The sequence below is a fragment of the Globicephala melas genome, chromosome 5 (genome assembly GCF_963455315.2).
Source record: "Globicephala melas chromosome 5, mGloMel1.2, whole genome shotgun sequence".
NCBI lineage: Eukaryota > Metazoa > Chordata > Mammalia > Artiodactyla > Delphinidae > Globicephala > Globicephala melas.
In genome coordinates, this window is record NC_083318.1 from 19,003,355 (window position 1) to 19,147,533 (window position 144,179).

General features: G+C 36.3%; 3 protein-coding genes and 1 pseudogene across 5 annotated transcripts in view; 1 reads left to right on the forward strand and 3 right to left on the reverse strand.

The window, feature by feature from the left end:
• Positions 1-17,287: 17,287 nt before the first annotated feature.
• On the forward strand, positions 17,288-22,246 carry IL2 (interleukin 2). The gene is made up of 4 exons (XM_030864321.2): positions 17,288-17,434; positions 17,528-17,587; positions 20,208-20,354; positions 22,136-22,246. The coding sequence occupies exons 1-4, from the start codon at positions 17,288-17,290 to the stop codon at positions 22,244-22,246; spliced, it is 465 nt and encodes a 154-aa protein (XP_030720181.1).
• Positions 22,247-51,754: 29,508 nt separating this feature from the next.
• On the reverse strand, positions 51,755-96,729 carry ADAD1 (adenosine deaminase domain containing 1). 2 transcript variants are annotated; one of them, XM_030864323.2, is made up of 11 exons: positions 96,558-96,729; positions 95,612-95,800; positions 93,286-93,453; positions 88,555-88,622; positions 83,830-83,956; positions 76,741-76,864; positions 74,781-74,918; positions 73,338-73,567; positions 65,460-65,697; positions 61,215-61,347; positions 51,755-51,868 (listed from the first exon to the last, which is right to left on the reverse strand). In XM_030864323.2, exons 1-11 carry the CDS (start codon positions 96,727-96,729, stop codon positions 51,755-51,757), a joined length of 1,701 nt encoding a protein of 566 aa, XP_030720183.1. The 2 variants fall into 2 exon arrangements, with proteins under 2 accessions (XP_030720183.1, XP_030720182.1); XM_030864322.2 differs by having other exon boundaries at positions 74,781-74,951.
• A 14,059-nt stretch (positions 96,730-110,788) lies between these two features.
• LOC115857333 (ATP synthase subunit O, mitochondrial-like) lies at positions 110,789-112,411 on the reverse strand (annotated as a pseudogene).
• Positions 112,412-126,655: 14,244 nt separating this feature from the next.
• BLTP1 (bridge-like lipid transfer protein family member 1) overlaps positions 126,656-144,179 on the reverse strand; it is a 191,765-nt gene continuing 174,241 nt past the window's right edge. For both annotated transcript variants that reach the window (XM_030863930.2, XM_030863932.2), the window contains 12 exons: positions 141,806-141,943; positions 140,839-141,096; positions 139,783-139,933; positions 139,213-139,370; positions 138,903-139,095; positions 138,471-138,688; positions 135,321-135,572; positions 134,419-134,622; positions 133,074-133,268; positions 132,528-132,662; positions 129,785-129,950; positions 126,656-127,404 (listed from right to left, as the gene is read on the reverse strand). In XM_030863930.2, the coding sequence (XP_030719790.1) occupies positions 127,188-127,404; positions 129,785-129,950; positions 132,528-132,662; positions 133,074-133,268; positions 134,419-134,622; positions 135,321-135,572; positions 138,471-138,688; positions 138,903-139,095; positions 139,213-139,370; positions 139,783-139,933; positions 140,839-141,096; positions 141,806-141,943 (2,285 nt within the window). In that variant the 3' untranslated portion in view covers positions 126,656-127,187. The remainder of the gene's footprint in view (positions 127,405-129,784; positions 129,951-132,527; positions 132,663-133,073; positions 133,269-134,418; positions 134,623-135,320; positions 135,573-138,470; positions 138,689-138,902; positions 139,096-139,212; positions 139,371-139,782; positions 139,934-140,838; positions 141,097-141,805; positions 141,944-144,179) is intronic.

A 144,179-nucleotide genomic window follows, 5' to 3' on the forward strand; every position in this document is an offset into this window, starting at 1 on the left:
AAGATCTGAAACTGTAAAACTCCTAGAAGAAAACATAGAGGAAAAGCTTCTTGACACTGATCTTGGCAATGGTTTTTGGATATGACACCAATCGCACAGTCAACAAAAGCAAAAATTGACAAGTGGGACTACACCAAAACTAAAAAGCTTTTGTAGAGCAAAGAACAATCAGCAGAATGAAAGGCAACCTACAGAATGAGAGAAAATACCTGCAAACCATACACCTGATAAGGAGTTAATATCCAAAATATATAAGGAACTCCTACAACTCAATAATAATAAAACAAAACAACGCAATTAAAACACAAGCAAAGGGCTTCCCTGGTGGCGCCGTGGTTGAGAGTCCGCCTGCCGATGCAGGGGACACGGGTTCGTGCCCCGGTCCGGGAAGATCCCACATGCTGCGGAGCGGCTCGGCCCGTGAGCCATGGCCGCTGAGCCTACGCGTCCGCAACCTGTGCTCCGCAACGGGAGAGGCCACAGCAGTGAGAGGCCCGCGTACCGGAAGAAAAAAAAAACAAAAAAACCACAAGCAAAATACTTGAACAGACATTTCTTCAGAGAAGACCATACAAATGGCCAACATATAGATGAAAAGAATCTCAACTAATTATTAGGGAATTGCAAATCAAAATCACAATTAGGTAACATCTCACACCTCTTAGGATGGTTATTATTTTTTTAAAAAGATAATAAATGATGGTTAGAATGTGGAGAAACTGAAACCCTTGTGCACCATTGGTGACAATGTAAAATGGTGTACTTGCTATGGAAAACAGTATGGTGGTTCATCAAAAAATTAAAAATAAACTATCATATGATCCAGCAATTCCACTTCTGGGCACATGCAAAAGAGGTGAAATCAGGATACTGAAGAAATATCTGCATACTCATGTTCACTGCAGCATTATTCACAATAACCAAGATATGGAAAAAATCTAAATATCCATCAACAAATGAATGGATAAAGAAAATGTGGCGCATATATATATATATATATATATATATATATATAAAATGGCGTGTTATTCAACCTTAAAAAAGAAGGAAATCCTGCCATATGCAATAACATGGATGAATCTCGAGAACATTATGCTAAGTGAAACAACCCAGTTACAGAGGGATAAATATTGTACTACTCCACTTCTATGAGGCATCTAAAATAGTTAAACTCATAGGAACAGAGTAGAATGGTGGCTGTCAGGGGCTGGAGGGAGGGGGAAATGGGAAGTTGTTCAATGAATATGAAGTTTAATTTGTGTAGGATGGGTAAGCTCTAGAGATCTGCCGTGTAACATAGTGCATACTGTTAACAGTAATACACTGTGTGCTTAAAAATTTGTTAACAGGGTAGATCACGTGTTAAGTGTTATTACAGCAAAACGGGGGGTATAACATATATGTTTATTACCTTGATTGTGGTGATGCTTTCATGGGTATTCCTGTATCCAAACTCATCACACTGTATACACTAAATATGTGCGGGTTTTTTGCATATCAATTATGCCCCAATAAAGTTGTAAAAATATAAGTTAGTAATTCCTGACAGCATTTGTATTCTTCGAAACTGGGTTCAGATATGGTTGAACTATCTCTTTGACATGGTCAACTATAAAATGTAAAATAAATTTTCCAATTTAATAACGTGTTTGCTCATGAAATAATGCCCCTAGTTATGGAAGGTTTTTGCAGACAGAATTAAAATATGATGGCTATTTCTATGAATGTTAACTCATGGAATATCTAAGTCTCTCTTATATGACATGGGTTTGTGGTTTCATCTTTGTTTTTCCATCTTAGATCTCATACTGACTTAAGATTGGGGAGAGTCGCTTTTTTCTTAGAAAGTGAATCTTTCTGAGGATGAACAACTTGAGTAGGTGGAAATGGGTTTACTCCCAAGCTCACTAATGCCGATTTCCCCCCAACCCCAGGCTCTCCTGCTATCTACCTGGAGAAATAGAAGAAATATCATGTTGGATAATTTAGATTGAATAATAAAGTAAATTTTGAGAAAGTGGGAGGTTAACCAATTTCCACTAACTTAATTTAGTAAACTTAATGTCTTATCTACTCTGTGTAGTTACTGACTTATTTACAACTTGGCTAGAAATTTTAAGCCCAGTATATATGGCCAAACAACACTGAAATCCAGTAGAATGGTTAGGAGATGGGTATTTGAAGGAATGTAAAAGATTTTAGAATTTCTTGCTAAAATGCTACAAAGACTGCAGACATTCATGGGTGAAAGTATATAAAAAATTGGTTTGCCTCTGTTTTGATGAAATGGAGACAACATTTCAACCTGGAAACACACTATTACAAAGAAGTGGGAAAGTAGTAAATGAGATTTCTCTCTGAAGCTATCATTCTTGTGTGTTACTGAAAGCACAAACTTTAGTCTATGTAAATTGAGCAATTTGAAAACAGGTCTCTTGGCAATGTTAATACAATCTTCGATTAATAAACATTATTCCCCTTTATCCATGAATCCAGTCTTATCAATCCACTCTGGAATTAGTGTTTTAGGAAATTATCAATAAAAATATTTTCAATATTAAATTTTAAACTTCATGAATTCAAGAAAGAACAGGTATGAAAAAACAAACCCAAGGAGAAAGCTCACAACTGAAATGACTATTTGAGAAGTTTTCCTTTGACTATTATCTGCTCAGCAGGGCAGAAACAAGAGTCTCTCACTCAGCTCTCTGATTTAAGACAACAGCTCTTTTAGTTCTTTTTGGCCAGAAAATTAGCAAGAGGTAGATTAATAGAAAGTACAAAGTTAGGGAATAGACTGTATGTCATACGAAATGGTTATGGTAATTGTGAAATAAAACCTTTATCTACCCCAGTATAAATACACATCACATTTTTTTCTCCAAATATATGGCATAATCACAAAGAGAAAACCATAAAAGCATGCCGTTTTCACCATAAAGAGTAGCATCAGGATGGAAGCGTTCCATGGAAAGCCCAACTTTTCATCATTTCAGATTATAGGTAAATATCAAAAGAAAAACATGGAACACACAGTTGACTATACATAGCGTAAATCAACAAAGGAGGATCTTTGCTTTTATAAGTATTTGACTCTCTCAAAACTCTGTTCAGAGGACAGATTCTTCTGCTCCCTTAGAATTCAGTCACTCATTTATTTGAGACACAGTAACTCTTTCCATCCAGAATACTACAAAATACCCACTGAAAGGTGTTTTTGGCCTTCATGAGGAAAAAAAGTGAATAATTTCCTTGCTTACCCGTGATAAAATAGTTGTGTCAGCACTTCAGTAATCCACATTTCTCCCCCACTCCAACGTTCCCTACCAAACTTTCAACACTCTTGCTGATTCCACATTATACGATAGCACTGCTTCATTCTGAATCTCTCAGTAACAAATAGCACATGGTAAATTTACATACAAACCTGATGCTGTACCTCATGCTCACAAATTGGCAAATAAAATTCAGATTTTATTTAATTAATCAAGGTATTTCTCAAGGAAATGATATGCTGTCTTCCTAAGCTATGTTCAGGCTCCCCATAGAGTGTTTCTGCAAAATTTTGATATGAGAAAAAAAGTCATTTTTTTTTGGCTTTGCTCCTCCAATTTCTCCTCCGTAATACTACTAGAGGAATCTTTATAAAATGGAAACATAAAATCTATCAATATCTTTCCAATGTACTCAGGAAAAATCCTACTTCCTCAGAATGGCTTACTATAAATATTTATTGAGTGACATCTATGTGTGAGATACTGTTACAGGCCCTAGGGGTAGTTAGTAATAGGCAAAACAACCAAACAAAAATCCCTGGCTTCACAGAGTTTATATTATAGTGGAAGGACACAGACTATATTTAATGAATAAATAAGAAAATAATGCAGTGTATTGGAAGGTGATAATAAGCTGTAGAAGGGGAAAAAACAGGGAAGGGAGATAGCTAGTTCCTGGGAGGTCAGAATTAATAACATGAACAGAAAAGGTCTTTCTGAGAGGAAGATATATGAGAAAAGAATTGAAGAAGATGAGGGAAGTCAAGAGGATACTGGGGTAGAGAGCATTTCAAGCAGAGGAAACAGCAAACAATGGCCCTGAAGCTGTCGCAGGCTGTTTTGTTCAGGGAATAGAAAGGAGAACAGTGGGACTTGAGGGAAGAGAGAAGAGTGGAAGATGACATTACTGAGGTCAGATGAGGGGGCCTTGTAAGCCAATTAATAACTTTGCCTTTTACTTTCGGTGAGCTGAGAAGCCTCTTGAAGGTTCTGGTCAGCCTGATGTAATCTGATTTAGATTTTAGAAAGATCATGTTGTCTCCCGTGTGAAAAGAGGCTTACAGTATAAGGGGCAAGAACTGGAAGAAGAGGCATCAATTAGGAAAATTACTGAAATATTCAAACAAAAGATAATAATGGCTTAGACTAGAGTGGCTGAGATAGCTGTGGTTGCAGTGGTGGATCAAGGATGAATTCTGAGGAAGAACCAACAAGATTTTTTGACAGACTGAATATGGGAAAACAAAGATGAAAGAAAACAAAGATGATTGCATAGTTTTTTGTTGCTGTTTCGAGCAGTTCATGCTGTATGGAATTCCCATTATCTAGTGAGAGGGAAAGCCACGGAATCACCTTTTCTGGAACTATTGTCACATTTCTATAGTATTGGTTGGTACAGTTATTCATCCTAAAATATATTTTTCAAGCATTCAAATATACTGATGTGTTGGAGGATGCCATTTTCATTTACTACTCAAAGAGAAAGCATTACCACTTCTACAATATTTGGGACTTAATTAGGTTATGATAATTGGCAATAGGAGTAGTGATTGAGTGCCATGTGTTATCTTTTACCATTTAACAATAAAGACAATTTAAAATTTTAACCCATTTCATTTTTCTTAATTGTAATAATATAGTTGTTTTACATTACATTGGTTATATATGTAATTCTTAGAGATAAATATAGTTTCATTTGAAGACACTACTTCAGTTTAGCCACAAACCAAAAACATACTGCATGTTTCAACCACAATTATGAAGCTAGCAAAAAAATTTTAACAGCTTTGAACTATAATTTACATACCATAAGTGTACATTTCATTGGTTTTCATTATATTGACAAAGCTGTGCAACCATCACCACTATCTAATTTTAGAACATTTTCATCACCCCCCCCCAAAAGAAGCCCCATAACCCCTTAGCAGTCACTCCCCATTCTCCCTTATTCCAGCCTCTAGAAACTACTAATCTACTTTCCGACATGATGGGTTTGCTTTTTCTGGACATTTCATATCAATAGAATCATACAATATTTGGCGTTTTGTGGTCAGTTGCTTGAAATAAGCATAATGTTTTCAAGGCTCATCTATGTTGTAGACTGTATCAGTACTTCAGTATTTATTGCCAAATAATGTTCCACTGTGTGGGTACACCACATTTTATTTATCCATTCGTCAGCTGATCGGCATTTAGGTTGCTTCCACTTTTTGGTTATTTTGATTAATGCTGCTATGAACATTTGTGTACAAGTTTTTATGTAGATATATTTCCATTTTTCTTGAGCATATACCTAGGAGTGGAATTGTTGGGTCGTATGGTACTCTAATATTTTGAGGAGCTGCCAAACTGTTTTCCAAAGCAGCTGGACCATTATTTTACATTCCCACCAGCAATGCATCATGGTTCCAATTTCTTCACATCCTTGCAAACACATTGTCTTTTTTCAGTTATACTAATTGGTATGAAGAGGCATCTCACTGTGGTTTTGGTTTGCTTTTCCCTAATGATTAATGATATTCAGTATATTTTCATGGGCTTTTTTGGCCATGTATACATCTTTTTTGAAGAAATTTCAAATCATTTGGCCACTTTTAAATTGGGTTATTTGTCCCTTTATTGTTGAGTTGCAAGAGTTCTTTATACACTCTGGATATAAATCACTTATAAATATATGATTTGCAAATATTTTTTCCCATTCTGTGGATTGTCTTTTCACTTTCTTTATGGTGTTCTTTGAAGCACAGAAGTTTTAAATTTCGATGAAGTATAATTTATTATTTTCTTTTGTTGATTTTACTCTTAGTGACATAGCTAAGAAACCACTGTTTAATTCAAAGTCTAGAATATTTACCCCTAAGTTTTATTCTATGAGTCTTGTAATTTGAGCTCTAAAATTTAGTTTTATGATACATTTTGAGTTAATGTTTGTATATGGTATGAAGCTGGGGTACAACTTCATCCTTTCACATGTAGAAATCCAGTTGTCCCAGCACCAGCTGTTGAAAAGACTATTATTCTTCCTCCATTGAACTGTCTTGGCACCCTTGTCAAAAATCAATTGACTATAAGCAAGAGTATATTCTGGAACTCTCAATTCTAGTCCATTGATCTCTATGTCTATTCTTATGCCAGTAGAAGCTAGCATATATGTTATACTTGGCAAGTAACAACCTACTGGTCCCCTTGCATTTACTGTATTACATTGGAGCATCCCTATATATGTCTGTTTTTCTACTAAAATATAAAATTCTGTAGGCTAGGGATAGCAACCTATTTTTTTACTCTCATAGCCCATGAGATGATGTTCGATAATGTACCTTAAATATTTTGCAGTCAAAAAAAAAACCCCAATAGGATTGTCTAATAAGAACAAGGCCTAATGTACTCATACAGTGCTGTTAGGGGCATATAATGAGAAACCCAAAATAACAGTGACTTAAACAAGATATATTTATTTCTCTCTCACATAAAATAATTCAGCAACTAGGCAATCAGAGTTGATTTGGTAGCTCCATGAAAATATTGGTATCCTAGCTCAGCTCTAACATCCCTAGAGTGTGGTTCCCTATCTTTAGGTCCAGAAGAGTCGCTAGAGTGCCGCCATTATATCTGCATGGCCACACCTCATTGCAAAGGAAAACTAGGGAATGTGGTCTTTACTGGGGAGCGGTACTGTAACCAGCTAAAACTCAGGATTCTTATTCTAAGCAAGAAGGAAGAATAGATATTAGGAGGAAATTAGCATTCTCTACAACAGAAATAACAGGATAACTTTTTAAAATCCGTTTGTGCCTGAAGAAATAAGGTATTTAGGAAGCTCCAAAGTAATTCAGTGTCTCATAGCCAACCCTGTAGGAATGGACTGAGATGCGCCTGGGATGGATGTTGCTTGTTCTTCCTTTTTTCAGGCTCTGATGCTCTAGCCATCTGGGACCCTCATGTGGTCCTACCCTCACCATTGTGGTGTGGCACTTGAATTTATATTCCCTAGGAAATAGTATCATACAATCTAAATTTAAATCATCCCTAAATGCCTAGTCAAATTAAATTTCTTAGTGCTCCATTTCCCCCCAAACGTATTCTAGTGTAGAGAACAATATCTTGAAATCTAGGGGATACTAGGATTTCATTACATTTATTCTTCTAAGTAGTATATGAGCACGTCAAAAGAACTTTCAGTGATATTTCAACCACACAAAAGTATTTCTAATAGTTGGGAGTTTAACCACCACAGCCAGCATAGCCAACCACAGAGAGAACGCTGTATTAAAAGAGTGTATTATCTTGGATTACATAGTCTACCTGTGAGGTATAATACAATTATTTTTTCTCTTCTGTATATTCTACACAGAAAACATAAGTTACCTTTTGCCTCACCTCAAGAATATTCTTTGTACTTTTATGCCACCTCTTACCATGTTCATAGGTAATTCTATGTCAAACAATGATTCTTCACTTATAGAAGAAGTAAAATTCTTAGGCATTATTATGTTACTACTTGCTATATTCAAAACACTTCATCATTACTCTGGTCCATGAAGCAGCCAACCTGCTGCTACTCTTTCTTTTAGGAACTGTACCTGCATCTTACCTGAGCAAGTATTCACCGCTGAGAATTCTTCATGGTTTTGCTTCCCCCCAAACATACCCAAATTCAGAATAATAAAAATTTAAGGATGCCCCTTATACCCACATCTAGGGTGTCTTCCAGATGGTCCATGGGTTGCACCAAGGGTTTACTCCCTCCCCTTAGGAAAGAAGGGATGCTAGAAATAACTAGGTTTTTGGTATACTCCATGTTTTAATATTAGCTCAATGGTTTTGTAAGAACTGCCCTATACTGCTGACTCACAATATGAGATATCTATAAAAAGTGAGAGAGAGGAGGGGGGAATCTCAATTTCTCCAGGTTAATTTGCACAGGAAAAGTGTTATTAATATAAATATTCTCAATGACTGTGCCTTCAGTATAGTTAGAAGCTTCCTCATATTTGTGAGCAAGGGCTAACATAATGATTGTCAACAAACAAGATTTTCCTCCTAGGTTAAAATAACCTCGACTATTGGTGATAATTATGCCTCACAATTTATGAATCAGATTAAAACACCCCAGAGATTTGCCAGTGCCTGTAAGTTCCATAATACATTCTTACCCCATGGATAAAGTTTGCCTGAATTCTTAATAGGAAATAAATACAGATATATGTCTATATGTATACATACATACAAGTACACACACACACACACACACACACACACACACAGAGAAGTCTATGTGGGTTAATCTATAAACAACATTTGGCTTAAGAGGTGAAATGAATTCTACCAGAATCCTAATATCATTTGGTGAGTAGCCCAGAATTATTTGCCTAATATTGTCAAAGATAGAGAATTAAGAATAAATTACATATTCATAAATTTTAGAAAGTTATATGGGGACTTCCCTGGTGGCAGAGTGGTTAAGGATCCTCCTGCCAATGCAGGGGACACGGGTTCGATCCTTGGTCTGGGAAGATGCCGCAGAGCAACTAAGCCCGTGAGCCACAACTACTGAGCCTGCAACCTAGAGCCTGCGAGCCACAACTCCTGAAGCCCCCGTGGCAAGAGCCCGTGCTCCGCAACAAGAGAAGACACGGCAATGAGAAGCCCGCGCACCACAATGAAGAGCAGCCCCCGCTTGCTGCAACTAGAGAAAGCCTGCGCGCAACGACAAAGACCCAAGGCAGCCAAAAATAAATAAATAATAAAATAAATAAATTTAAAAAATAAAAAATTATATGAGGCAAGCTTGACTCTAAAATCAGCCACCTAAGTAACTACTTCTAGAATCTCTACCAGTATAAAAAGCCAAGTAACCATGAGGTGGTGTGAAAGCTTTCCTTTTGTTCCCTGTAACAGAAGATACAGATGCATCTTATTTACAGAGGCTGGCTCCTCCTTCCATTCTCTATGATTTGCATGAGTGAGGCCTGATACAGTGTTGATTTGTTTGACTCCCTCCTCTTCTCTAGCATTACTGTCTTCTATAATAATTTTTAAAATTTGATCTGCAGACATGTGAAGACATGCTCTCATTTGCTTTTGCTAAAATATCAAATTTGTTTCTATCTTAAACATTTGTAATGGAAATCTTTCCTAAAAATATTACATATACTCTGACTTCCTAAACAAAGCAGATTTTAACAAGGCAAAACATAATTTCAACATTTTTTGAAGAGGCAGGTTATCACTGTGAATATCAGTCATTATATTCTGCTATCATACAGGGTTATTGGGGTGCATGGGGGCTACTGGATCACATACTAAGGTTTCAGAAGGCTGTGCTTTTCTTTGGTCCCCATATTTCCTTCATTTTTAATACTTGTTTTCTGTATTTATAGTTACCTCCTATGCCTCATCCTTTTAAACTGTCAGCGATCATTTCTTCTGTGGGCAGCCTGATTCCCACAATTGTTTCTAATCTAACCTGCTCTTGAAAACAAAAAAGCTGGCTAGAACTGGGCCTAAAGAAAGCATGAGCATGGAGCACAAATGTTAAAAACTTGGCATACAGGCCGTGACTCCACATTCCAGAGCCCACTGCAGACTAAATATCCCTGCGCACTTCTCCACTGAGAACAAATTATTCTCAGTACAGCACTCCAAGCAGACACTGTTAATAATTCAGCACATCAGACGACTTTTGAAAATTAACTTTCAGAGTTTTGGTTGTTTTAGAGGAATGAGGCTGCTTTTCAACTCAGATCAGGATAGGTCAATTTTGATGATGAAGGTAGCAGAATATTTCACCCCAAAATACACCCTTTTGGCCGTAAGAATTATTTTTAATTGATTATTTTGAGAAACTACAGACACAGGAGCATCTCTGAAAACAGAGCAGAAGTTACCCTTTTGTAAGAGAGATCTACAATTATAAAGGAAATTTACTTTAGAGAGGGGTCTGTACCAGGAAGAAAGCTCTTACCAAAGATAACTTTTTTTTGACTGTTCGTTTATCTGTTTTTATTTTTTTTAACCCACTTTATTTCCAAATATAACTTTCTAACTTGAGAGACTTATCTGCATGGCAGGGCAACCTTTGCTTACCAAACATTTCCTCTTTTCACCTTCCCAAGAAACGCCTTCCCCCCTTTGAAGCCCCAGACCCCTATCCGGTTCCTTGGCTCAGGATGGTATCTAAGCCTCAATCATCTGGCTGCCTTCTGAGGCTCAGATCTTTATAGTGCTCCTGTAGGTACATACGTATGTACTTACAATTGCTTATTTTTCTCCTATTAATCTGTCTTTTATTACAGGGTGGGGGGTGTCTCAGCAGAGCACCTAGAAGGATAAAGGAAAAATGTTCCTCCTCTACAATGGACAGAGATCTCTTTAGACGGGACTGATATATTATGGAATAATATCTATGTTATACTTTACCTCTAGTAACCCTACAGAATGATGAAAAAGTATTTGGTTAATTAGAGTTTACCTGAGTTTAATCTGGGCTTTGCTGGAACGGTAAAAATTTCTACCTCTTTCTTTTTCAACCTTCATATTAGGCAGATTGATAAACCTGGATGATATCAAAACAGTTTGCAAAGCAAATGCCATCATTTAAAGAAATATCTTACTAGAAAAGGGAGAGGGTGTAGCATACCAGAAACAGGTCATGGGACTACTCATTCATTCAAAGTTATCAGATTAGTGTTGTGTGCTTTCATTTATGATATTTTGTCATTCACTCAAGAGTCCACTTAGGTCCATATTGTCATTTTAGAAATGAAAAAACAGGCTCAGAGAGGATAAGAAATTTGTTCAAGGTCACACAGCCAGTGAGTGATAAAGACGACTGGCACTCAGGTCCACCTGATTCCCAATTCCAAATATGGAACTGAATGTATTAGTATAACCTCCAACTGGCATACATTTCACCATTCCCGCTCCTTTCTCCCTCTTGATCCACCCTTATTTGATAATATGGAAACTATGTAATTGGTACAGAAATATAGGCTTATACCACTGATAAGGAGTGGTAAATTGTTAAGAACTTTCTGAATAAGTATCAAAAGCCTTAAAATATTCATACACTTTGACACAGTAATTCCCATTCTAGGATTTTATCCTAAAAGGAAAATCAGAAATTTGCACAAATATTTACGTACAAAAGAGCTTAGTGAATTACAGCACTATTCATAATTGTGAATGTTTGTAATTAATGTAAATTCCAATAATAAAATAGTCACACAACAGAATAAAAATGTTTTAGAATACTTAATATGCGAGATATTTATAACACATGATTAAGAGAAATAAGCATGTAAAACCATACCACAGAAAAAAGATTAGATGGACATAAATACCAGTATGTGATAACAATAGTTATATCTACCTGGTAAGATTACAGTTGATTTTTAATTTTTTTCAGTTTCCTTTTATTTTCCAAATTTTCTATAATGAATATGTATTACTTTGTAATTAGATCATGTTACAATTTTTAAACAAAAAATCAGGCTATAATCTTTAAAAAATATATTAGTTAGTGTTAAAAACAATACAACAGGCCCAAAATGGAATCGTTTATGCTAAGTCCCACATCACTAAACCAAGACTTAATTACAGTTTTGGCTCTCCCAGATATTCCCATCAGGAATTGCCTAATCAGCATAAATTAGGTAATCTGCCTGATAGATCCCTGCAATCCCCTAAAGGAAAGCAACCTTGCAGTAACCAATCCACTTTTTTGCCTAGTATAACTTCCTTGCTCTCATTCCCTTCTGGCTATTTTCATTTTGTACAGCTCCCCAGAGTTCCCTTCTATCTGCTAGATTGGATGCTGCCTGATTCGAATTGACTTTTGCTCAAACTCTCAAAATTTTTAGTATGCCTAAGTTTATCTTTCAACATTAGGAATGATGGAACAATATACTGTCAATGATACATCCAAAGCTTCTGTAGAAGAGGAAAGAACCAATAGTTAACAGAGAACTTAAATGTAAATGATTTTATTTTTACAATGATTTTAATGAAGGCATTTATCTCCACAGAGGAGAAAGCTAATATTCATTTGTAAGTTGCAAGGTTTAATCTTAATGTACAAAGAAAATAAAGGTCTTCATGAAATACATGCAGCCAGAAAATTTCTTTCCTTAACTATTTTACTGTGAAATGAGATAAATGGATGTGAAAGTCCTTTATGAACTTGAAGTGCTTTACAAATCTATTACTATTACCATCAGAAGACTGTCATGTTCTACCTCTAGTAACTGCTGTGTGACTTGTCATAGGGGTCATATATTTACACAAAAAATTATTTCCAAAGGTTGTGAAGATACCCCCAATTCTCATCACATTTAAGTAATAAGCTGTCTCCTGGTTGACAAATGCAGACAATTGCCTTGTGTGATATCCCCATGTCAGCCTTAGAACACTGCACTCCTAAAAGGACAATGCAGCTTAAATCCACATTGAATACAATCATTTTCTTACTTTAGATATGGGAGAAGTGTCAGGAAACATCAAATGTTCCAGTGCTTTTAAAAGACCCCAGAAAGAGATTAAAAAACATGAGCAAACCCCAGCTTCCATAGCTACTGTATGGATTCAGCTGCTCTAAATTCTTAGAAATCCTAAAGTTGCTCAGACAAGGTGTTGGTTAAGTGAAGGTGGATGGTGGATGATGCCTCACTTGATTCATCAGCTATCACTGAGAGAATGAGTGAGATGGAAAATGGGCACAATTCATCTTTTTCTATGTAGCATAATGGGCCTAGAATTTGGCATCACTATTTAGCACAGGAAATACATAAGATTAGAGACAAGGAAGCCTTGGGTTTTTGCTCTAACTTCACCACTAATTTAAGAATGGGATCTTGGGTAAGTCACTTAAACCTCTAAAAACATCAAATTTCTTATCAGCAAAATGTGACTCAATTAGATAATGAATTTGAAAACACTTTGCAAAATTAAAAGTACCAAGGAAATAATTCTTCCATTCCAAAAGGTTATGAACATCATTAAAATTTACCACACAGAAGAAGGGCACACACAAACGAGACTTAACTGTGATGAACAGACAGATTTACAGAAGCGGTATCACATTAAGGCGGACCACAGGTCTAATAAGGACAAACAATGGGCACCAACCTATGCCTGAGGAAATCTGGATTTTCACAGGAAACACAGAGCTCCTAGTGAAATGTTCTCTAGGTGGTATGGAGATGATCCAACAATATGTCCTAACTTCAAAAGGAGAGAACGGTATCTTGAAAAACCAAGAGGCCTTCAGAGAGACCGACAAGAGATGCATTAATACAGGCATCAAGCTCCAGATCAAATTAAAGTTTTACAGAGCTGTGAAACAGGCTCAGAAAGAAGAAATTCTTGCAGGAGGTGGAGTCCCTGAAAGTTAGCTTTGATGGATGGATGATTAGGCAACTGACTGACCAACCTCCCTGGGAGGCAGCTTTAGCAACTTGGGCTATTCCTGAGTCTAACAGGCAGACTCACAAACAATGCTAAGCAACTAAAAGAGCTTCTAATTGAACAGTAAAGTTTATTTTCAAAGGGGAAGCAGGGGGTGTGACACATGCGGTAGTTAGCAGTCTACTACTGACTCTATAACCACTATAGCCGAAGAAGTCCGCTGATGTGTCAGACGTGTTAAAAAGTGAAAGTTTGCCACAGCATACGATTGCCGTAGCTTTCTTCCCAAGCATTTCAAGAAAGAAGTTATAAGGCCAACTTCCATAATGATGCCTGTTACACAATAAGGACAAGCCAGGGGCCTAGGAATTCAATTTCCACAGGGTCCCGTCAATGTAGCCATACACTGACCCACTCTCTCATGGAAATAGCCGGAGAAATATAAATATCAAGACTATGAGCACATCACAGGCCTCACTGGAAAAGCCCCACACAGAAAAATGTGTGGGTGTGAATTTTTCCATCCTGGAAGGGTAAAGGCCTGAGCTGATGATGCTGGGATGAGACACTGAAGTCTTTAGAGAAGTGAAACAAGTGTAATAAAGTTGACACACAGATTACCAAATAGCTTTTCCCTTATAACTGATGCTAAATTTGTGGTTTTGATTTGAAAGGTACAGAGAGACATTCTGCATTTTATTAGGGAAAAAAAAAAAAAGGAAAAGGTCATCATCATTGGTCTCTAATCTTTTCTAAAAGAAAAAATTATTGTCTCTAACCTGGCTTTCTCTTTACTTTTTTTCCGTTGAGGAACTGTAACTCTTATTTTTAAATTTTAGGAAGATGTTTTATATTCTTCTGAATATTGCCTAATGCATAGATAAAAAGTACTGAAACATTTCTCTCTTTTTTTTTTTTTTGCGGTACGCAGGCCTCTCACTGCTGTGGCCTCTCCCGTTGCGGAGCACAGGCTCTGGATGCGCAGGCTCAGCGGCCATGGCTCACTGGCCCAGCCGCTCCGCGGCATGTGGGATCTTCCCGGACCAGGGCACGAACCCATGTCCCCTGCATCGGCAGGCGGACTCTCAACCACTGCGCCACCAGGGAAGCCCTCTCTGTCCTTTTTATATACAATTAAGTGTTCCTTAGAATGTGTAACCTGGACTTCCCTGGCAGTCCAGTGGTTAAGACTCTGTGCTTCCACCGCAGGGGACACGGGTTCAATCCCTGGTCAGGGAATTAAGATCCCGCATGCCTCTCAATGTGACCAAAAGAAAAAAAAAAAGTAAATTATGCTCAAAGAATGTGTAACCTTTCCTGCCTATCCACCCTCATCTTAATCCTAAATTTACATATCTACATTTTAACCATGTTGTCAAAATTCGGTTTAAAGTCATGTTTCTTCTTCAAAATTCTTCATATTCACTTTTCTTGAGGCAGCAATCACCTATTACCTGGGATTACACCTGTCTGTGTATGACTGCTCTATTACACATCAGGTTGTTTGAGAAAGAACACAAATGGTAAGAGTGTGGGCTTTGGAGTAAGATTATTCTGGTTTCAAATCCTTGTTCTGCCCTAAACTGGTAGTAAAGGCTAAATAACCTAGAACAAATTATTTAACATCTCTGATCTTCAGTTGTCTAATCTACAAAATGGTACCATCACTTCACAGGTAAGGCTTAAACTAGACGGTGCGCCTGCGCATTTCCTTTCTATATGCCTGACAGCATCATAGGTGCTAGATAAATATCTGTTTAAAGAACAGACAAGAAATGAATAAGGTAGTAAGAACGGAGAAGTTACAAGAAATGTCTTTGAAGAAGGATTTCCTCAGTTTAAATTAGCAGTATATATCTGTACCATCATTCAGGCAGTCAGTGCATTACATTGAGGACAAACGAACACAATCCTAAGTATCCTACCTGATATAATGACTACAAAAATACTGATCTGATGTTATTTAATAACTATTATTGTTATACTCATAGTGTCACAGGTGCTTTAGAAGCTAAATCTAAATCTATTAAAGAGTGAAAACATATAAACTAGAAACTTGTGGACTGGTTTATATATGGCACACATAAAGTCTATTATAAAACTGGCATCAATACCCTTGGATGCAAACCCTTTTCTGAGTATTTGTTTGTCACAAGTTTTTTGCAGTACTTAATTTTTTCATAAAGGTGTTCCAAGAATTGTAATGGATACCCCTCCTGGTAACTTCTATTGATTGAGTTCTGGCTTCTGTATTTTAAGAGTCATGTTGGAATAACTGAGCCCAAATACCCCTGCTCTGAGGACTGCTCTCACTCCACAAGACACACACACACACACACACACACACACACACACACATACACACACACACACATGTTCCGTGGCTCACCATGGCCTCCTGGACTGCTTATTACCCTGCCTTTTGCACCCCCAGCCACAATAATTAGGCCAGTATTGGATCACCACGAGCTAATCACATCATCTTTCTCCTAAAGAGTGAACGAATGGTATCCAGAAATTCCAGTTAGTGAGCTTCCTATAAACAAATAAACTTGGGGATCCCTATTGTTATGCTCATTTTCTGCCTTATATTTAAAGAAATATAAGCAATCTGTTCAACAGAGAGAGAGAAAGAAATGAAATGGACATGAAGAGGGAGAAAGATCTAATAGCTCAGGTGGTCCCTGAGAGACTGAGAGGAAGATAAAGCATCCTTGATTCTGGCAACATTCCAACTCTCACTATATCCCCTTGATGCCCATCAAAAAGAATAAAGGAGCAAAAATAAATCTGTAAAACAAATGACCAAAAACAACCCCCATTAGCATTAGTAGTGTCCTTGTATGCAAACCCTTTTCTGAGCATGTTTGTTAAACAACGTACCACTAAAAAAAAAAAAAAAAAAAAAAAGTACAACAGACATTAAGAGATTTAAACAGATACAAGAAACATGTTAAAATTAAAACAGCATAAAACAGTGCCTCAAGCTCAGTATTTTATGTATTCTAATTTTAATACCTCTCTAGCTGATTGTATAAGAAGTAATCTAGCATGTTGTATGCATTAGCTCAGTCATCGTGGAGATAAAAAGGTAAAGCCATCCTGAAACAGGAAACCAATATTCTTCCTGTTTAATCAACAAATCTAAAAATTTATTCTTTTCAACTATTTATTCTTGCTCTTGTCCACCACAACATGGTGTTCCACATAGTTTTATGACAAAGAGAAATTTTTCATGAGACTCTTTTGTATCCCCACCCCCTTAAAGAAAGAGGGAGGAAAAACTGTTTCACACAGAAGGCGTTAGTTGTATGAATTAGAACTGCCACCTAAGTGTGGGCTAATGTAACCAAGAGGGATTTCACCTACATCCATTCAGTCAGTTTATGGGGGTTTAAAGAAATTCCAAAGAGTCATCAGAAGAGGAAAAATAAAGGTAATGCTTTTTGCCACACAGGTAGAATCTTTGAAAGTATGTGTAATATGTAAAACATTTTGACACCCCCATCATATTTTTCCAGAATTAACAGTATAAATTCTCTTGTTCAAGAGCTTCCTATCAGCCTCTCTAATCACTACTCACAGTAACCTCAACTCCTGCCACAATGTACAAGATGCAACTCTTGTCTTGCATTGCACTAACTCTTGCACTCGTGGCAAACGGTGCACCTACTTCAAGCTCTACAGAGAACACAAAGAAACAAGTGCAGTCATTGCTGCAGGATTTACATTTGCTTTTGAAGGAAATTAATGTAAGTTTATTCCCTTTCTTACTCAAATTATTACATTTAATTTGTCTAAGTGGAGTTTCTTTTTTTTAATAACAATCTGTTATGCTTTCTCAGAACTATGAGAACCTCAAGCTCTTCAGGATGCTCACATTTAAATTTTACATGCCCAAGAAGGTAAGTACAACTTTCTACATTCATTTACATTTTAATAGAATTGAAAGTAATGTGAAAATTTACAAACTACCTAGATTAACAGCACTTCATCTGAGGAGAAGAATTAGTAACCTCAGCATCTTTTTGAAAAAAACCAAGTTTGCTAATGGGCCTCTGAAAAATGGCTTTGCCAATATTTTCTTTATACGTACTTATGTGTGTTTGGGGGTAGAGGGAATGGGAAGAAAAGAATAATATTCTCTTTATTGCTCAGACAGTTTTAAAAAAGATTGTGCTGACCTACTGTTTTATTTAAAAATATAAAACTCTAGAGATACTTGATCATATCACTTTACCACTCAAATTAGCAAAACTGATATCAGAGGGCCCACTTTAAAATAAATCCTTTACTGTTTTAGGAAAGAATCTTAAGGATCCATCTTCGAGATGCAGCATAGCAGTAATCCGTAGCACAGATTCTAGGGCAGATTATTTAAACTGAAATCTCAGCTCTGCCATGTCCAATCTTTTGTAACCTTGGGCAAGTTACTCTCTTTGTGATTCAGTTTCTTACTTACTTATGTAAATGATAATTGTATATACTTCATATAGTTTTGTGAGGATTAAGGAGTAAATGTAAAGTACTCAGAACAGTATCTGGCATATGGTAAACACCATATAAGCATTAGCTATTAGAAGTAATAATAAAGACAAAATTCTTCCTGGAGAGTGTAAAGTAAAATTTTGGACTTACACATCTTTCATGTCAATAGACCTAGAGACTTCTGATGCTATATGACTTACATTCCAAGACTAAAAGCTTCATTTGGTCGTTTGGGGATTCAGACAGTTAGCTAAGCATCATCTAAGCTCCTAGAGCTACGCTAGTCATGTAAAATTTCCTAGTCGCCGTAGCAGTCAACAGATAATGGGCAAAATCTGATGCTAAGAAGAGCTTGTCCCTGGGTGAACAGCCCAGAAAAAAAATGGGATTTAAGGGTAATGAATGCAATCACACTGACCCACTTCTTATAAATTTGAGGAAATTATACATCAAACTACCCCTTTAAAAGATAAAAAGGAGATAACTTAGAGATGCTCCTCCAACTTAATCAGAGTCACGTAACTCTTACCTCCAGCAGCGTAAAGACACTAGACTGTTTTTTGAAGGAAAGAGCTCCAATTTGCTCATGCCAAAAACTTAAGCCCTGAACTTGTAGAATTTATAGTAGCAAGTTGAAAGGGCATTAGATGAAAATGTCATAAAATGTATGTGGTGTATTCCTACCTCTCCCTTTAAAAAGTGTTAAAAAGATAACACCAGATTATGTGCATAATTTAGAGGGTGGTAGAATTCTTTGAAATCTAGCAGTTTCTAAATGACAACTGCAAAATCTATTTGAAACTAAAAGTGATGTGATAAACGCCATTCATTTGTTCATTTTACAACCATTCATGTTTGCAAAAGAATTTAGAGAGCTATAAAAACATTTAATTCAAAGGTTGTTATGTTAATGTTATAAAGAAAAAGAACTGAAGTTTAATCCTGGCTCCACCTAGTCATATGGCCTTGGGGAAGACATTGAAATTCTGAGATTTAGTTTCCTTATTTGTAATATGGAGATAACACACTGCATTACCTATCACAAAAGGTGGCTGTGAGACTTGGGCTTCTTCAGGACAAAACACTTTGAAATTATAATGTACCACAGAAGTATGAAATATTATCATTATATACAGAAGTGTGGTGTGTGTGTGTATTTGTATGGGTATATGTCTAAATTAGAAGGCCCATCCAAAAATCCTTCAAATATTGTAAGCTTTTATTTGATTTGGACAAATCATTTTTAAAAATATATCTTAGGGCTTCCCTGGTGGCGCAGTGGTTGAGAGTCCGCCTGCTAATGCAGAGGACACGGGTTCGTGCCCCGGCCCGGGAAGATCCCACATGCCGCGGAGCGGCTGGGCCCGTGAGCCATGGCCGCTGAGCCTGCGCGTCCGGAGCCTGTGCTCCGCAACAGGAGAGGCCACAGCAGTGAGAAGCCCGTGTACCGCAAAAAAAAAAAAAAAAAAATGTATCTTAATGTACTTATTATAGAAAAGTAAAAAATTAAGATGTAGTTATATGTGCCTTGCTATACTGACCCATTACTAAATAACTACAACTAACTAATCCATAAAGTGTTGGAACTGTGACAGATGGCATCCAAGAGCTCCCTCTGTCCCTAACATTCTATGATTCTCAACTCTTAGATTATTAAATATTAGAATCGGAGAATGTGATCCTATACTTCCACATTATGACCACTCTGATTCTAATAATTTCTCTGCAGACTGGAAAAGAATTCAACCTATATTGGTGATTTACATTTGGGTGCAGAAATGTTGACTTTTTTTCAAAGTCAAATTAAGCTGAAATTAATGACTCATTATTTGTTAACTAACAGTTAATGCTAACTATGGGCAGCTGAACTCTCATTTTTCCAGTCTTATAATGTTGGTCCATCTTTATAGCAATGATGAAAACAGAGAATGGTAAAAACTATATACTGCCTCTGTTAATACATTTTGATATTAATTTCTGATTCTGACCTTTAGTCAGGGCAAATTGACCTGATAATTACTTTTATTATTATTCAAGGCTACAGAATTGAAACATCTTCAGTGTCTAGCAGAAGAACTCAAACCTCTGGAGGATGTGCTAAATGTTGCTCAAAGCAAAACCCAGAACTCGATAGATATCAAGGATTTAATGGACAATATCAACAGAATAGTTTTGACACTAAAGGTAAGATATTACCTTATTTGCTCTCCTGGAAATAAAATAAATGGAAGGGTGTTTTAACATGGTATAACATTTTTGGTGTTTGTGAAGTACTCATGCATTTTAAGTCCACTGTGAACATAACTCATTTTTATATTAGGTGGAGCTGGGAAGTGTAAGCTAGAGGGCTTCCACCTACCATCCATTCAGGGACAAGCCCCCACCGCTGCACTCTGTCACCCCTCACATGAACACAAAATTGGGAGTGGAAGAAGACACTGAATTGAATTTCACAGAAAGCAGACAGGTTTCATTATATATTTTTTAATTCCTTCAGATAATTTTCCAGAATAGCTAATTCTGATTACCTGAAAGACTTTTTAAATGAGATTTTCCTATCATCTGGTGGAAGAACTGAGAGATTTGTCTAAAAAAAAAAAAATGGCAACCAGTAAAATGGCCAATGGACCAGATAATTAACTTTTTATTTAGAAGTAATACTCACTTTCAGGACCTCAAGTATTTTTAAATGCATAGGAAGCATGAAACATACAAGGAACTTGGGTGATGTGAGGAATTCATGGCTCTCTTTTCTCATCCATCTGCCAAAGTACAAAATTCATGAATTAATAGATATTCTAAATAAACAGCATAATTTTAATTACAGTAGAACCAACTTTCTAAAAGTATGTAACTCTAGTTGTTTCCAAATAAGAGTCACTTTATTAGTAGACAGTCTCTATTTAATTTAAAAAATACATTGAGATCAATGTCATCTACCCATTGATGGACTCAGTTTACCATCTATGTCAATAATTTTGCTCTAAAATTCTTGACAAACATCAGAAAAACTGATTCTAAATTCTAGATGCAAAATTAATAAAAAATTACATGAAAATCGAAAAAGCAAGATACTTTAAAAAATCTAAGCCCCCAAGAAGTTATAATATTTAAATAACTATATGTAAGACGGTATATAATACTGCAATAGTTTGTTTAAAGGGAATACTTTATCTCACTTGATTTATGTTTTCAGGATAGGAATTACTTCAAATTTGAAAAAGTCCCCCCTTTCAATCTCACTATATATCAAAATATTTTCTTCTTAGCTTGTCAGCCAGAGGCAGAGTTGAAACAGTTCCTATCAGCAGAGGAGGTTAATTTCTAAAAAGTCAGTCCACAGAATTTCTAATGTTTAGATTTCTAAAAATTGGGAAATTTATCTGCACTGAGGTGGGGTGGGATTCGTTATGAGTATTTTTGAAAACGTTCTTCATACAAATTTCCCCCCAAAGCTTATCCTAACTTACTCTGGGCTGGTTCCATCTTGCTTTGGGGAAAATATGAGGAGATTCACTCAAGCAGACTAATAGGAGATTTAAGGTTTAGAAATGAAGAAAGTATAATGTGCTTATCACTATATACATGTAACCTATATTTAGATACAGATATAATTCGAGAGGAAAGAGGTTTAACAACTTTAATTCTGCATGCAGCACTTAATGAAGTATTTGTCTAAAATTGTTTTAAAATGTTTATTGTACAAAATTCAGGAAAAACATTGTGTTCATTAAGAGTGACAATTAACAAATGAGGAAAATTTCCGTTTTTATGTCACTATCACTGGGTATCATAACATATAACTTTGGCACATCATTTTGATCATTTCAAGAGAATGTGAATGGTTAATATGTTTAACATACTTGAAAATAAAGGCCATAAGTCTATAAGACTTCAACTGAAAATATTATATATAAGGTAAACTACCCTGAACTAAAACAAAATTAAAATGTTTTCTTTTACAGGGATCTGAAACAAGATTCACATGTGAATATGATGATGAGACAGTAACCGCTGTAGAACTTCTGAACAAATGGATTACCTTTTGTCAAAGCATCTACTCAACAATGACTTGATAATTAAGTGCCTCCCATTTTAAATGTATCAGGCTTTCTATTTATTTAAATATTTAAAATGTATATTTATTTTTTGATGTATGCTTTTCTACCTTTTGTAACTATTAGTCTTCAGATGATAAATATGGATCTTTTAAGATTCTTTTTGTAAGCCCTACGGGCTCTAAAAAATTCACTTAATTTATCCTAAAGTATTTATTTTTATGTTGAATTGTTAAAGACAATGTCTATGTAGGTCAGTTAATAAAATTATTTAATAAAAACAAGCCCAGATATTTGTTATTCTGGGAATAGCACAGAGTGAGCACTAAAATATTTCTGAATTACTCATGTAAACTCACAAGACGGTTAAGATGCTTACAAAAGTCACTCTTCCCCTGAAGAGGTATGTGGAATACAGAAATGGGTTTCTCAAAGCTCTTGCTTTCTCCTTTCATAAGTTGATTAGACTCTTAATTCTAATCTGAGACTACCTCATCAAATTATACTATTTTCCTTCTCCAGGTCATGCCTTAAATTTAAATAAGATGCCAAAACAAAAACATTCTTGAAACCCTTTATATGATTGGTGTGTCTTTCTATCCATTCTCCAACATCTTATACCTTGCTCTCTGCCCTCAGGAGGCTCACCTATTTGACCTATATCAAAGCTCTCCCCTGCCCTTTGGCTTTCCATTGGGTCCTGCCACTGGGGAACCCTGGTAGGATGTCTGAGGGACAGAAGAGATTCCCCTGACTTTCCCTATGGAGTAGCCACTGGATGGTTGTGCCTCTCGACCAAAGAACCCAGTTTCTCTCAAGGTGGCTCTCTTGAGATTTTTTCCTTCTGAGTTCTTCTAACCTTTCCCTCCACTCCTCCCTTCCAGCCTAAAGATGGTAGCACTTATACTATTACCAGCTCCAGGGTACTATACTATTCCTTGCAGTTTCCCTGTATGCTGACCATAGCTTGGTAAATTGTCTCTTTATTAGGTTCTCCTTGAATTATTCTGAGTATGCCATCTGTTTTCTGAGTCAGACACAGTAGTTGTACCAGAAATAGTCCTAAGAAATAGATCCTCAAAATAGAATTCTGGGACCAGGTTGTTCATATATTCAGGGAATACAACAAAATAAGGCCATGAGAAATCTATGCGATGTAGCATCCTGATTTTTCAAATTATTATCAGTGGTAGCATAGGATGAAATGCAGATAGAGAGCAAGATGTGAGATGAAATGACTGTGACATTTAATTGCTACAGCAATAATAGTTATAAAAGTTGTGATTATCACCTGTATTCTTCTGACAGTCTCAGAGAATGAAGGGGAAAAATTAAAGTTATGAACACACAATTAAAGACATTCATGGGCAACCAGAAGTCCTCACTGGCAGTTGTGAAGGAGTTCATCTCTTGTAATCATAGGGTGTATATGGCAGAGAACAAAGCAAAGAGTCTAATGTAAGATCTGCAAAGAGCTAGTGCCACTTAAAAGCTTAAGCCCTCCAGGTCTCCTACAGTAAGGATGGGGAAGGAGTGGGACTCTGAGATATGGGATGTGGATGTTCTGCCAGACACAGAGACTGAGAACCTTAAACATCTGTCTTTCCTGTTGACAGAGGCAACTCCTTTTCTTTAATAGAATCCCTTGTGAGGAAAAACCACTCCTTTACTTAAAAACCTTCCAATGACTCACAAATTGAAGACAATTTTCCTCAGAACACACCTCTACCATCTTTCCTTGCCTCCATGCCTAAAATGGGAGTTAAGATCTCAACATTCTGGGGCAATGAGATACAAAATGTTTAGACCAATGGGGATGAAAAATAAGTCATGTTTGGGCCACTTTAATTGTGATGAATGCAACTCCCTGGGACTCCGAATTTAATGATAACTTGCAAATGGCATTAACAGCTGGTTGAGTAAATGCTGGGACTCTACAGTGGCCTCTTTTAATGATGATGAAATGCCAGAGCTTCTTGGTAGAAGATGGAGTCCAAAGGACCAGGGAACTGGAAATGTTGAAATGGATCCATTAGGTACAGTCTTCTCATCTTGCCCAGGAAGCCTTTAGGAAGTACACTGGTAAGAGGGACACTAGCATCCACCAGAGTTCTGTGGTGGTGTTTTCATTAGGCCAGAAATGACAGACGGTGCTGCAATGGAACTGGTTTCCCGGATCTCATTGGGGAATAACGTAATCCTGGAATGATAAAGGCCAGGTGACAGCACTTAGCCCTCAAAGACAAAATGGAAGCAATCACCACAATAAACCACAGGGCAGAGTGCTAATCAAAGTGTTTTATCCAAAACAGATCTTAAGTGGTGGCTACCTGATTCCAAGATCCCTAAAAATTAGAAGATTCTAATTCTGTTGGGCAGAACTGAATGAAAGTCACCATAATTGGAATTCATGACCTGTTCCAAGTTCCTGGATTTAAGCCACTTCATATACCTGGTATCCTGCCTCAGAAGGGGGATGCAGAATCCCTTTAAGGAAGGATACTGTAATATGGCCACAGATGTATACTGCAAAAATTTCCCCAAGCCATTCTGCAAGAGATATTTACAAAGAGACAATTTGCTGAAGAATGGAAACTATCAAGATATTCTGGGGGCTATTAGATAATGGCCCTGAAGGACCCTATAATTCTGAAACTACACTGTGAGTCACCAGTTAGAATGGGGACTTAGCCTGATGGAAGATTAGCCCAAGTCCCTCTCAGGAGGGCCCAAAGGGATCACAGACCCTCCTGTAGCACACCCCCATAGTGGCCAAGGAGCTGCACTGTTCAGGACTCCCTTCAACAGAAAATATTCTCCAGGGAGCATAGGTGACTGACAGTCTCTAGCTATTGCCATTTGCATTTACATAACATGGGCAATAGAATATGTTAACTGTCTTGTCCCAGGGATATATCAATTTTACTGCTTTCTATCCTAATTAGTCTGGAGAGTACTTGATCATCTTACTATTTCAAAGAGTATCATGTGGGTCGATTACATTGATGCTTTTATGCTAACTGGATTTGTTGAGAAGTAACAAGTAGGAGTAGTGCCTGAGTAAGGCGAATGTGCGTTAGAAGAAGGGTGACAAGTTCAGGGATGTGTCACAAATATGAAGTTTCTAAGGGTCCAGTAGTTTCATGCATGTTAGGAGGTTCCTCTACAGTGGAGGGCAAGATGCTGTGCCTTGAAAGGCCAATTACAAAGAGGTACAAAGCTTGGTGAGCCTCTGGGATTTAAAAGAACGCTACATTTGCTACTCTGACCCGTTTTTGAAGGGTAACTCATAAGGCTGTCAGTTTTCAGTGAGGCCCACAGCAAGAAAGGGCTACCTAGCAGGCCCAGGCCTCAATACAAATTCTTCAGCCACATGAGATTTATGACCCAGCCAACCCAGTGTTATTCAAAGTGTTTGTGATAGAGATGTTAGCAGCCCGTAGAAAGTCCCCAAAAGATAATGACCACACAGTCCTATAGTTTTTAGAAAAGACCACACCCTACACTGCAGATACTCCATTAAAAGCAGCTCTTGGCTTGTTACAAAACCCTGGTAGAGACAAATGTCTGACCATAGGACACCAAAAGATTATGCAACCTGAACTGCCCATCATGAACTAGTTATTAACTGATGTACTGAAACATAATATTGGACAACAGAGCACATTTCACTATAAAATGCAAGTGAGTAGGTATAAACAGGTCCAAGAGGGACAAGTCAACTTTATCAGCAGGCAGTTTAGACTTTCATGGTATGTGGTTTAACCCCGCTCCCTCAGCCTACTCCTTTGGCTTCTTGCAGAGTTCCCTATTATAAGAGAAAATTGAGGGCCTGGTTCACAACTGGATCTGCACCAGATGCTGGTATCAGCCAGAATGGATGATCCCAGAGTAATAACCCTATGCAGATTTGTACATTTGGTTACCCATTTCATATTGAAGGAGAAATGGACAGAGGTTTGGATCTAGAATAGACTGATTTATGGGAAGTGGCAAATGAGATTGCCAGATGACTGAGGGTATGAGGAAGAAAATGGAAATGGAAAATTGGTGAGAGGGAGGTCTGAAGAAGATGTATGTGAATGGGCAGAGAATCTGAAGATATTAATGTCCCACTGTAAAGAAGGCTCTCATTATTCAGGTGGGCAAGATGACCCTTCCTGAGGATGCCAGCCAGCCTCTTTCTTTGGCCAATCCAGTGCTTATTCAATAGGCTCAAGAACAAACTGGCTACGGCAGCAAGTATGGAGATATGCATGAGCCCAACAAAACAGTCTTTCACTCACAAATACTGATCTGGCTACTGCCACTGTTGAGAGCCCAACCTCCCCAAAGCATAAGCCAATGCTGAGCTTTCAATATGGTACCATGTCCCTGAGGAACCAGCTGGGATTGATTATACTGGACCTCTTCCACTGGGGCATGAACAATGTTTTGTCCTCAAAAGGATAGATCCATGTTCTAAACACAGATTTTCCTTCTCTGCCTCAAGTGTTCTGCAGCACCACTGTCATTAGATTTATAGAATGCCTTATCCATCACAACACTGCCTCCAACCAAAGAATATAGTTTATGGCAAAAGAATCATGAGCATGTGGCAATAGGATCATGAGCATGGATTTCACTTATCTCACTACATGCTCTATCATTCAGAGGCAACTGGCTTGGTAAGACAGTGAAATGGCCTGTTGAAGGTTCAGTTATGAACCTGCTTGGAAACAGTATTATGAGGATCAAGTGCAGAATGCTCTATCTGTGTTAAATCAGCAGCCAAAATATGGTACAGTCTCCCCCAGAGCCAGAGTGCACACGTCTGGGAATCAAGAAGTACAAGTAATGGTAAGCCATCTCATTATTATACTAAATGACTCACTCGAAAAATTTTTTTTACCTCCCATTAATAAAACCTTAGCTTGGTTAATATTAAGGTCCTAGTGCTCAATGAGACACGTGTCTACCAGGAACATTAACTTCTATCAGAAAACTGATTAACTGGGAGCTGAGACTACCTTTTGAGCAACTGGGGGCTTTTCATGCAGCTGAACCAACAGGTACATATTGTACTAGCAGAGTAATTGATTTTGCTGGCAAGGGGAAACTGAATTCCTGCTACAGAACAGACGTGACTGCTACACAATAGGTAACACTGTATTTGGAACCCAGGAAACTCAGCATCTTTTAGCTCTCTCTTTCCAATTGTACTGATCAATGGAAAACCGTACCAATCCTCAAAATGCAAGAGCACCAAAGAGTCAGATTCCATAGAATTGAGATCTGGAGTCTACCACCAGGCAAAGAATTCCGCCCAGCCAAAGTAATGGCAGAGGATAAAGGGGAACATGCAAAGAGTATTGAAAGAAGGTAGCTATGATTACCAACTTTCATGACTGTGAACTTTCATGACTACCAACTTTCTCGGCTATTGAGCAGAGACCCAGGTAGTTATTTTACTTTTCTTTTTGGGACTTCATATAGTCTCACTTTCTTTATGTGAAAAATACTGGTGGTGTGCCTAATATTTTAAGTTTCAGGAAAGTATCGCTGAACGGACATTACCCCACAATGATACCAAAATTGATGGAATTTCAAGTGTCTCCTTTGCTTGAGATACAAACTTTTCTCCCAAATGAAGAAAGAGAGTATCTGTTAAGGAACAAAGGAAAGGGGTGAACTGTGCCAGGTATTTCCATTTTCCCCTTGACAAGCTGACATCCTCTCGACCCTAAGCTGACTTACATACATTAATGTGCTTTCCTGCCTTCTGGTTTCTAGTTGAGTTTGGCCAAATCCCTGGTAAGAGTTGGATGAAGGATCACCTCTGGATGGCCTCAGGATGGCTTACCAAAGGTCATACTCCTCTCAATATAGCCCTTTCTTTATGACCCTGACCTTCATTTTTCTAGTAATCTCCTCCTCCCTTCAAGCCTAAGTGTGGTACCAGCTCCCCTGTGTGAGGACAGCAACCAGCGCAGGCAGATATTACAGGTTACATTCCTCATGAGAAAGAATGTGGACAACAGACATCCTGGCTTTTTTGCTGAGGCTATTTTCCAAATTATGGCACAGGGAAATAGAACTCAAGTGGCAGACCTATGAGGAAATAAAAGTAGGAGTTCAGGGTTGTCAAAGTGAATGGGATTTGAGAAGCAAAACAGAGGGAACTGTGGAAAAGGACCCCATCCATATATCTACATACAAATTCCCTTCAAGGGCTGATCTGTCACCTGCAAATGCACAGGTTAAGACACCTTCCAACAACCAAAAGAAATGGCAGAGAAAAAGCAGGTATGAGGCAAATGAGCTGTGTGGTGCTGAGGAGACACAGACTGGAGTTTAACCTCTGCCATGGGGGAAGGGTCCAGTAAACACACCAGAATTTAAGATGAGAGAAAAAAAGGGGCAAGGCCCTAGGTAAATGAGCCTTAGAATAAGGCCATCTGAAATAAACCAGCTCTCACAAAGCCTAAAACCAGGATTCAACAGGATGAAACGTATCCACCAGATTCTACTTGCCTTCTCAAGACAACATAATCTGCTTTAAAGATATCATCAAATCCACATCCAGAGCCTCTATAATATTTCATCCACATGTAACATCAAAAACTTATGAGGCATGCTAACACACACATACATTCAAAATTATGAGGCCAAAACCAATAAAAATCTTCAATGAAGAATTCAGATATAGTTATAAGTCACAGACTTCAAAATAACTGGTTAATATGTTGAAGAAAATAGGGCATGAGTTCTAAAATACAGATGAAACTACAATGAATTTTGGTAGAAAGCTGAAATATATTTTTAAAAAATCTAATGAACATTCTAGAACTGAGAAATACAGTATCTGAAATTAAGAAATCACTAGATGTGCTTAAAAGCATTACTGAACATAGCAGAAGACTGGAATAGTGATCCAAAGACAGGCCAATAAAAAATAACCAAACTGAAGACCAGAGGAAAAAAGGAAGTAGAAACAAAAAGAACGTAAGAAACAAGTGGAACACAGCAAAAAGATCTAACATACAGGTAAATGGAATCATAAAAGGAAAGGGAAAAAAGAGGAATAAGCTATATTTGAAGATATAAAGGCTAATAATTTTCACAAACAATTAAAAGACATTTATCTACAGATTAACGAAGCTCAGTAAAACCCAAGCAGGATAAATACAAAACAACAAAAAACACCCATACAAAACCCTCCAATCCACACCTAGGGAAATCACAGTCAAATTGTTGAAAACCAAAGACAAAAAGCAGCCAGTGGGAAAAAAGGTATTGCCTTCAGCAGAACAATAATAAAATTATTGGCTAATTTTTCAACAACACTTACGGAAGCTGGAAAACAATGGGATGACATACGGGTGATAAAACAAAACACATAATCATCTAGAATTCTTTTCAGAATGTTAGAAATTTAGGTGAAACAGACAGACAAAATTCTGAGAAAACTAGTCAAAAGCAGACCTGAACTATAAGTACTTCTAAAGGAATAACTTCAGGTTCAAGAGAAAAATCCCAGATGGAAGCACACAACTGCAAAAAAAGAAATGAAAAGTACCACACTGGGTAAATAGTAGCTAATTAAGATGACAACATGTCTTGTGGCATTTTAACATATGAATAAGTAAAATATTTGACAGCAAAAGAACTTAGGGCAAAAGATAGTAAGTGGCATTAAAATGTTACATTAAAAACTTGCATTGTTTGGGAAGTGCTAAAAGAATAAAGTTTAAGTAGACTGTAGTAAGTCAAATTTGTGTATTATAATATACAGCAACCTCTAAAAGAATAGTATAACTAAAACGTAATACAGGAGAGAAAATATAATATTAAAAATACACCTAAAACGATAAGATAAAAAGAATAAAGAGAAGCTATAGGAACAAAGAATGAGACAAACAGAAAACAAATAGCAAGAATAAAGACTTAAACCAAATTCTATCAATAATTTCATTAAATATAAATTAAGAAAAACTCCAATTAAAAAAAGATTGTAAGATACAATAAACGTTAATCCCAATTAATGGATTGGGAGTTTGGGGTTAGCAGATGCCAACTATTAAATATAGAATGGATAAACAATAAGGTCCTACTGTACAGCACAGGGAAGTATATTCAATATCTTGTGATAAACCATAATGGAAAAGAATATAAAAAAGGAATGTAAAAAACAAAGTTGATTCTAATATTTAAATTTAAAAAAATATATAAAAGTAATCATTTTAATAAACATATATCGACTACTTGTTTAAAAAAATACCAACTATACACTGGTGTTTATAAAAAAATACTTTAAAAAGACAAAAAAGGTTAAATGTATAAGGATGAAAAGAAATTACAATGCAAACAGTAATCAAAAACAAACAAAAAATCCCCCAAAATACAGAGGTAGCTTTATTAATTTTAAAAAGGGGACATTAAAGCAAGAGTTATAATCAGAGATAAAGGGAATTTCATAATGATAAAAGAGTTCATTCCACAAGAAGATATAACACTTCTAAATTTGATTCATCTAATAATTCCATAGCTTCAAAATATATAGAAGACTTCTGCTTCCAGCCTTGACAGTATAACTGGTACCAGACTAACCCTTCTCTTATAAATAACCATTAAAGTGGGGCATTAAAGAACAAGCAGTAGAAAATGTGACACCTAAGGAACTGGCCATAAAAAAAGGTAAGCCCTACACAGAGCAGAGCAACCTCACAGAGCTAAAGAATCAGAGTTTCAAGGTTACTGAAGTAAATGAAATTTGTGGCACAACATACTGGAAATAAGATAGAAGTACAGAGAAGGAGCTACAGAAATATGTAGAGAAAATTCACTCACTCATTCATTCATTCATTATTTTGCTGAATACTAAGCTGTGCCTATTTTAGGGGTGAAGAGTCTACAAGACTAGACAAAGAGCAACTAAACAGGAAAGAAATGTACACTGAAAAACTGTTACCTAAACAATCACTGAAACTATGTATAGGATTAGAAGAAGCTCAAATTCCAACAACCCAGAGTACAGAAACCTTGTTGAAAAGCTTAAAAACCCTAGAAAGTGCCTCAGAAGTTGGACTAATCTAGCCCTAGTGTAAAGGCTACTCTAAACTTGTCCTAATAAAGTTTAAAAGCAAGACTTGAAAGACTCAAGATTATCCACAAATAAATTAATTCCATTCTAGAAAATTCAACACTGTCTAAAATAAGCCAACAAAATGCAGAAACTCAACAATGAAGCATCAATAATATCCAGCAAAAACCAAAACTGACCAGGCATGTGAAAAAGTAGGAAAAGGTGACCTATAACCAAGAGAAAAAATAGCTCAATAGAAACAGAAAAAACATGACAGAGGCAATGGAATTAGCTATTATAAACATGTTTAAGACTTAAAAGACAAGCCAAACACAATGAGGGGACAAATAGGGAATCCAAAAGAGAAATGGAAACTATAAAAATGAAAACTAAAACTGTTAAAAAAAACTATAAAAATGAACCAAAGTCGTAGAACCGAAATTCTATTAACTGAAAAATATATGAAATTAAAAATTCACCAGATGGGATTAACAAGAGATTAGGCACTGAAGATCAATGAACTCAAACATACTATCCTAGAGAAACTACGAAACTAGAGAACAAAGAAAAAAGTAAAACTCAATGATTGTTGGATAATATCAAGTAGTTTAACATATATGTAAATAGGAATACCAGAAAAAGAGGGCAGAAAAAATTTTTAAAGAAATAGTGGTCTAAAATAATGGAAATTGAATCTATAATTTAAAACATTCCCATGGGGGAGAGCTTCAAGATGGCAGAGGAGACGTGGATATCACCTTCCTCCCCACAAATACATCAGAAATACATCTACATGTGGAACAACTCCTGCAGAACACCTACTGAACGCTGGCAGAAGACTTCAGACTTCCCAGAAGTCAAGAAACTCCCCACCTACCTGGGTAGGGCAAAAGAAAAAAGAAAACACAGAGACAAAAGTATAGGGACGGGACCTGCACCAGTGGGAGGGAGCTGTGAAGGAAGAAAAGTTTCCACACACTAGGAAGCCCCTTTGCGGGCGGAGACTGCGGGTGGCGGAGAGGTGGGAGCTCCGTAGCCGTGGAGGACAGCACAGCCACAGGGGTGCGGAGGGAAAAGCGGAGAGATTCCCGCACAGAGGATGGGTGCTGACCAGCACTCACCAGCCCGAGAGGCTTGTCTGCTCACCCATCGGGATGGGTGGGGGCTGAGAGCTAAGGCTCTGGCTTAGGAGGTCAGCTCCTAGGGAGAGGACTGGGGTTAGCCGTGTGAACACAGCCTGAAGGGGGCTAGTGCGCCACAGCTGGCCAGGAGGGAGTCCGGGAAAAAGTCTGGACCTGCCTAAGAGGCAAGGGACCACTGTTTCAGGGTGCATGAGGAGAGGGGATTCAGAACATCACCTAAAAAGCTCCAGAGACGGGCATGAGCCGTGGCTATCAGCATGGACACCAAAGACGGGCCTGAAATTCTAAGGCTGCTGCTGCAGCCACCAAGAGGCCTGTGTGAAAGGACAAGTCACTATCCACACCTCTCCTCCCGGGAGTCTGTGCAACCCGGCACTGCCAGGGTCCCATGATCTAGAGACAACTTCACCTGGAGAACACACAGCGCAACTCAGGCTGTTGCAACTTCACACTGGCCTCTGCCGCCACAGGCTCACCCCGCTTCCGTACCCCTCCCTCCCCCTAGCCTGAGTGAGCCAGAGCCCGCGAATCAGCTGCTCCTTTAACCCCCTCCTGTCTGAGAGAAGAACAGACGCCCTCAGGCAACCTACACGCAGAGGGTCCAAATCCAAAGCTGAACCCTGGAAGCTGTGCGAACAAAGAAGAGAAAGGGAAATCTCTCACAGCAGCCTCAGAAGCAGATTAAAGCTCCACAATCAACTTGATGTACCCTGCATCTGTGGAATACCTGAATAGACAACGAATCATCCGAAAATTGAGGCGGTGTACTTTGGCAGCAACGATATATATATATTTTTTCTTTTTCTCTTTGTGTGAGTGTGTACATGTATGCTTCTTTGTGTGATTTTGTCTGTATAGCTTTGCTTTTACCATTTGTCCTAGGGTTCTGTTTTTTTTTTTGTATCGTTTTTACCGTTTGTTATCATTGGTGGATTTGCTTTTTGGTTTGGCTGCTCTCTTCTTTCCTTCCTTTTATTAAAATTTAATAATTATTTTTTAATATTTACTTTAGTAACTTTATTTTATATTTCTTTCTTTTTTTTTTCTCTTTTATTCTGAGCCGTGTGGCTGACAGGGTCTTGGTGCTCCAGCCAGGTGTCAGGCCTGTGCCCCTGAGGTGGGAGAGCTGAGGTCAGGACATTGCTCCACCAGAGATCTCCTGGATCCATGTAATATTAAACGGTGAAAGCTCTCCCAGAGATCTCCAACTCAAAGCTAACACCCAGTTCCACTCAACGACCAGCAAGCTACAGTGCTGGAAACCCTATGCCAAACAACTAGCAAGACAGGAACACAACCCCACCCATTAGCAGAGAGGCTGCCTAAAATCATAATAAGTTCACAGACACCCCAAAACACACCACTGGAGGCGATACTGCCCACCAGAAAAACAAGATCCAGCCCCATCCGCCAGAACACAGGCACTAGTCCCCTCCAACAGGAAGCCTACACAACCCACTGAACAAACCTTAGCCACTGGGAGCAGACACCAAAAAAAAGGGAACAAGGAATCTGCAGCCTGTGAAAAGGAGACCCCAAACACAGTAAGTTAAGCAAAATGAGAACACAGAGAGACACAGCAGATGAAGGACCAAGATAAAAACCCACCAGACCTAACAAATGAAGAGGAAACAGGCCGACTACCTGAAAAAGAATTCAGAGTAATGATAGTAAAGATGATCCAAAATCTTGGAAATAGAATGGAGAAAATACAAGAAACGTTTAACAAGGACCTAGAAGAACTAAAGAGCAAACAAACAATGATGAAGAACACAATAAATGAAATTTAAAATTCTCTAGAAGGAATCAAGAGCAGAATAACTGAGGCAGAAGAACGAATAAGTGACCTAGAAGACAAAATAGTGGACATAACTACTGCAGAGCAGAATAAAGAAAAAGAATGAAAAGAATTGAGGACAGTCTCAGAGACCTCTGGGACAACATTAAACTCACCAACATTGGAATTAGAGGGCTCCCAGAAGAGAACAGAAAAAGAAGGGGACTGAGAAAATATTTGAAGAGATTATAGTTGAAAACTTCCCTAATATGGGAAAGGAAATAGTTAATCAAGTCCAGGAAGCACAGACAATCCCATACAGGACAAATCCAAGGAGAAACATGCCAAGACACATATTATATCAAACTATCAAAAATTAAATACAAAGAAAACATACTAAAAGCAGCAAGGGAAAAACAACAAATAACGTACAAGGGAATCCCCACAAGGTTAACAGCTGACCTTTCAGCAGAAACTCTGCAAACCAGAAGGGAGTGGCAGGACATTAATTAAAGTGATGAAAGGGAAGAACCTACAACCAAGATTACTCTACCCAGCAAGGATCTCATTCAGATTCGACAGAGAAATTAAAACCTTTACAGACAAGCAAAAGCTAAGAGAATTCAGCACCACCAAACCAGTTTTACAACAAAGGCTAAAGGAACTTCTCTAGGCAGGAAACACAAGAGAAAGAAAACACCTACAATAACAAACCCAAAAAAATTAAGAAAATGGGAATAGGAACATACATATTGATAATTACCTTAAACGCGAATGGATTAAATGCTCCAACCAAAAGACACAGAGTGGCTGAATGGATACAAAAACAAGACCCATATATATGCTGTCTACAAGAGACCCACTTCAGAACTAGGGACACATAGAGACTGAAAGTGAGGGGATGGAAAAAGATATTCCATGCAAATGGAAATGAGAACAAAACTGGAGTAGCAATTCTCATATCAGACAAATTGACTTTAAAACAAAGACTATTACAAGAGACAAAGAAGGACACTACATAATGATCAAGAGATCAATCTAAGAAGAAGATATAACAATTGTAAATATTTATGCACCCAACATAGGAGCACCTCAATACATAAGGCAAATACTAACAGTCATAAAAGGGGAAATCGACAGTAACACAATCATAGTTGGGGACTTTAAAATCCCATTTTCACCAATGGACAGATCATCCAAAATGAAAATATTATTAAGGAAACACAAGCTTTAAATGACACACTAAACAACATGGACTTAATTGATATTTATAGGATATTCCATCCAAAAACAAGAGAATACACTTTCTTCTCAAGTGCTCATGGAACATTCTCCAAGACAGATCATATCTTGGGTCACAGATCAAGCCTTGGTAAATTTAAGAAAATTGAAATCATATCAAGTATCTTTTCTGACCACAACGCTATGAGACTAGATATCAATTACAGGAAAAGATCTGTAAAAAATACAAACACATGGAGGCTAAACAATATGCTACTTAAGAACCAAGAAATCCCTGAAGAAATCAAAGAGGAAATCAGAAAATACCTGGAAACAAATGAAAATGAAAACATGATGATCCAAAACCTATGTGATGCAGCAAAAGCACTTCTAAGAGGGAAGTTTAGAGCAATACAATCCTACCTCAAGAAACAGGAAACATCTCAAATAAACAACCTAAACTTACACCTAAAGCAATTAGTGAAACAAGAACAAAAGAACCCCGATGTTAGCAGAAGGAAAGAAATCATAAAGATCAGATCAGAAATAAATGAAAAAGAAATGAAGGAAACAATAGCAAAGATCAATAAAACTAAAAGCTGGTTCTTTGAGAAGATAAACAAAATTGATAAACCATTAGCCAGACTCATCAAGAAAAAAAGGGAGAAGACTCAAATCAATAGAATTAGAGATGAAAAAGGAGAAGTAACAACTGACACTGCGGAAATACAAAGTATCACGAGAGATTACCACAAGCAACTCTATGCCAATAAAATGGACAACCTGGAAGAAATGCACAAATTCTTAGAAAAGCACAACCTTCCAAGATTGAACCAGGAGGAACAGAATAGATAAACAGACCAATCACAAGCACTGAAATTGAGACTGTGATTAAAAATCTTCCAACAAACAAAAGCCCAGGACCAGATGGCTTCACAGGCAAATTTTACCTAACATTTAGAGAAGAGCTAACACCTATCCTTCTCAAACTCTTCCAAAATATAGCAGAGGGAGGAACACTCCCAAACTCATTCTACAAGGCCACCATCACCCTGATACCAAAACCAGACAAAGATGTCACAAAGAAAGAAAACTACAGGCCACTATCACTAATGAACACTGATGCAAAAATCCTCAACAAAATACTAGCAAACAGAATCCAACAGCCCATTAAAAGGATCATATACCATGATCAAGTGAGGTTTATCCCGGGAATACAAGGATTCTTCAGTATATGCAAATCAATCAATGTGATACACCATACTAACAAACTGAAGGATAAAAAACATATGATCATCTCAATAGATGCAGAAAAAGCTTTCAACAAAATTAAACATCGATTTATGATAAAAACCCTCCAGAGAGTAGGCATAGAGGGAACTTACCTCTACATAATAAAGGCTGTATATGACAAACCCACAGCCAAAATCATTCTGAATGGTGAAACACTGAAACCATGTCCTCTAAGATCAGGAACAAGGCAAGGTTGCCCACTCTCACTACTATTATTCAACATAGTTTTGGAAGTTTTAGCCACAGCAATCAGAGAAGAAAAAGAAATAAAAGAATCCAAATCGGAAAAGAAGAAGTAAAACTGTCACTGTTTGCAGATGACATGATACTATACCTAGAGAATCCTAAAAATGCTACCAGAAAACTACTAGAGCTAATCAATGAGTCTGGTAAAGTAGCAGTATACAAAATAAATGCACAGAAATCTCTTGCATTCCTATACATTAATGATGAAAAATCTGAAAGTGAAATTAAGGAAACATTCCCACTTACCACTGCAAGAAAAAGAATAAAATACCTAGGAATAAAGCTACCTAAGGAGACAAAAGACCTGTATGTAGAAAACTATAAGACACTGATGAAAGAAAGTAAAGATGATACAAACAGATGGAGAGATATACCATGTTCTTGGATTGAAAGAATCAACATTGTGAAAATGACTCTACTACCCAAAGCAATCTACAGATTTAATGCAATCCCTATCAAACTACCAATGGAATTTTTCACAGAACTAGAACAAAAAAATTTCCCAATTTGTACGGAAACACAAAAGACCCCAAATAGCCAAAGCAATCTTGAGAAAGAAAAATGGAGCTGGAGGAATCAGGCTCCCAGACTTCAGACTATATTACAAAGCTACAGTAATCAAGACAGTATGGTACTGGCACAAAAACAGAAATATAGATCAATGTAACAGGATAGAAAGCCCAAAGATAAACCCATGCACATATGGTCACCTTATTTTTGATAAAGGAAACAAGAATATACAGTGGAGAAAAGATAGCCTCTTCAATAAGTGGTGCTGGGAAAACTGGACAGCTACATGTAAAAGAATGAAATAAGAACACTCCCTAACAGCACACACAAAAATAAACTCAAAATGGATTACAGACCTAAATGTAAGGCCAGACACCATAAAACTCTTAGAGGAAAACACAGGCAGAACACTCTAGGACATAAATCACAGCAAGATCCTTTTTGACCCACCTCCTAGAGAAATGGAAATAAAAACAAAAATAAACAAATGGGTCCTAATGAAACTTGAAAGCTTTTGCACAGCAAAGGAAACCATAAATAAGACCAAAAGACAACCCTCAGAATGGGAGAAAATATTTGCAAATGAATCAACTGACAAAGGTCTGATCTCCAAAATTTACAAGCAGCTCTTGCAGCTCAATATCAAAAAAACAAACAACCCAATCCAAAAATGGGCAGAAGACCTAAACAGACATTTCTCCAAAGAAGATATACAGATTGCCAACAAACACATGAACGGACGCTCAATATCACTAATCATTAGAGAAATGCAAATCAAATCTACAATGATGTATCACCTCACACCAGTCAGAATGGTCATCATAAAAAATCGACAAGTAATAAATGCTGGAGAGGGTGTGGAGAAAAGGGAACCCTCTTTCACTGTTGGTGGGAATGTAAATTGATACAGCCACTATGGAGAACAACATGGAAGTTCCTTAAAAAACTAAAAACAGAACTACCATATGACCAAGCAATCCCACTACTGGGCATATACCCTGAGAAAACCGTAATTCAAAAAGAATCATGTATCACAATGTTCATTGCAGCTCTATTTACAATAACCAGGACATGGAAACAACCTAAGTGTCCATCGACAGATGAATGGATAAAGAATATGTGGCACATATATACAATGGAATATTACTCAGCCATAAAAGGAAATGAAATTGAGTTATCTGTAGTGAGGTGGATGGACCCAGACTGTTTCATACAGAGTGAAGTAAGTCAGAAAGAGAAAAACAAATACTGTATGTGCTAACACATATATATGGAATCTAAAAAAAAAAAAAAGGTTATGAGGAACCTAGGGGCAGGACAGGAATGATGCAGATATAGAGAACGGACTTGAGGACACGGGGGCGGGGAAGGGCAAGCTGGGACAAAGTGAGAGAGTGGCATGAACTAATATATACGCTATCAATGGCATGGACTAATATATACGCTATCTATGTAAAACAGGTAGCTAGTAGGAAGCAGCCACATAGCACAGGGATATCAGCTCGATGCTTTGTAACCACATAGAGGGGTGGGATAGGGAGGGTGGGAGTGAGACACAAGAAGGAGGAGATATGGGGATATATGTATATGTATAACTGATTCACTTTGTTATAAAGCAGAAACTAACACACCATTGTAAAGCAATTATACTTCAACAAGGATGTTAAAAAAAAAAATCCCCATAAAAATGGTCCAAAATAATGGAACATTAATCTATAATTTAAAACATTCCCATAAAGGAAACTCCTAAAGAAAGGCCTAAATCGCCTTTCTGTTATAGTCTTCCAAATATTAAAATAAGAAATACTAGCAATCTTACATAAGCAATCTGAAAGAGTAGAAAAAGAAGGGACACTTCAAAAATCACTCTTATTAGGCCAGCATAACGTTGACACCAAACTAACATTATAAGAAAGAGGAAATATAGGCCAATAACTCTGATAAACATAAATGCAAAAAACAAAACTTTAGCAAATAAAAACCAATGTTACATATGAAAGGTAATATATGTGACCAAATTGGATTTAGTCCAGGAATGTAAAATGGGCTTGATGTTTTTTAAAAAATGTAATTAATTCATCATACACAGAGAAAAAACCAAATCGATATAGACTACATGAATCAACTCAATTGGTATATAAAAATCAGTTAAGAAACTTAAAAATTAACGGTGCTCAGAAAACTAAGAATAGAAAGGAATTTCCTTAATCTGAGTATCTTTGTCACAAAACCACAGCCAATATGTTAATGATGAAATGTGGGACACCTTTCTCCTAAGTTCGGGACTAAGACAAGGGTGTTCATTACCATTTCTAGTCAATGGTATAGTGGAGGTCCTAACAAATGTAATAAGACAAGGAAAAGAAGTAAAAGATTAGAAAGGAAGAAGTAAAATTACTTTTCACAGATGTGATTGTACAAATAGAATGTCGAAAAGGATCTGCAACTACAAACTATTAGAATTAATGGGTGAACATAGTAAGATTAATAAAAAGATTAATATACAAAAATGTCAAATGTGTTTTTATATGTCAGAATCAAACAGAATATTTTAAAACAATACCATTTGCAATAGCACCAAAATACATCAAATAACTGGGAATAAATGTCATGAAATATATATACCTCTATCTTGAAAAGAAACATTACTGAGAGAAATTAAGATCTAGATAAACGAAAGGATCTACCATGTTTGTGAATTTAAGACTCAGTATAAGATGTTAATTCTCCCTAATTTGATCTACAGAGTTAACTCAATCTATTCAAAATTCCGGAAGATTTTAAACGTATATATGTTTGTGGTGGAGGGGTGGTATGAAACCAAAAAAGTGAAGCTTAAATTTATACGGAAATACAAAGAATGTAAACTAGCCAAGACATTCCTGAAGAAAAACAAAGCTGCAGGGCTCCTATTGCCAACTATCAAGACTTAGTAAAAAGCTCATAATAAATAAGCATGGTTGACATAAGGACAGAGCAGAGGAAAAGAAAAAGTCTGACATATATAAGGTTACATCAAATGTACAACTTAATTCAGTGGGGAAAGAACAGTCTTCCCAATAAATGCTTCCAGGTTAACTAGATAGATTAAAAAAAAAAAAAACCCTTGAGCATTATGTCTGAATAAAGGTAAAATAAGTGTTGATAGCATGAGGAGAAACTGATACCTCTGTGCACTGCTTGCGGGAATGCAGACTGAGACAGCCATACTGGAAAGTATGGTAGTTCCTCAAAAAATTAAACACAGAATTACCATATGATCTAACAATTCCACTTCTAGGTATTTGTCCAGAAGAATTGAAAGCAGGGACTCAAACGTACTTGTACTCTCATGTTCAGAGCAGCATGAAATACAATAGCTCAAAGGTAGAAATAAGCCAAATATCTATCAACAGATGAGAGGATAAACAACAACAACAACAAAATGCAGTATACCCATACAATGGAATAATATTCAGCCTAAAAAGGTAACTCTGAATGAACTTGAAAACACTATGCTGGACAAAACAGTACAAATATTTATGATTCCACTTATATGAGGTACCTAGAATAGGCAAAATCATACAGACAGAAAATAGATGCGTGCTTACCTGGGAGTTGGGGGAAGGAGGGAATGGGGAGTTACTGTTTAATGGGTATAGAGTTTCTGTTTAGAATGATACAAAAGTTCTGGAAATAGATAATGGTGATGGCGGCAAAACACTGTGAATGTACTTAATACCACTGAATTGTACACTTAAAGTTGGTTAAAACAGCAAATTTTGTTATATATTTTACCGCAATAAAAAATGCATTAATGTTCTCTGAATTTGTAATAGCCAAAATTGGAAACAACCCAAATGGATTCACCTTAATGGGTGAAGGGATAAACAAACTATGGTAATATATAAAGTGAAATATTATTCAGCAATAAAAAAAGAACTATTGATACCCACAACAACTTGGACTGATCTCAAGGTCACTCTAATGAGTGAAAAAAGCCATTTTCCAAATATTATACTATATGATTTCATTAATATAACATTTCAAAATGACAAAATTATATACAGAGAGAGAACAGATTGCCAGATGTTGGAGGAGAAGGTTTGACTATAAAGCCTGAGGGAATTCCTTTGTGGTGGTAGTTATATTAATGTATACATGTGAAAATATTTCATAAAACTGTACACATCAAAAAGGAGTACATATAAAAACGGGAGAAATCTGAGGAAGTTCTGTGGTCTAGTTAATTATATTGTGCCTATGTGCCTGGTTTTCATAATGTTCTATAATTATGTAAATGTACCACTGAAGGATGGTGGGTGATGGGTACAAAGGACCCTCTCTGTACTGTTTCTGCAACTTCTTATGAGCATATAATTATTTCGAAAAAGTTTTTTAAAATTCTGAGAGAAAATAATTCCTTTTAAGTGTTTTTAGTAAAAAAAAGAACAACACGTTAAACTTGGTGCTGTATACTTTCTTAATTCAGAAAGTCCTTGGCTTTTAAAAGTAGAAGTCATCTTAGTAAGTGCAGTTATACAGGAAGTGCAGTCATTAAAATTCTAGCAGTAAATGATCAAATAAGATAATTCATCTACAACAACATACATCTAAGGGACTCGGAGATGCCTCCAGTTTCTGAAGTAGTAAATTTAGTTGTCTCTAGATATGTCTACACATATCTGCATCTTTCATTCTTGGGAAAAAAATATAAAAACTTAGTAAGTTTTCAATAAGTAAATATTTATTAACTAATTACTTAAAGTCACTGCCCAGGAGGCTATAGGAAAAAAATGAACACATTTACAATTTAGTAACAGTGATAAGAAGTAAAAATAAATGTGTTAAGAGAGGGATGGATATATGGGAGTTCAGAAATAGGAAGGATATTTAAAACTAGGAAGTTTCAGAGCAAATTTAATGGAAAAGTTACATTGGAGCTGTCCTTAAAGTAGGAAGAATTTGGATAAAGATGGAGAAGAGAGGCTCCAATTCAAGACGGCAATGTAGGAAGTTCCTGAACTCACCTCCTCCCATGGACACACCTAACCTACAGCTATATATGGAATAATTTCCTCTGGAAACAAAACTAAAAACCAGCAAAACCAGTTTGCCCCTTCACATTGGGCAAATGAGAGGGATATCACATCAAAGTGGATAGGAAAGGCTAAGACACAATCTCACCATAAATCCCATCTACTGTGAGGTGACCCACAACCAGGAGGGAACTCAAAACCTGGAGCTTCTCACTAAGCAGCAGAGGGCTCATAATACCGCACATTGGACACTCCAACTTTTAAGGTCAGCACCTGAAACAGTCCTCCAAACACCTGGCTTTGAAGACCAATGAGGCTTGCACCCATGACACTTGGAGAGCTGTGGCAAACTGAGGGCTTGTATACAGACTCACCTGCCCCAGGGCCCAATGTAGAAGCAGTCCTTTGAAAAGTGCCCAGACTTTTTGTAAAGGAGATTCATTTCCTAATTTTAAAGCACTGGTCTGAGGGGCAGGGGCCTGTTGGTATACTCTCCAGGAACAGAGGCTGGTGGGCACCATCTTCCTGCTTTCATTCTGCTTTGCTAAAGCCAGAGGGTACCATCTTCCCACTCACACTCTCCCTCTGTCCTGCTTCAGAACACCAGTATCTCCTGGAGGGGAGATTCTACACACACCTGCTGCCCTGGCTTTTTTTTTTTTTTTTAAACCTCTTTATTGGAGTATAATTGCTTTACAATGGTGTGTTAGTTTCTGCTTTATAACACAGTTAATCAGCTATACATATACATATATCCCCATATCTCCTCCCTCTTGCGTCTCCCTCCCACCCTCCCTATCCCACCCCTCTAGGTGGTCACAAAACAGAGTTGATCTCCCTGTGCTATGCAGCTGCTTCCCACTAGCTATCTATTTTACACTGGGTAGTGTATATTAGTCCATGCCACTTTCTCACTTTGTTCACCCTGTTTTTTTTATATCTGGTGACCCAGTTTTTGTGGCTGCCACCCAGGGGATACCCCTTGATCACCTGTCTCTAGAGACCAGGGGCCTGTATTTCTGTGTCTTACAGGACTGTAACAATCAGAGAGAGTTCTTGGAAGTCTATCACTCCCAGGGCACTGCACATGTAGCCGACTGAAACACACCCCCAGTCTTTCTGAGAAAGAGGTCTATTTCCTTGTCCATGAGCTTTAGTCTGAGGGTCAGGCTTCTGGTTTGACACACTTATAGGGACCTATAGAGGTGCTCTCAGAGAACGCCAGTGGATGCAATCTTCGTGCTCTCCCTCTACCTCACTTCAGCTCACTGGTATCTTATAGAAAGGAGCTTATAGCCTTCTCTGACGTTCTGGTTTTGTAACTGCTGCCCTGGACTGCCTGGTTCTGGTGGCCAGGGGGGCTTGCATTCCTGGGTACCACAGGACTGTAACACTGGAGAGACAGTTCTTGGCAGCCTCCCCCTCAGGGCACTACACAGATAGCAGACTGAAATACACACCCAGACTTTCTGTGAAAGAGGGACTTGCTAATCGTGGACCTTTGGCCTTAGGGGCAGGCTTCAAGTCTGGCACACATCTAGAGGATACGAAGGTGCTCTCAGGGAACACAGGCCCGGAAAAATCTTTGCACTCTCCCTCTGCCTTGCCACCGTTCAACGGTACCTCCCAGAAAGAAGCTTATACACTTGTCTAAAGCCCTGATTTTTGTGAATGCTACCCAGGGGATACCTCCAGATTGTCTGGCTCAGGGGGACCAGTGGGGCTTATCCTTGTGGTCCCATAGGACTATATATATTTGCATACTTTAACAGCTGCTGCCTGAGGGTCTGGCTTCCAATCAACCTAGATTCTAGATGCTGAATTCTTCCCGTTTGGGACACTAACTGGTCTTGGCACACCCTCAACTACTGGGAGCTATTAAAAATAAAATATGCTACTTGGACAATCAAGATCAAAACTCTTAACAAACATAACATATTAATATATGTAGAACAATTTAAACTACAACTCTCAAAATAATTCATTTAAAGATTTTAAATGGTAATACCAATCTTCCAGGAGTAGTATACCTTTTTAACCTCTACCATCATGTAACAATAAAAACTATAGCTTCTAAAAGAATAATCCAGATTTAAAATATCACAAAGAAAGGGAATTCAGGCTCAGCAGACTTTTTAACAACAGAAACATGTATGTTATTTCCAGGAACAAATAATGTTTTGGTAGTCAGGATGCTCCTTTGATACTACTAAAACTATTACACTAAACAAAAATACTTTTGCCATCTATTATAACACAAGAAGTGACAGAGTAGAAAGTTGTATTTTAACTCAACTTAATTTATAGTATGGTACCAGGATCAAAAGATTTCTAAAGAGGAAATTCGCATGCTTCCTGTTTACTTAACAATATTCTTTCTCCTTTCTCACATCAAAGAAAAGTTATCTTTATCTTGGAACCATCAATTTCAGCTCATTCTCAAAGAAAATAAACTTGCATTTGAAAGTCACAGTGATCCTTCATTAACTGTTATTATGAAGCTTGACAACACTCATATCCACTCCGCAACCAACAATATTTTTAAAGTATCTGTACCTATTTCATGTACATATTATCCTTAAATTATTTTTCACAAGTTTCATCTAAGCCTTCCTTAAAATAATGCTCAGTCATGTCACCACCTCATGTGCAAAATGAAATATTATCTAAAAATACCTCCCAACTAAAAAATTGTAAGTTCCTATAACAGATATAATTAAGTGGCTATTCTACTTCAATAGGCAATGACTTAACACATGATCAACACCACCACATTTTTTATTAAAAAGTTTGGAATACTGCTTTCTAACCTTTTTCATACATGGCACAGATAAGAAACTGGCATTACTGGACATGGGGGCAAATAACAGCTGCCTAAGGACACAGTTGACTGTCCAGGCTTCAGCTGTCTCCGGGCCTGGGCTCAACTCCTTTCACAAGTACACCCAAATCACAACTATTTACACAACTACCATCAGTGAAAAAGACTGGAACCTACCAGAAAAGATGTTCTACAACTTAAGATGTAAAGAAGAAACCACAACAAGATGGGTAGGAGGGCAGATTCACGATATAGTCAGGTCACATGCCTGGGTGGGCAACCACTGTGGCAGAGGTTCTCCCACATGTGTGAGAGGTCCAAGCCCCATGTCAAACACCCCAACCCAGGAGTCCTGCACCAGGAAGATGAGTCCCCAAAGTACTTGGCTTTGAAAGGCAGTGGGACTTAATTTCAGGAGTCCCAGAGGACTGAGGGAAATAGAGATCTCACTTAAGGAGCACACACAAAATCTCACACACTCCAGGACCCAGGACAAAAGCAGTAATTTGATAGGAGCCTGGGTAAGACCTACCTGCTGCTCTTGGAGAGTCTCCTGAAGATGCAGGAGGCAAGTATGGCTCACCCTGGTGACACAGATGCTAGCAGCAGCCATGCTTGGGACCGCCTTCTACCAAGTGACACTGGTGCTGGTGGGTGCCACTGTGGAATCATCCCTCTAGCTTATCAGCCCCAGGACCCAGCCCTGCCCTGGCCCAACAGCTGGTAGGTGCCAGTGCTGGAATGCTCTAGGCCAAGCAGCTAAGTGGGCAGGGACACACCCTACCCATCACCATATAGGCTGCCTTAAGACCCACTGAGTCAACAGTTGCCTCTGGTCACAGCCCTGCACAGCAGAGGGCCCAGGAACCAGCTCCATCTACCAGTGGGCAAGCACCAGCCCCAGAATCCCCTGGGCCCTGGCCATGCCCCCAGGAAGTCAGCTCTAGCCTCTGGATTAGTCTCACCTACCACGGGGTAAACACCAGATGCAAGAAAACCACAATCCTACAGCCTGTGGACCCAGCCTGCCATCAGCAGGCCAGATCCTGTCATGGGACCAGCTGGGCAACAGCCTTACCCATTAGTAGGCCAGCACAAGCTTCAGGACACCCCAGACCCCTTACCAAACTGTGTCAGGAACCAGTCTCCCCCAACAGCCATCTGACACCAGCACTGGGACCCCTAGGCCCTGCAAGCAGACTCCAGGTCCTGGCTCTGCCTGCCAGTAGTCTGGCTCTAACCCAAGGACCTGGTTTCACCCACTAGTGGGCAGGCAACAGCCTCAGAGCCTTCTGGACCCTGCCTCTGCCCACCAGTAAGGCAGCACTAGTCCTGAGGTTCCCTGTGGCTCTGCAGTCAGCCACCTCCTTGTGACCCAGCCCTACCAACCAGCAGCCGGCAGCCTGTGCACAAGGCAAGACCTGGCAACCAACTGGACTGGGGACCAACAAAGCGTAAAAGACTGCCCACATAGTCAGGCCCTTCACAACAGAAGGACCCTGTAGCCCTCATAAAGGGAACCCCTAGAGATATAGTTCGGATGATGAGAGGGGAGTGTGTTGCTGGGATGCATAGGATGCCTCATACAAAGGGAACTTCTCCAAAGTCAGAAAACATAACTAATCTACCAGATACATAAAAATACAAATAGCAACTTAGGCAAACTGAGGTGACAGAGGACCATGTCCCAGATGAAGGAACAAGGTAAAACCCCAGAAGAAGAACTAAGTGAAGTGGAGTTAGGTAACCTACCCGAAAAAGAGTTGAGGGTAGGGATCATAAAGATGATCAAACAACTTGGGAGAAGAATGGACGCATAGAGCGAGAAGTTCGAAGTTTTTAAAAAAGAGTTAGAAAATATAAAGAACCACCAAAAAGAGAAGAAAAATACAATAACTGAAATGAAAAATACATCAGAAGACTAAATGATACAGAGGAATGGATCAGTGAGCCAGAAGACAGAGTAGTTAAAAATCACTGATACTGAATAGAAAAAAGAAAAAAGGCTGAAAATAAGGACAGCTTAAGAGACCTCTGGGACATCATCAAGCATACTAATATTTGCATTATAGGGGGTCCCAAAAGAAGAAGAGAGTGAATGAAGCTGAGAATATACTTAAAGACATAATAGCTAAAAACTTCCCTAATCTGGGAAAGGAAACAGACATCCAAGTCCATAAAGCACAGAGAATCCCACACAGGATTAACCCAAAGAGGAAGACACCAAGACACACTGTAATTAAAATAGCAAAAATTAAAGATAAAGAGAGAATATTAAAAGCAGCAAGGGAAACCAACAAATAACATATAAGGGAACTCCGATAAGGCTATCAGTTGACTTTTTAGTGGAAACTCTGAAAGCTAGAAGGGAGTGGCACAATATATTTAAAGTGATAAAAGGAAAGAACCTACAACCAAAAATACTCTACCTGGCAAGGCTCTCACTCAGATATGATGGGCAGATCAAAAGTTTTACAGGGCTTCCCTGGTGGCACAGTGGTTGAGAGTCTGCCTGCCGATGCAGGGGACACAGGTTTGTGTCCCGGTCCGGGAAGATCCCACATGCCGTGGAGTGGCTAGGCCCGTGAGCCATGGCCGCTGAGCCTGCGCGTCCGGAGCCTGTGCTCCGCAAAGGGAGAGGCTACAACAGTGAGAGGCCCGCATACCGCAAAAAAGAAAAAAAAAAAAGTTTTACAGATAAGAAAAAGGTAGAAGAATTCAGTACCACCAAACCAGCTTCACAAAAATTGTTAAAGGAACTTCTTTAAGAAAAGGTCACAACTGGAAACAGGAACATTAAGAAATGAAAACGCTCATCAGTTAAGGCAAACATACAGTAAACGTAAGAAATGATCCACACACAAAGCTAGCAGACAGGTTAAAAGTAGTAGTAAAATCATCTATATCCACAATAAGCAGTTAATGGATACACAAAACAATTAGATGTAAAATATGATATAAAAGGCAGTAATCATGATGGGAGGTGAGAACAAATGCAAAGTTATTAATATGCATTTGAAATTAAGAGACCAGCAACTTAACTTTGTTATAAAGCAGAAACTAACACACCATTGTAAAGCAATTATACTCCAATAAAGATGTTAAAAAGAAGAGACCAGCAACTTAAACCCATCATGTATATATATAGATTGCTATATAAAAACTGCATGATAATCACAAACCAAAAATCTGTAATAGATACACATGCAAGAAAAGAAAAAGGAATTCAAATGTAACACTAAAGATAGTCATCAAATCACGAGAGAGCAAAAGAAATAACAGCAATAACCAATAACAGCAACAAAATGAGACTGTGGGAAACTTTGCAAACAAAGAACCCAGTTTTTTCAAGAACTAAATTAAAAGAAAAAAATGAGAGGGCATCTATAGATTGAGATACTTAACAAAAATTTGAATTTCAATACATGGATGTAATTTTGATCTTGATTCCAACAATATATACAACATTTATGAGATGAGAGAATTACTATTAATTCTTATGGTATACTAATTGAATTGTGGTTATACACACACAGGTGTGTGTGTGTGTGTGTGTGTGTGTGTGTGTGTGTGCGTGCGTGTGTGTACTAAAGAGTCCTCATATTTTACAGATACATATCAAAGTATTTCCAGATGAAATAACATGTCTGATATTTGCTCTAACATAATCTACTTTAGGGAGGTATATATGAAACAAGATTGTTTTAATAATCATGCCATGATTTATAATACATGTGTGATGGGTACTACTCTCTCTACTTCTGTATGTCTGAAAATTTCCATAAAAAGTAAACAAAGAAAATGTTGTGAAATGCTGTTTTACTGTAGGTCACTTCCCTACACAAAATCTTTCAAGGACTCCCTTCTGCCTACCAAACTGAGAACATCTGCTAGACTCATTTCTCAAATCTTCCATCCAGTGTTCTATGTTGGCCTCAAACACTGTAACATTTCCCCTCTAATCTTTGCTTCATAATTTCCAAGTGGAATGCATTCTCTCTCTCATTTCAACCTTCTAAATTTTACCCATCTTTCAGTGCTTGCTTCAGGTAACATAACATAACGTTGGAGCTAAAAGGGGACTTTAAACTAGTTTCATGGGTTTTTGAACAACTTTAGAAGTAGAGGTTTAGAAGTCTAAATTTAGAAGTTTGCTTTTCCCAACAGAACTTTAAAAATAAATGGAACTTTGAATAAAATGTTTTTCCTGTATTGAAAAATAGCTTACCCCTAAACCTTCTATATAAAAGTATTTCATAATTATCTACCTTTCTTATAAAAATCTTTGAAAAATATCTGCCACTAATAACGTATTTATCATGCTTACAAATATTGTGCTCAGCATGCTTACAAATTAAACATTACATATGATTTATATTAAAAAGTTTGCTTTTCTTAAAGCAAAATATTTTGTACAACCCCAATATATTATATATAGAAGAGATAATAAGCATTTCTACTTTTGATGAAGGGCAGCCTGAAGTCCTTTCTATTAAGCTTCCAACACTGAACAAAGAATAACAACCACAAGTACCAATTTCATCCTTGCAAAGATAAAAAATTGAGCTAAGAGAAATTAAATAATTTACAATTGTCAAGAGTCATAACAGCCAATGTTGGGTTTCACATCTATATCCTGCCCCTTCTGCTAAATGACTGCCTTCTACTAAATGCCATCTCCTTTACCCTTTATATAGCTTATCCCTCTCTAGAATATAATCTTTCTCTAAATCACAACACCATATGTAAGTTAAGTAGACATAATACATACACAGAGACACTCAGTGACCACTTGTTGAATAAATAAGTGGCACTTACTAGATTCTGTCTATAAAACAGCTGGGTATATTTGTTTTATCTTACCCTTAAAATTAAAAATTTCTTGAGGAAATAAATTGTCTAACATATGACCTTTCACTAGTTAGGTAAAACTTTCAGAAGCAAATATTAACCACTTGGTGCTTTTCCTTATTTTGTGTCAATCAAAAGCAGAATACCCACAAATGTGAAGAGCCAAGAGAAGATGAAAGGTGTTGTATTTTTAGAGGCAATTTACTATCAAACAGAGGTAAAGTAATAGACATAAAGGCTGGAAATTAGCTGTAGATGGAAATCAACCCAGATAAGAGACTAAAATGATTTTAGAAGGAAATGCCAATTTAGAGAAATAAGCACTAGATATCATCTAATTGATGGAAATGGAACTTATTAATAACAGTATATTTATGTTGATCCACATGAAACTGCCCATATTTGACCATTTTTGACCTACTTCCCCCCCATAAAAATGGCAATTTCACATGGTTCAACCTACTGATAAGTATAAAATCTAGTCTACTGAAAGACATGTAAGTATGTCTTTCCAGAATGACTTCAGTGTTCATCAGCTAAACTCTACCATACTTTTAGAACAGACAAAAAACAAATCCAAAAACCAAAACCACAAAAACCCTACATTAACCTTATCAGAGATTATAATAGTTCATATGGGTTGGAGTTGGAGTGAGACAAATTTAATAAAGATCCAAGCTAAAAGGAACAAAGTCTGAGAGCCAATGCTTAATTCATCTGTGATTTAAACTAAGGAAGAGATTGAAGAGGCTAAAGTATGGAACAAACTCCCAACTTCAATAAAGATATATATCCTAACCCAAGAGTAACTAAACTTTCTCTTTCATCTAACTGTATAAACAAAGACAAATATAAAGCTAAATAATCTTTTATTGATTATTAGAAGTCCCTACTAATCTAAATTATAAAGAATAACATTTGGATGAATCTTACAGAATACCTGAAAATAGGCAATCTTAAAGCATTTACAATAATCCTCTATTAATTAGAATAACTAATGTATCAAATTATTCCCTAACATGGTTAACATTTTTCTGCATTTACATGTTCAGTTTGCATTCAAGAGCTTCTCTGACATGAGAAATGATGTTTTAGTTACTGTTTCTTACTATGGTTATTGGCAAATATTAGACATTCAAATGTCTGTTGATTTAATCAACCAATGAGTAAGAATTATTATTTATATTCTTGAATTCCAATTTTTAATTAAGAAAAAATGAGTGAGATATCAGGACACAATGCTGAATATCTCTGCTGAACAAATAACTTTAAAGCAAAAACTTAAAAGAAAATGAATATTCTTTTAAATTACAAAAGGGTAATGGCTTTATAATGTCTATAAAAATAAATACAAAATAGCTATATAATGAAGCAGGTAATTATTTTTCAAAAACTAAAAAACATTTAAAACCCTAATGTTTCAACATAAATTGACACGAATATTTACAAAATTTCAGCAATCTCTGAACACTGCTGTTGCATGACTCTGATTTTAAAAGCTGAAAACCACCAACATTTAAAAAAAAATTTTAGTAGTCAAAACACATGAAAAAAAACGATTTTTAACATGACAATGGATTAATTCACATACTAAATTGCTCTATACAGGGAGATTTCACAATCCAGGAGCCATAGCCATGCTGCTGTAAGTAGGATTTCAACAAAGTTTTAGCTTCTTGATAGGATCCAGACATATGCTACAGAAAGAAAAAAATATTGAATTATAGAATATAGGCAGAATTAGGCTTATGAAAAGTAAGTAGCCCTAATCTTCTTTCTTTAGTTTGACATTTTAAAAATTAAGAAAAATCTTTTTAATTTCCCATTTTCCTCAGTATTGTTTTTGAAACTAAAAATTTTCCTTCCCAACACTCCTAAAAGACAATTTTTCTTAATTTTTAATTAGAAGAGTAATCATACTCATTACAGAAAACTTGAAAATAGAGAAAACAGAAGTAAATAAAAATCACCTGTGCTGGATCACATGGTAAGTATATGTTTGTCTCCATAACAAACTGCCAAACTGTCTTCCAAAGTGCTTTATACCATTTTAACATTCCAGTCAGCAGTGCGACAGGTTTCTAGTTTCTCCGCAAAAACACCCAGTGTAGTCAGTCTTTTGGATTTTAGTAGGTGTGCAGTGGTATCTCATTGTGGTTTGATTTTGCATCTCCCTAATGAGTAATCAGGCTGAGTATCTTTTATATGTGTATTAGCCATCTGTAGATATTATTTGCCACTTTGAAAAACTGGGTTGTTTGCCCACTTAATAATGAGTTATAAGAGTTCTTTATCTATTCTAGATCTAAGACCTTTGTCAAGTGTATGATTTGCAAGTATTTTCTTCCATTCTGTGGCTTGTATCTTCATTTTCTTAATCCAAGTTTTAAATTCTGGAGTCCATCAATTTTTTCTTTTATGGATTGTGCTTTTGGTGTCATATCTAAGAAAAATTTGCCTAAGCTAGGAAGACAAATGTTTCCTCACATTTTCTTTGGAAGTTTTTATAGTTTTTACCTCTTTTAGTTCTATGATCCATTTTGAAGTTTTTGTATGACTGATATAAGTCTAAGTTAATTTTCTGGCTTGCCCACAGATACCCAACTGTTCCAGCACCATTTGTTGAAAAGATTTTTCTTTCTCCCATTAAATTACTTTGTACCTTTGTACAAAATCAATTGATCGTAAGTGTGTGGGTGTATTTCTGGTCTCTTATTCTGTTCCATTGATCTATATGTCTATCATTACATCAATACATTGTCTTGATTACTGTGGCTTTATGGTAAGTTGTTGAAACTAGGTAGGGTACTCTACCAATTTTGTTCTTTTAAAAAATTGTTTTGGTTCTTCTATGTCCTTTGGATTTTACGTAACAATTTTAGAAACAGCTTGTCAATTTCTACACAAAAGCTTACTGGGATTTTGATAGAACTTGCACTGAATCCATAGATTATTTAGGAGAGAAGTGACATTCTAAAAACACTGAGTTTTCCAATCTATTAATTGGTACATCTCTCCACTTACTTAGGTCTTTTTAAATTTCTCTCAGCAATGTTTCATCATTTTTGGTGTACAGGTCTTACCTTCTTTTATTAAATTTATTCCTAAGTTTATTTTTATGCTCCTGTGGATGAAATTTTTTTCTCAAGTGTAATTCTGGGGTGTTCAGTCCTAGTATATAAATATACAATTTATTTTTCTATATTGTTCTTACACTGTGTGCTAAATTCACATATAATACAGTTGTTTTTGGTAGATTCCAGAGGATATTTTACATACAATATCATTTAGAAATAAGGACAGTTTTTCTACTTCCTTTCCAGTCTGGATGCCTTTTATTCCTTTTCCTTGCCTTGCTGCTCTACCTAGGACCTACAGATCATGCTGACTAGAAGTGGTGAGAGCAATCTTTGGGGGAAGGGGAAACAGTATTCAGCTTTTCAGCATTGTCAGGTAAACTGTAGTTTTTCAGTGATGCCCTTTACCTGGTTGAGGAAGTTCACTTCTATTTCTTATTTATTCAGTGTTTTTATTGTGAATAGGTGTTGGATTTTGTCAAATGCATTATGTACATCTACTGAGATAAGTATGTGGGTTTTGAACTTGAATATATTCACATAATACATCAAATGATTTTCTGATGTTAAATCACCCTTGCATCCTGGAATAAACCTCCTTGGTCATGGTGTATAATCCTTTTTATATGTTGCTGGATTTGGTTTGTAAATATCTTATGAATAATTTTTGCATTTATGTTCCTAAGAGATACTGATTTGTAGTTTTCACTTCCTGTGATGTTTCTGACCACTTTTGGTATCAGGGTTATTATACTGGCCTCATAAAATGAGTTGGGAAGCATTCTCTCCTCCTTTATTTTATTAAACAGTTTTTGTAGGATTTATGTTAATTTTTGCTGTTATGTTTGGTAGAATTCACCAGCGAACCCATAACTGCACTTGTGCTTTTCTTTAAGAATTTTAACTAATAATTCAATTTTTTTTTTACTTTAGTTCAATTCAGATGTTCTGTTTAGTCAAGTTTTGTAATTTGTCTTTCTAGGAATGCATCCGTTTCATTTAACTTGTCTAATTTGTTGACAAAAGGTTGTTTATAGTATTTCCTTATAATTATTTTAGCTTTGGAGTCTTCAGTGATGACTCTTCTTTCATCAAGATTTTGATCACTTGCGTTGTCTCTTATTTCTCAGTTATTTCTTAGTTCTTTAGTCTAGCTAAAGTATTATGAATTTTTTTGATTTTTTTTCAATGAACCAGCTTTTGATTTCATTGATTTTTCTATTGATTTTCCTGTCTTTTATCTCATTAATTTCCAACCCATCCTATATTATTCTCTCATTTTTTGTTTTAAATTTGCTCTTCTAACTTCTTGAGGTGGAAGGTTAAATAACTGATTTTATGGTTCTCTTCCTTTCTAATATAAGCATTTAAAGCTATGCATTTCTAAGCACTTCTTTGATTATATTCTCTAAATTTTAATATGCTGTATTTTCATTTTCATTCAATTTGAGATATTTCTTAATTTCCTTTGTATTTCTTCTTTGACTTGTGGATTAGAAGTTGTTTAATTTCCAAATGTATAATTATTTCTAGATTTCATTCTGTTGTTTTCTAATTTAATTCCATAGTAGTTAGAACATACTTTGTATGATTTTAATCCTTTAAACTTATTGAGACTTGCTTTATGGCCTATATGGCCTATAGTGGAGAATGCCTCATGTGTATTTGAAAAGAATGTATATTCTGCTGTTGTGTATAGTGTTTAGTCTGGTTGGTTTGTAGTGTTATTCAAGCCTTCTATATTCTTACTGATTTTCTGTCTAGTTGAACTATCAATTACTGAGGGAGGAACATTAAAACCTCCAACTATAATTGTAGAATTCTCCATTTCACCTTTAAATGCTGTCATTTTTTGCTTATGTATTTTGGGGTTCTGCTGTTATACCCATATACTTATATAATTGTTGTATGTTCCTAATGTATTAACCGTTTACCACTATAACACGTTACCCTTTGTCTCCAGTAATATTGCTCATCTTGATGTGTACTTGTTTGATTTTAATGTAAACACTCCAGCTCTCTTACTGCTATTGTTTGCCTGGTATGTCTTTTTTTTCATCCTTTTACTTTCAATCTATTTGTGTCTTTGAATTTAATGTGTCTCTTACAGATAGTATACAGTTGGATCTTGCTTTTTAGCCCAATCTGAAAAATCTCTGTCTTTTTTCTGGAGCATTTAGAATATTCAAATTTAATGTAATTATTGATATAGTGGATTTATGTCTGCCATTTCACTTTATTTTCCAAGTCCTGTGTCCTTTATTTCTCTGCTTGTTTATTGCCTTCTAGTCCTTTTAAAAATGCATTCTTAGTACACCATTTTAATTCCTCTGTTGATGCTTTAGCTGTAGTTTTCCAGCTGTTCTCTTCATGGCTACTTTAGGAATTACAATATGCCTCTTTCTCTTACCATAGTCTGCTTCAGATTCATACTGACTTAATCCTGCTAATATATAGCAACTTTGTTCCAATATTGATCCATTTCTTTCTCTGTCCTTTATTATTGCCATTTATACTCCACTTACATACATTATAAAATTCAATAATACAGTGCTAAAATAATTTTAAACAACTTTGGTTTTTTAAAGAAAATAAGAAAAAAATATACACATCTTTTATATCTACCCACATAATTACTGTTTATAGTATTCTTTATTCCTTCCTGTAGACTTGTTATCATCTGGTATAATTTCTTCTAAGCCTCAAGGACTTCCTTTGGAATTCCTTCTAGAGAAGTTCTGCTAACAACAAATTTTCTTAATTTTTGTCTACCTGGCAATGTTTTTATTTTGCTTTTGTTTTTAAAGGAATCCTGACCCATTAGCAGTCACTCCTCATTCTCTCCTCCCCACAGCCCCTGGAAATCAGTAATCTACTTTCTGTTTCTATGAATTTGCCTATTATAGACATTTCATATAAATGGAATCATACATGCAACCTTTTGTGGCTGGCTTTTTTCACTTAACATTTTCAAGGTTGACCCACACTGTAGAATGTATCAGTACTTCAGAGTTCCTTTTATGGATGAATGGTAGTCCATAGTATGGACATGCCACATTTTGTTTATCCATTCATCCGTGGATGAACATTTGGATTGTTTCTACCTTTTCTGTATTATGAATACTGTTACAGACATTTATGTATAAGTTTTGGTGTGGATAAGTGTTTTCAATTTTTTTATGCATATACCTAGGAGTGAAATTCCTGGGTTACATGATAACTCATATTTAACTTTTTGAGGAACTGTTAAATTGTTTTCCAAAGTAGATGTACCATTTTATATTCCTATCAGCAATGCATGATAGTTCCAATTTTTTCACATTCTTGACACTTGTTAATGTCACTCTTTATTACAGCTATGTCCTAATGTGTGTAAAGCAGTATATCACTGTGGTCTTCATTCGCATTTTCCTAATGACTATGTTGAACATCATATGCTTATTGGCCATTTTAAAATTTTCTTTGTAGAAATGTCTGTTCAAATCCTTTGCTCATTCAAAAAATTTGGTCATCTGTCTTTTTATTATTGAGTTGCAAAAGTTTTTTGTGTATTCTGGATACAAGTCCCTTATTAAATATATGATTTGCAAATTTCCTAATGATAATTTTTGAAATGCAAAAGTTTTACTTTTAATGAAGTTTAAAATACTATTTTTTTTCTCTTTTGGATTGTGTTTTTGTTATCAGATCTAAGAAGCCTTTTTTCTTACTTAGGAATACAAATATTTTCTCCTATGTTTTTCTCTGAGTTTTATAGTTTTAGCTCTTACGTAGGTCTATCCATTTTGAGTTCATTTTTGTATATAGTATGAGGTAGAAGTCCAAGTTCATTCTCTTCCATGGGGATATTCAGTTATCCTAGGACTACTTACTGAAAAGACTATTTTTTCCCACTGAATGATCTTGGCACTCTTGTTAAAAATCACTTGACCATAATAATTGCCAGGGTTTATTTCTGGAATGTCAATTATATTCCATTGATCTATATGTTTATACTAATACCAGTATTATACTATCTTGATTATTATGGCTTTGTAGTATGCTTTGAAATCAAGAAGTGTGAATCCTCCAACTTTGTTCCTTTCCAAGATTGCTTTGGCTCTTCTGGGTTTGCTTCCATTACTGCTAATGAGAAATCAGCCTTAAATGTATTGGTCTATGGTTGATAACTATTTTCTCTCTTGCTGCTTTCAAGATTTTCTCTGTCTCGGTCTTAAGCAGTTTGACTATGATGTATCTAGGTATGAATCTTTATATCTTTCTTTCTTGGGGTTTCTTGAGCTTCTTGGATCTGTTAATATTCTTCCTCAAATATGGGGTTATTTTTAGTAATTTCTTCAAGTGTTTTTCCTGATCCCTTTTCTCTCTCCTTTTCTTCTAGGACTCCTAGCATTGGGTTGGTCAAAAGGTTCATTTGGTTTTTTTCCGTAAGATGGCTCTAGTATCACTTAGTTGTCTTCAACTTCATTCAAAACAATTTTGTTAGATTGTATGTGACAGCTGTCATATCATCGTGCATTTAAAAAAAGACTTATCAAAATTGGTGAATTTTTGTGTAGCCATTTTAATACTGAAGATGGAAGAAAAAAGCAACATTTTCAGCATATTATGCTTTATTATTTCAAGAAAGGTAAAACGCAGCTGAAATGCACAAAAAGATTTGTGCAGTGTACGGAGAAGGTCCTGTGACTGATCAAACGTGTCAAAAGTGGTTTTTGAAGTGTGGTGCTGGAGATTTCTCGCTGGAGGATGCTCCACCGTCAGGTAGTCCAGTTGAAGTTGACAGCAATCAAATCAAGACATTCACTGAGAACAATCAAAGTTATACCATGTGGGAGACAGCCAACATACTCAAAATATCCAAATCAAGTGCTGAAAATCATTTGCACCAGCTTGGTTATGTTAATCACTTTGATATTTGGGCTCCACATAAGTTAAGCCAAAAAAAACCTTCTTGACTGTATTTCCACATGCGATTCTCTATTTAAATGTAATGAAAATATTCCGTTTTTAAAACAAATTGTGATGGGCAATGAAAAGTGGATACTGTACAATAATGTGGAACGGAAGAGATCATGGGGCAAGTGAAATGAACCACCACCAACCACACCAAACGCTGGTCTTCATCCAAAGAAGTTGATGTTGTGTATATGCTGGGATTGGAAGGGAGTCCTCCATTATGAGCTCCTTTCAGAAAACCAAATGATTAATTCCAACAAGTACTGCTCCCAATTAGACCAACTGAAAGCGGCACTAGATGAAAAGCATCCAGAATTAGGCAACAGAAAATGCATAATCTTCCATCAGGATAACGCAAGACAGCATGTTTCTTTGATGACCAGGCAAAAGCTGTTACACCTTGGCTGGGAAGTTCTGATTCATCTGCTATATTTACCAGACATTGTACCTTTGGATTTTCATTTATTTCGCTCTTTACAAAATTCTCTTAATGGAAAAAATTTCAATTCCCTGGAAGACTGTAAAAGGTACACAGAGCAGTTCTCTACTCGAAAAGAAAGTTTTGGGAAGATGGAATTATGAAGTTGCCCGAAAAATGGCAGAAGGTAGTGGAACAAAAGGGTGAATATGTTGTTCAATCAAGTTCTTGGTGAAAATGAAAAATGTGTCTTTTATTTTTACTTAAAAAACGGAGGCAACCCAACATAAGTTGGTACACTTAATACTGTTCCACAAATCTTTGAAGTTCTGTTCATTTTTCTTTAACCTGTTTCATTCTGTCCTTTAAAATAATTTCTTTTGATCTATCTTCAAAGTCCACTGATATTTTTCCTGCAATCTCAAATGTACTGTTGGACCCATCTAGAGAATTATATTCATTTCAGTTATTATATATTGTTTCAATCCTAGAATATTCATTTGGGGTTTTTCTTTTTGTAGTTTCTATTTCTCTACTGAGATTACCTACTTACTGAAACATTGTTGTATTTTCCTTTAATTACTTGAACATATTTATAATAGCTGCTTTGAAACCTTTGCTATATTCAATATTGGGATCCACTCAGAACCAGTTTCTATTGAATGTTATTTTTCCTGAGTATAGGTTTTACTTTCCTGTTTTTTACATATCCCATAATTTTTGGTTGAAACAGACTTTTTAGATAATATATTGTAGCAACTCTGGATTCTGTTTTATTTTTTTTAAGTTTGCTGCAATTGTGAGATCTGTTTTCCCCATGGTGTGTACTGTCTCTTTCCAGTTTTGTTATGTTTTAGCCTGGCTTCCTAGGGGTTACCCTGTATCTGCAAAGCTTAGTGATAAACAAATAGCTTAGTGATAAGGAAAAGATTTCAGCAGACATTATGCTCAAACACCTTAAACCTAAAAGGCTTCTACCTTTTTCTGATCAATTCATTTGGGGAGGGGTGGGTGGTACAGTGTATTTAATGTTGCAGGCAGTTCTATTTCACACTTTCACTCTTTACTAGGTTCTCTTGAGTCTGCATTGCACATGAGTGTAATTTCTCAGTCAGCCAAGGATATATAGAGAATTTCTCTCAACCCTTCCATGGCTCTTTCACTTCCAAGATCTACCTGTTAAGTTACTAACTGGTATACCACTTGCCCCAAGGACTGCAACCTTGGGCCAGCGAAGTTACTGATTTTCTCCATTATTTTCCTCTACCAGGTTTGGCACATTTAGTTGAAAAAGTCACAAATTTTCACCCTCTGCCACAAATCAAGTTCATCCCCTCTAGCAGAAAATCTACTACTTTTGGTGGCATTCTCAATCTGATAAAACTACAGTTCTTGCCGTTCAGACTAGCAGAGAGGAAGGAGAGAGAACAGGAACAGCTTTGGGCAAAGGTGCCACAAATTCCTGCTGTTCTTACCCAAAGTTCTAAGAGTTTTACAAGAGTATACACTTTTCATTGTGTTTTCTGCCTTTAGTTAATTTCCAGAGTTGTGAGAAGGGGTTTTTTCCCCTGATAATTTTGTCCAGTTTTATATTTTTTTACAGAGATGACTTGCAACCTCTTTATGCCCAAACCCGAAATTGTCTAGGTAAGCTTTTATACTTAAAAATGTTTGTATATACAAACAAACCTACAGTTAATATTAATTGCTTTACAGGATGGAATTATACAGTTTGAGTATTAAGATATTGGTGAAATTAAGAGACTTTCACATAATACTATATTACTGAAACTGAAATTAGGTTATTAAAAACAATTTGTATTTAATAATTTGATAACATGGATATAACATATTATGAAATGGCTCAGGTCTTAGTATGTTGAATGAAAAAATCAGATTAACAAGCATATATAATATAAGCTTAATATTTTAAAATATATGCATACACAAAAATATAAATACATGATAAGAAATTGAAATAACATGCTTACATTACAAGATTAGAGTATTATATTTGAGTAGTAGGTGGATTTACAAGTAATATTTTCCTTCTGTACTTAAAAAGAAAATTCCAAATTCTCTACTCAACATAAATTATGTTCGTAATACTAAAAAAAAGAATATATATATTTAAAGATAGAAAAAGACTACCTACATCACTTAAGCCCAAATCACAAACTCAAATTAAAGGTGTTTCACAATTTTAAGATAGGCAAATTAATTTATATGAATATACTAATATATCATTTTAGAACACTTAAATACTATCGTTAACATAGCTAATATCATATACATAAGAAATTTTATTACCATTTTGTTCCTCTGGGTATGACAGTAGGTTTTGATCAATATTGTCAAAGTAGGTACACACCATACTGAGGTAGCTACTTTCAGGGGCAACACTTATTTACATATCCAATTTCCAGCATGTTCACTTAAAAATTAATTTTACCACTACATGGTAACCTCTTATTTTCAGGAACTATTTACTCAACTTTTGCTATGTATCATCATCATTATAAAATTACCACATTATTATTGTCTTAAATTTTTATTTCGGTGATTAGCTTCATTCCTTTTAAGACTTACCTTAGCTGCATGATATGTACTAGCTTCAAGTAAATCTTCTTTTTCAGCTTCTTTGGCAAGCAGGTTAAATCGACTTAACATTGCAGCCTTACAAAGCCGACTTGCCATTGACACACCACTTTTAAATGGGGAACTGAAATAGAAAAGAATGAAACATTCACTAATCATTATTCAGTATTTATGTTGGCATTTGTAGGGATTAAAATCAACACAGAATCTACAAATATTTATCTCAATTATGTACAGTGCATATAGTGAAATTTTTTTACATAAAATTATTCTGAATATTTAACTTTCTGAAGCTAATTTCTTTTATGAAATTATAGTTTAAGTTATCAGAGTACTGCATTAAAAATTAAAGCAGAGGATGGATATTTGGAACATTTCTTTTGTTTGAAGCAAAATTAATCTATGGTGATCCAAATTAAAACAGTGGTTCTACCAAGGATTGACTAGAAGAGGGCAAAAAAGTATTTTCTGAAATTAAGAAAATGTCCTGTATTCTGACTGGGGTAATGGTTACACAGGCATGTATATAAATAAATAAATATATAAATATATAAATATATATAAATATAAAAACTCATGAAATTGTACATTTCACTCTTTGTAAATTTTGACTCACTAAAAAAGTAAATTATACACACTCACCTCACCACCCTCCATATATATGTATGTATGCACATATAGATATGTATTTTTCTATGTTTCTAATAGAAGTGGGTCCACAGATCATGAGCTTTCTTGCTATTGTAACTCTTTCCCTTCATTATATCTTCTCATTAGTTGTTCTCCTGATAGATTACAAAAATTGCCAAAATCCTTTATTCCTTCCTGTCTCCATGCTCTTTACAATGTAACTTTTCAGATTCTCCCATCACTAACTATGGCTGATTGCTCCTCCCCATGAATTTGGGCTGGCCTTGTGACTTGTTTTGGTGAATAAAATAGACTATGTGCCAGTTCCAAGCCTGGGCCTCAAGAGGCTTTGTGTTTTCATTCTCTGGGGACCCCTTCTTCTGCCATGTGAGCCTCCTAAGACTGGTCTACTAGAAGGTGAGAGAACACATGGACCAGAGCCCAGCTGTCCCTCTAAGATCAGCCAAGATGCCCTACAGCTGACCTAGAGTGGACCCCAGACACATGGGAGAGCCCGACCAAATCTAGCTCAGTTGACCTAAGGACTTGAACAGCAATAAATGGTTGTTGTTTTAAGTCACTAAATTTTGAGATAGTTTATATGCAGCAATAGTTAACATAAATGCCTATTAATGAAATGTACTAATCTCTATATATTAATTTTCCACCATCATACCTTTTTTTGGTGGTGGATTTTTAGATGATTCTCTTGGGCTTTTCAGGTATAAAATGATACCATATGCAAAAAGTCGTAATTTTACCTCCTCCTTTCCAATATTTTATATCTCTCATTTCTTTCTTTTGTTCAAATGCATTAAATAACATGTTAAATAACAGCAATAACAGTAAACAATCATGTCTTGTTTCAGATGTTAGTAGAAATGACTCTGAGATTTCATCATTAATCATGATGGCACTTTTGGACTAATAAAGATATATTTTACCCTTAACAAAAATATCTATTCCTTTTTTATTGAGTATCTTTATCTAGAGTAGTTGTAGAGCTGTATTACATGTCTTCTTAGAATTTATAAAAATGAATATATGGTGTTTTTCCCTAGATCAATTAATATGACAAATTATATTAATACAAGTTTCTAATTTGGTATTATTTTTATTATTTTATTCTCACATTTCTAGAAAAAATTCCACTTGGTATTATTGTATAAAATATATTATTTTAAGGTTCTGCTTCCTAATATTTTATTTAGCAATTATGCTTGAATATAAAAGTGAGCTTGGTCTGTAACTTTTGTGGTAGGGGGACAGCAATCTTCTATTAGGTTTAAGTATCAATGATACACTTGCTTCATAAAAATATTTGAATGTTTTCTATCTTTTTAGATAGCACTGGAAGTTCCTGCTATTTAAAGGTTTATAAAATTAATCCGAACCACCTCAGAATGGTGTTTTCTTTGAAAAAGAGGTAGGGCGCCTTCTTGGTAACTTTCTCAAGAAAATAATGTTAGATATTTTTCCCTCTTCTGTACCAATTTCAGAAAAATATTTTCCTAGAAATATATGCATTGCACCCAGATTTTCAAATATATTTGCATGGTAGGGCAAAGAAGTTTCTTATGACTTCTTTTAATTTCCTCTGTAATTACTCCTTTATCATTAGTATATATGAGATTAGCTACTGATTTTTTTCACAGAATCAGTTTTTTTATGATCATTTCTAACTTCTTCAGTTCTCTAGATCTTTAATTTACATTTCTAGTTTTATGAACTTCTTCATTCTGTTTATTTTCATTATTTGTTGCTATAAGCATCTAAAGAATTGGCTTTTCCATTCATTTTGCTTTAGCTATATATCCTACAAGTTCTGAAATGCAATGCACTATATATCTGTGTTTTCTAAATATTCTAAATATTCTGTGATTTCATTTTATATTTCCTCTTTGAGCCAAAAGTTGGAGAACTTCTTTTTCCCAATGAAAGTGGTTTCTAAATATTCTGATTTTGTTATTTACAGTTTGATTGCATCACAATCAGAAAACACTGCCTACATCACTTTTACTTCTTAGAATTTCAGATTTTTTTTGTGGCCTAACATATGGTCAATTTTTGTTAATGTTCTGCAGGTTCTTGAAAAGCAGGTATATTTTATATTTTATGGTACAGAGTTTTAAAGAAATTAATCAAATCTACCTTATTGTTATTTAAGACTGTTATATTCTTGCTTATTGTTTTGTTTACTCAATCTACTAGGAACTGAAAGAGGTGAATTATTGCCTCAACTAATAGTGTATTCTATTTATCCTTTTATTTTCTGTAATTTCTGCTTTATGAAGGTTGATACTATGTTATTTGCTGCAGTTACTCAGAACTGTTCTTCTTCGTGGATTATATTGCTAAAGTGTCCTTTGCCTTATGTAATGCTTTGGGGATGAATAATCAGATCATATCTGCTTTCTTTGCAATCACCTGGCAAGCACTTAGCCATAATAAATGAGTTAAGCTCATTTTACATTAATTTCATCTTTGTTATACTATTATGTTTTCAGTAAACAGTTTTTTTATTATTATTTTTTGGCCTTGCCATGAGGCATATGGGGTATATTAGTTCCCTGACCAGGGATCAAACCCATGCCCCCCACATTGGAAGCATGGAGTCTTAACCACTGGAGCACCAGGAAGTCCCTCAGTAAATAGTTTTTTAATGTCTTCCACAGAAGACCTGTTTTGTTTGTATGTGTGTAGTCTGTTATTAACAGAAATACACTTCTTAATGCTGACTCAATGCATAAGTAGTATAATTCATCCTAGTTGAAATAATCAATAGTATGCTTGACTGAGTTCATACCAAGAAACATTTGTATGTGATCTTAATTTAAATCTGTCTTTCATAAAGAAAGCAAATTTAGGCACTTAAACTTTTAACATTATTCATTACCACATTATAAATGTATTTTCACACTAAAAGGAGGATTTTAGTTTTACTTGATAATCAATGACAGGGATATTACAAAGAAATGCCTAAAAGGCCTAATGTATTATGGCTAAGAACAAAGGCTTTGGAAATAAAACGCCCAGATCAGAATCCTACTTGTGTCACTTAATAGTTGGGTGACTTTAAGCAAGATATTTAAACTAGCTTGAATCTCAGTTTCTTTACCTGTAAAAAAAACAATATCACCTAACCCACAAGGTTTTTATAAGAAAGCAGTATAACATAGTACAATAGTTCTCACACTCAAGTGTACATAAATAATATTTGGGAAAGTTGTCAAAAATACAGATTCCGGAGCCCTAAATCCAGACATTCAGATTCAGTAGGAAAAACTGAATTTTTAAAACAAATACATTATTTGCTAATGATCACTGGAGAAACAAAGGATCTGGAGACTGATTTTGAATGCTGGCTCTACCATTTACTATGTAACTTTGGTAAATTATATAACTTCTCCAGGCCTGTGTTCTCATAAGGAAAAAAAGTTTTTTAATTAGTACAATGCCTGCAACATAGTCACACTTGATAACTATTATTATTATTAATCACAATTTAAAAAATTGTATTCAAAAAACAAGATAGTTTTTAAAAATCGTATTAAAATGTATTGTTTTGCTTAATATGTGATTTTTGAAGAAATTAGTGACGCTAACCTTTCGGTGGTCTTCCCAGTTAGGCCATCCACAATCTCCAAAGAAATGTCCCCTTGTGCCCAATTCAGACTCAGGAATTTATATTCCAAGTTTGTTTGACATGGATATGCAGAAGGTACTAAACTAATATGAGGTCTGTTGACCAAGTAAAACATTGGAAGTTTTGAAGTGAGTGCATCATCAACACGTTGCTTTATAGCAATTTCTAAGCCTCTAGTATCACTGCAATTCCCATCACCTAGAAAGCAAAAACAAAGTAAATACTCAGAAGTTCAATAGGAAAAGACTATACTGAAAAAAAAGGATATAAATAAAAGTTTAATTGTAAATAGTTCACTTCTTCATCCTGTATCTTGCAACCTTCTCTTTCCGACTTCTACTCTCTTAGTAGCTACTTCTATACTCTTTAGCAGAATCAAGACAAGGTAATAGCAGTCAGAATTTCCATTCAAAAAAGAATCTTTTACAGAAAATAATGAATTGACATTCCAGTGAATAAAAGCAAAAAGCCAGACCTGACCAGAAACAAATCAGTACTTTTACAGGGTTCTGCCAGAAAGAACTGGCTCATTCTGTCTTGATTTCTAAGATTACAGCATGAAACCAGCACATAATGTAGCAGATATATGTAGCTGAGAAATAGTTGGTTAAAGTGTGTTATTTTTCCACATCTGAGAGCCACAGCTTGCAACTGTTCCAGTACCACATGGCTTAGTTTCACAACATGAAGTACTTTAAAGAATGACCATTTCTGATTATAACTGTGGCCAATGCCAAAAGCTTTGAGTTCTCAGTTAAAATTACTGTTGAAGAAGAAAGCTCAAAAAGATGATTAGTATAAGAAAATGGGCTGCGTCAAACTTAAAATAGAAGTTAGGGAACAGTCATTCCTATTTAAAAATTAATAATTCCAAAGCAGATCTCTTTCCTCCTTAGAGGGTCTGAAGTTCTCACAACAAGAGAATCTTTATATACCACTAGACATATTTCACAGATAAAGTTTTGTTTTCACATCACTGGAACTGTTGAGATGGCTACTGGGCTTACACTCACTATGATTATTTGGGAACTAGAAAATGATGTAAAAAGAACATGAGTTGCTTCTGACACTCTTTTTCTAAGCACTCCTTTCAATGTTCCAAATCAAGAGATACTGACTAATGCAGGCTAGTTAAGTTAAAGATATACTTAGACATAGGAAAAAAGAAGAAATAAGGTCTGTAGAATAGTCATTGTATCTATAATGAACAGAAAACATGGGTTAAAAAAAAATGTTACGTATTACACACTGTACTACAGACTAAATGTGTCCCCACAAAATTCATATACTGAAACCTGATCCCCAATGTGATGGTATTTCGAGGTGAGGCCTTTGCAAGGCGATTAAGTTATGAGGGTCAGAGCTCTCATGAATGGAATTGGTGCCCTTATGATAAAAGAAACCCTAACCCCTCCCACCATAGGAGGACATACTGAGAAGACAGTCATCTATGAAGCAGAAAGCAGGTCCTCAACAGATAATGAATCTCTCAGCCCTTTGATCTTGGACTTCCCAGCCCCCAGAACCGTGAGAAATAAATGTTTATTGTTTAATCCACGCAGTCTATGGTATTTTTTTGTTTTTTGGTAGCAGCCCAAACAGACTAAGACATACTGTAATAAGATAATGACATTGGTTGTGCCTAAAACAGCAAGATAACATTTGGAAAAAGAAAAATAAAAACCTACCAGTAACTCCACGTTAAGATTCTCTAAACATCAAATTGTTTCACCTAGATGTTTTAACGTGGTGGTATAAAATTTAATAGAAAAAATCAAGTATATTAATATTTTATTAGAAATTTTACTTTCTCCATTTATATATGTATGCTTTAATTATTAGCTATACCTGAGGTATGATTTTAATTATATCTTGAGGCTAAATCTTGTTCCCGGGAAAATATATCTCTAAAATTATATCACATAATTTCGATTTATCTAAAATGATTTGAAATAATAACGTAAAACTCAAAGATTAAAGGCAAAGGATAAATCTTAGCAAAGACTATAGCAAACCTGACCTGAGAACTTTTCTGCATGAAAAGGTCTCAGATGGGATTGATATATATACACTAAATATGTATAAAATGGATAACTAATAAGAACCTGCTGTATAAAAAAATAAATAAAATTAAATTAGAAAAAAAGTTCTCAGGACCTTAGTCTACCATAAGTTAATATAAGTGAACAGAAACAGCTGCTGAAACAGGTAATGAAGGCATACCTCAATTTATTGCACTTTGCTATACTGCACTTTGCAGGTATTATGATTTTTACAAATTGAAGGTTTCTGGCAACCTTGTGTTGTCAGATGATGTTTAGCCTTTTTCAGCAATAAAGTACTTTTAAATTAAGGTAAGTTCGTTGCTTTGTTTTAGACATAATGCTGTTGCACACTTAACAGACTATAGTATAGTGTAAACATAACTTTTATGTGCACTGGGAAACCAAAAACTTCGTGTGACTCACTTTATTGTGATATTGACTTTATTATGGTGGTCTGGAACTGAACCCACAATATCTTTGAGGTGTGCCCATACAAACTGAAGCTGCATTAATAAAAATACAGTGTCTAAGTCAATGAATTCAGCATTATTATAGAACTATGCACTGCTCACATCATATCTGAAACATCATATTTAGTCTGAGGCATTACATTTTAATACCGCCACCCACAAATTACAGAACATCTGGAGAAAACAAATCATGCTCCTGTGAAACACAAATGATGTCTAAATAGGAGAAGACATGAAGGCAGAAGCATCTTATCTTTGTATTCCTAATTCTCATTCTATATTTTATGTGAATGGTGCCCCTGAGAGTTATTTAACAGTGCACAGCACCTAGCATATAGTAGGTGGCTCAATAAACACCTGATGAAAAAGGAACATAAAAGATTAGATTATCAGAGAGCAGTAATCATCAATTCTGGATACACATTAGAATCAGTAAGGATGGGGATATTAATACTAATGCCATTCCCATATTATTTTAAAAGCTATCCAGGTGAACCTGAAGTGCAACAAGAGTAAAGAATAATAGTTAAAATTTATTTTTCAAGTGTTCCAGGCAAAAGAATTGGTATTAAGAAGAAAAATAAAAGCATTTTAAAAAATAAAACATGCTGACTCAAAGCATTTATCCATGAAACATTTATTGACCTCCTGGTACAAACCAGACCAAGATGAGTGTTGCAAAGCACCTGCCTTTCAAGAGTGTCAAGTTTAGCAGACACAATAGTGGGATTCTAGTCACTGGCTAGGCTCAGACAAAGCTGTCAGAGCTCAATTTAATACAAAAGGCAGAAGCATGAAAAGTTATGAAAACTGAGTATGAGTCCAGGCTCTGCCAGTAGGCAAACTGAATGATTTTGGGCACGTATTTTTATTAACATTCTAAACCTCTTATTACTGACCTGAAAACAAAAAAAAGAAAGAAATGAACAACAGAATCTCTAAGGTTATCACATGCTTCTTAAAAGTTCATGAACTATGTTGAAAATAGATTCCTTCACTAAGAGGGAATCAGAATTTAGTATTCCCTATAACGGAATTGTACAATTCAAATTAGCGTATTGAAAAGGACTCCTGAATGGAAACACCTCTGGATAAACATTCTTGAGGTATTTATTCAGAAAACTTTATATTAACAGCATAACAAATTTGCAAATACACCTTAAAAGGCTTGAAAACGAATATAAATCCAGCTCTTTTAATAGCTAAGCAAAATGAATTTTTTTCCAATTACTCTGGATTATTTTCTATACAAATAATAGTGCCTTTTTATAGTGCAAGCTTAAGACATTTTTCTTAAAAAAGAAAGACTATCACCATAAAATGACAAAATGAATTATCTGAGAACATCTACAGTATAAAATTAGTTTCCAAAAACTTCCCGTTGTGGAGCACAGGCTCTGGATGCGCAGGCTCAGCGGCCATGGCTCACGGGCCCAGCAGCTCCGCGGCATGTGGGATCTTCCCAGACCAGGGCACGAACCCGTGTCCCCTGCATCGGCAGGCTGACTCTCAACCACTGCGCCACCAGGGAAGCCCTCCAAAAAGTTTTTGAAAAGTTAAATGAAGTCTTATAATAATCTCTCCATTTTTAATTGATCTATTAAAATATCTTAGGTTTTTCAAGCATCAAAATAAAGAATTGCAAAAGATTTCATAAGACTTAAGAGAAAAGGGGACAAGGTCATTATCATCAAATAATTAGATTTAATCTGCATTGTCATTTAGTTCAGAATTAAAGGGAAACAAATTTCAATTCTAAAGAGTAATTTTTAAAAACAATTGGAGCTATCAATTAATGGAATAGATTGTCTTTAAATCTTATACTCCACATTACTGGATCCTTTTAAGGTAGGGTTAGATGATCCTCTATCAGAGATGGCATAAAAAGAGTTTGTGAAGACATACAGATGGCCAAGAGGCACATGAAAAGATGTTCAACATCGCTAATTACTAGAGAAATGCAAACCAAAACTACAATGAGATATCACCTCACACCAGTCAAAATGGCTATCATAAAAAAATCCACAAACAATAAATGCTGGAGAGGGTGTGGAGAGAAGGGAACCCTCCTACACTGTTGGTGGGAATGTAAATTGGTACAGCCACTACGGAGAACAGTATAGAAGTTCCTTAAAAAACTAAAAATAGGGACTTCCCTAGTGGTCCAGTGGCTGAGATTCTACACTCCCAATGCAGGGGGCCCAGGTTTGATCCCTGGTCAGGGAACTAGATCCCGCATGCTGCAACTAAGACCCGACACAGCTAATAAATAAATAAATAATTTTAAAAAACAAAACTAAACTAAACTAAAAATAGAGCTACCATATGATCCGTAATCCCACTCCTGGGCATATATCTGGAGAAGAACATGGTCTGAAAGGATACATGCACCCCAATGTTCACTGCAGCACTGTTTACAATAGCCAAGACATGGAAGCAACCTAAATGTCCATGGACAGAGGAATGGAAAAAGAAGATGTCGTACATACATACGATGGAATATCACTCAGCCATTAAAAAGAATGAAATAATGCCATTTGCAGCAACATGGACAGACCTAGAGATTGTCATACTGAGTGAAGTAAGTTTGACAGAGAAAGAGAAATATCACATTATATCACTTATATGCGAAATCTGAAAAGGAATGATACAAATGAACTTATTTACAAAACAGAAACAGACTCACAGACTTAGAGAACAAACTTATGATTACCGGGGGGAAGGGTGGGGGAAAGGGATAGTTAGGGAGTTTGGGATTGACATGTACACACTGCTGTATTTAAAATGGATAACCAACAAGGACCTACTGTATAGCAAAGGGGACTCTGCTCAATATTATGTAACAACCTAAACAGGAAAATGTGTAACTGAATCACTTTGCTGTACAATGGAAACTATCACAACATTGTTAATCCACTATACTCCAATGTGAAATAAAAAGTAAGAGTTTGTATAATAAGTGAGAAGCTGTACTACACGACTAGTTCAATAAACTCTTAAGATTCTTTTAGCTGTACATATCACACTTTTAAGTATACAGACACTCTGAGTATTTCTCAGTGTGAGCCATTCAAATCATCTGTATCAGAATCACCTGGTGGTGCTCTTTTAAAACATATATTCCTGGGGCTATCCCCCAGACATACAGTACAGATCTTAAGAGGCTGAGAAATCTGCATTTTTAACAAACATTAAAATCTGTTTAGGTTATGCCAGACAGAACACCAATTAATTAACTTTAGATATGTTCCATAAAGATGCAAAGAAAGAGATCAGAAGCAATTTTACCAAGTTTTATAGTATTTTTATTGCTACCTGGTATTCTTACTGCTATGTGCAAGATGACAGGCAAAATGATGAGATCTAATTTTTAAGCCCCTGTCCAAACCACTAAATACTAAATAATTCTAAAAGAATCTAAGATTCTACCCTTTTAAGAAACTAAATATAGTACGGAGTTATGTCATACAAAAGGCAAACTGTAAAATATCTTTCTTCACAAAAGTCAAAGAAAGCCTTGCATGCCAAACTGTGACTCTAGAGAATGCACAGACATTTATTAGACATTTTGTAGACATTTATCAAGAACAAAAATTGCCTTTCCTAAAGAAGATTGAGGAAAGTTTGAAATGTCTGAGAGAGTATCTGAACTGACTAAAAGAAAACATCATAAAGCATAATTTTTGTATCCAAGTTAAATCTAAGAAATAAATCATCTATAAGAATAAATATTTGGAAAAAGAGTTAGAAACAACCACTTTTTAGGGTGTGAGCAAACAGGCACTCTCAAATATTGCTAGTGAGAATATGATTTGGAGGGTAACTTGGTAATAGTTTTCAAAATTGCAAATGCATACCTCTTTGGCCTGCAACTCTACTTCTAGGAATTCATTTTATATAGATATATTTTACATGTGTCAATATCAAATGTAATAAGGTCATGATTCACGATAGCATTTGGTAGCTGGAAAAGATTAAAAACAATCTAAAGTTCCATTAACCCACAACTGGTTAAATAAATTATAATACGTTTGTACAAAGAAATACCATACAGAGAGTTATGAATTATAATAATTCTTCATATACTCATATGGAAAAATTTCCAAGACACCTTGTTAAATGAAAAGAGCAAGGTGTAGAAAAGTATGATCCCACTGATGTAAAATACAAAAAAGTATGCATATACTTTTATAAGCATAAACTACCTTTGGAAAGAAAAACAAACTAGTAACAATGGATGCCACAGAGGTAAAATGGGTTCCTAGGGCCCTAGGATAGAAGGAAGACTTGACTGAATACCCTTTTGAATCTTTTGAATTGTGAACCAAGTAATAGGTTTCCTAAACAAAGAAAATAAGCTTAATATTAGAAAAATAAATAATTACTATTTCCTTTTTATCATTTATTAAAGCCAAACCAAACAAAAATGGGAAGAAAATAAAATATTTTGTATATACATGGAACTGAAAAAATACTGTCTATAGGAGAAATTCCTAAAGAAATGGGTATAAAATATATAGAACAACAACAACAAAAAACCACAAGAATAAAAGAAACAGCCCTTTCTAAAAGTAAAACTACTTCTCATGCGAGGATCCAAAGCTTGCATATGGGCCATCATTACGAAAAATTAGCAGTAAACAAAGAACAGCCAAGTAATGGTAGTATTTAAATTGTTTCCCAAGGGTAACTGAAGCTTTGAAACTCTTAGGGCTTTATGAAAACTATAGAATTGAGTGCCCAAAATGTCTGTCAATGGCATAATATCTGGAAAACCATTCAAATATAAATACAGCATTCTATAATAGCCCCTACCAAAGAAAGAAATAAATTACTAGTTCACATTATTTGTGTTCTAGTTACTTCCCACTCACTTCACAAATCAAAAGGATCCAAATCATAACCAAATGTATAAAAAAAGCATAAAAGTAAGAAAGAACCAAAATGGGCATTTAATATTTTTTATTTCAGGAATAACTAAATATAAGCTTTTAAATTTGATAAGTTCAAAGAAGCATCTTCTTCCAAAAGAAAGAGAAAAATTGAATACTGTACAAACAAAAGTATACATTCAAGACAGAATACATGTAATTGCCTAACATAAAATATTGATTCTTATTAGCCTCCTGATAAGATGGCAAAAGTCATATTATACTAAATGTGATGACCAGTTACCATGAAATGAAAACCTCAACAAAACAGTGGATCTGAATTTTACCTTAAGTAAAGCTTCATGCATGCAAATTGTGATTTTACACTGGTAAATAAAATATAGCGAAATGACTTAGTGAAAGAGGCCAAGAGGTACTGTAATCCAACTCACCAACAAGTATATTGCTGATATAAACTGGCTGTATAAACTGACTCAGCAATGCTCCCTGTACACCAAGCACTCCCCATCTCATCAGTTTGTCACTTGAGGCCATGCTGCTTATTCTGTTAACAACATCTGCAGGGCAGTAGACAGTCAGATGAATTTTGCCTTCAACAGCCACATGGAGACTCAGCTCTTCATGGGCTTCAAATGCAGACACAGAACATGGATTAAGACGCCTAGAGAAAGAAAAGAAAGTTTCCTTTAAAAACCAAAGCCCTGAGCTGATCTCCCTGTGCTATGCGGCCAGCTAGAGGGGTGGGATAGGTAGGGTGGGAGGGAGGGAGAGGCAAGAGGGAAGAGGTATGGGGACATAGGTATATGTATAACTGATTCACTTTGTTATGAAGCAGAAACTAACACATCATTGTAAAGCAATTATACTCCAATAAAGATGTTAAAAAAAACACCAAAACCCAAAGCCGACAAAGTAAAATCTGCATGTACCTAAGAACTGTTCTCAAACATATTTAACTTGCCAGTGTACATTTAATTCCAGTAACAGAAATAGATGCAAACCCAAAGCAAGGTAGGATGGAGTGACTTTGTTCCACAAAATTAAAACCAAACAGAAATTAACCATATTTAGAGCTTCCAGCAAGGATAAATTTCATATTATTGCCATTCTTTATGTCCCTTAAAATCAAATGAAAACCCAATTTTTGTCCCTGCCATAGTTTGTGAGTTATTTCCTTTCTCCATATTAAAAGTTTTAAACACTACAAAATTAGAGAATGAAAAAAAGAAAACTGATAATTTATATTCAAGATTCACCTCCAACAAAATATGTTAAAACGGTAAAATCTAAAATTATTTTTCTTGAGGTTTCTCTCAAGAGAAACACTCACCCTTGTTTTCAAAGGTGTTACTGGAAGGCTTTTAAACAAACTATAAACCGCAGTTATCTCTAGATGGTTGGATTGAAGTGAATTTTACTTTCTTTTTTGTGCTTGCCTGTGTTGTTCAAACTTCATGCTAACTGATGCTACCCATTCATCAAGGTAATGAAGTTTTGGCCACAGACGGACCAGAAGAACAGACTGCATTCCTTAACTCCTGTGTTAGTATGTGAAGAGTGTATAAATCCATACTTCCTAAAGTTTATGAAGTATTACAACTAGAAAGGAATAGAAGATTTTCAACAGCATCAAAAAGAGAGCAGTGAAGTACATGGAATACTTAAGTAGTAGTAATGGACCAGACTGAGTGGAGGGAAGGAGAAAGAATTTGTGGTCTTTCAGCCTTCAGGCTCTTGCAGCCTACAAATAACACCTCAAGGCTGGAGGAAGAATATGGATAGATATGAATTTACTTGTTCTTTTGCTGTATGGATTCAGAATGCATGATATGGCCATCCTAGATTCCTTCAAAAACAGCTTCCATAATACTTACAATTGTGACTTAATCTGGGCTGATCCTTTAGGCAACTGGTTCATATAGAGATAAATGTTGATATTCTGCTTGAGAGTGAGTAGATTAGAAGCTGGTTCTGTACAAAATATTGATTTTTCCAACACAGCAGGATTTTTGCTATAGAAGAGTAGAAGTTGTCTATAAAAGTACCTAAAATTAATGAGATAGAGCTTCATCAAGTAAGAAAATTTAAAAATGAAGTACCTTAAACAAACATTATATTCATGTTATGCACAATGTCCCTATATGTCAAAAGTTTTGATATTGATAGGAACTTGTAAAATAATCTTAGCCTTACTTAATGAAGAATTAAGTCCCTTGATAAGTCTTCAGTTAGAGCCCAGTCTGCCCGGTGACCTGCCTTAAAGCATCATTCCTCGACTACCACTCCACTCTCATTTCACATTAAAGTACTCAACTATCATTTTCTGCAAAAGACCCATTTCTCTACTGATTCCTCCCTTCTTTCTTAGACAGCTCTGCTCCCAGCCTCCTAGGTGAAGTATCAATTTTCTGCTTTACTTCTATTTTCCCTTCCATGCCAAAACAGGCAGACAACGACTGTGGTTCCCACTGCTTAGTGGTTCTGAAGACAAAAACACAAGAGCATAGGAATAACATAACAAAGCCTGTAAGTTAAATTAAGAAGTGAAATAGATTTCCTGAAACTACTAATCAAATCAGAGGACAAATACTATTTTGCTTATTTAAAAAGCCATGATTTTAATCCTATCATCAGAAATATATAATAAAATATTAAGCACCAGTATAAATGACAGTGCCAAGCATGACAAGAAATAAACACAAAGAGGTAGTTTTAAAGGGGGTCAAATAATTCACTAAGCACCAAGGGGGATGGGAGGACAATTAGTTGCATTACCTTCATGGACTTCCCAAAATCTTTCCTTTTAAGATTATAGGATTCTTTCCTTATTATTACAGATATATACTTAAGTTTTTCCGATAAAATAATACGTGTAAATTTGTTTTAAAACACTCCAGTAAAGAAACACCACCACCAAAAAGTGAGGGTGCATAAATTAAATAAGATCAACAGAATCCTAATAACTGGATATGCTAATAATTGGATATGATCATTGGGTATTGGTATCAGAATGCTGACAACTGAATGATGGAATTAATTATCTGATTCTCACTTTTGTTTGAAAAATTCGATTAAAAATGTTTTATAAAAAGTAAACTTAGTGACTTAAGAGAACAAAAGCTGGTAACTACTGCAGGAGGTAATGCTCATGTCCCACTTTTCATGTTTTTACAGAAAAGGAATTCCAAAGAGTAACATTCTTGGTTTATTTCTCTACTATCTGCTAATTATGCCTCTTACAAGGAGCAGAGTGACTGATAAGTTTGGAAAAAGAAACTAGGCATCCTCACTTTAGCCCCTTTCTCTCTTTCTCTCTGAGATCTGCCAGCCTAAAAAATACTTTATCGACACTCTGCTATATCGTAAACTTTGTACAGACCTCATGAGTGGAAACTCATTGATTTCTGCCTTTGGATAAGTATGACTAATTCAGGGGTGAAATATTACCAAGCCTACTTGGTCCAGATCTAAAGCTATACTCTCCAATTACTTTTATCATTAATAAAGACAGTATTTTTATCTTAAAAAAAGGTTGTATGACTCTTAAAACTGAGTTCATAAGCTCTTGATAATAGAAGCCACTAAAATTCATAGGCTAGACACTGAAATTACTATAAGGTTTCCAAAAGTGACATGAAAATATCAGATGGCTTGGATAAGTAAGAGACTTGGCTCAATGATGAGTAAAATTCCATTTGTAAATAAAGACATATATATGTGATTGCTTTAGGCTAAGAGCATTAATATTTGATGGCATTAAATATATCTGTTAAATATTAACAGATATATTTATATATATTTAATATATTTAATTAAATATATTTGTTACCTTACCTAAGGAGAGATCTCCTTGCCGTAACAACAGCATGAGTATCGTGCAACACTCTTCCATTTGGCTTAATGCACTGACTATAATTGTATTCACCTGTGCCTATAGCTACAACTTCACGCTGTCCAGCTGAAAGAAAAGGTTAACAGTAGCAGGTTATTTTTACCTTCCTCTTCCCTATGTTCAACCTCCACCTCTTTCTTACCATTTTTTTCCCATTTTTATTCAACAAACTTTTATTTGAGCATCTAGTAAATGCCTGGTGTAAAAAGAGAGTAGGTTAAATGAATTAATTACACCGGTAGTTCAATGAAAAAGTCTACCTTACCATTTTAAAGTTAGTAAAATATATTGACCAAAAAGTTGGAAAAATAATTCCACAATTTCAAGTAAGAGTTTGAGAGTCTTCTAGGAAGCAAAATTTAAAAAATACTTCAATAATATCACAATTTAAAAGGCAGATGTTTTATATTATACTTTATCTACATTTCTACTACAATCAATAGAATCATTTTTTGCTGTACTCCATTTGAGGTTTGAGATTTCTTTGAAACTCTATGCTCAGAAGATAGTTTTTTTCCTTTCACCTCCTACCTATGTGGCCTTTCTATATCCTAGTTGCTAGATCATTGTTCTTTTTTCTGTTCTTTTTTCTCATGAGATAGGTACTCATGCTATGGTTTACCTCTGTGTTGATGATTTCAGAAAATCTCTAGTATTAGTCTTTCAAAGTTCAGTTCCACATCTGCAACTACCTAAGAAAGGACTTCCATTAATTCCACAAAAATTTTTGCGGTCCTACCAAATACTAGGCAGTGAAATAGATGCTAGGAATCAAACGCTGATTAAGACAGGCCCTCATGAAGCTTCTAATAGGAGAGAAGAAAAAAAGACTAAAACCACAAATTGTAATAAAAGTTTTGAAGGAAACAGATACACGGCTAATTTAAAGAATATTAGCAGGAAAGATTACCTCATGAAGACCAGTTGCAGAATCCCTCCTTATGAAACTGAAATTTAAGTTTCATTATGAGTGAGCAGCAAAAGGAGTGGGGTAAAGGATTCCAGTAAGGTCCAAGAAGCTGAATTAGGGGCTCTGTTACAGTATTCCAGGTCAGAGATAATGACTTAAGACTCAAATGATGGAGGTTAAATGAAAAAAAAGGAAGATCAGACCTGAGATAGAGTTTGAGGATATAATAAACAGGACTTGAAGATAAATTGTAAGATGTTAGGGGAAGGGATAAATAATGGATGACTTAGATTTTTAGCAGCTGGATGGATGCCATTTACTAAGATAAAGGTAGCTGGAGGAGTAGGATTAGATGAGAAAAGTAAAAATGTTCTATTATCTCTAATGTATTGGGTTGGCCAAAAAGTTCTAGTATGGGTGTGGGGGATGGGGTGATATAAGGGAATTGTATAGTGTCAGTGTAAGTTCTGGAATGGTGATCTATGTTCTGAGTTATAATGGGCAGTAGTGTAGCCAAGAGCTCAGCTTCTTTCTCTGTAACTCAAACTGCAATGTTTCAGGGAGATACTAGAGTTTGATAATGTAGGAAAAAGAGGGAATAACCAAAAGAAGAAATTCACCAAGATGTAAGAGGAAATGGCAGGCAAGCCTGCCCTGTCCTCCACTGGCCTCACAGCCACCACACAGGGTCTTGTCTTATAGCCAACTGGGTCAGGGGCCAGGCCTGCCTACCCACATGCCCAGAGTAGTAGGCCCCACCACAACAGAAGGGCACACACATTCTAAATAGAGGGCACCCCTAGAGTATACAGCCCTGGTGACCAGAGAAGAATGTGTTGCTGGGCCCCATAGGATGTCTCCTACAAAAGGCTACTTCTCCAAGAGGGGGAAATGTAACTGAACTACCTAACACACAGAAATAAACACACAGAGAATTGGGCAATACAAAGAGACAGAGAATTATGTTCCAAATGAAGGAATAAGACATAACCTCACTAAAAGAACTAAATGAAGTGGAGATAAGCAATCTACCTGATTAAAGAGTTCAAGATAATGATCATAAAGATGGTCACTGAAGACAGGAGAAGAATGGATGAACACAGAGGTAGAAAATATAAAGAACCACCAAACAGAGCTGAGGAATACAATAACTAAAATAAAAAATACACTAAAAAAATCAACAGTAGATTAGCTAGTACAGAGGAACGAATCAGCAATCTGGAAGACTAAGTGGTGGAAGTCACCTAAGCTAAAGAGAAAAAAAAGAACTTAAAAAATGAGGATAGTTTAAGACACCTCTGAAACAATACCAAGCATACTAACATGTGCATTATAGGGGTCCCAGAAGGAGAAGAGAGACAGAAAGGGGCAGAGAACTTATTTGAAGAAATAGTAGCTAAAAACTTCTCTAACCTGGGGAAGAAAATAGAAATCCAGGTCCAGGAGTCACACAGTCTCAAAAAGGTGAACTGAAAGAGGTTCAAACCAAGACACATTATAATTAATAAGGAAAATATTAAAGATAAAGCAAGAGAATAGCAGAAAGAGAAGGGCAACTAGTTACATACAAGGGAACTCCTATAAGACTTTTAGCTGACTTTTCAGCAGAAACTTTGTAGGCCAGAAGGGAGTGGCACAATATATTCAAAGCAATGAAAGGAAAAGAACCTACATGAAAGGAAAAAACCTACGGTAGAGGATACTCTACCTGACCAGGTTATCATTTAGATTTGAAGGAAAGACAAACATTTTACAGATAAGCAAAAACTAAAAGAGTTCAGCACCAAAAAATCAGCTTTACAAGAAATGTTAAAGGGACTGCTCTAAACAGAAAAGATCACAATTAGAAATATGAAAATTACGAAAGGAAAAATTTCACTGGTAAAGGCAAACATACAGTAAAGTTGATAGATCAGCCACTTATAAAATTAGTAGGAAGGTTAAAAAACAAAAGCAGTAAAATCATCTATAGCCACAACAAGTAGTTAAGGGATACACATGCCAAAAAGATGTAAAATACATTAACCTTTGGGGGGAGTAAAAATACAGGGTGATTAGAATGCATCTGAACTTCAGAGATCATCAACTGAAAATACCCAAATATATATATATATATATATATACACACACACATACATATATATAAAAAACCCGATAATACAGATACACACACAAAAAAGGGAAAAGAATCCAAACACAACCACTAAAGACAGTCATCAAATCACAAGGGAAGAGAGCAAAAGAAGGGACAAATAAGAACTACAAAAATAATCTGAAAACAAGTTAACAAAATGGTAATAAGTATATATCTATCAATAATTACTTTAAATGTAAATGAACTAAAAGCTCCAATCAAAAGACATAAAGTGTCTGAATAAGAAAACAAGATCCGGGCTTCCCTGGTGGCGCAGTGGTTGAGAGTCCACCTGCCGATGCTAGGGAACACGGGTTCATGCCCCGGTCCGGGAAGATCCCACATGCCGCGGAGCGGCTGGGCCTGTGAGCCATGGCCACTAAGCCTGCAAGTCCGGAGCCTGTGCTCTGCAACGGGAGAGGCCACAACAGTGAGATGCCCATGTACCGCAAAAAAAAAAACCAAAACATAGAAGAAAACAAGATCCACATATATACTACCTACAAGAGACTCACTTCAGATCTAAAGACACACAGATTGAAAGTGAAGGGGACAAAGGTATTCCATGAAAACAGAATGAAAAGAAAGCTGGAGTAGCAATACTTATTATCAGACAAAACAGACTTTAAAACAAAGACAGTAAAAAGACAAAAGAGCACACTACACAATGATAAAGGGATCGATCCTAAAAGTATATATAACATTTGTAAATGTAAAGCACTCAACATAGGAGCACCTAGATATATAAAGCAAATATTAATAAATGTAACAGGAGAAACTGACAATAATACAGTAATAGTAGGGGACTACACCCCACTTACATCAATGGCCAGACCATCCAGACACAAAATCAATTAGAAAACGCCGGTTTTGGATGACACATCAGACCAGATGGAATTAAACATATATGGAACATTTCATACAAAACAGCAGAATACTCATTCTTTTCAAGGGCACGTGGAACATTCTCCAGGACAGGTCACATCCTATGCCATAAAATAAGTCTCAATAAATTTAAGAATACTGAAATCATATAAGGCATCTTTTCCGACCACAACCCTATGAAAGTGGAAATCAATCACAAGAAACAAAAGCACAAAAAAGCACAAACAGGTGGAGTCTAAACAACATGTTACTAAACAATCAATGGATCACTGAAGAAATCAAAAAGGAAATAAAAAAATACCTGGACACAAATGAAACTGCAAGCACAATGACCCCAAACCTATGGGATGTAGCAAAAGCAGATGTAAGAAGGAAATTAAAACAAGTCTACTTCAGGGCTTCCCTGGTGGTGCAGTGGTTGAGAATCTGCCTGCCAATGCAGGGGACACTGGTTTGAGCCCTGGTCTGGGAAGATCCCACATGCCATACAGCAACTAAGCCTGTGTGCCACAACTACTGAGCCTGAACTCTAGAGCCCGTGAGCCAGAACCACTGAGCCCACATGCCACAACTACTGACGCCCGCACACCTAAAGTCCAGGCTCCGCAATAAGAGAAGCCACTGCAATGAGAAGCCCACACACCACAATGAAGAGTAGCCCCCACTCGACGCAACTAGAGAGGGCTGGCATGCAGCAACAAAGACCCAATGCAGCAATCAATCAATCAATTAATAAATAAAATAAACTATAAAACTTCTAAAAAAATTAGAAAAAAACAAGTCTACTTCAGGAAACAAGAAAAATCTCAAATCAATCATCTAATCTTACACCTCAAAGAACAAGAAAAATAGATATAGCCAAAACCTAAAGTTAGAAGAAAAGAAATCAGAAAGATCAGAGCAGAAATAAATGAAATAGAGAATAAAAAAAAACAATAGAAAAGATCAATGAAACTAAGTTTGTTCTCCGAAAAGAAACAAAATTGATAAACCTTTAGCCAGATACATCAAGAAAAAGAGAGAAGGCCCACGTAAATAAAATTGGAAATGAAAAAAGGGAAGTTACAACTGACACCACAGAAATACCAAGAATCATAAGAGATTACTCTGAACAATTATATGCCAATAAAATTAACAACCTATAAGAAACAGATAAATTCCTAGAAACATACAATCTCCCAAGACTGAACCAGGAAGAAACAGAAAATATGAACAGACCAATTACTAGTAATGAAATTGAATCAGTAATTAAAAAACTCCCAACATACAAAAGTCCAGGACCAGATGGCTTCACAGGTGACTTCCACCAAACATTTAGAGAAGAGTTAATACCTATTCTTCTCAAACTATTCCAAAAATTGAAGAGGAGGGGTCACTTCCAAACTCATTCTATAAGGCCAGCATTACCCTGACACCAAAACCAGACAAAGATACCACAAAAAAAGAAAATTACAGACAAATATGCCTAAACACAGATGCAAAAAAATCTTCAGCAAAATATTAGCAAACCAAATTCAACAATACATTAAAAGAAGGATCATACACCATAATCAAGTGGGATTTATTCCGGGGATGCTAGGATGGTTTAATATCCACAAATCAATCAATGTGACACACCACATTAACAAACTGAAAATTAAAAAGCATATGATCATCTCAATAGATGCAGAAAAAGCTTTCAGCAAAATTCAACATCCATTTATGATTAAAAAAAAACTCTCAACAAAGTGGGTAGCAACAGAACATACCTCAACATCAAAGGCCATAAGTGACAAACCCACAGCCAACATCATACTCAATGGTGAAAAGCTGAAAGCATTTCTTCTTATATCAGAGGAATAAGATAAGGATACCCACCCTCCCTACTTTTATTCAACATAGTATTGGAAGCCCTAGCCACAGTAATCAGACAAGAAAAAGAAATAAAAGGAAAACAAATTGGATCAGAAGAAGTAAAACTGTCACTGTTTGCAGATGACATGCTATATACAGAAATCCTTAAAGACTCCACCAAAAAACTATTACAACTAATAAGTGAATTCAGTAAAGTTGCATGATACAAAATTAATGTATAGAAATCTGTTGCATTTCTATACACTAATAATGAACTATCAAAAACACAAATTAAAAAAGCAATCCCATTTAAAATAGCATCAGAAAGAATAAAATACATAGGAATAAATCTAACCAAGGAGGTAAAAGACATACTTAGAAAACTGTAAGACGTTAATGAAGGAACTGAAGTTGACAACAAATAAATGGAAAGATATACCATGCTCAAGGACTGGAAGAAGTAATATTCTTAAAATGACCATACTACCCAAGGCAATCCACAGACTCAATGCAATCCTTATCAAAGTATCAACATTTTTCACAGAACTGGAACAAATAATTGTACAATTTGTATGGAAACACAAAAACACCCAAATAGCCAAAGTGATCTTGAGACAGAATGATAAAGCATGGAGGTATCATGCTCCATGATTTCAAACTAAGGTTGACCCTTGAAAAATCATATATATCTTCTCCCCACCTAGGTCACAAAAAATCCTTAAGAATAAGAACCAAATATCAAATTGTTTTTGTATCATCTATAATATTCAGAGATGAATATAAAATTCAAATGTTTAATTAATGATCAATCTAGAACATTACAGGATAAATAAAAGATAAAATGTAATTGGAATCACATCAAAATATTCACAGGAAAAAACACAGATTCATGATTTTTCACTTTAATCTTTTATTATTTGAAAGTGAAGAAAATGTTAATTTTTATAGAGTCTCTCTCAATATTTGTTATAATGGGGTTAGATTTCAAGATGGTAGTGACTCCAACACAGTTACTGATTAAAATATTAGGTTATTTTACCATTCTGCAGTTCTCTATTGGTTCCTATTCAGTATACTTTATCTCTACCTTTGAGAATCTTTGTGTTTAATGACCCACACCTACTAGAAAGGGCCACTTCAAATCAATGCAGCACCACTGTCAACAGGGGCAAAGATAGTTAATTAAAATATTACCATAGCGTAGTTCAGATCATTAAGTTACTTAATAGCTTTTGTACAAATGAACACATCCCAAGTACTTGCACTTACCTCTTTCAATTATAAAAGCAGCTAATGAGTTGCTACATTTCAGATACTCTGAATGATTAGAAATTAGTTGATAAAATGTTCCTTTAACGATCTGTGAAATCTTTGCAAACTGAATATGTCTCCCTTCTAGAAAAAAAAAATCAAATGCAATATGAATTTGAAGAACACTGTGCTTTCTCCCAGAGGTCTCTATTATTCCTCTTATAACCCTTCAATTGAATGAATTAATTTATAGAGATATGTAAGCAAATTTATAATTTATGTCATGATTGATTTTAAAGTATTCCATTCTAAAAGAACACAAGCTATTGAGCTTTTTGGATTCTTGTAAAAAGATGTATAAGTATTACATATTAGAGGATTACTAATTTATAATTGATAAAACATTCAAAAGTCATACAGGACACAAGACAATTCTCTGTTGTATGGGATTGTCCCACATTGCCTGACAAGCAACATCTCAATGAATGCCAGCAGTCTTCCCCGATCACTGTGACAATCAAAATATACTCCTAAGTATTTGTCCCACTGACAACCACTGCAAAGCACTAAACACTTAGACTCTTGATATAGTTCCACGTTCGCACTAAAAAAAAAAGTCCCAAACTTTGAAAGGAGATAGTCTGAAGTAATCAGGATTACCATAGAACAGTTATAACCAAGAACAGACATCGAAAGTCACCCATGGACCTTTTTAAAAAAATGAAAGACTTGAGGTTCTGAGATAGGGCCCTGGCCATCTGTTGCTTTGTGTATGTATGCTTGTATATCCCCAGGGAAGAATCATTATTCTAGAGAATGAGAAGTTGCAGAATCACTTAATATAGTATTTCTCAAAGTTTAGTTGTTTACTAAACACTGATAGTTCTTGTTAGTTGCATGATAGTTGCTAAGTAGTCTATCAAGTGGTTCGCAGTCCACTATATCCTCAGAGGAAAAAAGTAAATGAAACAATTTTGCTCTCATACCTTGCATATATATGAACTGTATAACTATATTTTTCACAGAAATTCTTTTTACCTGCTTAATAATTAAAAAGGCGCATAAATGATAAAAATTTAATATTAGTAGTCTCAGCTAAGACAGCTCATTTCAGTAAGGCCATTTACAAGTTTTTACTTATATTTGTTAAACTTGAATTTTTCTTTGTTAATATTGTTAATGCTCTCTTAGCAAAAACATGTAAAGTCACATCAAAAAGAGTTAAAGAACATCATAAACACAATCAGAAGAATGAACTACTTGCTATATTCTTTTATCTAACCACAAAGCATACAATGAGAAGGTGCAAATTATTATAATTGCATGCTAGCATATATTTCATTTAAATTAGTAAAACCATCATGTGGTGTAAAAATTAGCTTTTCGTGTTTATGCAGTAAAACTATGACTGAGAAGTACTCAACAACTTGGCTCAGCTTATTACCAAAAGCTTATGATACAGGAGAAGCATATTCATTTGATGATAGTATAAAGTTAAACGTTTTTTTCCCACTGAAACAGCAATATAAGAGATGTACATTCATAAGTCTCCCTCTCCAAATGCAACCACTATTACCAGTATGGATATTTTGATAAACAAAATATACATCTAAACATACACTAATTAAAAAATAAAAACTGGGGCATGCTAAAATCCACTTTGCATTTACAGTAAGTTCTCTACATAAGAACCTTCAAGTTGTGAACTTTCAAAGATGCAAAGGTACGTTCATATGTCCAATCATGTAAGTTAGTTCATGTGTCTGTCATTACACTGTCACGTGTGTGCATCCTCTACAAGTGGTTGCGCTTTTGTGTACTTTACTGTACAATACTGTATACAGTAGTACAGTATATTTATTTCAAGCCTAGGATGTCTGGAAGCAAGTGTAAAAGCAGCGGTGATGTAGCTGATACTACTGTACTTTTCAAGGTACTGTACTGTAAGATTAAAAGTGTTGGGGCTTCCCTGGTGGCACTCTGGTTGAGAGTCCGCCTGCCGATGCTGGGGACGTGGGTTCGTGCCCCGGTCCGGGAGGATCCCACATGCCGCGGAGCGGCTGGGCCCATGAGCCATGGCTGCTGAGCCTGAGCGTCCAGAGCCTGTGCTCCGCAACGGGAGAGGCCACAACAGTGAGAGGCCTGCGTACCGAGAAAAAAAAAAAAAAAATTATTTTTTGTGTTTGTTTTTTATGTATTATTTGTGTGAAAAGTATTATAAACCTATTACAGTACAGTACTATATAGCCGATTGTGTTATTTGGCTACCTAGGCTAACTTTGTTGGACTTATGAACAAACTGGACTTACAAACACGCTCTCAGAATGGAACTCGTTTGTATGTAAGGGACTTACTGCACTTGGTCTTGGGCATCATTCAGAGGTAGTGCTACCCTCCTTCTTCTTAATGGTTCCATACAATGAATGCACTGTAATTTATTTAATCATGTCCTATACAGTTAACAATTATTTTGTGCAATGATATAGAATAGAAAAATACACTGCAATCAGTACTGACAGATCAAGAATTATGTGTGTGGCAAGAGAATATTTTGCTGCATATTAAAAACGTTGCACCTGAATATCATAAAGGATGTTTGGAAGTTAACAACGTACTGATATAGCTCTTGATCTTAACTGGTGTTGAAGGAAATAACAAATGTTGTGAATATAATCAAATCTTAGTTACTAAATGTATCTCTTACTAGCATGCATATGAAGGAATAAGGAGCAAGTGCAATACTATTTTTCCTATACATGTGCGCTGGTTGCTGAGGAAATAAAATGTTCTCACAAACTATTGGAAGTGAAGGATGACACAAAAACATGACATACATGATGCTAATTAACACCGGTTCTTTGATTTCCAGTTGCTAATTTCAAGTGATCTTTAGTATCATAAGTAACCTGAACCTATCTTCAGAGCCAAAATATCACTATATTAAATGAAGATACACTCCAGTAAAAATATGGCGAAGTAGACAGGCTGTGAAATGGTGATACCCTCCATAACTAGCCCAGCAGGACCTGTTCAGGAGATTTTTATGTATCCCAAATCTTTTTTTCTTCAAAAGTGATAACATTCAACACCCGTGTTTACCTATAAGCCTGATAATGATGTCTGTTCTCCATTTCCCAACTAAAAGAAAACTGTCAAGTTTTAACTTTTTAACTCCTTACCTGAGCCTACCAAACCTGACTCTACTCATGTATTTCTTTAAACATACCGTTAACCACATACTCTTTCTTCCCCATAGATTGATGTGTTTTCTCAGGGTAACAGTAGTTTATATTATTTGCCAACCCGGGATTCTTTTTAACTATTCATTAAAAATGTCCACAGAGGCTGAAAAGAAAGACTAGAGTCCCTTCTCATATTAAGAAATCATTGCTGTTGGACTGACCACTCACTGTCCTTCTGTTCATCATTCCTATGACCATTAGGGTAAATGACTATCTCTGACTGACTATATTTAACTATTGGTAGACTTTGCCTTTTGAATGTGCCTATTTTCCCTGGTCTGGTCGTTTTACTCCAAACAAGCACACAAATGCAGCTTTTTTTCTGTCTCAGAAAGACAATGGAAAACCAAACCTGAAAAGGCATAAATCCTAATCCTCAGACCTGGAAAAGACAAAGAAAGAAACGCTGTTCTTCACTTTAGTTGCACAAACACTCTAAAGTCTGAAGTGTTACTATTATGTAGGCAATGTAGAAATTAAGGATAATTTCCTGCCTTTCAGGGGATTCACAATCTAATGGGAAAAGTATACAATAATCTACATAATGTTGAATATAATAAAATGTTAAAATAATGGTAGTTACTATTTAGTGAGCACCTACTGTGTGCCAGGCACTGATCAAGTTTTTTTTAAAATGCATAAATTAATTTAATCCTCACAATAACCCTATGAGGTAATTATTGTTGTAGCTATTTTATAGACAGAGAAATTAAGGTGTACAGAGAAGTAACTGGTCCTAGGTCACATAACTAGTAATTTCAATTGCAGTTATAGTTTTCTTTGGGCTTGAGTGACAAATAACTAACATTAAAAGAAAGTGAATAGATTACTTGAAATGAATACCCCAACCATCAAGCACCAGAAAGCCACTGGATTTCATTAATGACCGGCCCACCGAAGCAAAGAGTTCTCAAAAAAGCAGTTATATGATATTGATAAGCCGTCTCTTTATAGGAAAAAAACCACTTCTTCGATAGTTCCTCTCCAATTTTATTATCTCTCTAATTTTTAGCAGAGTATGGAAGGAAATACTCATCTTTGTTGAAGTGTGACAGGTTTGAATAATAAAATTCTAATGTACATTTTCATACCTATGCATATTTTAATTATATGCTGTTATAATTTTTAATTGGGTTAATCTTCTTTAAAAATTATCATAGGGGCTTCCCTGGTGGCACAGTGGTTGAGAATCTGCCTGCTAATGCAGGGGACACGGGTTCGAGCCCTGGTCTGGGAGGATCCCACATGCCGCGGAGCAACTAGGCCTGTGAGCCACAACTACTGAGCCTGCACGTCTGGAGCCTGTGCTCCCCAACAAGAGAGGCCGCAACAGTGAGAGGCCCACGCGCCACGATGAAGAGTGGCCCCCGCTTGCCACATCTAGAGAAAGCCCTCGCACAGAAACGAAGACCCAACACAGCAAAAATAAATTAATTAATAAATTCCTACCCTCAAATATCTTCTTAAAAAAAAAAAAATTATCATAAAGGACTTTCCTTCCATAATGTACTTTTGAAACATATACTGGTTCAGGTGAAACAATAGGTTCTGCAGGGATAGGAGGGGGACCTGTAAATAAAACAAAAACATAAGGAAAAATGAAACATCAAATGTTCCAAAGAGCAGGTATCATACTACTCTGTAATAAAACAGCAATCCAAGAATGATTATCTTTTCTGTATACTTCTGCCAACTCTAGGCCATCTACTATCCATTAGCTCAGCCTTGCTAAATGTCTTTCCTATATTGAAATCAATTCTACAAACACCAAATACCTTTCTGGGTGCCCTATTCTTATGCTACTACATAGCTTGCTTTGTAATAGATTCAACATTCTGAAAACCGGTAAAAATGAAACCCTGTTCTAAATGCTTATGAACAATTTTATATTTACAATAATACTAGGTAAAACATTTAAACTTAATATTCTACCAAAAAGTTAGTAAGTAAAAAATTACCATTTTAATACTATTTTATCAGAGTAGTTTGTAGGGGAATACTTCATTCAAAGTTTTCTAAGCTTTTAGTCCCATTCTTTGCAATAGCTTTCCAATTTGGTTCCCAAGTTGGGAAATCCAGGAAGAACAAGAAAAGAACATGACACTAAACTAAAGGGATAAAAGATCAGGAAAGCTTAAATGAGAAGGGTCCAGGAGCAAAGGTTCAACTAAAGTACTCAATATCTCTCAAGAAATCATTCATAAAGACAAAGGAAGAAAATAGAACTGCTACTCTGGACCTCATTTTGAGTAAAAATGAGAAACTGGTTGTAACACAGAAATTAGCAAAGAAAGACTGACAATGTCATCTTGGGGTTCACATTAATTAAGTAAATGTTGACTATAGTTAGATATATACACTCTGGACTTTAAATAAGCAGAACTTTAAAAACTCAGAGAAAGATGGATTTTTTCCATCTACTCAGTGAGGATCAAGTGAAATGAAAACTAAAGATATTAAATCCTGTTTATCAAGCACAAATGCTTTCAATAAATAAGAGAATGTGACTGTACAAGTTGGTCTGCATTTTGAAACACCATATACAGAGTAATCTTGAAAAAGATGAACAAAGTTGGAGGACTCACACTTCCTGAATTCAAAACTTAATTTACAAAAGTTACATTAATCAAAACAGTGTGGCAATGGCATAAAGACAGACACTTATAGACCTATGAAATAGAATAGAAAGTGCAGAAATAAATCCTTACAAAGGTGGTCAAATGATTCTCAACAAAGGTGTCAATACCATTCAATAGGGGAAAGGACAGTCTTTTCTACAGATTATGCTGGAAAAACATGATATCCACATGCAAAAGAATGAAGTTGGACCCTCAGATAACCCTATATACAAAAATTAACACAATATGGATCAAAGACCCAAACGTAAGAGCTAAAACTATAAAACCTTTAGAAGAAAACATGGGCAGAAAGCTTCATGACATTGGACTTGGCAATGATTTCTTGAATCTGATGAAAGGCACAGGAAACAAAAAAAATAGGCAAACTGGACTTTTTCAAAATTGAAAACTTCTGTGACTCAAAGGCCACTATTAACAGAGTAAAAATGCAAATCACAAAAGAGGGGCAAATATTTGCAAATCACATATCTGATAAGGGATTGTTATCTGGAATATACAGAGGACTCCTAAAACTCAAAAGAAAACCAAACAACCCAATTCAAAAATGGGCAAAGGACATGAGTATGACATTTCTCTAAAGAAGATATACAAGTGGGCAATAAGCACATGAAAAAAATGCTCAACATCACTGATAATTAGGGAAAGCAAATCAAAATCACAAAGAGACATGATATCACACCCATTAGGATGGCTACTATCAAAAAAATGAAGAATAGCAAGTGTTGACAAGCATGTCGAAAAATTGGAACCCTTGTGCACTGTGGGTGGAATGTAAAAGGGTGCAGCCATTATGGTAAACAATACAGCAGTTCTTCAAAAAAATTAAATACAAAATTACCATATGATCCAGCAATTCCACTGCTGGGTATAAAACCTGAACAATTGAAAGCAGGGTGTCAAAGAGATATTTGTACACCCATGTTCATAGCAGCATTATTTACAATAGTCAAAAGCAGAAGCAACCCAAATGCCCATCAACAGAAGAACGGATAAACAATATGTGGTATACACATATAATAGAATTATTATTCAGCCTTAAAAAGGAAGGAAATTCTGACACATGCCACAACATGGATAAACTGGCTAACTGAAATAATCCAGTCACAAAAGAGACGCATACTGTATGATTCTACTTAAATGAGGTACCTAGAGAAGTCAAATTAATATAGACAGAAAGTAGAATGGTAACTGCCATGGGCTTGGTGGAGGGGGGAATGTGAGTAACTGTTTAATGAGTATAGAATTTCAGTTTTGCAAGATGAACAGTTATGGATATTGGATGCACAAAAAAGTGAATGTACTTAACACTACTGAACTGTACATTTAAAATGGTTAACTTGGTCATTTTTATGTTTTAAATACATGCATTACAAAAAGTTTACGTTACTTTTACATTATTAAATGATTTTTTAAGGGGTATTGAACTAAAATAAACACAGAGCCAGATTCTTAAATCACTGTGTCAAAAAGTGTTAGATTTTTAACACCTAGCATAATATCATTAAGCATACTGCTCTTGAAAAGAGTCAGAGCAAAAAAGTATTTATATGGTTAACAAAAAACTAAGAATATACTTTTAAAAACACCATGTACAATATATGAAAGAAGATATACATGAAAGATAATTCTGATGAGTTCAGAATTTTGAAAAAATTAGTTTTTAAAATTTTACATTATAAATAGGGAGGAGACTAGAAAAACAAATATAACATTAACAGCAAAGAAAAGAAATAAATACTCAATACTTATCTTCCATATCTCTTCACAAGAAAAATAAATAGTTAAGCTCAGTTGTCTAGGACAAACATTTTAAAGAAGAAAATGTAGTTCATTATAAGGGAAAAGATGACCTAATTGAATTATTTCCAGGCTCTATGCCAAGAGAAAACCTTTTATTAAAGAACTCTTAGTCATCATTAAGGAACTATTGGCACTTTTTGAGAAAACAATGGTGAATATAAAAGTGGCATCAGTGCAGATGGGAAAATGCTACTTTAATTTTCACAAAAAAGGGAAAAGATAAATGTTTAGAAACTAAAAATTGTGGCCCACAGGGCAAAAGATTTGCTAGCCCTAGATAAACATTTTGAAAACCCTCAGGGGAAATGCATTTTTCATGAGAAGCCAATCATAAATATCATTTTCTGATAATTAAATTAGATGCGTGGGAAATTCTGTAGATATATTTTAACTTGATTTCAACAAAGTATTTTAGTTCCTTGAGGGTACAGAATGGGTCTTACTTGATTCTAGACTCCTAGTATTTACCACAGTCCCTGGAAGTTATCACAGTCCTAGTATTTACCATAGTACATCCTCAAAACATAGATTTATTGATTTGAATGCATGTGACGGTTGGAAAGAAACGGGGAAAATATTGCTGGGGACATACCTAGGTGGGTTGATAGCTTATAAAATAATCACATATAAAGAATTTCCATTGATAAACTGCCAGCATGGATAAGACACCAAAATTATCATACCCAGCCCTAAAAAATTAATTAATAAATCTAAAAAATAGTGAACAGAAATATGAAAATTAACAAAATACTTTCCTAAGTACTTATTTAATCCAAACTATCAGTATTTTGAAAACAATGAGAAAGACTACACATCAAAACAATAATGGTTTTAATTAAACAACAGAAAAATTAAAATATATAGAATAAGAACTGAACTTAGAGAAAGAACAAAATGACCTTAAGGAAAGTATTACAAAAGAAATATTAAAATTAATAGGTTATAAACAAACAAAAAAAGCCCAGTCATAAGGTGATTTGAATTTAACTAGAATTTATTGTCACTGTTTAAATCAAATTTAAATGTTTTTATTTACTAAAGTTGCCTCATTTACAGCTAAACCAAAATGTAATCTAACATGAATGAAATATTGACAAAAACTGGTTACTATGCTAACATATATATTCCTCAAATTCATTAATGTTTAATAAGAACCACTGTCATTTGATTATGTTACTGTTCACCAGGCACTGGTTATAAGCTTTGCATCCATTATTTACTGAATCCTAATGACAGCCATAGTAGGTATCTATCCTTGTCTCCATTTTTCAAATGATGAAACTTAGGTTTAGGAAGCAAACAACTTGTCTTGTCCAGGGTCAATACTCAATCCTGAGCAATCTAATTCTGGACTTTACACTCTCAACCTATTTGCTATGCTACCTTAGGCCCTTATTTTCTCAAGTAACCCTACCATTACTGAATTTAACATAGGCAAACTTCACAAAAATTGCATTAATAACCTCTACATATTAAGTGCACAGTGTTAAGTTCATAATAAGAATCCAATAAATTACAGAGAAAGCTAAGTTTCAGGACTCAAACCCATCTACAATCTGACAAGTTATCAGACAGTTCAGCAACATGTTTACATCTTTGGTGTTGAAATATACAAGAGCATTTTAACTACTATTAAATAAGTCAGCAATCTGCAACAGAAGAAAAGTATTCAAATCCTGCTACTTCTATCTTGTAGTTGCCAAGTAACTCTTCATTAACATAAATCTTTCAGGTGACACTTTCTGGAAAATGATACACTTTATAAACACTACTTTATAATCAAGAATATGTACCTGATGTTTCTGAAATTCTTGGTTCAGTTTCATCCAATTGTAGAAGCTCATCAAGAGCTAATTTTGCTGCATTGGATCTAGACTCCTTTTTATTTTGTCCCAGTCCAGTCTTGTATTGAATACCATCCACCACAGCACAAAAAGCAAAATATGGTCCCATAACATTACCTTGAAAAATAACTCAGAATGAATGCTGTAATACTTCACAGTATGATCTTGCAAAAGATGTCTGTTACATAGAAAAACATCCCAGTACAACTGTAGAAAACTATCTCAGCCTACCAGTTATTCTGCAGAGCCAATACAGGTTAAAAGTAAAGTGGAGTGGGCCCCTGAACTAGTTCTGAGGAATCCTTCAAGCAGCCAGTTTGGCTCCAGATTCAGCATGAATAGGGCCAGCTTAGAGTACACATCACACACAGAGTGACAGTGCCTTGTATAATTCCTGGCAATGGTAAGCATCCCAATATCTATCTAATGATCAATGAGAGGGAAGATGTGGAGCCTCTGGCAACATGTCTCTTCTTTCGAACTTCAATACCAATGAAGTTGAACAACTCCTACACTCCGAGTGCCCTGATACTCTTATAAGCTCCGGAACAGAAGGAATCCCTTTGAAGAAATCTTATGTTTCTATCAGGGAGTCACAATAAGCAATCCAACCCATCACAGCCTTACGGTGTGTGTGGGGGATTTACAAGGAAAACCAAACCGTAAATAATAATAAGAAAAGATATGCTAAAGAACTGAACTGTCCAGTCACCCAAAATTCCCGGAAAAATTACCTTTACACAGTTACATTTACCTAGTTCATATTTGCCTGATGAAAAAGGAAATGGAACCATCTTCTAAATTTACAAGCCAAAGATTTTTCTGGTTCAAGTTTTACTTGGTATTCAGACTATAGGAGGCCTTTAAGAAACTTAAGTCTCCACTCTGGTTACAAATGGCTACATACAGTGTCACTCCACATAAGCCTCATTATTATTGTATTATCTTGTCTTCTTACATATTCCATTAACTTCTGGGTTTTTCTTTAAGATGTACATCAAGAATTTAGAAGCAACTCCAGACTGCATCAGGGTAAACTGTTTTCCTCCTAACATCTATGACCTCAGTTTCCCAAATTCCTTCCTTCATGATCACCTGGGTTCCAATCCAAATTTAGTAAACCTGAGCCTATTTTATATTTTTAACAAGTGGCCCAGATGATTCTTATTTGTGAGATATTATGTGTCAAATTTGTTAATAAGTACTCTGTGTCAGAGTGCTGAGGCTTTAAGCTTCATCCTGTTTCTACCCCAGGTTCTCAAACTTGATCATCATCTAAATCCATACTAAAGAGCTTGTTAAAAAATATTGACACTCTGGTTTTTCTACCAAATCTACTGAATTAGATTATTCAGCTAGTACTATGCACATAAAATGAAAACCATTAACAATCACTGGATTGTGTTTTTGAGTTTTTGCTTTGTTCAACGAAGAGTTGCCCTGATAAGTTTTCTTCGTACTGTGACCAATAGTTTACATTTTCCAAGGGCAGTCTGAGAAGAATGGCAGAAAGCTAATTACACAGAAATTCAGTCCATAGTATTGATCATATGAAGTTATCCAACCTACAGTGATAGAACCTAGGAAAACTTCACTTCATTATTAAGACCCTATTTTTGTCACCTGTTAATTTTCCTAATCACTAGTCATAAGGTTAAGAAATCACAAACTTCTTTACATCTTTTACTAATCTGTACTCCTGTAGCCTTCCACAGGCCCAATATGCTAACAGATTCTTCTGGCAGGGGACAGTTTAAGAGAGAATGGAGATATTTAGTCAAAGACAAGTCTGCAGACAGAGAATCAATCAGGTAACTGCTATTTTCCCTTATACTTTATAAAAATTAGGTTCTGAAATATAAATTTCAGAAGCCAAATTTGACTATAATTTTCATTAGGCATCATCATCACAGAATACCCATAAAATCATCAGAGTCCAAATATTCAACATCCCTACAGAAGTATATTTATGCTATAAGAAGTACTTACAATTGAAAATAATCTACAAGGCTGATGAGATTTAAACTAGCCATACACAAAAAATTAAAATTTAGTATTTTAGAACTTTTGTATGAGTAAATTTAGAGGCTCAAAAGGCTAAAGAAGTATGAACATAAAAATTTCTGAAGTACTCTTGTGAAGACATACTAGCAATTATCTAACCCTGACATTAGGCAAATAAATAAGATAATCAAATTTTGTACCACTTATATACTGTTTTCAATAGGAAAATATTTTCTAGTACTGGAACAACCAGATACAACTTCACACTTGCCTGTTGTTACTGTTTCCTTAAGGTCAAACTGAACCCGCTGCATTTGCGCAAACTGGTGCAAGGCTGATACCGGATTTATCTCTCCATGCTTGTATTTCATTATAAATTCCTTAGGTATTTTTTTTGGAGGAAGGAGAGGATTTGAAATAGGTGAAAGACCTTTGGAGAGCGATGGTTCTGGAAAATTACCTAAAAATAAATGTTTACGCTTGTCAACTTGGTTAAATTAAAAAGAATAATAAGACAAGCAAAAGCACCAAACCCTTTCCTAAAATGGAAGGTGTTCCAGACACATTTAGTCACATGTGTTTTTCATTAACAATGAGTTTCTACTACTAAAGAAGTGTAACCTGTTACTGTATATATCTTTTAGAGTACTATTTTGCAAAGTACTATCATTGTCATATAATTAAGTGATATCAAAGAATCCTAGAATTTCAGCGATGTCAAGGTCTTCAGAGGCTCCCTAAGCCAGTTTTATCCATGATGTCATTAAGGCCTAAAATGTATTAAGACAGATTTGGGACTAGAACCTAGTTTCTACTTCCCATTCACTATTTCATATTACCTTTCACGTTGAATTCAATCAAATTTTTAGTGTGTCTGTCCCTGCTTTACACTTAACACTCTACTGAGTGATACGTGCAATAGAAACCAGTATAAATCCAGTCCTCTCTCCTGAAGGGGATGACACAGCCTCACCTCAAAAAGGCAAGACACACTGGAAGTGGTTGTACACCCAAGTGGTAAAGAACAATTAAGTCAGTAGCCAAGGGAAGGACTTCTACTGTGCTGGGAGTCAAATCCAAGTTTCAGCCGGGACATGGCCACAGGTAAATGGATATATATCCAGGAAACATTTAAACCGGGGGCTCAACAAAACTAACTGGCCATCTCAGAATCTTAAAGAACGCTGGCGTTAGTACAAATGTAAAAGAGTTTGTACCCGTCACTTGAGTAACCCTGGATGTCATGTTCGACAGGCTGTAACTTTCCGAGGAACATCCTGTGGGTGTGGTTACCGTCTGGGCTGATGGCTGAACTGCCAAGTTCTTTTTCAGCATCTGGGCAAAGCTAGGGACCCGAGAACCCTGAAACCAGTCATCGTGGCCAGACATTTTCTCACCTACAAATTGTAAGAAAGTTGGCAGAAGACAAAAAAAAAAAGTATTACGTAAACTAAAAATACTCTGAAATAAAAACCAACCACATTCCCATAAGCGGCCTTTACACACACATGACAAGCGCTAAACCTCTAACTGATGTCACGGCTGCTCTGTGCCTACAGTTTTACGGGTGACAAAACTCTCTCTCCTAAATCCCTCCCCCAAAGCACTACTACAAAAAGGAAAGAAGGGACGAAGTGGTCCGTGGTGAAAAGCCCTTCCTCGGGTGTCAGGAAAAACAACAACAACAAAAAGAATACATTTGAGACCCGCATCGGCCCGCCCGTTGGCGGCCTCCCGAGTCCCAGCCCAACATCCACTCACCAAAATTGTCCTTCTTGCCCTGCTGGCCAGACCCTGCCGGCGGGCAGCTCTGACGGAGCCGCAGGCCGGGTGCTCGCCGGCCGGCTGCCGCCGACGCCGTGGCTTCTTCCTCCCTCCTCAACCTCTCACTTCAAACCGCTTGGCCTGACAACCACACGGCCAGGGCTGCGTCTTTCTAATGGCTGCCTCACGGCGTCCCTGCAGGCCAGGGACTGACGCCCCCGCGCTCTGCCTCAACCAGTCACCAACCGTCTCCTAGGCTCAAGCTACCGCCCCCCGCGCCTGCGCCTACGCGTGCCCGCCGCGCTCCACGGCTTGCGTCGCCAAGCGTCGGGATGCCGCAGAACGTCGCGCACGTTTGAGGCCGCGGGTTGTGTTCCCAGCTTTCCGAGGGTGGGTATCCAGGCCTCTTGGCCGCCTTGACTGCTGGAGCACGCCGGTAACGTTGAGCAGTTCGGCCCCTTCGCTCCCCTGCTCGACACCCTCTACGCACACCTGTCCCCTACCCACTCGATCCTGACAGAGCACTGGAATGGGGTCTCCTTATCTAGGGTCCTTGGAGGCAGCCCTGTGTGTGTGTGTGTGTGGGTAGTTTCAAGGAAAGCCTTCGCTTTGTCCCCAGTTATACTCTGAGAAGGTCCCTGTGGACAGGGTTTGGCCTCACGGTGTCTTTATTGTTTACAGGGAAAAAAAACACCCTGGATTCTTGCAGAAGCTTCACATGGGGCCAAGCCAGGAACAGTCCTGAAAACAGGTATGGCAAACCCAGTGTGCCTGTCCTCAGTTCTTGGCTCTTGTGAAAATTGAAGGAGGCTCTGATAGAGGTGTTGCTGAGAGACCGCTGAAAATATTTTAACTAGTATTTTACTAAACAAGCTTTGGCATGTAACTCATGGAATTGAGTGAGATTGTTATAAAAAAATTTAAATGACCCTCTACTTCTTTACGTGGGAAAGGCTTCTCAAGGGTTAAATCACTTTTAAAAAAATAGAAAAAATAACAGAATTGATGGTGTGCTACCTCATTATAGCAAGAAGTAATATCCGTCCACAAATACATGGGTTAATTGGGAGAAAAAACAACATCATTTCTCTCATTAAGTAGTGCATTTTCAATAAAAGCAGCATATTCTTTAGTGGTTATCAGAATGTGTTGATTATGACGTTTTGATCAAGTGCTCGTTGATAACTGTAATGATAACTCAGTCTAGGTTTTTTTTCCTTTAATATTTAGAAACTTTTGCTTACAGGAGATTAAAAAGTTCAAATGTTGCCAAGAAGTGTGGTAAAGATGGTGAATAAAACTTCTAAGTACAAAATTATATAATTACATTAGGATCAGTTTGAGTAGGGACACGGAATGGAAATAGAAGCTAAAGAAGTAAAAGGAATGGTTAAAAATTACTCTTAAAGATAAAGCATATGTATATAATGTTTTATTTTGTAATAATTTTAGATTTACAGAACACTTGTAAAGATAGAGTTCCTCTATACTCTTCCATTCTTCCATCCAGTTTCCCCTAGTGTTAACATCTTACATAGCATAGTACATTTATCAAAACTAAGCAATTCACATTGGTACAAAACTACTAACTGTACTATATACTTTATTCGGATTTCACCAGGTTTTTAATTAATGTCCAGATTCAACCCAGGATACCCCATTGCACTTAGCAGTCATGTCTCTTTCGTCTTCTGTGGTTTAAATGGTAGTTTCTCAGTCTTTCCTTTTTATGACTTTGATCCTTTTGAAGAGTACCAGTTGGATATTCTGTAGAATGGCCCTCAATTTACATTTGCCTAATGTTTTCTCATGCTTAAACAAGAGTTAAGGATATTTGGTAAGACTACTGTGGAGGTAAAGTGCGCATCTTGTGGCATATCAAGGAGTACATGATATCAGCAACTATTAGTGGTGATGTTAACCTTGATGACTTGTTAAGGTTGTGTCTGTCAGGTTTCTCCACTCTGAAGTTACTATTTTCCCTTTTCTATACTCTGTTAGAAGGAAGTCCAGCATACACACAAGGGGAGGGAAATAGAGATACATCTCCTGGAGAGAAGAGTATCACAGTTTATAGACATATGTTAAAACCACCATGTTAATAAATATTTTGAGGGAGATAATTTGAGGCTATGTAAATATCCTGTTTCACCCTGGAGTTTGACTAATTTTCATTTTGCCTAAAGCAGTTATTACTGTGGTATTCTTATTTTTTTAAATAAGTTTTCTCAGTTAAATTTCTTCTTTTTTATTAAAATATAATTGACACATAACATTATATTAGTTTCAGTTGTAAAACATGTGATTTAGGGCTTCCCTGGTGACACAGTGGTTAAGAATCCGCCTGCCAATGCAGGGGACACGGGTTCAAGCCCTGGTCCAGGAAGATCCCACATGCCATGGAGCAACTAAGCCCGTGTGCCACAACTACTGAGCCTGCTCTCTAGAGCCCGTGTGCCAGAACTCCTGAGCCTGCAAGCCATAACTACTGAAGCCTGTGCGCCTAGAACCTGTGCTCAGCAACAAGAGAAGCCACCGCAATGAGAAGCCTGTGCACTGCAATGAAGACCCAACACAGCCAAAAATAAATAAATTTATTAAAAAAAAAACATGATTTAGTGTATGTATATATTGCAGGTTGATCACCACAACAAGTGTAGTTAACATCACCACATACAGTTATAAATATTTTGTTTGTGATAAGAACTTTTAAGATCTACTATCTTAGCAAATATTGTGCATAACATCCCCAGGACTTATAACTGGAAGTTTGTACCTTTGACATCCCCACTCCTTGCCTCTGGCAACCACCCATCTGTACTCTGAATCTATGACTTCATTTTTTTTTTTTGCGGTACGCGGGCCTCTCACTGTTGTGGCCTCTCCCGTTGCGGGGCACAGGCTCCGGACGCGCAGGCCTTGCGGCCATGGCTCACGGGCCTAGCTGCTCTGCGGAATGTGAGATCTTCCCGGACCGAGGCACGAACCCGTGTCCCCTGCATCGGCAGGCGGACTCTCAACCACTGCGCCACCAGGGAAGCCCTATGACTTCATTTTTTAAAAATTCGATATGTAAGTGAGATCATACAGTATCTGTATTTCTCTGTCTTATTTCCCTTAGCATAATGCCCTCAAGGTCGATCCATGTTGTTGCAAATGGCAAGATTTCCTTCTTTCTATGGGTGAATAATATTCAGTTGTGTGTATATATACATATATGTGTGTGTGTATATATATATATATATATATATCATCTTTATCCATTTCACCATTGATGGACAGTTAGGTTGTTTCATGTCTTGGCTATTGTAAATAATGCTGCAGTGAACATGGGGGTGCAGATACCTTTTCCAGTTACTTTTTTCATTTCCTTAAGATAAATACCCAGTGGTGGAAATGCTGGATCGTATGGTAGTTCTATGTTTAATTTTTTGTGGAACCGCTATACTGTTTTCCATTACCAGTGAAGGAATTTACATTCCCACTAACAGTGTATGGGAGTTCCCTTTTTCTCCACATCCTCACCTGGTATTTCTTTCTTTCTTTCTTTTTTTTTTTTTATTGGGGTATTGTTGTCTTACAATGTTGTGTTAGTTTCTACTGTACAGTGAAGTGGAGTTCCCTGTGCTATACAGCAGGTTCTCATTAGTTATCTATTCTCTATATATTAGTGTATATATGTTAATCCCAATCTCCTAATTCATCCAACCCCCCATCCCCCCTTGGTGTCCATACGTTTGTTCTCTATATCTATTCACCTGTTATTTCTTGTCTTTTAAATAATAGCTGTTATCAGATGTGAAGTAGTATCTCATTGTGGTTTTGATTTGTATTTCCTTGATGATTAGTGATGTTGAGCATTTTTTCATGTACCTGTTGGCCATCTGTATACATTCTTTGGGGAAAATGTGTATTCAAATCTTCTTCCCATTTTAAAAATCAGATTGTATGGGGTTTTTATATTGAGTTTTATGATCTCTTTATATATTTTGATATTAACCCCTTATCAGATATACTATTTGCAATTTTTTCCCCTTTCCATAGGTTGCTTTTTCATTTTGTTAATGGTTTCCTTTCCTGTGCAGAAACTTTTTAGTTGAATATAGTCTCACTTGTTTATTTTTGCTTTTGTTGCCTTTGCTTTTGGTGTCAAATTCAAAAAATCATTGCCAAGACCAAAGTCAAGGAGCTCACCACCTATGTTTTCTACTAGGAGTTTTGTGGTTTCCAGTCTTATGTTCAAGTCTTTAATCCTTTTTGAGTTTATTTTTGTGAATGGTGTGAGATAGTGGTCTAGCTTTATTTTTTTGCATGTGGCTGTCCAGTTTTATTGGAGAGACTAACCATTGTATATTCTTGGCTTTTTTATCATAAATTAATTGACCATACATGCGTGGGTTTATTTGTGGGCTCCCTGCTCTATTCTATTGATCTGTGTGTCTGTTTTGTGCCAGTACCATACTGTTTTGACTACTGTAGTTTATTGTGTAGTTTGAAATCAAGAAGCATGATGCCTCTGACTTTGTTCTTTCTCAAGATTGCTTTGGGTATTTGGGATCTTTTGTTGTTCCATACAAATTTTAGTATTGTTTGTCTATTTCTTTGAAAAAAATGCCATTGGAAATTTGAGAGGGATTGCACTGAATCTGTAGATTGCTTTGGGTAGTATGGACATATAAACAATATTAATTTTTCCAATCCATGAGAATGGAATGTTTTTCCATTTATTTGTGTCATCTTCAGTTTCTTTCATCAGCGTCTTATAGTTTTCACCATACAGGTTTTTCAGCTTCTTGGATAATTTCTTCCTAGGTATTTTATTCTTTTTTGATACAATTGTAAATGGGATTGTTTTCTTAATTTCCCTTTCTGATAGTTCTTTTTTTTTAAATTTATTTTATTTTTATTTTTGGCTGTGTTGTGACTTTGTTGCTGCACACAGGCTTTTCTCTAGTTGTGGCGAGCAGGGGCTACTCTTCGTTGCAGTGCGCGGGCTTCTCATTGTGGTGGCTTCTCTTGTTGTGGAGCATGGGCTCTAGGCATGTGGGCTTCAGTAGTTGCAGAACACAGGCTCAGTAGTTGTGGCTCGTGGGCTCTAGAGCACAGGCTCAGTAGTTGTGACGCGTGGGCTTAGTTGCTCTGCGGCATGTGGGATCTTCCCAGACCAGGGCTTGAACCTGTGTCCCCTGCATTGGCAGGCAGATTCTTAACCACTGTGCCATCAGGGAAGCCCCAATAGTTCTTTATTAGTGTATATAAATGCACCAGATTTTTGTATGCTGATTTTGTATCCTGCAACTTTACTGAATTTGTAAATTAGATCTAAGTCTTTAGGGTTTTCTATTTGTAATATGTCATTTGCAAATAGAGATAGTTTTAATTCTTTCATTCCAATTTGGATGCCTTTCATTTATTTTTCTTGCCTCTAGCTAGGACCTCCAATACTATGTTTAATAAAAGTGGTAAGAGTGGGCATCCTTGTCTTGTTCTTCATCTTAGAGGAAAACCTTTGAGCTTTTCACCGTTGAGTATCATGTTACCTGTGGGCTTATCATAAATGGCTTTCGTTATCTTGAGGTATGTTCCCTCTATACCCAATTTGTTGAGAGTTTTTATCATAAGTGGATGTTGAATTCTGCATATATTGAGACAATTATATTTATTCTTCTTTTTGTTAACTTGATATATCACGTTGATTGATTTGCAGGTGTTGAACCATCCTTGCATCCCTGTAATAAATCCTACCTGATCATGGTGCATGATCCTTCTTTTAATGTATTGTTGAATTCAGTTTGCTAATATTTTGTAGATGGTTTTTACTTCTGTGCTGATCAGGAATATTGACCTATTATTTTCTTTTCTTGTGCTGTCCTTGTCTGGTTTTGGTGTCAGGGTAGTGCTGGCTTCATAAAATGAGTTTTGGGATATTCCTTCCTCTTGCATTTTTGGCAAGAGATTGAGAAGGATTGGTATTAATTCTTTTTAAACGTTTGGTAGAATTCCCCAGTGAAGGTGTCTGGTCCTGGACTTTTGTCTGTTGGGAGGTTTTTGATTATTGATTCAGTCTCCTTACTAGTAATTGGTCTGTTCATATTTTCTACTTCTTCCTGATTCAGTCTTGGTAGGTTGTGTGTTTCCAGGAATTTATTTCTCCTAGGTTGTTCAATTTGTTGGTGTATAATTGTTCATAGTAGTATCTTAGGATCATTTGTATTTCTGTAGTATCAGTTGTAATGTATCTTCTTTCATTTATGATTTTATTTATTTGAGCCTTCTCTTTCTTTCTTGTTGACTCTAGCTAAAGGTTTTTCGATTTTGTTTATCTTTTCAGAGAGCCAGCTCTTGGTTTCACTGATCCTTTCTATTGTCTTTTTTCCTCTTCCAGTTTTATTGAGATATAGTTGACATCCAGCACTGTATGAATTTAAGGTGTACAGCATAATGATTTGACTTATATACATCATGAAATGATTATCACTATAGGTTTAGTGAACATCCATCATCTCATATAGATATGAAATTAAAGAAAGAGAAAAAAATGTTTTCCTGTGATGAGAACTCAGAATTTACTCTCTTAACAACTTTCATACATAACATACAGCAGTGTTAATTATATTTATCATGTTGTACTTTACCTCCCCAGTACTTACTTATCTTATAACTGGAGGTTTCTACCTTTTGACTGCCTTCGTCCAATTGCTCCTCCTCCTAATCCCTGCTTCTGGTAACTATGAGTCTGGTCTCCTTTTCTATGAGTTTATTTGTTTTTGAAGTATAATTGACCAACAACATTGTGTTAGTTCCTGTTACAGAACATAGTGATTTGATCTTTCTACACAGTTCAAAATAATCACCACAATAAATATAGTTACGATCTGTTACCATAAAAAGATACTACAGAGTTACAGACTGTATTCCCCACGCTATACATTTCATACCTGTGACTCATTTATTTTACAACTGGAAGTTTGTACCTCTTAATCTCCCTCATTTATTTCTTTCCACCCCCTCCAGCCCCTCTCCCATCTAGCAACCACCTGTTTGTTCTCTATATCTGTAACTAGGTTGAGCTGCATTCCACAGGCCTGCAAGTTTTGTAATTGCCTAGCCTCAAGACTGAAGAAAAAGCCCATAGACAGCGATATCGGTGGTTTATTGGATAGAGGATCTTACACATCTGAAGCAAGGAGTTCCTGGAGCAGCACTCCACCATGTATGGCGGACAGCAGGCAGGACACAGCAGCTGTCGTTGCTACTAGGGGAAGAGGGAGGTTACTAGTTGTAGGTGGAATTGACATCAGGTTGGCTTATTGGTTACCAGGGAAGCCAGCAAAGGGGCATGTCCATCATAACCCCTTTGATAAACTAGGAGGGCGGAGCCTTTCTGATCTAAAGATTATAACAATCACTATCTGATGCTGGGGGCAACCATGTAGGCAGTTACTGATTAGGCTCTATGAATGAGAGAGAAGGTTAGTCATTTGAGTAGCATGTAGATAAAGCATGTACTGGTTGAGCAAGGGATGTACAGAGAGCAAGAGAATCTCCATCTTGAGTGGCCTGATGGTATATTCTGTTTCTGTTTTGTTATGTTTATTCATTTGTGTTTTTTTATATTTTACATATAAGTGAAATAATACAGTATTTTCTTTCTCTACATGACTTATTTCACCTAGCATAATACCTTCTTGGTCCATTCATGTTGTCGTGTCAGGCAAGTTTTCATTCTTTTTTTCTGGCTGAGTAATATTCCTCTGTGTGTGTGTATGTATATATACATATATGTGTATGTATAGGTACCACATCTTTGTCCATTCATCTTTGGTGGGTACTTAGGTGGCTTCCACATCTTAGCTATTGTAAATAATGCTGCTATTAACATATATTTTTTCTAATTAATGTTTTTGTTTTCTTTGGATAAATACCCAAGAGTGGAATTGCTGGATCATATGGTAGTTCTATTTTTAATTTTTTAAGGAATCTCTATACTGTTTTCATAGTGACTGCACCAATTTACATTCCCACCAACAGTGTATGAAGGTTCCCTTTTCCACATCCTTGCCAGTATTTGTTATTTGTTGTCTTTTTCACGATAGTCATTCTGACAAGTGTGAGGTGGTATCTCATTGTGGTTTTGATTTGCATTTCTTTGATGGTTAGTGATGTTGAGCAGCTTTTCAATTGCCTTTTGGCCATCTGTATGTCTTCTTTGGAAAAATGTCTGTTCAGATCCTCTGTCCATTTTTAATAGGGTTGTTTTATTGATCTTGCGTTGTATGAGTTCTTTTATATTTTGGATCTTAACCCCTTATCAAATGTGTCATTTGCAAATATCTTTCTGCCATTCAGTAGGTGGCCTCTCATTTTGTTGATAGTTTCCTTTGCTCTGCAAAAGTTTTTTAGTTTGATGTAGTCCCGTTTGTTTATTGTTGCTTTCGTTCCCTTGCTTGAGGAGACATATCCAAAAGAATATTACTAAGGCTGATGTCAAAGAGCTTACTGGGTGTGTTTACTTTTAGAAGTTTTATGGTATCTAATCTTATATTTAAGTATTTAATCCATTTTGAATTTATTTTTGTGCATAGTGTGAGAGAGTAGTCCAGTTTGATTATTTGGCATGTAGCTGTCTAATTTTCCCAAGACCATTTGTTGAAAAAGCTGTCTTTTCCCCACTGTATATTCTTGCCTCCTTTGTGATTGATTAATTGCCCATATAAGTGTGAGTTTATTTCTGGGTTCTCTAGTCTGCTCCATTGATCTATGTGTCTCTTTATGTGCCAATACCAGACAGTTTTAATGACTGTATCTTTGTAGTATAATTTGAAATCAGGGAACATGATACCTCCAGCTTTGTTCTTCTTAAGATTTTTCTTTGGCTATTCAGGGTTTTTTTGTGTTTCCATACAAATTTTAAAATTATTTGTTCTAGTTCTGTGAAAAATGCCATTGATATCTCAAACTCTTGTGGTTGTCTAAGTAGTCTACTTTGTTCTTAGTGCCTCTCTGTAGTTGAGCATGTGCCAAAATCTTTCATTGTCCCAAAGGGGAGGACTTCAGTCATTACCTAGATGCAGACTGATTGGAAGCTGGACCCTCAGGGATCAGCTTTTAAAGTATGAAGACTTTTGGGGGAAGACTCAGCAGTAGGCTTTTCTGTTTCATGGGAAGACTCAGCAATGGGCTTTGCAGTTTGCTCCCTCTGCATTGAGTTCTGGGGTGACAGCTAATTAAGAACTTTTCTTTGTTTGCTTCCATCCCATTTAACCCACAAACCCAACCCTACTAGCCACCAGAGCCAGGCTATCAAGAGCTGTGTCCTCTGGGTGGCAGCTACAAAAGCTGTGGTACCAGGCATGTGCACAAGCTCCTTTCTCAGAGAGACACTGGTGACCTGACTTGGGGCAGAGGGAAAACATGAAGATGGCACCCACCAGCCTCTCTGGTCTCTGGAGAGGTTTTCAATGGTCCCTTATATACTTGTTTTAGTTGAAGCCTGCCCCTCAGGCCACGGGTAGGAAGATAAATTAATAAGCTGCTTTCACAGAAAGACTGGGCATGTCAGTCTGCTGCTTCTCCACCATGCCCTGGGGGAATAGCCAGTTAAGAACTCTGTTTTTTACAGTCCTGTGGGACTTACGAATATAAGCCTTTCTGTCCACCAGAGCCAGCAGTCAAGGGGTGACTCTTGGGTGATATGCACAAAAACTAGGGCACCAGATATGTGCACTAACCCCTTTCTGGGAGATACCATGACCTGGAGTTATGCAGAGGGAGAGCACAGGGCTTCCCTGGTGGCGCAGTGGTTGAGAGTCTGCCTACCGATGCAGGGGACACGGGTTCGTGCCCCGGTCCGGGAAGATCCCACATGCCGCAGAGCGGCTGGGCCCATGAGCCATGGCCGCTAAGCCTGCGCGTCTGGAGCCTTTGCTCCGCAATGGGAGAGTCCATAGCAGTGAGAGGCCCGCGTACCGAAAAAAAAAAAAAAAAAAGAGGGAGAGTACAAAGGTGGCCTCTGTTATCTTTGGAGAATATTTCAGTAGGGGCCTAATGTGTGTTACATTAGATGCCTGCCCCTTAGACCAAAGCTTTAAGATAAGCAAATAGACCTCTTTTACAGAAAGACTGGGTGTTTCAGTCAGCTTCCTCACTGCTTGGCCCAGGATGTCCTCAGAACTGTTTCTCAGTTCACTATAGCCTTCTGTGTTTTGTGGATGCAAGTCCTGTGTTGCTAGATGTTTTGGGGGCTCATCTCTCAGGTGCAGGTCTTAAAAGTTGCCAGGTGTGGGGTTCAGACCCTTTGTTCCTCAGGGAGAAGCTTGGAGTTGTGAGTTTCCTACTGATTGTGGGTCACCACACTAGGGGTGGGGTTTTCAGCAAGATTGTGTCTCAGCCTCTCCTGCCTGTTCCAATGTGGGGTTTTTTGGTCGCCCATTGCATAGGAGTTTTTCAGCTAGTTTTGTGGTTTCTTTCAGAGGAAATTGTTTTATATGTAGCTGTATATTCGGTGTGTCTGTGGGAGGAGGTGAGTTCGGGATCTTACTACTTCACCATCTTGAACCATAACTTCTACTGTGGTGTTCTAATGGTGATTTTCTCTTTCTTTCATTCCTCTTACATTTGTTATTTGGAATTCTTTTTAAGAAACGTTTGTCCCCTTCCCTTACATACCAGTGTGGAGTCACTGATATTTATTTTATTATTTGGGTATAATCCATTACTGTCATTATTTTGTCGTTCAGATTATTCCAACATTGGGAGCTCTTTCATTGTTGCCTCCTGTGCCCTTTTGACATGTTCCCATTTTAAAGAAAGTATTTCCTTACTTTCTGGAACTATAAGATGTGCGTGTATTTTCCACGCCCCACACCTACTCCAGGAAGCCCTGGTTATTTTTACTGGATAATGATAATGAGAAACTAAGATCTTGGAGCTAGTTGTACTTGTTGCTTTAGAAGTGTCATTGCTTCTATGCTTGCACAGAAAACAGAACTAGTAAATATATTTAAGTATGCTAACTCATATATGCAGACACATTTGTATTTTAGTATCTGTACATAATGATGAGTTTATACCTTTGTCTGTAATCCAACACCACAACATTCATTCTAGCCTTCCCCCTCGCCTGTGTGTCTCTTCTTACTCTGACAATGAGAAATGTGGCTGTGTCTACAGTTTATCTGTTGAGCACGTAAAGTAGTCGCAGATTTGTTAACCAGTATCACTATGAGAAACATTTACCAACTAAAGCACAGTGCTTAGTTCTTTTTTTATTCTTTAGTCTTACATTATCTGGTCAGAACGCTGTTTTCCAGAGTTACTTAGGTCAGTTGTTTTTCCATCCCCTTCAGTGAGATCATGTCATGGTTTTATAACACAGTTATATTCATTTGTCACAGTCTGCACTTCATCCTGGCATCCCTCTTGGTCTTTTAAACTTGCGTACAGTTAAGCTTACTTTCGTCAAGTGCAGTTCTGTGGGTCTTGACAGATACATGGGGTCATATATTGACCATCTCAGTTCCATGCAGAATGGTTCCATTACCCTAACATTTCCATATGTGACCCACCCCTGTTCCTTCCCTTTACTCTTGGAAATCACTGGTCTGTTTTCAGTATAGCTTTTTTTTTCCTTTTCTATAATGTCATACAAATAGTATCATACAATATGTAACCTTTTAGATCTGGCTTCTTTCATTTAGAAAAACACATTTAAGATTCAGCCAAGTTGTTAGGTGAATAAATAGCTTATTCATTTTTGTCGCAGAGTAGTATTCCATTGTATGCATATAACACTGTTTATCTGTTCACCTGTTGAAGGACATTTTGATTGTTACCACTTTTTGGTAATTATGAATACAGCTACTTATCTTAAGTAGGATTGCTGGGTTATACAGTAAGTGTCCTAGTCTGTTTGGGCTGCTATAACAAAAATACCATAGACTGGGTGGCTTAAATAGCAAATATTTCTCATAGTTCTGGAGGGTTGCAAGTCCAGATTGCTGGCAGATTCCGTGTCTGATGAAAGATGCCGCTTCCTGGTTCATAGATGGCCATCTTCTTGCTGTGTCTTCACATGGCAGAAGGGACAAGAGAGCAATCTGGAGTCCCTTTTATAAGGGCACTAATCCCATTCATAAGGGCTCATGATCTAATCACCACTCAGAGGTCCCACCTCCACTTACCGTCACATTGGGAATTAGGTGTCAAGATATGAATTTTAGGGAGGCCCCAACATTTGGTCCATAGCAGTAAACGTATACTTAAATTTAGAAAAAACTGCCAGAATTTTCCAGAGTGACTATAACATTTTTGCAATCCCACCAACAATAAATAATTCCTATTGCTGTGCACTCTTACCAGCATTTGGTATTGTTAGTTTTTTTAACTATTATTTTAGCCATTATAGTAAGTATGTAGTGGTATCTAATTGTTGTTTTAATACGCACTTCCCTAATGACTAATGATGTTGAGTATCTTTTCATATATCTTTGCCATTCTTTAGTTAAGTGTCTGTTCAAGTCTTTTGCCCATTTTCTAATTGGAAATTTTCTTATTAAGTTTGAAGAGTATTTGTATATTCTTTATACAGATCCTTCATTGGATATGTGGTTTGCAGATATGTTCTCCCAGTTAGTGGCTTGAGTATTTATTCTCTTAACAGTGTCTTTGTAGATCAGAAGTTTTTAATTTTGATCAAGTCCAATTTACAGGCATACCTTGGAGATATAGTATGTTCAGTTCCAGACCACTGAAATAAAGTGAGTATCACAGTAAAGCGAGTTAACACGAAGTGTTTTGTTTCCCAGTGCATATGAAAAATATGTTTACACTATACTGAAGCTTATTAAGTGTGAAATAGCATTATATCTAAAAAAACAATGCACATACCTTAATTTAAAAATACTTAATTGGTGAAAAATTCTAACCAGCATCTGATGATACAGGCTTGCCAAACATTCAATTTGTAAAAAAAAAAAAAAAAAAAAAATGCAGTATCTGCGAAGCACAATAAAGCAAAGCTCAGTAAAACGAGGTATGCCTATGTCAATGTTTTCTTTTATGGATCATGCTGTTGATACTGTCTCTAAAAACTCATTGCCAAACCCCAAGGTCACACATTTCCCCTATGTTTACTTCTAGACAGTTTTATAATTTTAAGTTAGGTATATGATATATTTTTCCACTTGGAGTTAATGTTTTGTATAAGGTAGTAGGATTATGTTGAGCTTCTTTTTTATGCCTATGGACATCCAGTTATTCCAACACCATTTGAGAAAACTATTTTTTTTCTATTGAGTTTCTTTTGCACCTTTGTCAAAAAACAATTTGGCATATTTATGTGAAGGCTACTTTTTCTTAAAACACTGGTTAGAACTTCCAGTATGGTATTATATATCATAGCAGTGAAACATTGCTTTGTTCTGGATTTTAAAGGGAAAGAATTCATTCTCTCACCATTAACTATGCTGTTAGCTATAGGTTTTTCACAGATGTCCTTTATTAAGCTTAGGAAATTCTCTTCTGTTCCTAATTTGATGAAGATTTTTTTTTTTATTGTTAATGGATGTTGAATTTTCTTGAATGCTTTTTTGTATCTTTTGAGATCTTTTTCTTTTTTTTCTGTTCAGGAAGCATTTTATTGTTGCTCCAAGTTTAAGAATTTTCACTGACAGAAAATCAACTTTTAGAAACTCTCCCACATTGCTCTGCTCAGCTTCTGAATCTTGGGATTTGCAGACATTCAACATATTTCTCTCCAGTATGGACAATCATTTCACCCATGATTGATGGATCAGTCTTAACTTCCAAGTTCAATACTTGGCCTTTACTTAGGAAGCTCTTCAGGACCGTTTTTTAATTCAGTAAGAGTGGCTTCATCTAAAGAAGTTGCAGTGGTAACTCTGCAAGGTGCTTCTCTATGGTGGACACTCATTGTAGAAAAGGCAGAAATAACTCCAGCGATATTGTTCAAGTGACCATTTTCAGCAAGCAAATTGAGCAGGTTGGACATGAGGGGAGAAAACCTCTCTTTTGTTGTCATGTCATTTAAGCTTTTCACTTTAATGGAACGCTTTGCATAGGGATTCATAATAGAAGCAGCCGTTTTGGGTTCCTTCAAGATTTGTACTATTCCTTTTCTACTTGCTTCAGTTTATCCTGTTTAAATGCAGTAGAATAAAGAGCATATCAGAAAACGCTTTTGCGTACCTCGTGCAGTCAGATCTCATGTTTTTCAAACTTTACTAATGAAAAACCCGAGAGGCAGATAAATTCGTTAGCTTTCCCGACATCACAACAGCAGGTGAGGGTGAGCCAAGGGCTCTCCCTCCTGTACCACAGCCTCCACGGTGCCCTGGGGTCCTTTGTACATCTCACAAGCGCCGTCACTGTGCTGACTGCCAGGGAGTGCAAGATGGTGAGAACAGTCGCTGCTCTTGGAGACACAAAGAGCAAGCTGGGAGGACAGATTTGTGGGCAAATAATTGTGGCAGTGTGATAAGTGTCTGCTGAAGTATGGACAAGGAGTCCGAAGGGGAGATTCCTTGACTCTGCCTGGAGGTATTGGGGGAGGCATCCAGGAGGACATGCCCTGTGAGCTGACCTTGGAAGGGTGGGGCTGGATCGTGACCAAAGCACAGCTGTGAGTGGATGTTAGGCTGGGGGAAAGTGATGAAGAGGGGCGTTGTCTCATTCCTCTCATGGTCTTCAGGAAGTATCTTGTCCCTGCCATGGTAGCATTTACTAATTGTTAAGCGAGGGGCTGCAGAGTTCTTGCCAACATTGATTTCCTCATTCTCCCCTGCTCCCTGCTTTTTAAATTGCAAAAGCACTATAGGCTAATGGTAAAAATCGCAAGCAATACAAAAAACAAAATAGCAGTTAAAAAAAAAAAAAAAAGGGAAAGGTCTGTCTTATTCCTTCCTTAATCTCCTTACTTGAGACAGTCGCTATGAATATGTAGTTTGGTGGGTATTCTTCCAGTATTTTTCTATAGATATGCAGACATACAAACTACTTAGTTTGTTTTGCAGCAGTGAAGTTATATATATTGCTCTGCAGTTGCCTTTGTGGTAGTATGTGGGCAAATTGCCATTGTTTTTTTTAACAGCTGTAAGTTGTGTCCAGTGTTTTTGCAAGTACAAATACCTAACGTTGCAGTAAATATTCTCGTACATATAAAAAAAAACAAAAACATACCATATATCTGAACAGGTGGCCTCATCACAAGCTTGGCAAATGGCCTGACCACAGATGTGCTGAAGCATCACACCTGCAGGGAGAGCCCAGACACTGCTGGGGTGGCCATCTTCTTCTGGGTGGCTGTAGGTCAGAGGTCTTTCTTTTAAAATTTAGTTTGTTAATACAGTGAATTACATTGATTGATTTTCAAATGTTGAACCATCCGTGAATTTCTGGGGTGAACTTCACTTGTGTGTTATGTATTATCCTTTCAATATATTGCTGTGTTCAATTAGCTACTATTTTGTTGAGGATTTTTGCATCTGTGTTCACGAGGAATATTGGGCTATAAGTGTTTCTTTCTTGTAATGTCATTGGTTTTAACATTAGGATAATTTGGCCTCATAGAATCAGTTGGGAAGTATTCAGTATTCTACTTTCTGACAAAGATTAGGTAGAATTAGTATTATTTCTTCTTTGAATGTTGTATTTTACAGTAAATTTTTCAGAATTTTTTCAGTAAAACCATCTGGGGCAGGAGTTTTCTTTTTTTTCAGGGCAGGGAGAAGGTTTTAACTTACAAATTCAATTTCTTTAATCAATATAGAAATATTTATGTTATCTATTTCTTAGGTGAGTTTTGGTATTTTGCACCTTTTAAGGGATTAGCATATTACATCTAAGTTTTGTGTAATTGTGCCAAATACATGGCCATATAATTTTTTATTATTATCTTAATGTCTGTGAGATAAGTAGTGATATCCCCTCTTTTATTCCTAATATTGGTAACTTGTGTCTTCTTCAGCCAGACTAGAGGTTGATCAATTTTATTGATGTTTTCAAAGAAGCAGATTTTGGCTTTATTGATTTTTTCCTGTTATTTTTCTGTTTAAATTTTATTTATCTCTGCTCTCATCTTTATTATGCCCTTCCTTCTTCTTGCTTTGGATTTGTTATTCTTGCTGTCTAATTTCTTTATTCAAGCATAGTTTACTGATCTCAGGTCTTCTTTTCTAATATGAATGTTTAATTCTATAAATTTCCCTCGAAGCACTGCTGTAGCTGCATCCCACAAATTTTGATACATTTTCATTTTCATTTAGTTTAAAATATTCTAAAATTTCCCTTGGGACTTCCTCCTTGACTCTTGGCTTACTTAGAAGTGTGTTGTTTAATTTCCAGATATTTCAGGATTTTTTTCAGATATCTTGTTTAATTCTGTTATGGTTTAAGACATACTATCTTTGTATGATTTCTATTTTATACTTGTTAAGGTTTGTCTTAGGGTTGAGTATGGTCTGTTTTGGGAATGTTCTGTTTGAACTTGGGAAGAATCTATATTCTGCTGTTGTTGGGTAGAGTGTTTTATAAATACCAGCTAAGTCGAGTTGACTTTTAGTGTTGTCCAGGTCATCTATATTTCTACTGATTTTCCTCCTACTTGTTCTATCAGTGACTAAGAGAGGCATCTTGATATCTCCAGCTATAATTGTGAATATGTCTATCTTTTCATTCCTATCTGTTTTTAGTTTTTACCTCACATATTTTAAAGTGTAGATGTATACACATATAGGATTATTATGTCATCCTGGATGACTGATCACTTTATGTCACATCACTGTTTGGTCTGATAATATAATATTCCTTGTTGTGTAGTTTATTTTTTATGAAGTTAATATATCTCCTCCAGCTTTCTTTTAGTGTTTTCATGATATGTATCCTTTCGTTTTAAACCTATCTGTATCTTTATATATAAAGTGAATTTATTGTGGTTAGTGTATGGTTAGGTTTTGTTTTTTTATCCAATCCAATATATATATATATATTTTTTACCGGTATGTTAGGCAATTCACATTTAAAATGATTATTAATGTGGTTGGATTAAAATCTTTAATCTTAAGGCTAGATGTTTTCTGTTCCATTATTTTTTGCTGACTTCTCTGGGTTTAATTGTACATTTTTTTATGATTCCATTTTATCTCCTCTGTTGACTTAATATTTAGATGTCATTTAAGAACGTTTTTAGTGATTGCTCTGGAATTTACAGTAATATTTTAAAATAATCTGAGTCAACCTTCAAACAATATTATACCACTTAACATCTGTATATTAATCTTATAACAGTGTATTCCCAGTTATTGCCTTATATGCTGTAAACACAATATATTGTTACAGCTTTTTTGCTTTATATAGTTAATTATCTTTTACAGCAATTAAAAACAAAGACATTTTTGTTATCCTCATTTACTTTCAACACTCTACATGTCTTCATATAGATCCAAGTTTCTGACTATATCATTTTCATTCAGAAGTGTTCCTGCCCCTTTTTCAGATGTAATATTGGGGCTAGTTCTCCCAGCGGTAGAACTTTTTTTCCTTTTTATTCTTCTCCAGCTTCAGTGGGTTTCCACCAGTTGCCTCAGGCAACAATTTTGTTGCCCTTCCCTCTGCAGATTAGACTTGTATTCCTTAGGAGATATAGAGGACATGGGTCTGGGCAGGGTTTCAGTGGTGGCTGTTCTTCCCAGTATCTAGCCAGTATCATGGGGGAAGCTTTTTCAGGATTCATCTTGATTTATCCTATGAGCATCTTGTGGGATTCCTGGAGAGAAAGCTTACAGGAAGGCACAACAGCCCCTAAGTCTGGCTCCCAGGGTCATCACAGTCTTATTCTAGCCTATGCTTAGCCTATCTGATTAGTTAAAAATTACTGGCTGATTCTTCTTATTAGCTTGTATGGCATTTGTGAGCATTTGGCCCAAATAAGCAAATGTGCAGGTCCTGTTTGTGCTTATGCCTGTCTCTTCAGATTTTCTGTTAGTTGTTCACACTATGACCTCAGTTTTCTGATGGGTTCAAGAAAAATTGTTAATTTACAGTGTGTCCAGCTATTTTTTTCTAAGGGTAGCACAGTGCTTTTTTCCAGTTCTCTACCTCTCCAAGGTGAAACCTCAAGTTCTCTGATTATGTATTTTTATTTTTTTATTTAATTATTTAATTATTTATAATTTATTTTTTTTCTTTGCAGTACGTGGGCCTCTCACTGTTGTGGCCTCTCCCATTGCGGAGCACAGGCTCCGGACGCGCAGGCCCAGCGGCCATGGCTCACGGGCCCAGCCGCTCCGCGGCATGTGGGATCTTCCCGGACTGGGGCACGAACCCGCGTCCCCTGCATAGGCAGGCGGACTCTCAACCACTGTGCCACCAGGGAAGCCCAGAAGGTATACATTTTGAAGGTGCTTGTTAGGTATAATAGTGAAAGGAGATAACTTTATCTTTCAACTCTCAGTTATTGAACCTATGTATTTTGTTTATCAGAGATACAGGATGAGATACTGACCACTAGTTTTTTTTTAAATTTTTTTTTTAGTTCATTTAGGTTGTAATATTTTCACAGCACTTTTTAAAAAAATCATTTGTAATATTCTGTAGATCACATTTAAACATTGTTTTAAAGACATGAAATAATATAGTATTTTTTTAAAGTAAAACCACCATTATAAAGTAGAGGAACTTAAGAAGACAAAGATCAAATCTGCGTCATATACAGGATGGGGCAGTTTAATACACAGTACAACATTAGTCCTTTCAAACAAGTTTGCTAAGAAACAGCTCCCATGTTTAGTGTTAAAAATAAAATAATCTTCTTATTTAGAAACATCAAGATATCATTTGATTAATACAGCCCATTCTTCCCCCAATTTTATACTTGCTTGTCTTCATTTAGAAATTATAAATTCATGAGAAAAGAACAAATTTTGTTATGGTATAAAAATTTTAGTCGGGAACAACAAATTACAAATATTTAATTTTTTTAAACAAACAATACTGTTTTCCTTCCCAAAATGTAAACATCTAGTAAATAAAACATATGTAACATTCCAGGTATAGAAACACTAGTAATTCACTTAATGAAAGAGGTGTAGTTTGGTATATTTGGTGGTAAGGGTTTTTTATTTAGCTTTTTTTTTTTACATCTTTATTAGGGTATAATTGCTTTACAATGGTGTGTTAGTTTCTGCTTTATAACAAAGTGAATCAGTTATACATATACATATGTTCCCATACCTCCTCCCTCTTGCGTCTCCCTCCCACCCTCCCTATCCCACCCCTCTAGGTGGTCACAAAACACACAGCTGATCTCCCTGTGCTATGCGGCTGCTTCCCACTAGCTATCTATTTTACGTTTGGTAGTGTATATATGTCCATGCCACTCTCTCACTTTGTCACAGCTTACCCTTCCCCCGCCCCATATCCTCAAGTCCATTCTCTAGTAGGTCTGTGTCTTTATTCCTGTCTTACCCCTAGATACTTCATGATATTTTTTTTCTTAGGTTCCATATATATGTGTTAGCATACGGTATTTGCCTTTCTCGTTCTGACTTACTTCACTCTATATGACAGACTCTACGTCCATCCACCTCACTACAAATAACTCAATTTCGTTTCTTTTTATGGCTGAGTAATATTCCATTGTATATATGTGCCACATCTTCTTTATCCATTCATCCGATGATGGACACTTAGGTTGTTTCCATCTCCTGGATATTGTAAGTAGAGCTGCAATGAACATTTTGGTCCATGACTCTTTTTGAATTATGGTTGTCTCAGGGTATATGCCCAGTAGTGGGATTGCTGGGTCATATGGTAGTTCTATTTGTAGTTTTTTAAGGAACCTCTATACTGTTCTCCATAGTGGCTGTACCAATTCACATTTGCACCAGCAGTGCAAGAGTCTTCCCTTTTCTCCACACCCTCTCCAGCATTTATTGTTTCTAGATTTTTTGATGATGGCCATTCTGACTGGTGTGAGATGATATCTCATTGTAGTTTTGATTTGCATTTCTCTAATGATTAATGATGTTGAGCATTCTTTCATGTGTTTGTTGGCAATCTGTATGTCTTCTTTGGAGAAATGTCTATTTAGGTCTTCTGCCCATTTTTGGATTGGGTTGTGTGTTTTTTTGTTATTGAGCTGCAAGAGCTGCTTGTAAATTTTGGAGATTAATCCTTAGTCAGTTGCTTCATTTGAAAATATTTTCTCCCATTCTGAGGGTTGTCTTTTGGTCTTGTTTATGGTTTCCTTTGCTGTGCAAAAGCTTTTAAGTTTCATTAGGTCCCATTTGTTTATTTTTGTTTTTATTTCCATTACTGTAGGAGGTGGGTCAAAAAGGATCTTGCTGTGATTTATGTCCTAGAGTGTTCTGCCTATGTTTTCCTCTAAGAGTTTGATAGTGTCTGGCCTTACATTTAGGTCTTTAATCCATTTTGAGCTTATTTTTGTGTATGGTGTTAGGGAGTGTTCTAATGTCATACTTTTACATGTACCTGTCCAGTTTTCCCAGCACCACTTATTGAAGAGGCTGTCCTTTCTCCACTGTACATTCCTGCCTCCTTTATCAAAGATAAGTGACCATATGTACGTGGGTTTATCTCTGGGCTTTCTATCCTGTTCCATTGATCTATCTTTCTGTTTTTGTGCCAGTACCATACTGTCTTCACTACTGTAGCTTTGTAGTATAGTCTGAAGTCAGGGAGCCTGATTCCTCCAGCTCCGTTTTTCGTTCTGAAGATTGCTTTGGCTATTCGGAGTCTTTTGTGTTTCCATACAAATTGTGAAATTTTTTGTTCTAGTTCTGAGAAAAATGCCACTGGTAGTTTGATAGGGATTGCATTGAATCTGTAGATTGCTTTGGATAGTGGAGTCATTTTCACATTGTTGATTCTTCCAATCCAAGAACATGTTATATCTCTCCATCTATTTGTATCATCTTTCTTTCATCAGTGTCTTATAATTTTCTGCATACAGGTCTTTTGTCTCCTTAGGTAGGTTTATTCCTAGATATTTTATTCTTTTTGTTGCAGTGGTAAATGGGAGTGTTTTCTTGATTTCACTTTCAGATTTTTCATCATTAGTGAATAGGAATGCCAGAGATTTCTGTGCATTAATTTTGTATCCTGCTACTTTACCAAATTCATTGATTAGCTCTAGTAGTTTTCTGGTAGCAACTTTAGGATTCTCTATGTATAGTATCATGTCATCTGCAAACAGTGACAGCTTTACTTCTTCTTTTCCGATTTGGATTCCTTTTATTTCCTTTTCTTCTCTGATTGCTGTGGCTAAAACTTCCAAAACTATGTTGAATACGAGTGGTGAGAGTGGGCAACCTTGTCTTGTACCTGCTCTTAGTGGAAATGTTTTCAGTTTTTCACCATTGAGAACAATGTTTGCTGTGGGTTTGTCATATATGGCCTTTATTATGTTGAGGAAAGTTCCCTCTATGCCTACTTTCTGGAGGGTTTTTATCATAAATGGGTGTTGAATTTTGTCGAAAGCTTTCTCTGCATCTATTGAGATGACCATATGTTTTTCTTCTTCAATTTGTTAATATGGTTTATCACATTGATTGATTTGCGTATATTGAAGAATCTTTGCATTCCCACTTGATCATGGTGTACGATCCTTTTAATGTGCTGCTGGATTCTGTTTGCTAGTATTTTGTTGAGGATTTTTGCATCTATGTTCATCAGTGATATTGGCCTGTAGTTTTCTTCCTTTGTGACATCCTTGTCTGGTTTTGGTATCAAGGTGATGGTGGCCTCGTAGAATGAGTTTGGGAGTGTTCATCCCTCTGCTATATTTTGGAAGAGTTTGAGAAGTATAGGTGTTAGTTCTTCTCTAAATGTTTGATAGATTTTTACCTGTGAAGCCATCTGGTCCTGGGCTTTTGTTTGTTGGAAGATTTTTAATCACAGTTTCAATTTCAGTGCTTGTGATTGGTCTGTTCATATTTTCTATTTCTTCCTGATTCAGTCTTGGCAGGTTGTGCATTTCCAAGAATTTTTCCATTTCTTCCAGTTTATCCATTTTATTGGCATAGAGTTGCTTGTAGTAATCTCTCATGATCGTTTGTATTTCTGCAGTGTCAGTTGTTACTTCTCCTTTTTCATTTCTAATTTTATTGATTTGAGTCTTCTCCCTTTTTTTATTGATGAGTCTGGCTAATGGTTTATCAATTTTGTTTATCTTCTTAAAGAAGCAGCTTTTAGTTTTATTGATCTTTGCTATCGTTTCCTTCATTTCTTTTTCATTTATTTCTGATCTGATCTTTATGATTTCTTTCCTTCTGCTAACTTTGAGGTTTTTGTTCTTCTTTCTCTAATTGCTTTAGGTGCAAGGTTAGGTTGTTTATTCGAGGTGTTTCCTGTTTCTTAAGGTAGGACTGTATTGCTATAAACTTCCCTCTTAGAACTGCTTTTGCTGAATTCCATAGGTTTTGGGTCGTAGTGTCTCCATTGTCATTTGTTTCTAGGTATTTTTTGATTTCCTCTTTGATTTCTACAGTGATCACTTCGTTATTAAGTAGTGTATTGTTTAGCCTCCATGTGTTTGTATTTTTTACAGATCTTTTCCTGTAATTGATATCTAGTCTCATAGCGTTGTGGTCAGAAAAAATACTTGATAAAATTTCAATTTTCTTAAATTTACCAAGGCTTGATTTGTGACCCAAGATATGATCTATCCTGGAGAATGTTCCATGAGCACTTGAGAAAAATGTGTATTCTGTTGTTTTTGGATGGAATGTCCTATAAATATTAATTAAGTCCATGTTGTTTAATGTATCATTTAAAGCTTGTGTTTCCCTATTTATTTTCATTTTGGATGATGTGTCCATTGGTGAAAGTGGGGTGTTAAAGTCCCCTACTTTGAATGTGTTCTTGTCGATTTCCCCTTTTATGGCTGTTGGTTTTTGCCTTTTGTATTGAGGTGCTCCTATGTTGGGTGCATAAATATTTACAATTGTTATATCTTCTTCTTGGATCGATCCCTTGATCATTATGTAGTGTCCTTCTTTGTCTCTTCTAATAGTCTTTATTTTAAAGTCTATTTTGTGTGATATGAGAATTGCTACTCCAGCTTTCTTTTGGTTTCCATTTGCATGGAATATCTTTTTCCATCCCCTTACTTTCAGTCTGTATGTGTCTCTAGGTCTGAAGTGGGTCTCTTGTAGACAGCATATATATGGGTCTTTTTTTTTAATCCATTCAGCCAGTCTGTGTTTTTTGGTGCAAGCAGGTAATCCATTTACATTTAAGGTAATTATCGATATGTATGTTCCTATTCCCATTTTCTTAATTGTTTTGGGTTTGTTATTATAGGTCTTTTCCTTCTCTTGTGTTTCTTGCCTAGAGAAGTTCCTTTAGCATTTGTTGTAAAGCTGGTTTGGTGGTGCTGAACTCTCTCAGCTTTTGCTTGTCTGTAAAGGTTTTAATTTCTCCATCAAATCTGAATGAGATCCTTGCTGGGTAGAGTAATGTTGGTTGTAGGTGTTTCTCCTTCATCACTTTAAATATGTCCTGCCAGTCCCTTCTGGCTTGCAGGGTTTCTGCTGAAAGATCAGCTGTTAACCTTATGGGGATTCCCTTGTGTGTTATTCGTTGTTTTTCCCTTGCTGCTTTTAATATGTCTTCTTTGTATTTAATTTTTGACAGTTTGATTAATATGTGTCTTGGCGTGTTTCTCCTTGGATTTATCCTGTATGGGACTCTCTGTGCTTCCTGGACTTGATTAACTATTTCCTTTCCCATATTAGGGAAGTTTTCAACTATAATCTCTTCAAATATTTTCTCAGTCCCTTTCTTTTTCTCTTCTTCTTCTGGGACCCATATAACTTGAATGTTGGTGCATTTAATGTTGTCCCAGAGGTCTCTGAGACCGTCCTCAGTTCTTTTCATTCTTTTTTCTTTATTCTGCTCTGCAGTAGTTATTTCCACTATTTTATCTTCCAGGTCACTTATCCATTCTTCTGCCTCAGTTATTCTGCTATTGATCCCATCTAGAGTACTTTTAATTTCATTTATTGTGTTGTTCATCGTTGCTTGTTTCATCTTTAGTTCTTCTAGGACCTTGTTAAATGTTTCTTGCATTTTCTCTATTTTATTTCCAAGATTTTGGATCATCTTTACTGTCATTATTCTGAATTCTTTTTCAAGTAGATTGCCTATTTTCTCTTCATTTGTTAGGTCTGGTGGGTTTTTATCTTGCTCCTTCATCTGCTGTGTGTTTTTCCGTCTTCTCATTTTGCTTATCTTACTGTGTTTGGGGTCTCCTTTTTGCAGGCTGCAGGTTCGTAGTTCCCGTTGTTTTTGGTGTCTGTTCCCAGTGGCTAAAGCTGGTTCAGTGGGTTGTGTAGGCTTCCTGGTGGAGGGGACTAGTGCCTGTGTTCTGGTGGATGAAGCTGGATCTTGTCTTTCTGGTGGGCAGGTCCAGGTCTGGTGGTATGTTTTGGGGTGTCTGTGGCCTTATTATGATTTTAGGCAGCCTCTCTGCTAATGGGTGGGGTTGTGTTCTTGTCTTCCTAGTTGTTTGGCATAGGGTGTCCAGCACTGTAGCTTGCTGGTCATTCAGTGAAGCTGGGTGCTGGTGTTAAGATGGACGTCTCTGGGAGGTTTTCGCCGTTTGATATTACGTGGAGCTGGGAGGTCTCTTGTGGACCAGTGTCCTGAAGTTAGCTCTCCCACCTCAGAGGTACAGCACTGACTCCTGGCTGTAGCATCAAGAGCCTTTCATCCACACGGCTCTGAATAAAAGGGAGAAAAAGTAGAAAGGAAGAAAGAAAGAGGATAAAATAAAATAAAGTAAGATAAAATGAAATAAAGTTATTTAAATAAAAATAATTATGAAGAAAAAAATTTTTTAAGTAAGTAAACAAAACAAAAAACGGACGGTTAGAACCCTAGGAGACATGGTGAAAGCAAAGCTATACAAAGTCTCACACAGAAACATACACACTCACAAAAAGAGGAAAAGGGGAAAAAATAGTAAATCTTGCTCTCAAAGTCCACCTCCTCAATTTAGGATGATTCGTTGTCTATTCATGTATTCCACAGATGCAGGGTACATGAAATTGATTGTGGAGATTTAATCCGCTGCTTCTGAGGCTGCTGGGAGAGATTTCCCTTTCTCTTCTTTGTTCACACAGCTCCAGGGGCTCAGCTTTCGATTTCGCCCCGCCGCTGCGTGTAGGTCGCAGGAGGGCGTCTGTTCTTCGCTCAGACAGGACGGGCTTAAAGTAGTAGCTGATTAGGGGGCTCTGTCTCACTCAGGCCGAGGGGAGGGAGGGGCACGGAGTGCGGGGCGGGCCTGCGGCGGCAGAGGCCGGCGTGACGTTGCACCAGCCTGAGGCGCGCCGTGCGTTCTTCCGGGGAAGTTGTCCGTGGATCACGGGACCCTGGCAGTGGCGGGCTGCACAGGCTCCCCGGAAGAGGGGTGTGGATAGTGACCTGTGCTCGCACACAGGCTTCTTGGTGGCATCAGCAGCAGCCTTAGAGTCTTATGCGTGTCTCTGGGCGCGGCTTGCGCCGGTGTCTAGAGCTCCTTTAAGCAGCGCTCTTAATCCCCTCTCCTCACGCACCAGAAAACAAACAGAGAAGAAAAAGTCGCTTGCCTCTTCGGCAGGTCTAGACTTTTCCCCGGACGCTGTGTTTGTGCCGCCAACCCCAGTCCTATCCCTGGGATCCGACCGAAGCCCGAGCCTCAGCTCCCAGCCCCCGCCCACCTCGGCGGGTGAGCAGACAAGCCTCTTGGGCTGGTTAGTGCGGGTCGGCGCCGATCTTCTGTGTGGGAATCACCCCACCTTGCCCTCTGCACCCCTGGCTGTGCTCTCCTCTGCGGCTCCGAAGCTTTCCCCCTCTGCCGCCCGCAGTCTCTGCCCGCGAAGGGGCTTCCTAGTGTGTGGAAACCTTTTCTCCTTCACAGCTCCCTCCTACTGGTGCAGGTCCCGTCCCTATCCTTTTGTCTCTGTTTATTCTTTTTTCTTTTGCCCTACCCAGGTACGTGGGGAGTTTCATGCCTTTTGGGAGGTCTGAGGTCTTCTGCCAGCGTTCAGTAGGTGTCCTGTAGTAGTTGTTCCACGTGTAGATGTATTTCCGATGTATCTGTCCGGAGGAAGGTGATCTCCGTGTCTTACTCTTCCGCCATCTTCCCCCTCTCTCCCTGACCACTAGTTTAAAACATCTACTACAGTATGTAGGTCAGCACCCCAGCTATACATATCTTTCTTAGACTGAGGAATCACTGAATCTTCAGTAGGCTAGTCTACGATTATAAGTCTAGCTGCATATGGGTAATGATAAAACTACTGAAACCCATGGGCATCAGCTTTCTCTCACTGTAAGTTAGATAAGTTTTCATTCTGTTGAACAATGAATAAACCTGTTAACAGGAAACAGTAGTAACAAAGTGATAGTAACAATAGTAATAGTAAAGTATTTAAACAGAAAACTATTCATGTTTGATGCTTAAGATAAATATCTGGCTTCTCCTGTCCAAAGGTTGGAATTCATTGAAAGACACATACCAGAGATAAGGAGGTTAAAAAAAATAGTCAGCTTTATTGCCTAACGAATCTAAATTGGAAAATGTGCCCAGCTGTCTGGCCAAATGGGGTTGCCGTCACTCTCTAAATACACAAACTTCCTCATTCTATCAGTGCAAGCTGGACAAATCCAGCTTGCCCCTTACAGCATGCACAAGGGAGGAAATCAGAATTGCATCCTCCTTGCAGGCAGGCTGGCTTCAAAAGATGAAATGAGAATAGGCTCATTCGTTTTCTTTTCTCTAGAGCACCAGATGGATTAAGTCACTTCTGGGGAGGAGTGAACAACAGGTTGGGAGAGAAATTGTTATTATTCTGGTGGAAGGCACTCATAGTGGAAACATGAAGCCGGGGAAAGGAGCTTATCAAAGAGTATTAGTTACAGCGACTTGTCTATCCTGTACCGTTTCACTTGGCAGTTGACTTGATGCCCTGACAGGTCACCCTGTATTCATTCTGAGAGCTTAAGCTTTGTTGTTACCTCCTAACACCACTCCCCACATCCAGACCACTGGGTCTACACCTAACGACCAGAGTCTACTTGCCATCACTCTTTGACAGCATTTGCTCTCTTTGGCATTTTTTAACAGTATCTTACTCCAGAAGTGCCTCCCAACATCTGATGGTTCTTCTGAGAGCTTTCCTAGGGTTTGTCACATATCATTGCCTGAATAAACTGTTTGTTTGAACTTGAGTTCAGAGCCTTTCCTGGCCTTGAGTTGCTCAGCTCTGACCTACACAGGTAAAGCAGACAAAATTCACAGAACCCGAACTTATTGAGTATTGCTCAGTTGAGGACTGTCTATCCATCTAACACTTCTGGCTAAGGATACTCTCTGCTTGAGGTCCCAAATGGGAACAACAAAAAAAAGATTCTCGACTGACTTTAAAATATGTGCTAGTGACAAAGGGAGATGGGTAACTAGCTCTCACTGTGTGGAGGGCACAGCATTCTGAGTATGGCTCTACCGGTTGCCATAGAAAATGACAAGTCCACACAGGCAATCAGGTTTATTCCATTAAACTTTAGAAGGCACCATTCCATAGTGAGGATAGAGAAGGTTCTAGAGCAATTCTATTTAGTGTAGTCCATGGACTGAGGCCACTCCATGAATTATTAATGCTCTACAAGAAGTATAGAAATTGAGAGTACACGTTTAGAAGTTCTTACAGCAATTGACAGAATACACTTGAATCTAATAATAAAACTGAATGTAAAAAATTAAAAATTCGAGCTTGTGTTTTGTATGTTGAGTATTTTTATAAATGTTTTCATTTTGAATAATTGATCTTTACTGTATTTTACAAGTATTGCTTTGGCAGTTTAGATTGGTACTGCAGATTTATATTTGGTGCTACATATAGGTAATTTAAAAAAAACGATTCTTCACTACAGATTGTTTGTGAATCCCGGGTCTAAAGTGGGCCAGAAATTATGATCTTTATATGAGAAAATCCTTTAGATTTTGTTACATGTCATTGGAATGTTATAGAAAATCTGGATGTATAATGTGATTTACTAGAATAGGATAAGGTACATGATACTCAAAATATAATTTTAGCAGACTGCCTGGAAACTGGTATCTACACAGGGCTGTATCTTTTTTCATTCAAGGATAGAGATCATCCTTCGTTTTTTTTGTTTGTTTTGTTTTACAGTTGCATACTATTCCATTAAGTGGGTCTGTCATATTTCATTTACCTGTCTTCCACTGATGGACATTTGAATTGTTTCCATCCATTTATTATGAATACTGCAATAAACATTCTTACATAATTATTTCACACATATGCAGGTATATCCAGTAGTGAGACTGTTCAGTAAGAGATGATGTGCCTTTGTAATTTTAGTAGCTTTGTGTAATTGTCCTTCATGGGGGTTATGTCAATTTACACTCCTACCACCACTGCACAAATACGGTTTTCCCATAGCTTTGTCCAACAGAGCCACAGAAATTTTCAACAGTTACAGATTTATTTTAAATTGCCCTTTTTTTGATAGCATTAGCACAGTAAGTGCCAGAAACAGAGTTTATACTTATGTCGTTTTTTTTGGTAATCTCATATATCAATACAGTTAAAGCCAGAGGAAATTTTTAACATTTAGAACTTACTACTAGCGTACTGTTTCTTGGAAGCAGAGAATTAATACCTGAAGTACAACTCCAGGAACTAATTTTCAGAATTTTTACTTATTCTGTTTTATGAAGTAACTATCTTAGATAGTTCTCTGGTAAGCTTGACCAATAGAAATATTGTACCTATCCCTCCCAACTGTAGGGCTGCCAAAGGGGAAACAGAGATCAGGCAGATGATTCATAAGATGGTCTAGCAGAATATGAAATGATGATTCTAGACACTAGGGTTTTAGTTGTGCTACTGAATTGCTGTGTGACCTTAGATAGCAGTTCTTAATTCCCCTACTGACACTTAGTGTACATGCATATCTACATACATACCTACACACACACACACCCTTGGCTAAGTGTCTTGACTCCTCTTGAGTTTTTAATCTGTCAGAACAAATAATGCAGAAGTCTGCACCAGAGGCTTTCTTGAGGCATTTTCTAGCTCATGGTTCTTCAGTTCTGCTGTTTTACCCAGCCTTTAAACTGACTATTGACTTAGCTAGATTTCAAACCTGAGTTGTGATTAACAGTATTATAGCTACCTTTGAATATTACTTTAGATTTTGCTTTTCTTTTAAAATTTATTTATTAGATTTACATGTATAATATTATACATATTCATATGCACAAGGAATACATATAAATATATAAAGAATATCGTATAATAAAACAAATAGCTGTGTACTTACCAGTAGCTTAAGAAATAGAACAATACCTCATATTTCTGAAGCCTCTGCTGTACCTCTCCCTGAGATAATTTTTTATAAGTATTATTGTCTGTGAAAACAGTAACTGACACAGGCTGGGCATCTATTAATTATAAAATAAGCTATAAAAGGAAGAAAGTCTCAAACAACTACAGACTGAAACCAATTATTGTGACTTTATTACAATAGTTACAAACAATACTTTAGTGGTATGTATTTGTATCACAATTACTCAAACTATATACAAATAGATATTTATACAAGTCTACACTTAAAAAAAAGAAAAAGCAATTAATGTCCAAAAAAAAAAGTCACATTATCAACAAATTTTTTTCTAAAAGTTATGGCCAATAACAAAGGAAATTCACAGTTATTCTGAAAATATTTTAAAGATGCAGGAATCATATTGCACATAATACAGTTATAAACCTTACTGAGCAGATGTGTATATTTTAATCTAGTTTTTCACAAAATTTACATCATGCAATACTTCACTGTATACAGAATGGTAGAACTACAATAAACAGGTTAACTTACAAACTTTTAATATAATGGCCACAAAATTAGAATTTTTTAAAGTTATATTTAAAGTAATTTTACTATACAAAAAAACACAAAAAACCCAACACTCCAGTGTAATAAAGCTTAACAGACAGAATCAAAATTTGTTCACAGATCAAGTTACATTTTTAGTGTTCTTCTTTATCTTTTCCTTTCTTTTCCTTTTCATCCTGTAGTGCAGTACCGAGTTTTTTAATAAGAACTGACAGAACCTTGTCCAGTGGGTCCATAACTCCTCTTTGAAGCCACTTAGGAATAGTAGTCCTGGCATGATGAAAGCCCAATTTTTGAAGAATATAATCAACGCCTACTGGATCAATTTTTCTTCCAGTCCAAGAAATTAATCTAAAATAATTATAAGTCATTATTATTAAGGAGTACAGTGCCCTAGCACAGTCCTGAAGGTAGGTTCAAGACAAAGTATTTTCAGTAGATGCAAATGATTATCTAACCTACAATTCCTGGATTCACTGTAATAGCACTCAAAAAATGTGTGAGCCTACACAGCAACGGCATTTAGTGAATTTCATCGTGATTAATTTATTTTAGGCCTCAAGTTACATGGTCATCTTAGTTACAAGGACATCTGGCTCATTCTAAAAGATGGTATTAACTTGATGGGGGGAATCCTTTCATGATGTTCACGTATATCAAATCATGATGTTGTACACTTAAAATATCTGTTTTGTCAATTATACTTCAATAAAGCTGGGAGAAAAAGGCTAAAATTTACTAAGTGTTTGCTATGTGCTAAACGTGTTTGAAGGAAGAACCATTTTCTCCCTATTCTTTCCGTTTTCTTCCATATAGAAGAACAGTGTTAGTGAAACACTCCTGGTCTTTCTCTGCCCCCTTATTGGTGATTTATCTGATTGGCAAATTAACAGAGGAACTGAGTAGTGTAGTTCAGTACCCTCCTCCCTACCTGCTCTTCAGGAGCTTCTCATTTTGAACTGTTCCTCCATGCCATAGGTTTTTCAAGGACAGGCCCCTAAATAGTTAGCCCAAGACGGTTCGTGGCTGCCTGTAGCTACATGAGTACACAAGGCTGCTGACTGCACAACTCTAGCATCCCTCTGCCCCCCACCTCCTGAGTTCTGCATCATTGAGACCCTGTAGGTAAGTCCAAACCTAGACTTCGTAATAGAAAGACATTGTTGCTTGACACCAAACCACATTCTGTTATCAGCTTTATAAGTATTAAAGCTGTAATTTTGATTTCCAGCTGCCTCTTGCTGTTTCAATTGATCCTGAACTTAGGTAGGGAAAAGGAGGGTATTAAGCACTGGTCTGCTAAAACTCTAATGGTTGTAAGCTTTTTCCATTAATTAACTCATGTAACCATTGTAACAACCCTTGAAGGTAGGTAATACCATTTTCCAAATTTTTCATGTGAGGCACCTGAGGCATTAGATCCTTTGGCCAAGGTCACTCAGCCACTATGCTATGTAGCTGGGCTTAGAGCCAGAGCCCTTAACCACGTGCTCCACCAGTATATTGTATCGCTTAATCTCTTGATAGGTATCTAATATATATATATATATATATATGTACACACACATATATAATATATATGTGTGTATATATATGTTTATAGCAAATTTAACTATTTTTATTCTCATTTTAAATTAAAAGATAGTCAATTTCATTATGTTTATTGATATTTACATATAATGGACGGTTTTCTGTATTAGGACCTTTGCAGTATTTTAATATTGACACTGTTGATATTTCTCATGAGTATATGTACTATTAATACCAAAGTGTATTGTTGATTTGGTTACAACATATTTTATTAAATACAAATTACTAACACAAAGTCACTACTTTCTGCTTATACAGGAGTCCACTGAATAATGGAGCTCTTACTAGTTTAGAATGATTTTGTGGCATAAATATATCTGAATAATAACGTTGTCTAAATGAAATATGTATCATTCTGCAGAATGTTGTGCTGGATTTTTTTTGATACTGTTATTGCATGATGGACAGTTATAATCTGATTAACAAAGCAGATGAGAGGAAAGAGGAATAGGAAGGTTGTGTTAAATCACACACAAGGACATACAAAGCAAGTACTGCTAGTTACAGCAGAAGTTTAATTAAAACTAGAAAATACTTTGGAAAGTTTGATATGGAAACAATGTGATGTAGCTGGGATTGTGACTGTAGTAGAACATGACACAGTAAAGGAACCTGAATCTGAATTAAATCTGACATTTCAGGATGGTTTTATATTGCTTAGTATGCAGACAGAAAGACACTGTGACACTGTAGGTTCTATTACATTGTCATGACATATGTGAAAAATTGTAATGACTACTTAATGATGATGTATGACTTCTGCATCTTACAAAACAGTTTATTGTAGCTACCTCAAACACCTGAAAATAACATCCTGCTGAGATGGTGAAAAAATAATAGCAACAGCAAAAGTGGAGTTACTCTCATTTTTTACTGATTAACTGACAGGATGTCATGTCACACACTGGATAGTTAGTCAGCACGGAGCTATTCTCAGTTGTTTGTGCTGCTTTTGCCTTGCTTAGAAGCACTTACAAAGGAAAAAAGGAGCAGCAAAAATATGTCAGAAGCTGTAGAGGCTGTAAGTGACTAACATAAAAATATTTTTTGGTAAACCATATTTAACCTGCTGCATTATTTATAACCTTTTTCTCATAATAATCTCATAGGAAATAGGTAAATATATACACCCACTCCTTACCTAAGAGTGGGTTCTAGATGCCATGTATTGCACATAAAATCTCTCCAGTCCACAGTAGTGTAAGTGATGCTGTCTTCTCTGTCTTTGTCAGAGGAATTTTCGTCATGAATGATAACTGGACTTTTCTGTCCTGGTCGAGTAGATAAAATCCGAGGTGGAAAAATAGCTATAAGGAAAATGATATATTAATATTGCAAATACATATCTTATAAATTTATTTTAAGTCACTAAATGAACAAAGTAATTGGCTCCATTTGTTTTTATTTATAAACTGGCCAAAGCCTCATTTAATTACATTTCTTAAAAAATATTTAAAAATAAGCCATAAGTAAGTGCCAGTTATTGGTATTTCTTGGAGAAAGACAATATCGAAGTTATTTTATTCACTCATAAGAATTAGAAATAACATGTCATCATTTATTTTTGAGTAATAGCACATGTTTTACATGTATCTGTGTGCCTAAAACATACAGTAAAGAATATTTGATAGCAGGCACAGGACACTGAAATTGACAGTTGTAGGGCTCCTAAAAAAATGCCTGTAGCTGGATGACTTTTTAACAGCTTTTTTGAGATACAGTTCACTCGTTTAAAGAGTACAGCTCAATGGTTTTTTAATGTTAATGCCTATATATATATATTTGAAAGGCTGCACTAACTTAGGAGTTTTTTAGGTAAGCAGTCTTTTCACTCTTCATAGTTGAGTACTCAAATGTTTTATGAAAAATGAAGTCTTTTAAAATTGGTGATCATAAATGATATATTTAAAATTGAATCTGGGACAAAAGTAGCTTTCATATGATCTTTAATAAATACAGCATTTCTATAGGGCACAGGTTTTCAAGACACAAATTGGACATAAAATAATGATTAATACGAAATATGATATGTATTATGTAGCTCTGGTTATAACTGTTAATTAGCAGTGGGATAATATATTGATTGGGAATGAACCCAGGAATGAAGCCGTACCCTCACACCACATCGGAATACAGATGTCTTCAGTTATTGCCTGGTCTGTTGCTCTGCTTTTGTTTATTATTGATGGTGGTTACAGTACAACAGTTTATCTGGATGTTCTAGGAATATGTTGATTCTGCTCTAGTCTTACATACTGTTAAGAATTTTCTGAGGCATGTTTATATTTATTTTGCCCAACACTACTTGCTTTTAGTTTTTTTAAAAAATATATACTTACAGCTATTAAAATATTTTATTTGTAATGAAAATCCCCATAAGTAATAGTTTCGTCACTGTAAGTCTGATAATCAAGTCCCTATTTCCTCTTTTCGCAATGAAATAATGTCTTACAACAATTTCTAGAAAAAATACATTTTAAAAGAAATACACACAGTTCATGGCAGGCCAACACAATATTTCATAAAGTGACAAAGGTTCCACATAATACCTGAGGGAAAGAAATCTGGCAGGCATTCATACCTAGGTAGACTAGAAAAGAATTCTGCACTTCACAGCTTTATCTAGAATCTGTGTTTCTCCACATTAAGTTTAAATATTAAGGCAGAGAGAAAAACAAGAGGATTAACAGTGATGGTATATTTTGTTGCTCTATGTGAAGACTGGATCTATGCATATTATACATAACATTTCCTATTATACGCCTGCAGTCATTTTACTTGAATGGCTCATAGATTTCTCCCAGCCATCATTATTGCTTTCACTCTCACTGAATTTTTGGCACATCTAGATTAAATAGTAATGGAAGAGCAACTCAACTTATGTATGCTATATTTACACTCTTTCCACATGGTCTTTTGATAATCTGTCTTTGTTTTCTTCACTCAAACATTCATCATGAAGCTATTTTGAAATATCTACAAGATAAATTTTATATTTCTTTCTTCTTGGAAAAAATGAAGCAGTTATTATAGTGTAATTATAGTGTGACTTGATTATATTTAATAAATTAAATAAATTTCATCTATTCGAAGCAGTTTTTTTAAAAGCACATCTGTTGTTTTTACCATTGTATATTCATATAGTTGCACAATAAATATTTATTGAGTGAATAAAGACCATATATTTGGAGAGCATTCCATATCATGACATTTTAAACTACCTCATTCTTTTAAACAGCTACAGAGTATTCCATTTCACTGTATGGACACACCATAATATATTCAGCCAATTCCATATGGATATGAGGGTCACCATATGTTTCTTAGTGGGCCAACATTTAAGTTTCCAGTGAGTAAAACCAATGTTAGCTAGCTCATGAAAACAAGACACCACTACTGAGGTCTAAATATTTATAAAAAAGATAACATTCTGTGCATTCTAGACAGATATATCTTCTTCTTTAATTCGGTTTTCCCAATTATGTATGTAACTCTTGCTAACTTTATTATGTAGTTGTTTCTCTAGTCATTTCACTTTGACCAGCAATATTTCCTCAAAGAGGCTTTCTTTTCTAACTTTGTGAGACTATCTTACTAGACCTGATAATATACAGAACATATATGGAAACATTGTGTAAAGTATAAAACACCATTCAGTTTGAGATATGGTTAGAAAAAAAATGAAATGTACCTGGCAGATACTCAGAAAGTCTATCACATAGTCTTACTAATATATATTTATTGATATTTGTAACTCATAGAGGAAGGAGACACATTCTACCCATTTTATCACTAGACCATAAAAATCCATATAAATTGTAGTGAGAGCTGCCTTTCCTGAAGCTTGAAGGGAAAAACAAAACCAAAACCAATATGTTACCCACCTTTTTCTTTTTCTTTAAGATAAGCTGACACTAAATCATGAAGAAACATGATGAGCTCAGCGTCCATCGTCACACAAATGTGGTCAGTGAACTCTGTCACCACACTGCATTCTACCTTTGGCTTCAGGCTGGCGTCTGCAATGGCAAAGTTCTTTTACAGTAAAAGATTATTGAAATAAGTCCCTTCCTCTTCTCATTAACAAGGGATTTACATGGGTCCGTGTAAATGCCTCCACTTAAATGCAATTTCTGTATATGACTTACAGAATGATGATGATAGTTAACTAAGCACTTTCCAAGTATATGCCATTTACTCATAAAACCCTGATGAAGTCCTATTAGCCCCATTTGAGGAGAAAGAGGCACAAATGGAGTAAATTATTTGCCAGAGGTCATACAGCTGGTAAGAAAATCAATTTGAACCAGAAGATCAATTTCATTATATTATATTACAAAAATAACCTTCAGGGAAAAAAAGAAGTTTGAAGATCCTTTAGAATTTTATTTTAGTTAACTTTAGAAACTAAAGATTGTTTTTCCACATACTCTGTAATGAAGGTTCTTGTGGTTCTTGAACGTGAATAGATTTAAAGTCAAGCTGCATCCTTGGTAATGCAAAGATAGTCTCTGTTTCATGATTGTAGCTAGAACATCCTCTGAATCCACTCAGCAAACTAGAATTCTTCACTGTAGTGCTATTCTCAGTGTTATTAGCATCAACATTACGAAGCAGATTTAGCTCTACAAGCATAATGATAAAGACAATAAGAATCAAACCAATAGGCATTGATAAGCATATAGCTTTCATGACATTGATACACAGAACTTTTATCATTTCAAAAGGCTGGAAAATGAATACATTTTAAAAAAGAGAGCCATATTTAAGCTTTGATTTTGAGACTAGTTATATGCCTCTATAGTATAAATATGGACACATTTATATATACATACATATACAAATATATATCTCACTATTCTCAATATTGAAGCTTTATAACATGATTTTGGATAAATCCAGTAAATTGTGTTTTTTTGTTTCTTGAATTTTGAATATTATTCTCAATTGAAATCGTATCTGAATTTAATGAAGGCGAAGTCTTAACCACTGGACCGCCAGGGAAGTTCCAGGAGGTCTTTTTTAAGTAAAACATTCAAGTCTTAACATGTCCCAGTCTAGTCAGCTTTTTAATACAGATGAAATGATTGGTAAAAGCAGTACTCTAAACTCTGACACAAAAACAACCGCAGAATAAGAATTTTCATGACTGAATTACTACAAGACCGGTGAATCTAATTTACTTCCTTATCCTCCTTTGTTCTGAGAACATTTTTAACAGTCTCTGATCCCTAGGGTTGCCTGTGCATAACAACTATTTTCCATGAGGCCCAAGCCATCTTCTTTTCCATTCTGAGAGGATTGAAAAAATGAATAAATTAAAAAATGAAAATGAATTTTAAAACTTCATCAAAAGCACTTTCTTTAAACTTATGACTTCACAGGAATACTAATATTTAGTTTCATTTTATTCCAGCCATCCTGAACCTTAATTTTTGGTATTCTATTACTTAGTTGTATAATAACTTTCCCAAACCTCCAATGTGAACATTACTATAAAAATATTTTTCCAATTATAATAAACTTAATTTCATTTATTTAAACCAATTTTATTTTGAATGTTTTCAGTTACATATAAAATAATTTTAGTCCATGAGATGTTGCACTACTAGGGTGGTGAATCATGTACTAATATTGCTACTTAAGGCAGCTGGAATAAAACGAAAATTGTTTAAAGAAATGGAAATTCTCCCTACACTTAAATTCTAAACACAGTCAACAAAGCCCCAAATAGAGAAAACAAAATAAATCTCTCCAAAGAATCAAACTTTTAACCTTCATTTCTTGTGGCTGTAACGTAATTGAACCATTCTTTCACGCTTGCTACTCCATGGGGTGGATTTTCATGGCGACGCCTTGTTATCTTGGTTATTGTTGCCATAGGACTTTCCAAAGCACCGCATGGTTTGGTAACCATGGTATTATGGCCCAGATGAAAATCCAGTGTTTGTACAATATATGTAGAATGATCACTAGCGCCTAGAGGGGAAAAAAAGTTTCTCAGTGTAACAAACTATATTTAGATGCAAGAAAAGTTGTGGCCCTAGAGCAATAAATTTAGCTAGGTAAGTCATACATAGATACAGAAGGCTGTAAAACTAAGGAGTACAAAAGAGAGAAAAAAATTCACAAATACTTTTTCTTGTAGTTATAACTGGATCTATCCCCAAGAAGATGAAGGACATCAACCATTTTTTCCTTCATCATTAAGAAACCACTGAGTAGAAAATTAAAGCTAAAAGAAACTGTGGAGGTAAAAGCACAGCCTGCCCATAAAAGTCTTGTAAAATAGTGTTGACTGGCAAGTAATTTCCTTACACTACCACTGTGTATCGTCTTCTCTTCATGTTTTTATAAGAAATTTTTACAATTTTTACAAATTTTTACAAATGACTATGGCCAACCACAGCAGCAAAAACTTTAATTGCCTAAGTAAGAAACAGAGTGAGATGGTAAGTTCAGAAATAAGTCCTTTAACATGTCCCAGACTTTATAGATACTGACTCATTGGCAGTGAACTCCTTGACATTGTCAGATACATGATAATAAATAGAGATGGATTTCAGAAATACCATAAGAAAAACAGATAAAAGATATGAGAAAAGAAAATTAACTTTGTCATATATAATCATATAAGAAGATGAGGAAAAGTGAAAGCTGAAAATGTGTCAGTTTACCATCTTCCCAGATTTTTTGAGCTTCGGTCCAAAAAGCAATATTTGGTTCCTCTAAGTGAAAAAGGGCCCATGATTTTGAACGGAAATTTGGACCATGAAAACAAGCTAGTGTCATATGATTTCCATGTAAGCTCATTGATCCTCCAAACTGCATTCCATCTTCCGGTAATGGAATCTGAAATAAGGATATGTGGCATCCTGATACCACCTTCAATACGCCAGGCCAATGTCGATGATGAGCTGCATCGAGCACTGCAAGAAAACAAAAAACCACTTATCCTGAAATATCTCATGAACATCCTGAATGCTGAGTAGGAAGACAGCAGGTGGCTACTTTCTACAGCTGAAGTGACTCAGATAACAGATGAAAACAACAATTCAGTCCCTGGTTAACATTAAGCAGAAGCTAATAAGGATACAGTCTGGGAAAAGATGCTGTGTAAGGATGGCTAGAACTCAGGAAAGTAGCAACTTGCTAATAATAATTACAACTAATGCTTCTGTAATGATTAATGATTTACAAAGTGCCCGCATGAAATTTTATGTAATTCTCACAGTATCTTTGTAAACTAGGTATTTCATCTAGACTCTTCAAGTGAAATAGAAGAGGGGTGAAGTGAACCAGTGAAGGCCTAGAAATCAAAGGCAGATCCCTGATTTTAAGTACTGGAAAAAAAATCTTTTATACCCTTTGCTGCTCAGAAGTGAGGTCTGAGGACCAGCGGCATCAGCATCGCCTGGGAGCTTGTTAGAAATTCACTCTTATGTCCACCCCAAATCTACTGCATCAGAATCTGCATTTTAAAAGCTCTCCAGGTGCACATTAAAGTTCAAGAACAACTAATCAGATATACAGTTGACCACTGAACAACATGGGGGTTAGGGGCACTGACCCTCTGCACAGTCGAATATCCATGTATAACTTACGGTTGGCCCTCCACATCCACACTTCCTCAGGATTCAACAAACCATAGACGGTGTAGTACCACAGTATTCATTACTATTGAAAAAAAATCTGTGCGTGGGCCTGCACAGTTCAAACCCATGTTTTTCAAGGGTCATCTGTACAATTCATATTTATATTTCCCACTTATTCCAATAATATCCTTTTGGCTGTTTTCCACAATTCTCATTCTGGATCTAACCAAGGATCATACATCATGATCATGCAAGGATCATGCATTAGTTGGCATATCTCTTTAGTTTCCTTTAATCTAAGACAATTCCTTAAGCCCGTTTGTCTGTTTCCCATGACAAAGACTTTTTGGAAGAATCCAGGCCATGCATTTTTGGGAACACTCCTCTATTTGTATATATGTCTGATACCAATTCTAGTTTAAAGGAAATGCAGGGACTAGGGGAGCAAGATAAATGAAACAACAAAGAAGCAACTGAAAAAGACCCAGAAAGTAGGATATTCTGCAGGACAATTGGCCAAGTCTCTTCAGCAAGTCAGGTCACTAAAAAAAGGACTATACTGAATTTAAAAATAGTAAAGGAACATAACCATTTTTAATCTGTGATCTTGGATATACTGGTTTGGACAAACCAGTTGTAAATATAATTTTAGATCAGTTGTGGACTGTGCTGAGGTGACTAGAGATAATTAGCACAATGGAAAGTTTGAGACTGTTGACTGGAAAAGGCTACAAAATATGAATAATGTTTTGGTAAAAGGTACATATATGTGTGTGTATGTATATATATATACATACACACACACACACGCATAGAAAAGTATCTGAAAGTATATAAAGTGTCGACAGTGATGATTTCTGGGTAGAATGTGATTTTTTTTTTTTTTTTGCTTGTATATGTTTTCTCATTTGTTTTCCCAATGCACATGTACTGCTTATATGATAATAAATCATTGAAAATTATCCTGCTTCTGACTACTTTTCACTTTTACCACTATCTCTCTAGTTAAGGCCACCATTGTCTGTTGCCTGGACTCTCAGAAAATCCTCCTTACAATGGTCATGTAAGTCTGTAGCAATGGTAATGGTAATTATTGCAGTGATTTCCTTACTTTCATTCTTAACCACCTTGGTCTGTTCCCCACACAGCAGCTTTAAAAAGGATTAATTTTTTAAAAAGTGAATCAAATAATATCAGATCTGTTCAAAGCTCTCGAATAGCTACCCATCATATTAAAAATCTTCTCTTTGGCCTCTCTAAGTTCGTGTCCAGTGTTTTCTTGCTTGCTCACTCTGTTCCACCACAGTGGGCCACCTTAATGATCCTCAAACAAGCAAGTTTCCTCCCGACTGTAGGAGCTTTGCACCTTTCAGTTGCCCACTTTGCCCAGAACTCTCTTCCCCAGATCTTAGCCTAGCTGTCACTTCAGGAAAGGTTTCCCTGACCACCCTTTCTCAAACAGCTATCCTCACAGTATGTATCACAGGCTCTGTGATCCTGCCCCTGCTTTGTTCTTTTTCTCAGCATTTCTCTCTACCTGAAATTATCTTACATACTTACTTAGCAAATTTGTTATGGTCTGTCTCTCCCATTAAAATGTAAGCTCCATGAGGATAGGAATTTTTTCTACTTAGTAGATCTCCTATGCCTAAAACAGTGCTTAAGAACACGGTTGATACATAATAAAAATTTGAATTACTGAATGAAAATCTGCCTAATATGACACAGGTAATAAATCCAAACTCAGACATTCTGATTCCATAGCCCATGCTCTAAACCAGAACGTGGTGTTGTCATATTTAGTATTAAAGAGCATGTATTGTATCTGAATACATATAGTTGTATGTATTAAACAGTCAAATGAACATGAGTAATGTAATGGGAAATACAATGTAAGCTATTCAGAATAAAAGAAAATATATCTAATCATTAGTTGTAACTTGTAATTATGTAATAAGGTAAGAATTAATTTGTAATGTAGTGATGTAATCTGTAGTAATGGCATGATTGTAGATGAGCTGTGGCAGGGGGAGGAGATAATGAATGTGAATGACTTCCCAAATGATGGCCTCTAATTCCACTGGCGGGTAGGAAATTGGGTACTTTGCTGAGTGAGCAGGATAAAAAGCATATGGACCACTTTTTAAGTATGGTACATCGATATTATTTTAAATTAACACATATTTAGTGAAAGATAAAGCATATATAAAGCCTTAGTCTTCTAACTCTTACATTGTTCTTGTGAACTTTTCTCTAGGTTATTAGTCATTGTCTTAGGTGGAAGATAAGGAACTGGTCCCCAGGTAGACAGAGCTCGTTTGCTGGTGTCAAACTGTTGAGTGAAAAATTCCTGCAGCTTCATTCCTATTTTTATCAGGTCTGGTGTAGTTGATCTTGATATCATTACTTGGAAAATATCCCACTTCAGATCTCCATGGACAAAAATTTCACTAGAGCATAAAACAGAATCTTTTATCATATATATTACATAAGACAGTTTAAAAGCACAAGAAAAAGTCTCTTCCCCACCAGTTTTTCATTCATATTAATTGTATGATATAAAATCACTGTGCAGGAAAAATGGTTTGTGTTTTCTCACTGGATGATAGAAAATATGTTGAGTAGTCATGTAAAGTACTGAAAAAGTAATATTTTACTAAATACCTTTTATCGGTCATGCTTGAATCCAGTGTGTTATACAGATTTACTTTCCATTCATCCTGAAGCTTGAGATCAGCATTACTGAAGATACCCATGAGAATACTTGAGCCCATGTAATCAACACGAGCTTCAGTAGAACCCATAGTAATCTGAATTTTGTGACTGGGTTGCTGATTTGGATGTTCAGAAATATGAGCTAAAATAGAAACAATAATTAATTTTCACAGAAATGCCTCATGGGAAAAAACTCATCAAAATCAATTTTCAAATACTTTTCTTCAACATATTGTTCAGTTGTAAAATTTCAACATACCAACCATCTCCAAAGCATTGACATCTATAGTCCCTCCAACTACTCCTCCTTTAGAATCTAACTGTGATCTTCCTAGACCAACAGACATGCTTATCTCTCGATCTCGATTACTTCCTACTGACAGACGGCCCTGGCTCTTCAAACCACTAGTTGTCCAGCTATAAAAAAGAAAAAGTGTTATTAATTAGACATATGGCTTCCCGTGTCAATGAATTAAAACAGGAGTTAGATGATTTCAAAAAAGTTGGGCAATGAAACAATACATTTCTTATAAAAACTATGGTAAACATTTGAATATTAACATTAATGATGAAGCTTTCTTCTTAACTAGAAAATTATGCTATTTTCCTTATCATTTTCTATCTTTTTAGAACACATTTCATGCTGTTTTTATGTTACAATATCTTTAGGATTAAACCATTTTCAGGATAAAGGTATATAATCTTTTATCTACTGTCTTCACTGTCTCAAACATTGCAGCTTTAAAAAAAGGTTTTGAACTGCTTTACTACAATTAGAAAAATTACAACTAATGATTAAATATATTTTCTTTGTATCTGAATAGCTTACGTTGTATTTCCCATTACATTACTCATATTCATTTGAACGTTTAATTGCTTCAGGTTGATAGCGAACACGACAAGTGTTTCCCATGGGGTCCCTTGTTGGCTTGCCGCTTTGTTCGATTTGTTAAAAGGAGTTGATGTTTTCGAAAGTGAATCTAAAAATAGAAAATCAAATGTACATTCACATAGATGCTCAGCCAATTACAAAGCAAAAACTACCCATCACTATAATCCAGAGAGTAAAATAATGATATTCTTGTGTTAAAACCTAACATTTACTAGCTGTCATATTGCCTCCAAAATATTAATAGTTACCATTTACTGAACGGTCAGTAAGGGTTGCCAGCCTTACTTCTTGAAAGCTCATAGTTCTGTATGAGCTCCATCTTATATGAGGAGATTCTGGTGTGCATGGGATATAGCAGCACAGATCGTTTATCACCCTAGGATTTTCTTACCAAAGGAGAAAATCATAAGTTGCTGCTGCCAAGAAGAGAACTTGGAAGGTAGGTACCATTCTGAAATGCAGAGGCTGGCTGGGGTGCCTGTCTTCTGTGTTCTTATGGACTTAGTATACATCCTGAGTCCTGCATTGGCTCATTATACTCTAATCTTACCTTGGGACATGAACTACATCATTCATTTTATATACTTAGACACAAGTAGAGCCTTGAGCACATAAGAGTTAAAAAAAAAATAGTGGCTGAATAAAAGAATGACTGAAAGACTGAAAGAATGCAAAGATTAACTTTTTCAATATGGAGTTTACAACACTGTAGGTCTGTTTTACTTCCTGTGGTGCATGCTAACATTATGCTTATTCCTCTCTCCCTATCCCTTTTCAAAGCGACTAGCCATCCAGCTGTCTCTTCTGCTAGCAAATACTGTGAAGTGCTTTGTCTGTTGTTTGGTTTGGGGTTCCTCCCTCAACCCCGCATCTCCATAAAAACCTGCAAGAGAGTAACTTCCTGCAGTTGGGGCAGAAGTCTGGGAGTAACTAATTAAGATTTTTATCTTGGGGTCACTGGAGGGCTACTGATAACAAGGAGAGCAGTGTTACCTCTTTGGGGAACTGAAGAATCAGACACACTTCTTGACCTTATGGAAGCTGGGGATTTTAGGCTCTGTGCTGCTGTCCCTGGTGACATGGTGCTGTTTGTCATATGCTCATTGAACACATTAGGTGACTGAGGCATGTGGGTGAAAGAGGCTGACTGACTAGGCTGCTCCCAGGTCCTGCAGTAAGCTTTCCTTGAAGATTCGGGGGAAAGGTGTTGGCTTACACCTTCAATGGAATCAGGTGTCCCTGGGCCAGATGCTAACAGAAAAGTAGATAGCAAAAACAAAATTAACAGGGTAATATCATCATGTTATAAAATAAGGAATTTCACCACTCCACCATTTCTAATCACATTTTATATTCCTTCCAGTTCTCTGACAACTGTATGATGTACATTTTGCAAAGTACATTCCAGCATGTTATTTTTTTAAATTCTCACAGAAACTCCATAAGATGGGTAGGACAGGCACTCCGTCCCATATTACAGATGAGGGAGTAGACCCAGACCCAGATTTCTGATATTTTCTACTGTATCATGCTAACTCTGTCTTTCACTTACGCAGTGTAATACTACAACAATATCTAAGTCCAAGAGAAAAAATGCAATATGATAGCATGTCCCCAATATATTCTATTTTCCATGTTTAACCATGATTAACTTGGTTAAATGTATTTCTGTGTTTCCAGATTTTACAAAGATTACAGGGTAATCATTACAGAATAAAAATCAGCTGAACTTAACCCCTGAGAGTGCAAGTATTTTGTGACCTCCAGTGCTAGTGCATTCCCAGTGGTTATTTGCACATTAAAGGGGCTCCACTAACATTTGCTGAATGAGTGAAAGAATTGCAGGGTACAACTTACCAAGTAAGACAAAGTTTGTGTTATCAATCATGGATCTTGTTACTATTGTAATCAAAATGAAAAGCAGCCTAAGTATAATTTATAATTACATAAACAAGCTTACTTGGCAAATTTATAGTTTGGTCTCCAAGGAACAGGCGTCTTGCAATACTCCTCCTATACCAAGCTCTTGGAAATGCTAGAATTTCACTGAGGCGGCGCATGTCATATTTAAAGGAAGCAGACCCTATATCACAAACAGCTGATACATAAATAAAGTTTGTTAGAACACATTTCCAAAACCTTTAATATTTTCACATGGTAGGTAATAATAGGACATGATATTACACAACTGAATTATAATTCTATTACAATTCATGAAATACCAAAATAAGTTACATAGTATGATTAGTAAGTGATAATGTGTTCCTTCCACAAATGATAAAAATAGCACATTCTGCACTGTTAGTTCCATTTTTAAGGTGAGGGCAAATTGGAATTCTATTATCAAGTGATGATATTGTGAAATTCTCAGAGAGGATCTAAAGATCGGTCTTACAAACAGCTTCCAGCTTTAACATAGAGCTCTTCTCAAATATGGGAAATGAATCATCAGGATGAGCTAGAATACAAACTTCCTCAAAAGTAGCTGCAAACCAAATAACTGTATGGCAAAAACTACTATTTTCCTTTTAGACAGAAAGCGGCCACTTGTCAATCTGAAAGCACTCTCATGGCTGTCTTCCCGGGGTTCTGCTCTGAGCACACTGCTGCTTTTGCTTCACGTGCCTTCTATTCCTCCACCATAGCTTCTGTTGCATTTACATGCCAACATCTCCCAAACCTGAAGTGTCTGTTTCAGTCTGAGCCCATAACCACACAGCCCATTAGCCAATTGCCTACCAGACCCTTTCACCTCAAGGTCGTATAGGCCATTTCCTTCTTTATTTTCTATCTAAGTTAATGACCTCACTGTCCCTTCAGTCACCTAAGCTAAAAGTTTGAGGCATCCCTGTCTCCTCTACTGCTCCTCATACAACTTGTCCTTAAGCTTGTGGATTCTCATATTTCTCTTGAAACCATTCCCTCTACTCTTTTTTTCCTATAACAACTCAGGCCCTCATCCCCTATTGCTTAGTCTGTTTCAACAGCTTCCTCAAGCATCTTTCCACTCCACCACCTCTTTTCATTCAGCCATCAAAACTCCCTTCCTAAAACATCAATCTGAAGCATCTTCCTTTTTTTTAAAAATGTAAACAGATTATTTTATAATCCATATATAATTTTGGTTGTTTTTTATGGTAAGAACACTTAACATGAAATCTACCAGCTACAGATTTTTAAACGTACAATACAGTATTGTCATCTTTCGGGACAGTGTTGTCATATCATTTCTTAAAAATTCTAAGGGCTTCTCCCCGCCCAAAGGATCAGAACCCTGTTCTTTAGCCTGGCATATGAGTCCCCCCTACCCCAATCATGTCCTGGGCTATTTTACCAGCTTTACCTCTAGCCAACTCCTCTCTCCCTCTGGCCTCACCTACTGTGTACAACTAACTAAATGTTCAGTTATACCTATGCTTCAGCTTCAGTGAATCAAAGTATGCTCCAAAAGCATACTTTCTGACACTTCTGTACCATTAAATACCATGTTGCTATAGCCAAGGATATTCCTACATAATTTTGAAGATCTGACCCAACATCATCTCCTTTGTGAAGCTTTCTCTGATCACTCATATAAAGCAGAATATGTTTCCTCCTCTTTAAGTAAACCTCCATTATAGGATTTATCACACTGCACTGTAATTTGTCTACTAATAAGACCTTCCCTTATTCATGCCTGCACCTTCAAGCATCTAGCAGAGTTCCTGGCACAAGTTCACTGTAAAATAAAGGCTCAGTATATGTTTGCTGAATGACCAAACATATATTGTGTTGAGTGAGTTAAGTATACTTACTATATCTTTTCAGTTAATAATTTTAAAAATTTTCACTTGCATAGTACTCTGAATTCTTCAAAATGTTCTACATGCATTTAATTTTAAATACTCAAATCACAACGTAAAGAAAATGAGCAAGTGAATCTGTCCATAGTTATGTAACTAGTTATAAAGCTGGCAACACATATGCACACAACTCAAGATCTAATGACACCAAGTAAAAAATTTTCAACACTCATCTCTCCTTAGTGTTTTAAGAATTTCTAATTAAAAAATCAAACAAAAAATCATAAACTTTACCAATTCATGGTAGAGAAGCGAAGAAGCAGTTTTCAGTGATTCAATTAGGCATATTTTGGCCCTTGGGTGATATTTCCATGTATTTATCTAGCAATCATATTTCTAACATTGATTACCTGGACTGAGATAATACTTGGCTGGACAGTTATTCTTCTCCTTTAAATCAATTTGTCACTGAATGCTTAATATTACTAAATGTATTTAATAATTAAACACAAAAAGGAGGCCCTTATTTAATTCTGGAAAAACAGTATTTTA

Bases quoted from the DNA above. Each gene is read 5' to 3' on its own strand.
- IL2 (XM_030864321.2), top strand. From the start codon at position 17,288: ATGTACAAGATGCAACTCTTGTCTTGCATTGCACTAACTCTTGCACTC. The intron at 17,588-20,207 runs GTAAGTACAACT...TTATTATTCAAG, and splicing joins AATTTTACATGCCCAAGAAG to GCTACAGAATTGAAACATCT. The intron at 20,355-22,135 runs GTAAGATATTAC...TTTCTTTTACAG, and splicing joins GAATAGTTTTGACACTAAAG to GGATCTGAAACAAGATTCAC.
- ADAD1 (XM_030864322.2), bottom strand. From the start codon at position 96,729: ATGTCTGGCCACGATGACTGGTTTCAGGGTTCTCGGGTCCCTAGCTTT. The intron at 83,957-88,554 runs GGAAGGAAAGTC...TTTTTTTTTCTA, and splicing joins ATGTTTCAAAAGTACATTAT to GAAGGGAGACATATTCAGTT. The intron at 65,698-73,337 runs GTGAGTTGGATT...TTTGCTTTCTAG, and splicing joins TATCAGCAATATACTTGTTG to GTGATGGGAATTGCAGTGAT.